We start from the raw sequence: 109,776 nt of genomic DNA on the forward strand, positions 1-109,776 counted from the left end.
CAAAGCACTGGGTAGCTGTAGGAACAGGGTAGGAGGGACCATACAGAGTACTGGGTAGATACAGGAACAGGGTAGGAGAGCCCATACAGAGTACTGGATAGCTGCAGGAACAGGGTAGGAGAGCCCATACAGAGTACTGGGTAGCAGCAGGAACAGGGTAGGAGAACCATACAGAGTACTGGATAGCTACAGGAACAGGGTAGGAGAGCCCATACAGAGTACTGGGTAGCAGCAGGAACAGGGTAGGAGAGACCATACAGAGTACTGGATAGCTACAGGAACAGGGTAGGAGGGACCATACAGAGTACTGGGTAGCTGCAGGAACAGGGTAGGAGGGCCCATACAGAGTACTGGGTAAATATCACGGGTCGTGCAGCAGAGGCTGCATGCTCCTCTAACAGAGGTTGATGTGAGGAGTGAAATAACCGGAGTAGCTTACCCAGCATGACTGGAAAACAAACTGCAGGAAAAGTAGCCTCCATTCACTATTGGAGTGCATGCAGATTGTCTATTGTCTATAGTAGCATTATACAGACCACATCACAAGTCTATAGTAGCATTATACAGACAACATCACTAGTCTATAGTAGCATTATACAGACCACATCACTAGTCTATAGTAGCATTATACAGACCACATCATCACTAGTCTATAGTAGCATTATACAGACCACATCATCACTAGTCTATAGTAGCATTATACAGACCACATCACTAGTCTATAGTAGCATTATACAGACCACATCATCACTAGTCTATAGTAGCATTATACAGACCACATCACTAGTCTATAGTAGCATTATACAGACCACATCATCACTAGTCTATAGTAGCATTATACAGACCACATCATCACTAGTCTATAGTAGCATTATACAGACCACATCACTAGTCTATAGTAGTATTATACAGACCACATCACTAGTCTATAGTAGCATTATACAGACCACATCACTAGTCTATAGTAGCATTATACAGACCACATCATCACTAGTCTATAGTAGCATTATACAGACAACATCATCACTAGTCTATAGTAGCATTATACAGACCACATCACTAGTCTATAGTAGCATTATACAGACCACATCACTAGTCTATAGTAGCATTATACAGACCACATCACTAGTCTATAGTAGCATTATACAGACCACATCATCACTAGTCTATAGTAGCATTATACAGACCACATCACTAGTCTATAGTAGCATTATACAGACCACATCACTAGTCTATAGTAGCATTATACAGACCACATCACTAGTCTATAGTAGCATTATACAGACCACATCACTAGTCTATAGTAGCATTATACAGACCACATCACTAGTCTATAGTAGCATTATACAGACCAACATCATCACTAGTCTATAGTAGCATTATACAGACCACATCACTAGTCTATAGTAGCATTATACAGACCACATCATCACTAGTCTATAGTAGCATTATACAGACCACATCACTAGTCTATAGTAGCATTATACAGACCACATCACTAGTCTATAGTAGCATTATACAGACCACATCATCACTAGTCTATAGTAGCATTATACAGACCACATCATCACTTGTCTATAGTAGCATTATACAGACCACATCACTAGTCTATAGTAGCATTATACAGACCACATAACTGGTCTATAGTAGCATTATACAGACCACATCACTGGTCTATAGTAGTATTATACAGACCACATCACTAGTCTATAGTAGTATTATACAGACCACATCACTAGTCTATAGTAGCATTATACAGACCACATCACTAGTCTATAGTAGCATTATACAGACCACATCATCACTAGTCTATAGTAGCATTATACAGACCACATCATCACTAGTCTATAGTAGCATTATACAGACCACATCACTAGTCTATAGTAGCATTATACAGACCACATCACTAGTCTATAGTAGCATTATACAGACCACATCACTAGTCTATAGTAGCATTATACAGACAACATCATCACTAGTCTATAGTAGCATTATACAGACCACATCACTAGTCTATAGTAGCATTATACAGACCACATCACTAGTCTATAGTAGCATTATACAGACCACATCACTAGTCTATAGTAGCATTATACAGACCACATCACTAGTCTATAGTAGCATTATACAGACCACATCATCACTAGTCTATAGTAGCATTATACAGACCACATCACTAGTCTATAGTAGCATTATAAAGACCACATCACTAGTCTATAGTAGCATTATACAGACCACATCACTAGTCTATAGTAGCATTATACAGACCACATCATCACTAGTCTATAGTAGCATTATACAGACCACATCATCACTAGTCTATAGTAGCATTATACAGACCACATCACTAGTCTATAGTAGCATTATACAGACCACATCACTAGTCTATAGTAGCATTATACAGACCACATCACTAGTCTATAGTAGCATTATACAGACAACATCACTAGTCTATAGTAGCATTATACAGACCACATCACTAGTCTATAGTCGCATTATACAGACCACATCATCACTAGTCTATAGTAGCATTATACAGACCACATCATCACTAGTCTATAGTAGCATTATATAGACCACATCACTAGTCTATAGTAGCATTATACAGACCACATCATCACTAGTCTATAGTAGCATTATACAGACCACATCATCACTAGTCTATAGTAGCATTATACAGACCACATCACTAGTCTATAGTAGCATTATACAGACCACATCATCACTAGTCTATAGTAGCATTATACAGACCACATCATCACTAGTCTATAGTAGCATTATACAGACCACATCACTAGTCTATAGTAGCATTATACAGACCACATCACTAGTCTATAGTAGCATTATACAGACCACATCACTAGTCTATAGTAGCATTATACAGACCACATCACTAGTCTATAGTAGCATTATACAGACCACATCATCACTAGTCTATAGTAGCATTATACAGACCACATCACTAGTCTATAGTAGCATTATACAGACCACATAATCACTAGTCTATAGTAGCATTATACAGACCACATCATCACTAGTCTATAGTAGCATTATACAGACCACATCATCACTAGTCTATAGTAGCATTATACAGACCACATCACTAGTCTATAGTAGCATTATACAGACCACATCACTAGTCTATAGTAGCATTATACAGACCACATCATCACTAGTCTATAGTAGCATTATACAGACCACATCATCACTAGTCTATAGTAGCATTATACAGACCACATCACTAGTCTATAGTAGCATTATACAGACCACATCATCACTAGTCTATAGTAGCATTATACAGACCACATCACTAGTCTATAGTAGCATTATACAGACCACATCATCACTAGTCTATAGTAGCATTATACAGACCACATCATCACTAGTCTATAGTAGCATTATACAGACCACATCACTAGTCTATAGTAGTATTATACAGACCACATCACTAGTCTATAGTAGCATTATACAGACCACATCACTAGTCTATAGTAGCATTATACAGACCACATCATCACTAGTCTATAGTAGCATTATACAGACAACATCATCACTAGTCTATAGTAGCATTATACAGACCACATCACTAGTCTATAGTAGCATTATACAGACCACATCACTAGTCTATAGTAGCATTATACAGACCACATCACTAGTCTATAGTAGCATTATACAGACCACATCATCACTAGTCTATAGTAGCATTATACAGACCACATCACTAGTCTATAGTAGCATTATACAGACCACATCACTAGTCTATAGTAGCATTATACAGACCACATCACTAGTCTATAGTAGCATTATACAGACCACATCACTAGTCTATAGTAGCATTATACAGACCACATCACTAGTCTATAGTAGCATTATACAGACCACATCATCACTAGTCTATAGTAGCATTATACAGACCACATCACTAGTCTATAGTAGCATTATACAGACCACATCATCACTAGTCTATAGTAGCATTATACAGACCACATCACTAGTCTATAGTAGCATTATACAGACCACATCACTAGTCTATAGTAGCATTATACAGACCACATCATCACTAGTCTATAGTAGCATTATACAGACCACATCATCACTTGTCTATAGTAGCATTATACAGACCACATCACTAGTCTATAGTAGCATTATACAGACCACATAACTGGTCTATAGTAGCATTATACAGACCACATCACTGGTCTATAGTAGTATTATACAGACCACATCACTAGTCTATAGTAGTATTATACAGACCACATCACTAGTCTATAGTAGCATTATACAGACCACATCACTAGTCTATAGTAGCATTATACAGACCACATCATCACTAGTCTATAGTAGCATTATACAGACCACATCATCACTAGTCTATAGTAGCATTATACAGACCACATCACTAGTCTATAGTAGCATTATACAGACCACATCACTAGTCTATAGTAGCATTATACAGACCACATCACTAGTCTATAGTAGCATTATACAGACAACATCATCACTAGTCTATAGTAGCATTATACAGACCACATCACTAGTCTATAGTAGCATTATACAGACCACATCACTAGTCTATAGTAGCATTATACAGACCACATCACTAGTCTATAGTAGCATTATACAGACCACATCACTAGTCTATAGTAGCATTATACAGACCACATCATCACTAGTCTATAGTAGCATTATACAGACCACATCACTAGTCTATAGTAGCATTATAAAGACCACATCACTAGTCTATAGTAGCATTATACAGACCACATCACTAGTCTATAGTAGCATTATACAGACCACATCATCACTAGTCTATAGTAGCATTATACAGACCACATCATCACTAGTCTATAGTAGCATTATACAGACCACATCACTAGTCTATAGTAGCATTATACAGACCACATCACTAGTCTATAGTAGCATTATACAGACCACATCACTAGTCTATAGTAGCATTATACAGACAACATCACTAGTCTATAGTAGCATTATACAGACCACATCACTAGTCTATAGTCGCATTATACAGACCACATCATCACTAGTCTATAGTAGCATTATACAGACCACATCATCACTAGTCTATAGTAGCATTATATAGACCACATCACTAGTCTATAGTAGCATTATACAGACCACATCATCACTAGTCTATAGTAGCATTATACAGACCACATCATCACTAGTCTATAGTAGCATTATACAGACCACATCACTAGTCTATAGTAGCATTATACAGACCACATCATCACTAGTCTATAGTAGCATTATACAGACCACATCATCACTAGTCTATAGTAGCATTATACAGACCACATCACTAGTCTATAGTAGCATTATACAGACCACATCACTAGTCTATAGTAGCATTATACAGACCACATCACTAGTCTATAGTAGCATTATACAGACCACATCACTAGTCTATAGTAGCATTATACAGACCACATCATCACTAGTCTATAGTAGCATTATACAGACCACATCACTAGTCTATAGTAGCATTATACAGACCACATCATCACTAGTCTATAGTAGCATTATACAGACCACATCATCACTAGTCTATAGTAGCATTATACAGACCACATCATCACTAGTCTATAGTAGCATTATACAGACCACATCACTAGTCTATAGTAGCATTATACAGACCACATCACTAGTCTATAGTAGCATTATACAGACCACATCACTAGTCTATAGTAGCATTATACAGACAACATCACTAGTCTATAATAGCATTATACAGACCACATCATCACTAGTCTATAGTAGCATTATACAGACCACATCACCACTAGTCTATAGTAGCATTATACAGACCACAGCATCACTAGTCTATAGTAGCATTATACAGACCACATCATCACTAGTCTATAGTAGCATTATACAGACCACATCATCACTAGTCTATAGTAGCATTATACAGACCACATCATCACTAGTCTATAGTAGCATTATACAGACACATCACTAGTCTAGCATTATACAGACCACATCACTAGTCTATAGTAGCATTATACAGACCACATCACTAGTCTATAGTAGCATTATACAGACAACATCACTAGTCTATAGTAGCATTATACAGACCACATCACCACAAGTCTATAGTAGCATTATACAGACCACATCATCACTAGTCTATAGTAGCATTATACAGACCACATCATCACTAGTCTATAGTAGCATTATACAGACCACATCATCACTAGTCTATAGTAGCATTATACAGACCACATCATCACTAGTCTATAGTAGCATTATACAGACCACATCACTAGTCTATAGTAGCATTATACAGACCACATCACTAGTCTATAGTAGCATTATACAGACCACATCATCACTAGTCTATAGTAGCATTATACAGACCACATCATCACTAGTCTATAGTAGCATTATACAGACCACATCATCACTAGTCTATAGTAGCATTATACAGACCACATCATCACTAGTCTATAGTAGCATTATACAGACCACATCATCACTAGTCTATAGTAGCATTATACAGACCACATCACTAGTCTATAGTAGCATTATACAGACCACATCATCACTAGTCTATAGTAGCATTATACAGACCACATCATCACTAGTCTATAGTAGCATTATACAGACCACATCATCACTAGTCTATAGTAGCATTATACAGACCACATCACTAGTCTATAGTAGCATTATACAGACCACATCACTAGTCTATAGTAGCATTATACAGACCACATCATCACTAGTCTATAGTAGCATTATACAGACCACATCATCACTAGTCTATAGTAGCATTATACAGACCACATCATCACTAGTCTATAGTAGCATTATACAGACCACATCATCACTAGTCTATAGTAGCATTATACAGACCACATCATCACTAGTCTATAGTAGCATTATACAGACCACATCACTAGTCTATAGTAGCATTATACAGACCACATCATCACTAGTCTATAGTAGCATTATACAGACCACATCATCACTAGTCTATAGTAGCATTATACAGACCACATCATCACTAGTCTATAGTAGCATTATACAGACCACATCACTAGTCTATAGTAGCATTATACAGACCACATCATCACTAGTCTATAGTAGCATTATACAGACCACATCATCACTAGTCTATAGTAGCATTATACAGACCACATCACTAGTCTATAGTAGCATTATACAGACCACATCATCACTAGTCTATAGTAGCATTATACAGACCACATCACTAGTCTATAGTAGCATTATACAGACCACATCACTAGTCTATAGTAGCATTATACAGACCACATCATCACTAGTCTATAGTAGCATTATACAGACCACATCATCACTAGTCTATAGTAGCATTATACAGACCACATCATCACTAGTCTATAGTAGCATTATACAGACCACATCACTAGTCTATAGTAGCATTATACAGACCACATCACTAGTCTATAGTAGCATTATACAGACCACATCATCACTAGTCTATAGTAGCATTATACAGACCACATCATCACTAGTCTATAGTAGCATTATACAGACCACATCACTAGTCTATAGTAGCATTATACAGACCACATCATCACTAGTCTATAGTAGCATTATACAGACCACATCACTAGTCTATAGTAGCATTATACAGACCACATCACTAGTCTATAGTAGCATTATACAGACCACATCACTAGTCTATAGTAGCATTATACAGACAACATCACTAGTCTATAATAGTATTATACAGACCACATCATCACTAGTCTATAGTAGCATTATACAGACCACATCATCACTAGTCTATAGTAGCATTATACAGACCACATCACTAGTCTATAGTAGCATTATACAGACCACATCACTAGTCTATAGTAGCATTATACAGACAACATCACTAGTCTATAGTAGCATTATACAGACCACATCACCACAAGTCTATAGTAGCATTATACAGACCACATCATCACTAGTCTATAGTAGCATTATACAGACCACATTATCACTAGTCTATAGTAGCATTATACAGACCACATCACTAGTCTATAGTAGCATTATACAGACCACATGCAGTATGTTTGGATTTCTAAGACATTCTAAGGTTTGCATCATTCACACCTAAAGTTGAAGACAACATGAAGGACAATCTACTGACAATAGAACCAGACAACATGAAGGATAATCTACTGACAATAGAACCAGACAACAAACTCAAAATGATACATTTTCAGGACATGGACCAAGAGTAACAAGAATGCATTGCAACAAGTTACATTTGTAAAGCACGTTGATACAGGTCCAGTATCAACTCATCCATCCATGCAGTACAGTAACCAAGGCAGTAGACAGTACAGTAACCAAGGCAGTAGACAGCACAGTAGCCAAGGCAGTAGACAGTACAGTAGCCAAGGCAGTAGACAGTACAGTAACCAAGGCAGTAGACAGTACAGTAACCAAGGCAGTAGACAGTACAGTAGCCAAGGCAGTAGACAGTACAGTAGCCAAGGCAGTAGACAGTACAGTAGCCAAGGCAGTAGACAGTACAGTAACCAAGGCAGTAGACAGTACAGTAACCAAGGCAGTACAGTAACCAAGGCAGTAGACAGTACAGTAACCAAGGCAGTAGACAGTACAGTAACCAAGGCAGTAGACAGTACAGTAACCAAGGCAGTAGAAAATTCATCATGACATTCCTGCAGCAGCACCTCTTCGTTAGGCTTCCTCCCTCTGCAGCCTGCCCTCAACCCTGTCTGTCTGCGTCCCAATTATCTACCCTTCTGACCCAAGTGTACACTTGTGCACTTCCCTTCACTCAAATGCTTGGGGAGGAATGCACAAGTGTACACTTCGCAGAGAATTGGGACAGTGACTACGTCCCAAATGAAACCCTATTCCCTACATAGTGCACTCCTTTATACCACAGCCCTATGGCACCCTATCCCCTACATAGTGCACTACTATTGACCAGAGCCCTGGAATAGGGTGCCATTTGACACTTATCCACAGAATTCCTGTCTGTCGTCCTCAGGTGACCCACTTCCTTTCCTCTACGCCCCCTGGTGACATGACACATTGTGCTTCCTGGTAATTACTGTGGCTGGGGGAGCTGCTGGCCAATCAGATGGCCTGATGGAGGCAAGCAAAGCCTAGGGAAGTACCTAATGATTCACCAGACAGCACAGGTTACAATACATGACAGAACACCCCAGACAACAGCATCTAACACAGCTGCAACTAATGTGATCCAGTCACCACCAAGCAGAATAACAATACATGACAACATACCAGAAACCAAATGACAGCGATAACCTGTAAATTACAGATATAACTTTAGTGAACTAGAACTACAAATATTTCCAGAGATCCACACACCAGAAACCAAATTACAGCGATAACCTGTGTTATTTTATTATTTTGAGCAGTATATTTCCAGAGATTATTTTTTTGAGCAGTATATTTCCAGAGATTATTTTTTTGAGCAGTATATTTCCAGAGATTATTATTTTGAGCAGTATATTTCCAGAGATTATTATTTTGAGCAGTATATTTCCAGAGATCCAGAGATCATTATTTTGAGCAGTATATTTCCAGAGATCCACACACCAGAAACACATTTGTTTGGCAGGGTAGGGTGTGGCATTTATTTTATTATTACATATTTATTTATACTTTTTACATTTCATTTTGTAATAATAAGAACACATATCTCAGGACAGTGAAGAAAATGTGGAGGAATGTCATGTTTTATACACACTTAATAAAAAAAACAACAGCGTCAATATTATCATTATTCACAGACCCATTAAACAACATACAACGAAGACTCCTAAAACGCAAGGTTGACATTATATAAAACTATTGGTAACTCTAACACTGTGGAGGAGGTTAGGAGTGAGGCATAGAGGGAGGGGGTCGATGTATTGATAAAGGTCTACCAGACAGATAGGGGTCAGTCCATCGATAGGAGACTAGTTATGGAGGGTAGGGGTCTGATAGATCGATAGGAGACTAGTTATGGAAGGTAGGGGTCAGTCCATCGATAGGAGACTAGTTATGGAGGGTAGGGGCCAGTCCATCGATAGGAGACTAGTTATGGAGGGTAGGGGTCAGTCCGTCGATAGGAGACTAGTTATGGAGGGTAGGGGTCAGTCCATCGATAGGAGACTAGTTATGGAGGATAGGGGTCAGTCCATCGATAGGAGACTAGTTATGGAGGGTAGGGGCCAGTCCATCGATAGGAGACTAGTTATGGAGGATAGGGGTCAGTCCGTCGATAGGAGACTAGTTATGGAAGGTAGGGGTCAGTCCATCGATAGGAGACTAGTTATAGAAGGTAGGGGTCAGTCCATCGATAGGAGACTAGTTATGGAAGGTAGGGGTCAGTCCATCGATAGGAGACTAGTTATGGAAGGTAGGGGTCAGTCCATCGATAGGAGACTAGTTATGGAAGGTAGGGGTCAGTCCATCGATAGGAGACTAGTTATAGAAGGTAGGGGTCAGTCCATCGATAAGAGACTAGTTATAGAAGGTAGGGGTCAGTCCATCGATAGGAGACTAGTTATGGAAGGTAGGGGTCAGTCCATCGATAGGAGACTAGTTATGGAGGGTAGGGGTCAGTCCATCGATAGGAGACTAGTTATAGAAGGTAGGGGCCAATAATAGCAGGAGGTATTGGGAAGGTTGATGAGGTGATGGTGTTATACACAGAAAATGGTCTCTACACACTCATCAGTAGGTCCTGTCGTTTATCTTTTATCTACATCGTCATCAACAACAATAAGCAACCACTACGGGGTCAAAATGAGGGGGACTGAACACATCCATCCACATAAAGAGTGTACTACTGAGTGTACTACTGAGTGTACTACTGAGTGTACTAATGAGTGTACTACTGAGTGTACTACTGAGTGTACTACTGAGTGTACTAATGAGTGTACTACTGAGTGTACTACTGAGTGTACTACTGCTGCTGCCGTCCGAGGAGCATTATGAATAGACAGCATCATAGATAGAACACATTAGATTCTATTATGGTTCTTCTCTGTGAGGGACTTGGTCCAGGCTTTGGTTGCTGTCTGGATAACCCAAGCAGACCTGGGTTCAAACAGTATTAGATTTCTTTGAATATTTGAGCTGTGCTTTATTGAGCTTGCCTGGCACAGTGGAACCAATTACAACAGTCTCAAAAAACTCAGAACCATCTGGGTTACTCCAGCCAGGCATAAAGAAAACGGATACTAGTTTAACCCAGGTAGGTCTGAACCAGCATTGACGCCGTCACTAAGTAACACTAGCCGTCGCTGTAAACAGAGATCTTAACAAACTGGCCAAGGGAGTGGAATGCCCTGTCCGTACAGGACTGGACTGGGGCCAGAGATAACGATATAGAAGTCTACAGGGCATGATAGAGGATGATGTCATAATAATAAGGTAGAAAAATACAAATAAAAGACACAAAAAAAAAAGATAAGTAAAAACCCAAAAGAAAAATTTAACCACAAACAAAAAATGTGGTCTTTGGTGTTCCCTCAGTCAAACAGCGAGAGAAATGTTTTGCATAAAGCAGTGGGGGGGCTGGTAGCTCTCCTCTGATCCGAGGTCGATCTAAAACCAACCCCCCCAACCAACCGACCGGCGTCCAGTTCCTGAACAAAACACCAACTACTACTGGCTGATAGAGTGAACTGCACCTTGGGGAATCATGACACAAGCAACAACAATACTTTTATTGTTGAAACTAATCTAGAATGAAAATGGAACAGGTTTTTCAGTCAACGTGCTGTATGATTGATCCATAGGCTATAGAAGAGAAGAGCACTACACCAGTCTCACTGTGACATTTAAAGACACCTCAATAAGAAGTAGGTATTTTCAGATTTTCCTTGCATGGGGTGAGTGGGCTATTAAACTTAGGCCAATAGGAGGAGGAGGGAGGGGTTGATTCGTCTAGTGTGGAGAGTCTACAGCAGGGATGGCCAACTTTCATGGTGCTGAAGTGGCTCGACGGTCAGCGTACCCATCATGCAGGATCGAAGTGGCTCGAGGGTCAGCGTACCCATCATGCAGGGCTGAAGAGGCTCGAGGGTCAGCGTACCCATCATGCAGGGCTGAAGAGGCTCGAGGGTCAGCGTACCCATCATGCAGGGCTGAAGAGGCTCGAGGGTCAGCGTACCCATCATGCAGGGCCGAAGAGGCTCGATGGTCAGCGTACCCATCATGCAGGGCTGAAGAGGCTTGAGGGTCAGCGTACCCATCATGCAGGGATAAAGAGGCTCGAGGGTCAGCGTACCCATCATGCAGGGCCGAAGAGGCTCGAGGGTCAGCGTACCCATCATGCAGGGCTGAAGAGGCTCGAGGGCCAGCGTACCCATCATGCAGGACTGAAGAGGCTCCAGGGTCAGCGTACCCATCATGCATGGCTGAAGAGGCTCGAGGGCCAGCGTACCCAAAACAAGATTCTCTAACAAATTTCCTGCAATTCTACACATTTTTAGGGTGGGGAGAAATGTTTGCAGTCTTTAATATATCTGAATGAGACTAACTAAATCAATGGGTTGACCATTCCTGCTCTACAGACACTTACTAGTCAAACCATTCCAGGCTTAGTCCATCACAAATACCTACTTAGTCCATCACAAATACCTACTTAGTCCATCACAAATACCTACTTAGTCCATCACAAATACCTACTTAGTCCATCAAAAATACCTACTTAGTCCATCAAAAATACCTACTTAGTCCATCAAAAAATACAGTCATTTGTGAATCTTTTTCTATTATTCAGCAAAAGTATTAACCATTGAACATAGACTTTAAAGGGAAGGGAACTTCTATTCAACTCTATGGACTCAATATTACAGCGTTGTCAATACTTTTGATAGTTTCCCATTTTTTCTGGATGCCCTAATGCAGTTGGTTCCCAACCAGGGGTACTAGGACCCCTGTAGCTATTTGGCCTACCCACAGGGGGTACTGGAGAAGACTCATGAGACCATATGCCTACTGGTAAAATCCACATGATGGGGAACTTCAAATTCACTTGGTGGTAACAGTAACCAAAACAGGTTGGGAACCACTGGCCTAAAAGGTCTAGACATCACCAGCTATCACCACTGTAAATGATCAGTACAGACAGTCTCCTCATGGCCCCGCTAAAGTAACACCATCACCTCTTGGGGACGGCCTAGGGAGTGTGGGGCTACTGCGGGCTGGTGTTTTGCAGGACAGAGACAGGAAGTTATAGTTACGTGGTTGAATGAGTGTTTGAGATAAAGTGACATGTTCTATAAGGACTGGTCTTTCTGCAGGGCTGAGATGTGGAGGGTTCTATAAGATCTGGTCTTTCTGCAGGGCTGAGATGTGGAGGGGTCTATAATGTGGAGAGGTCTATAAGGTCTGGTCTTTCTGCAGGGCTGAGATGTGGAGGGGTCTTTAAGATCTGGTATTTCTGCAGGGCTGAGATGTGGAGGGGTCTATAAGGACTGGTCTTTCTGCAGGGCTGAGATGTGGAGAGGTGGAGGTGCTCGTCCACTCCACTCCCTCAGCTGTCCATCCTTGAAGATGAGGTTGAGAGCAGGCAGCGGAACACCAGACTCGGCCGGGGGCTGGCTAAGAGGACCGGATACTCCACTGTCAGGGTCGGGCTGACCCTGGCTGCCATCCTATAGGACACACAGGTCAGGGGTCAAAGGTCAGTTGTGTATAACACAGTACATTAGGCAACAAAAGGAAGAAAACAGAATATAACTGGGCAGGAATTGTCCAATAACAAATACCTGGAATTGTCCAATACGAAACGCTAATGTACATTTTACATTGCAAAACATTTAAAAACGTTTTCTGTTGTGTGCCCTTATGAACACGACCCAGGTACTTTCATGTAGTATGTTACTAGAACTAATGAGCCAGCTCTTTCATGTAGTATTTCACTAGAACTAATGAGCCAGATCTTTCATGTAGTATTTCACTAGAACTAATGAGCCAGATCTTTCATGTAGTATTTCACTAGAACTAATGAGCCAGATCTTTCATGTAGTATTTCACTAGTATGTTGTTTTTGCCATCATTGTCCATGCAAGCTGGGCTAACAACAAATGTAGAACTACTTATGCTAGCATTGGATGTGCTCGTGGAAGCAGAACAACTTGTGTCGTCGACAGGTGCAGGTGTAGTACTGCTGGTAGTAGCAGGTGTAGTACTGCTGGTGGTAGCAGGTGTAGTACTGCTGGTGGTAGCAGGTGTAGTACTGCTGGTGGTAGCAGGTGTAGTACTGCTGGTGGTAGCAGGTGTAGTACTGCTGGTGGTAGCAGGTGTAGTACTGCTGGTAGTAGCAGGTGTAGTACTGCTGGTGGTAGCAGGTGTAGTACTGCTGGTGGTAGCAGGTGTAGTACTGCTGGTGGTAGCAGGTGTAGTACTGCTGGTGGTAGCAGGTGTAGTACTGCTGGTGGTAGCAGGTGTAGTACTGCTGGTGGTAGCAGGTGTAGTACTGCTGGTAGTAGCAGGTGTAGTACTGCTGGTGGTAGCAGGTGTAGTATTGCTGGTGGTAGCAGGTGTAGTATTGCTGGTGGTAGCAGGTGTAGTACTGCTGGTGGTAGCAGGTGTAGTACTGCTGGTAGTAACAGGTGTAGTACTGCTGGTAGTAACAGGTGTAGTACTGCTGGTGGTAGCAGGTGTAGTACTGCTGGTGGTAGCAGGTGTAGTACTGCTGGTGGTAGCAGGTGTAGTACTGGTGTAGTAGCAGGTGTAGTACTGCTGGTGGTAGCAGGTGTAGTACTGCTGGTAGTAGCAGGTGTAGTACTGCTGGTAGTAGCAGGTGTAGTACTGCTGGTGGTAGCAGGTGTAGTACTGCTGGTGGTAGCAGGTGTAGTACTGCTGGTGGTAGCAGGTGTAGTACTGCTGGTGGTAGCAGGTGTAGTACTGGTGTAGTAGCAGGTGTAGTACTGCTGGTGGTAGCAGGTGTAGTACTGCTGGTAGTAGCAGGTGTAGTACTGCTGGTAGTAGCAGGTGTAGTACTGCTGGTGGTAGCAGGTGTAGTACTGCTGGTAGTAGCAGGTGTAGTACTGCTGGTGGTAGCAGGTGTAGTACTGCTGGTGGTAGCAGGTGTAGTACTGGTGTAGTAGCAGGTGTAGTACTGCTGGTGGTAGCAGGTGTAGTACTGCTGGTGGTAGCAGTACTACCAGGAATACCTGATGGGAAAACCTGATGTGTACGGATATTTGTAAATGGATATTTTTATATGATATATGGATATTTGTATATTGATATATTGATATTGGTATATAGATATATGGATATATGTATATGATATATATATTTTGATATATGGATATTTGTATATTGATATGGATATATGTATATTTGCATATGGATATAGTTCCCTGTGGCTCAGTTGGTAGAGCATGGTGTTTGCAACGTCAGCATGGTGTGTGCAACGCCAGGGTTGTGGGTTCGATTCCCACGGGGGGCCAGTACAAAAAAAATAAAAAAAAATGCATGAAATGAAATGTATGCATTCACTACTGTAAGTTGCTCTGGATAAGAGCGTCTGCTAAATGACTAAAATGTAAATGTAAATGTGATATATGGATATTGATATTTGTATATGAATAAATGGAAATTAGTATATTGATATTTATATATGTATATTGTTATATGTACATGTGTATATGGATAAATGGATATATGTATATTGATATATGTACATATGGATATGGATATTTGTATATGGATATATGTATATTGATATACACTGCTCAAAAAAATAAAGGGAACACTTAAACAACACAATGTAACTCCAAGTCAATCACACTTCTGTGAAATCAAACTGTCCACTTAGGAAGCAACACTGATTGACAATAAATTTCACATGCTGTTGTGCAAATGGAATAGACAACAGGTGGAAATTATAGGCAATTAGCAAGACACCCCCAATAAAGGAGTGGTTCTGCAGGTGGTGACCACAGACCACTTCTCAGTTCCTATGCTTCCTGGCTGATGTTTTGGTCACTTTTGAATGCTGGCGGTGCTTTCACTCTAGTAGTAGAATGAGACGGAGTCTACAACCCACACAAGTGGCTCAGGTAGTGCAGCTCATCCAGGATGGCACATCAATGCGAGCTGTGGCAAGAAGGTTTGCTGTGTCTGTCAGCGTAGTGTCCAGAGCATGGAGGCGCTACCAGGAGACAGGCCAGTACATCAGGAGACGTGGAGGAGGCCGTAGGAGGTCAACAACCCAGCAGCAGGACCGCTACCTCCGCCTTTGTGCAAGGAGGAGCAGGAGAAGCACTGCCAGAGCCCTGCAAAATGACCTCCAGCAGGCCACAAATGTGCATGTGTCTGCTCAAACGGTCAGAAACAGACTCCATGAGGGTGGTATGAGGGCCCGACGTCCACAGGTGGGGGTTGTGCTTACAGCCCAACACCGTGTAGGACGTTTGGCATTTGCCAGAGAACACACAAGAGAACACACAAGATTGGCAAATTCGCCACTGGCACCCTGTGCTCTTCACAGATGAAAGCAGGTTCACACTGAGCACATGTGACAGACGTGACAGTCTGGAGACGCCGTTCCCCAGACCTGAATCCAATTGAGCACATCTGGGACATCATGTCTCGCTCCATCCACCAACGCCACGTTGCACCACAGACTGTCCAGGAGTTGGCGGATGCTTTAGTCCAGGTCTGGGAGGAGATCCCTCAGGAGACCATCCGCCACCTCATCAGGAGCATGCCCAGGCGTTGTAGGGAGGTCATACAGGCACGTGGAGGCCACACACACTACTGAGCCTCATTTTGACTTGTTTTAAGGACATTACATCAAAGTTGGATCAGCCTGTAGTGTGGTTTTCCACTTTAATTTTGAGTGTGACTCCAAATCCAGACCTCCATGGGTTGATAAATTGGATTTCCATTGATTATTTTTGTGTGATTTTGTTGTCAGCACATTCAACTATGTAAAGAAAAAGTATTTAATAAGATTATTTCATTCATTCAGATCTAGGATGTGTTGTTTTAGTGTTCCCTTTATTATTTTGAGCAGTGTATGTATATGGATATAGGGGTATTTGTATATTGATATATGTATATTGACATTGATATGTATATATGTATATTTTAAATTGATATATGGATATTTGTATATGGATATTGATATACTGTAACGCCCTGGCCATAGAGAGGGGTTTTTGTTCTTTATTTTGGTTAGGCCAGGGTGTTACATTGGGTGGGCGTTCTATGTTCCTTTTTCTATGTTTTTGTATTTCTTTGTTTTGGGCCGTGAGTGTGGCTCCCAATCAGGCACAGCTGAAGCTCGTTGCTGCTGATTGGGAGTCACACATAAGGAGCATGTTTTTTCCTTTGGGTTGGTGGGTAATTGTTTCTGTCAGTATTTTGTTCCAGACAGGACTGTTTGCTGTCGGTTTAATCTTTTCTTGTTTTGTATAGTGTTCATGTTGTTGATATTAAACTCTAATAATGAACACTAACTCCGCTGCACCTTGGTCCACTTCTTCAGACGACAGCCGTTACAGAATTACCCACCACCAAGGGACCAAGCAGCGGAAGAGGGAGGTCCGGTCAATGGAGGAGACGCCGGCCAGCAGACGGGGTCGCTGGCGTCGGTCGAGGAAGCCCGGAAGACACCCCCAAGAAAATTTTGGGGGGGGGCTAATGGGGTGGTCCGGAAAGGCAGAGGAGGAGCCCAGACCACTGCTCTCGTGGGGGATAACGGCAGAGGAAGAGAGGAAGATGATGAGGCAGTTGATTGAGGACCTGCAGATGGATGATCTGGAGGAGCCTTGGTATGCGGAGTTGCGCGCTGTGTCGCCAGTGCGTCCGCACAGCCCGGTGCGTCCGGTGGACATGCCCAGCACATGCCGTGCTAGGAAGGGCATCCAGCCAGGACGAGTGGCAAAACCGGCTCCACGCTTCAGTTCACCAGTGCGTGTTCACAGTCCTGTCTGGCCCGTCCCTGCTCCCCGCACCAAGTCCACAGTGCATGTTCCCAGTCCTGTCCGGTCCGTCCCTGCTCCCCGCACCAGGCCCAAGGTGCGTGTCCACAGTCCTGTCCGGCCCGTCCCTGCTCCCCGCACCAAGCCCAAGGTGCGTGTCCCCAGCCCTGCCAGTCAACAGTCGTCAGAGCTGCCCGCCAGTCAACAGTCGTCAGAGCTGCCCGCCAGTCAACAGTCGTCAGAGCTGCCCGCCAGTCAACAGTCGTCAGAGCTGCCCGCCAGTCAACAGTCGTCAGAGCTGCCCGCCAGTCAACAGTCGTCAGAGCTGCCCGCCAGTCAACAGTCGTCAGAGCTGCCCGCCAGTCAACAGTCGTCAGAGCTGCCCGCCAGTCAACAGTCGTCAGAGCTGCCCGCCAGTCAACAGTCGCCAGAGAGGTCAGACTGCGCTGAACTGCCGGAGTGGCCAGACTGCGCTGAACTGCCGGAGTGGCCAGACTGCGCTGAACTGCCGGAGTGGCCAGACTGCGCTGAACTGCCGGAGTGGCCAGACTGCGCTGAACTGCCGGAGTGGCCAGACTGCGCTGAACTGCCGGAGTGGCCAGACTGCGCTGAACTGCCGGAGTGGCCAGACTGCGCTGAACTGCCGGAGTGGCCAGACTGCGCTGAACTGCCGGAGTGGCCAGACTGCCCTGACCTGCCGGAGTGGCCAGACTGCCCTGACCTGCCGGAGTGGCCAGACTGCCCTGACCTGCCGGAGTGGCCAGACTGCCCTGACCTGCCGGAGTGGCCAGACTGCCCTGACCTGCCGGAGTGGCCAGACTGCCCTGACCTGCCCGAGTGGCCAGACTGCCCTGACCTGCCCGAGTGGCCAGACTGCCCTGACCTGCCCGAGTGGCCAGACTGCCCTGACCTGCCCGAGTGGCCAGACTGCCCTGACCTGCCCGAGTGGCCAGACTGCCCTGACCTGCCCGAGTGGCCAGACTGCCCTGAACTGCCCGAGTGGCCAGACTGCCCTGAACTGCCCGAGTGGCCAGACTGCCCTGAACTGCCGGAGTGGCCAGGGACGCCCGCCAGCCCGGTGAGTCCGGTGCCTACGCCTAGGGACAGGCCTCTGTCATGTTTCCCCAGCCTGGTGAATCCTGGGTCAGTGCCGTCAGAGCAGCCAGGGTCGCCCGCCAGCCAGGCGCAACCATCGCCGCCCGCCAGCCGGGCGCAAACATCGCCGCCCGCCAGCCGGGCGCAACCATCGCCGCCCGCCAGCCGGGCGCAACCATCGCCGCCCGCCAGCCGGGCGCAACCATCGCCGCCCGCCAGCCGGGCGCAACCATCGCCGGCCGCCAGCCGGGCGCAGTCAGTGTCGCCCACCAGACCTTCGGCGCGGCCAGGTGCGCCACCGAAGAGGGCGACGTCAAGGGTGGAGCAGAGGCCACGTCCCGCACCTGAGCCGCCGCCGTAAGAGGGCCCACCCGGACCCTCCCCTTCAGAGTCAGGTTTTGCGGCCGGAGTCCGCACCTTTGGGGGGGGGTACTGTAACGCCCTGGCCATAGAGAGGGGTTTTTGTTCTTTATTTTGGTTAGGCCAGGGTGTTACATTGGGTGGGCGTTCTATGTTCCTTTTTCTATGTTTTTGTATTTCTTTGTTTTGGGCCGTGAGTGTGGCTCCCAATCAGGCACAGCTGAAGCTCGTTGCTGCTGATTGGGAGTCACACATAAGGAGCATGTTTTTTTCCTTTGGGTTGGTGGGTAATTGTTTCTGTCAGTATTTTGTTCCAGACAGGACTGTTTGCTGTCGGTTTAATCTTTTCTTGTTTTGTATAGTGTTCATGTTGTTGATATTAAACTCTAATAATGAACACTAACTCCGCTGCACCTTGGTCCACTTCTTCAGACGACAGCCGTTACATATATGGATATTTGTACATTGATATATGTATATTTATATATGTATATGGATATTTGTATATGGATATATGTATACTGATATATGGATATGGATACTGATATATGGATATTTGTAAATTGATACATGAATATTGATACATGGATATTTGTATATTGATACATGGATATTTGTATATTGATATTTGTATATGGATATATGTATATTGATATGGATATTTGTATATTGATACATGGATATTTGTATATTGATACATGGATATGTATATTGATATATGGATATTTGTATATTGATATTTGTATATGGATATTTGTATATTGATACATGGATATTTGTATATTGATACATGGAAATTTGTATGTTGATATATGGATATTTGTATATTTGTATATTGATATATGGAAATTTGTATATTTGTATATTGATATATGTATATGGATATTGAGATATGGATATTGAGATATGGATATATGTATATTGATATATGGATATAGATATATGAATATTGAGATATGGATATTTGTATATGGATATTTGTATATTGATATATGGATATTTGTATATTGATATATGGATATATGTATATTGATATATTGATATGGATATTGAGATATGGATATATGGATATGGATATTGATATATGGATATATGTATATTGATATATTGATATAGATATTGAGATATGGATATATGGATATGGATATTGATATATGGATATAGATATATGGATATATGGATATACATTTTTACATTTTTTACATTTTAGCCATTTAGCAGACGCTAAATGACCACTTACAGTAGTGAATGCATACATTTCATACAATTTCATACATTTTTTTTTTTTTTCTGTGCTGGCCCCCCGTGGGAATCGAACCCACAACCCTGGCATTGCAAACACCATGCTCTACCAACTGAGCTACAGATATAGATATATGGATATTGATATATGGATATAGATATATGGATATGGATATATGGATATAGATATATGGATATTGAGATATGGATATTGAGATATGGATATAGATATATGGATATTGAGATATGGATATAGATATATGGATATGGATATTGAGATATGGATATAGATATATGGATATTGAGATATGGATATAGATATATGGATATTGAGATATGGATATTGAGATATAGATATATGGATATTGAGATATGGATATTGAGATATGGATATATGGATATGGATATATGGATATAGATATATGGATATTGAGATATGGATATATGGATATTGAGATATGGATATGAATATATGGATATTGAGATATGGATATAGATATATGGATATTGAGATATGGATATGGATATATGGATGTTGAGATATGGATATAGATATATGGATATTGAGATATGGATATAGATATATGGATATTGAGATATGGACATATGGATATTGAGATATGGATATATGGATATAGATATATGGATATTGAGATATGGATATAGATATATGGATATGGATATATGGATATTTGTATATTGATATATGGATATATGGATATATGTATATTGATATATTGATATGGATATTGAGATATGGATATATGGATATGGATATTGATATATGGATATATGTATATTGATATATTGATATAGATGTTGAGATATGGATATATGGATATGGATATTGATATATGGATATAGATATATGGATATATGGATATACATTTTTACATTTTTTACATTTTAGCCATTTAGCAGACGCTAAATGACCACTTACAGTAGTGAATGCATACATTTCATACAATTTCATACATTTTTTTTTTTTTCTGTGCTGGCCCCCCGTGGGAATCGAACCCACAACCCTGGCATTGCAAACACCATGCTCTACCAACTGAGCTACAGATATAGATATATGGATATTGATATATGGATATAGATATATGGATATGGATATATGGATATAGATATATGGATATTGAGATATGGATATTGAGATATGGATATAGATATATGGATATTGAGATATGGATATAGATATATGGATATGGATATTGAGATATGGATATAGATATATGGATATTGAGATATGGATATAGATATATGGATATTGAGATATGGATATTGAGATATAGATATATGGATATTGAGATATGGATATTGAGATATGGATATATGGATATGGATATATGGATATAGATATATGGATATTGAGATATGGATATATGGATATTGAGATATGGATATGAATATATGGATATTGAGATATGGATATAGATATATGGATATTGAGATATGGATATGGATATATGGATGTTGAGATATGGATATAGATATATGGATATTGAGATATGGATATAGATATATGGATATTGAGATATGGACATATGGATATTGAGATATGGATATATGGATATAGATATATGGATATTGAGATATGGATATAGATATATGGATATGGATATATGGATATTTGTATATTGATATATGGATATATGGATATATGTATATTGATATATTGATATGGATATTGAGATATGGATATATGGATATGGATATTGATATATGGATATATGTATATTGATATATTGATATAGATATTGAGATATGGATATATGGATATGGATATTGATATATGGATATAGATATATGGATATATGGATATACATTTTTACATTTTTTGCTTTAGTCCAGGTCTGGGAGGAGATCCCTCAGGAGACCATCCGCCACCTCATCAGGAGCATGCCCAGGCGTTGTAGGGAGGTCATACAGGCACGTCCCTGCTCCACGCGCATGGATATGGATATATGGATATATGGATATTGAGATATGGATATAGAGATATGGATATAGATATATGGATATTGTGATATGGATATAGATATATGGATATTGAGATATGGATATAGATATGGATATTGAGATATGGATATAGAGATATGGATATGGATATATGGATATTGAGATATGGATATAGATATATGGATATTGAGATATGGATATGGATATATGGATATTGAGATATGGATAAATGGATATTGAGATATGGATAAATGGATATAGATATATGGATATTGAGATATGGATATAGATATATGGATATTGAGATATGGATATAGATATATGGATATTGAGATATGGATATAGATATATGGATATATGGATATTGAGATATGGACATATGGATATTGAGATATGGATATATGGATATAGATATATGGATATTGAGATATGGATATAGATATATGGATATGGATATATGGATATTGAGATATGGATATAGATATATGGATATTGAGATATGGATATAGATATATGGATATTGAGATATGGATATAGATATATGGATATATGGATATTGAGATATGGACATATGGATATTGAGATATGGATATATGGATATAGATATATGGATATTGAGATATGGATATAGATATATGGATATGGATATATGGATATTGAGATATGGATATAGATATATGGATATTGTGATATGGATATAGATATATGGATATTGAGATATGGATATAGATATGGATATTGAGATATGGATATAGAGATATGGATATAGAGATATGGATATATGGATATTGAGATATGGATATAGATATATGGATATTGAGATATGGATATATGGATATTGAGATATGGATATATGGATATTGAGATATGGATATAGATATATGGATATATGGATATATGTATATTGATATATGGATATTGAGATATGGATATATGGATATAGATATTGAGATATGGATATTGAGATATGGATATGGATATTGAGATATGGATATGGATATATGGATATAGATATATGGATATTGAGATATGGATATTGAGATATGGATATGGATATTGAGATATGGATATATGGATATTGAGATATGGATATAGATATAGAGATATGGATATAGATATATGGATATAGATATTGAGATATGGATATAGATATATGGATATATGGATATTTGCGCATCACTTGTTTTGATGATGACAGTTATAAGGATGATGTAATTATCATTCATGTTGCTGTTGTCTGGTTTATTGTTGCAGTCTTAATGTCCTCAGTATGACCTCATTTCTTTCTCTATTTTATTTGACTCTATGTTCTGCTGAGTTATGTGTCTGATTCCTAAAGAGGACGCTTCTCTCATGGTCATGGGGATCTGGCTGGGCGCTTGAGGGGTGGCAGCATGGAAACAGGTTGATGAGACTGGTCCACTTTCAGTGTTCAGACTGGTCCAGTCTCATAATGCCACTTCCAGTGTTCTGTTCTGATTGGCATTATGAGACTGGTCCACTTTCAGTGTTCTGTTCTGATTGGCATTATGAGACTGGACCACTTTCAGTGTTCTGTTCTGATTGGCATTATGAGACTGGTCCACTTTCAGTGTTCAGATTGGTCCAGTCTCATAATGCCACTTTCAGTGTTCTGATTCGTCCAGTCTCATAATGCCACTTCCAGTGTTCTGTTCTGATTGGCATTATGAGACTGGACCACTTTCAGTGTTCTGTTCTGATTGGCATTATGAGACTGGTCCACTTTCAGTGTTCAGATTGGTCCAGTCTCATAATGCCACTTTCAGTGTTCTGATTGGTCCAGTCTCATAATGCCACTTTCAGTGTTCTGTTCTGATTGGCATTATGAGACTGGTCCACTTTCAGTGTTCAGATTGGTCCAGTCTCATAATGCCACTTTCAGTGTTCTGATTGGTCCAGTCTCATAATGCCACTTCCAGTGTTCTGTTCTGATTGGCATTATGAGACTGGTCCATTTTCAGTGTTCTGTTCTGATTGGCATTATGAGACTGGTCCACTTTCAGTGTTCTGTTCTGATTGGCTGGTTTGATTTGAGCGCTCTTTAAGTGGCAGCGAGGTGTAATACAATAGAAAGCAGCTCTTACCTGGAATGACTGAACAAAACTCAGAACATTTAATGATAGTTTCCGGCTGGAATGAAGTAAGTCTTGAAGGCTGAAACAACAAAGAATGACACCTTCATCCTTCTTTTAAGTTGACATTTTTTAAGATAAAAAAAAAAAAACACAAAAAACTAGTCTTTTTCCATTTCCCAACCAGGACATAAAAAACAGTCTCTTTATGTTGTTCTTCCAGTACCTGTCTTTGCTACAGAGGCCGTGCGAGGCGATCTTTCTGCATATTTTGCGGTTCAGCTCGGAGCTGAAGAGGGGCATCCCAAAGCACAGCTCTAGAGGGACCCACTCATCTTCTGTCAACGGCACTGCAGGGTGGGTACATAACATCAAACAGGGACACTGCAAGGGGGTACTTAACATAGCATCATCAAACGGGGACAAGAAGAGAGATAAGTCACGGAACGGAACGTGAGAGTATAAGAATAGAATATAACCAAGGATGGAAATTCCCTTTTGACCTCTCAGTGACACAGACAAGGTCTCACAACATACACATTAACAATATATACTGTACACTGAGTGGACAAAACATCAGGAACACCTACTCCCTCCATGACATAGACTGACCAGGTGAATCCAGGTGAAAGCTAAGATCCCTGATTGATGTCACCTGTTAAATCCACTTCAATCAGTGTAGATGAAGGGGAGGAGACAGGTTAAAGAAGGATTTTTAAGCCTTGAGACAATTGAGACATGGATTGTGTATGTGTGCCATTCAGACGGTGAATTGGCAAGACAAAATATTAAAGTGTCTTTGAACGGGGTATGGTAGTAGGTGCCAGGCGCACCGGTTTGTGTCAAGAACTGCAACGATGCTGAGGTTTTTCACGTTCAACAGTTTCCTGTGTGTGTATCAAGAATGGTCCACCACCCAAAGGACATCCAGCCAACTTGACACAACTGTGGGAAGCATTGGAGTCAACATGGGCCAGCGTTCCTGCTTCCGATACCCCAGCGTCCCTGCTTCCGATACCCCAGCATCCCTGCTTCCGATACCCCAGCGTCCCTGCTTCCGATACCCCAGCGTCCCTGCTTCCGATACCCCAGCGTCCCTGCTTCCGATACCCCAGCGTCCCTGCTTCCGATACCCCAGCGTCCCTGCTTCCGATACCCCAGCGTCCCTGCTTCCGATACCCCAGCGTCCCTGCTTCCGATACCCCAGCGTCCCTGCTTCCGATACCCCAGCGTCCCTGCTTCCGATACCCCAGCGTCCCTGCTTCCGATACCCCAGCGTCCCGTCCCTGCTTCCGATACCCCAGCGTCCCTGCTTCCGATACCCCAACGTCCCTGCTTCCGATACCCCAACGTCCCTGCTTCCGATACCCCAGCGTTCCTGCTTCCGATACCCCAGCGTTCCTGCTTCCGATACACCAGCGTCCCTGCTTCCGATACCCCAGCGTCCCTGTGCAACTCTTTCGAAACCTTATTGAGTCCATTCCCAGATGAATTGAGGCTGTTCTGATGGAAAAAGAGGGTGCAACTCATTATTAGGTGTTCCTAATGTTGTGTACACTCAGTGTATACCTGTTAGAAACTGAGGAACAGATAAGGGGAAAGGGGGGGGTGAAACTCATTATTAGGAAGGTGTTCCTAATTTTGTGTACACTCAGTGTATACCTGTTAGAAACTGAGGAACAGATAAGGGGAAAGGGGGGGGGTGAAACTCATTATTAGGAAGGTGTTCCTAATGTTGTGTATATCAAGTCAATGTTGGCTAAAACTCCAGTTCCCAGGTTGTTAAGAGAAGTATTGCATGTCCGATTTAAAAGCCTCTTCCAAAGAGATGAATAGTCACTATTGTATTCTAAGTGGTATACTAGTAGTATGAACATTGGAACATTTTGAGTAGCCACAGTTTGAGTAGCCCCACTGTACTGTCCCCTTCTGCTGCTTGCTTTCCTTCTCCAAAAGTAGTGCACTACATAGGGAATAGGGTGCCATTTCAGATTGCCCGCAAGTTTGAGTAGACTGTACTATACCTTCTGCTGTTTGCTTTCCTCCATTGTTGTCCTCTGTGACCAGCTCAAAGGACTCCGTGCTGCTGTTGGCCTCCAATCCACCACCCAGATGACTGTCTCCTGTACAGACAATATAACAAGTTACCCACCACCCAGTTGCCTAGTTAAATAAGGATAAAAAAACCCAGTTGGCACTCTGGACAGCCCTGCGGTTGAGGGCGGTGCAGTTGCCGTACCAGGCGGTGATACAGCCCGAAGGGATGCTCTCAATGGTTCATCGGTAAAAGTTTGTGAGGGTCTTTGGGGCCAAGAGGAATTTCTTCAGCCTCCTGAGGTTGAAGAGGTGCTGTTGCGCCATCTTCACCACACTGTCTCTGCGTGGGTGGACCATTTCAGATCGTCAGTGACGTCGAGGAACTTTAAGCTTTTTACCTTCTCCATGAAGTCTAGGACCCAGTTGCATAGGGCGGGGTTCAGACCCAAATGATGAGCTTGGAGGGTACTATGGTGTTGAAGGCTGAGCTGTTGGCAATGAACAGCATTCTTACATAGGTATTCCTCTTGTCCAGATGGGACAGGGCAGTGTAATGGCGATTGCATCATCTATGGACCTATTGAGGCATTATGCAAATTGAATTGGGTCTAGGGTGTCAGGTAACATGGAGGTGAAATGATCCTCAACTAGTCTCTCAAAGCACTTCATGATGAAAGAAGTGAGTGCTACGGGACGATAATCACTTTGTTCAGTTACCTTTGCTTTCTTAGGTACAGGAACAATGGTGGCCATCTTGAAGCATATGGGGACAACAGACTGGGATAGGGAGAGATTGAATAGGTCCGTAAACATACCAGCCAGCTGGTCTGCTCACGCTCTGAGGACGCAGCTAGGGATGCTGTCTGGGCCGGTAGCCTTTACGAGGGTTAACACGCTTAAATGTTTTACTCAAGTCGACCACGGAGAACAGGAGCCCACAGTCCTTGGGAGCGGGCCGCAACGATGGCACCGTTGATGGCACTGTGTTATCCTTAAAGAAAAGAAAGTGTTTAGCTTGTCCGGGAACAAGACATCCTTGTCTGCGACGTGGCTGGTTTTCCCTGTAATCCGTGATTGTCTGTAGACCCTGCCACATTTAGTTGAAGTCGGAAGTTTACATACACTTAGGTTGGAGTCATTAAAACTCGTTTTTCAAACACTCCACAAATTTCTTGTTAGCAAACTATAGTTTTGGCAAGTCAGTTAGGACATCTACTTTGTGCATGACACGAGTCACTTTTCCAACAATTGTTTACAGACAGATTATTTCACTTATAATTCACTGTATCACAATTCCAGTGGGTCAGAAGTTTACATACACTAAGTTGACTGTGCCGTGAAACAGCTTGGAAAATTACAGAAAATGATGTCATGGCTTTAGAAGCTTCTGATTGGCTAATTGACATCATTTCAGTCAATTGGAGGTGTACCTGTGGATGTATTTCAAGGCCTACCTTCAAACTCAGTGCCTCTTTGCTTGACATCATGGGAAAATGAAAAGAAATCAGCCAAGACCTCAGAAAAAAATTGTAGACCTCCGCAAGTCTGGTTCATCCTTGGGAGGAATTTCCAAACGCCTGAAGGTACCACGTTTATCTGTACAAACAATAGTACGCAAGTATAAACACCATGGGACCACGCAGCCGTCATACCGCTCAGGAAGGAGACGCTTCTAGAGATTAACGTACTTTGGTGCGAAAAGTGCAAATCAATCCCAGAACAACAGCAAAGAACCTTGTGAAGATGCTGGAGGAAACAGGTACAAAAGTATCTATATCCACAGTAAAACGAGACCTATATCGACATAATCTGAAAGGCCACTCAGCAAGGAAGAAGCCACTGCTCCAAAACCGCCATAAAAGTCAGACTACGGTTTGCAACTGCACATGGGGACAAATATCGTACTTTTTGGAGAAATGTCCTCTGGTCTGATGAAACAAAAATAGAACTGTTTGGCCATAATGACCATCGTTATGTTAGGAGGAAAAAGGGGGAGGCTTGCAAGCCAAAGAACACCATCCCAACCGTGAAGCACGGGGGTGGCAGCATCATGTTGTGGGGGTGCTTTGCTGCAGGAGGGACTGGTGCACTTCACAAAATAGATGGCATCATGAGGTAGGAAAATGACGTGGATATATTGAAGCAACATCTCAAGACATCAGTCAGGAAGTAAAAGCTATGTCGCAAATGGGTCTTCCAAATGGACAATGACCCCAAGCACACTTCCAAAGTTGTGACAAAATGGCTTAAGGACAACAAAGTCAAGGTATTGGAGTGGACATCACAAACCCTGACCTCAATCCTATAGAACATTTGTGGGCAGAACTGAAAAAGCGTGTGCGAGCAAGGAGGCCTACAAACCTGACTCAGTTACACCAGCTCTGTCAGGAGTAATGGGCCAAAATTCACCCAACTTATTGTGGGAAGCTTGTGGAAGGCTACCCGAAATGTTTGACCCAAGTTAAACAATTTCAAGGCAGTGCTACCAAATAGTAATTGAGTGTATGTAAACTTCTGACCCACTGGGAATGTGATGAAAGAAATAAAAGCTGAAATAAATCACTCTCTACTATTATTCTGACATTTCACATTCTTAAAATAAAGAGGTGATCCTAACTGACCTAAGACGGGGAATTCTTACTAGGATTAAATGTCCGGAATTGTGAAGAACTGAGTTGAAATGTATTTGGCTAAGGTGTATGTAAACTTCCGACTTCAACTGTACGTCTCATGTCTGAGCTGTTAAATTGCAACTACACTTTGTCTCTATACTGACGTTTTGCTTGTTTGATTGCCTTACGGAGGGCATAACTGCACTGTTTGTATTCAACTATATTCCCAGTCACCTTGCCATGGTTAAATGCGGTGGTGGCTTATGCTTCCAGTTTGCACAAAGTCCAGGGTAGTTCCTTAAGTGCCGTCGTGGTATCGGTTTGAGGGGGAATTTACACGGCTGTGACTATAACCGAAGATAATTCTCTTGGGAGGTAATACGATCGGCATTTGATTGTAATGTATTCTAGGTCGGGTGAACAAAAGGACTTGAGTTTCTGTACGTTACCAACATCACACCATGAGTAGTTAATCATGAAACATACACTCAGCTTTCTTCTTCCCGGAGAGGTCTTTTTTCCTGTCTGCGTGGTGTACTGAACTCAGCTGGTTGATTGGACGGGGACAGTATATCCGGAGAGAGTCATGATTCCGTGAAACAGAGTATGCTACAATCGATGATGTCACTCTGGAAGGAGATCCTCGCCCCGAGCTCGTCTACTTTACTGTCCAAGGACTGAACATTAGTGAGTAATATACTCGGTAGCGGTGGATGGTGTGCACGCCTAGAAGTCCACTCTGAATACCTCATATTGGAGCAGCCTCTGGGATCAGTTAAATTGCCCTGGGGGGGTACGAACAAAGGACCCAGTTTGGGAAAGTCGTATTTCTGGTCGTAATGCTAGTGGTTTACCGACGCTCTGATATCCAAAAGTTCTTCCCGGCCGTATGTAATAACACAAAAAACGTTCTGGGCTAATAATGTAGGAAATAACACAAAAAACTCTCTCTCTATATATATATATATATATTGCTTAGGAGCTAGAAGCAGACCTGCCATGTCTGTCGGAACCATCTTCACACCGGACACACCGGGTTCCACTCCTATCAGTTAAAAACAAGAAGAAGCGGCTCCAGTGGGCCATCACCAACACTGGACAATTTAGGGGTGGAAAAACACCCCTTGATACCAATATTGAGTAACATTTCCATGCCCCAAAGAATTCAGGCTGTTATGCGCGCAAAGAGGGGTCCGACCCGGTACCCAATAAACTGAACATGGAGTATAGGTTCTATATCTATGGTCCTCTGTTCTAGACAGTATAGGTTCTATATCTATGGTACCCTGTTCTAGACAGTATAGGTTCTATATCTATGGTCCCCTGTTCTAGACAGTATAGGTTCTATATCTATGGTCCCCTGTTTTAGACAGTATAGGTTCTATATCTATGGTACCCTGTTCCAGACAGTATAGGTTCTATATCTATGGTACCCTGTTCCAGACAGTTTGGTTCTATATCTGTGGTACCCTGTTCCAGACAGTTTGGTTCTATATCTATGGTACCCTGTTCTAGACAGTATAGGTTCTATATCTATGGTACCCTGTTATAGACAGTATAGGTTCTATATCTATGGTACCCTGTTATAGACAGTATAGGTTCTATATCTATGGTACCCTGTTCTAGACAGTATAGGTTCTATATCTATGGTCCTCTGTTCTAGACAGTATAGGTTCTATATCTATGGTCCTCTGTTCTAGACAGTATAGGTTCTATATCTATGGTCCCCTGTTCCAGACAGTATAGGTTCTATATCTAGTGTTAAACAAATCAAAATATATTTGAGACTTTAGATTCTTCAAAGTAGCCACCCTTTGCCTTGATGACAGCTTTGCACACTCTTGGCATTCTCTCAACCAGCTTCATGAGGAATGCATTTCCAACGGTCTTGAAGGAGTTCCCACATATGCTGAGCACTTGTTAGCTGCTTTTCCTTCACTCTGCGGTCCAACTCATCCCAAACCATCTCAAATCAGGTGATTGTGGGGGCCAGGTCATCTGATGCAGCACTCCATCACTCTCCTTCTTGGTCAAATAGCCCTTACACAGCCTGGAGGTGTGTTGGGTCATTGTCCTGTTGAAAAACAAATGATAGTCCCACTAAGCACAAACCAGATGGGATGGCGTATTGCTGCAGAATGCTGTGGTAGCCATGCTGGTTAAGTGTGCCTTGAATTGTAAATAAATCACTGACAGTGTCACCAGCAAAACAACTCCATACCATCACACCTCTTCCTCCATGCTTCACTGTGGGAACCACACATGCAGAGATCATCCGTTCACCTACTCTCCGTCTCACAAAGACACGGTGGTTGGAACCAATGTGGACTCACATGTGGACTCATCAGACCAAAGGACAGATTTCCACCGGTCTGATGTCCATTGCTCGTGTTTCTTGTCCCAAGCAAGTCTCTTCTTATTGGTGTCCTTTAGTAGTGGTTTCTTTGCAGCAATTCGACCATGAAGGCCTGATTATTTGTTACTTTAATTTTCAATTTTTTACTTACTTTTTTAACTTCTTAAAGCATTGTTGGTTAAGGGCTTGTAAGTAAGCATTTCACTGTAAGGTCTACAACTGTTGTATTCGGCGCATGTGACAAATAACATTTTATTTTATTTGATTCATGCAATCTCCTCTGAACAGTTGATGTTGATGTGTCTGCTACTTGAACTCTGTGAAGCATTTATTTGGGCTGCAATCTGAAGTTCTGTAATTTCTGAGGCTGGTAACTGTAATGAACTTATCCTCTGCAGCAGAGGTAACTCTGGGTCTTCCTTTCCTGTGGCGGTCCTCACGAGAGACAGTTTCATCATAGTGCTTGATGGTTTTTGCGACTGCACTTGAAGAAACTTTCAAAGTTCATGACGTTTTCTGGATTGACTGCCCTTCATGTCTTAAAGTAATGATGGACTGTTGTTTCTCTTTGATTATTTGAGCTATTCTTGCCATAATATGGACTTGGTCTTTCACCAAATAGGGCTATCTTCTGTATACCACCCCTACCTCGTCACAACTGATTGGCTCAAACACATTAAGATGGAAAGAAATTCCAGAAATGTACTTTTAACAAGGCACACCTGTTAATTTAAATCCATTCCAGGTGACTACCTCGTGAAGCTGGTTGAGAGAATGCCAAGAGTGTGCAAAGCTGTCATCAAGGCAAAGGGTGGCTAATCTCAAATATATCATATATTTTGATTTGTTAACACATTTTTGGTTACTATATGATTCCATATGTGTTATTTCATAGTTTTGATGTCTTCACTATTATTCTACAATGTAGAAAAAAGTAAAAAAAAATAAAGAAAAACCCTTGAATGTGTAGGTGTGTCCAAACTTTTGACTGGTATTGTATATATATTGACTGAAGACGGGACAATTCCAATGGTTATGCGCGCATAACAATCCCGTCTGGATTACTGCAACTCGCTGTTGGCTGGGCTCCCTGCCTGTGCCATTAAACCCCTACAACTCATCCAGAACGCCGCAGCCCGTCTGGTGTTCAACCTTCCCAAGTTCTCTCACGTCACCCCGCTCCTCCGCTCTCTCCACTGGCTTCCAGTTGAAGCTCGCATCCGCTACAAGTCCATGGTGCTTGCCTACGGAGCTGTGAGGGGAACGGCACCTCCGTACCTTCAGGCTCTGATCAGGCCCTACACCCAAACAAGGGCACTGCGTTCATCCACCTCTGGCCTGCTCGCCTCCCTACCTCTGAGGAAGCACAGTTCCCGCTCAGCCCAGTCAAAACTGTTCGCTGCTCTGGCACCCCAATGGTGGAACAAGCTCCCTCACGACGCCAGGACAGCGGAGTCAATCACCACCTTCCGGAGACACCTGAAACCCCACCTCTTTAAGGAATACCTGGGATAGGATAAAGTAATCCTTCTAACCCCCCCCCCCCCCCCCCCCCCCAAAAGATTTAGATGCACTATTGTAAAGTGGTTGTTCCACTGGATATCATAAGGTGAATGCACCAATTTGTAAGTCGCTCTGGATAAGAGCGTCTGCTAAATGACTTAAATGTAAATGTAACTGCAGTCATTTGGTTGGCCAATTACCATCATCCAAAATTCTATGACCGTCACAACCCTAATCCCAACCCTCCACTCACCCCTGCCGTCGGAGCTCTCGCTGGCCCTCCTGCGGTGCCTGTTGTTGGGGTTGAGCATGGTGATGTAGCCACACTGGTGCTCCAGATCCACCTTCTCCCTCAGCAGCAGCAGGGCCTTGTGGACACACATGTTGGAGGAGGAGAACTCTGGGAGGATGGGGGGGGCAGAAAGAGTTAAACTAGGATAACACAGAAAGATTTGTATATCAACTCTTACATGTGATACCTCTAACATGTCAATTCTAACATGTGTCACTTCTTGTAGTCAACCAAATTCAATTGTTCACAGAGAAAGAAGAGAGGGCTTGAGAAAGCAACAGGTCTCTGACTTGATTATCTGAAACTATCGTCCGTTCTGCAGGCTCAGATAGATAGCAGCGCATCAAATACAGCAGCTAAAGAACCAGCTACCTCCTTTGAGATCCTCCTGGTCAAACGGGAAGGGGACGTGAACGGTCTCTCCATGACCCTGCAGCCCATGGCCCTGTGGACCAAGAGAGACTTACGTTAGATTGTGTGTGTGTGTGTGTGTGTGTGTGTGTGTGTGTGTGTGTCTTACCTGTATGAGTACAGCGGAGTGTGTGAGGGCGTCATTGAGCATGGTCAGCACGTTGGACGTAGGCACCACACCGGGGTCGTGACCCCAGGAAGTGATCAGCAACCTGTCAAAAACCTGGAACATGTACAATAATCACCAGAAATCCTCAAAACCAGAAAAACGGAGTTTGTCTTTCTGATGACAGGAAGTAGCTCTAAGGCCAGACAGCAAGGACCGGCGCTTCCCAGACACAGATAAAGGCTAGTCCTGAACAGACACAGATAAAGGCTAGTCCTGAACAGACACAGATAAAGGCTAGTCCTGAACAGACACAGATAAAGGCTAGTCCTGAACAGACACAGATAAAGGCTAGTCCTGAACAGACACAGAAAGGCTAGTCCTGAACAGACACAGATAAAGTCTAGTCCTGAACAGACACAGATAAAGGCTAGCCCTGAACAGACACAGATAAAGGCTAGTCCTGAACGGACACAGATAAAGGCTAGTCCTGAACTAGAACGGATGTTCAACGGAAGATCACCACTCAGTTAGATCTTTTGACCAAGAATAAGATTATTCTGTGTCCGGGAAACCAGTCCACAGAATATCGGACAATTAAAACTGACCTGGAAGATGTCCGGTAGTTTCTACAGACTGACCTGGAAGACGTCCGGTAGTTTCTACAGACTGACCTGGAAGACGTCCGGTAGTTTCTACAGACTGACCTGGAAGATGTCCGGTAGTTTCTATAGACTGACCTGGAAGACGTCCGGTAGTTTCTATAGACTGACCTGGAAGACGTCCGGTAGTTTCTACAGACTGACCTGGAAGATGTCCGGTAGTTTCTATAGACTGACCTGGAAGATGTCCGGTAGTTTCTATAGACTGACCTGGAAGATGTCCGGTAGTTTCTATAGACTGACCTGGAAGATGTCCGGTAGTTTCTACAGACTGACCTGGAAGATGTCCGGTAGTTTCTACAGACTGACCTGGAAGATGTCCGGTAGTTTCTATAGACTGACCTGGAAGACGTCCGGTAGTTTCAATAGACTGACCTGGAAGACGTCCGGTAGTTTCTACAGACTGACCTGGAAGATGTCCGGTAGTTTCTACAGACTGACCTGGAAGATGTCCGGTAGTTTCTATAGACTGACCTGGAAGATGTCCGGTAGTTTCTACAGACTGACCTGGAAGATGTCCGGTAGTTTCTATAGACTGACCTGGAAGATGTCCGGTAGTTTCCGGAGCCTGGAGCCCTTGGACAGCAGCAGGGAGGGAGGACCCTGGCCGGTCACATGGTACAGGTAGAGCTTGAACCAGATGGAGCTCACCTCTGGGATGGCTGGGCCAATGTGCTACAGGGGGAACAATAAAGCACATTTATTCATTAATGTATGGTTGATTTGAATAGGGACAGATACAAGCACATAATACTTTATGTACCATTACATAAATCAGATTAGCTGGCCAAGGTTCATGGAATTTACAAGAATGTTCAAATCCTGATAGAAAACAATAGCAGCCTAATCCACCCTCCTGACTGTGGCCGATCGACCCTGCCGACTGACTGTGGCCGATCCACCCTGCCGGCTGACTGTGGCCGATCCACCCTGCCGGCTGACTGTGGCCGATCCACCCTGCCGGCTGACTGTGGCCGATCCACCCTGCCGGCTGACTGTGGCCGATCCACCCTGCCGGCTGACTGTGGCCGATCCACCCTGCCGGCTGACTGTGGCCGATCCACCCTGCCGGCTGACTGTGGCCGATCCACCCTGCCGGCTGACTGTGGCCGATCCACCCTGCTGGCCGACTGTGGCCGATCCACCCTGCTGGCCGACTGTGGCCGATCCACCCTGCTGGCCGACTGTGGCCGATCCACCCTGCTGGCCGACTGTGGCCGATCCACCCTGCTGGCTGACTGTGGCCGATCCACCCTGCTGACTGCGGCCGATCCACCCTGCTGACTGTGGCCGATCCACCCTGCTGGCTGTGCTGTAAGCTCGCGAGATCAGGATCGTTGAACAAGGCAAAAAAAACAACAACAAAAAAAACAATGGGTAATGAATTTAATTTCAATTGACTTCCTGGAGGGACTGAATTGAAAAGTGACTTGACTCCAACCCTGGATCCCAGAAAGTGAGATGAGATGAAACCTGAGAAAAGGGTGAAATCCTGTTAGGCAGAGAGACAGGCTTGGTAACATGTCCTGTTAGTCAGAGAGACAGGCTTGGTAACATGTCCTGTTAGGCAGAGAGACAGGCTTGGTAACATGTCCTGTTAGGCAGAGAGACAGGCTTGGTAACATGTCCTGTTAGGCAGAGAGACAGGCTTGGTAACATGTCCTGTTAGGCAGAGAGACAGGCTTGGTAACATGTCCTGTTAGGCAGAGAGACAGGCTTGGTAACATGTCCTGTTAGGCAGAGAGACAGGCTTGGTAACATGTCCTGTTAGGCAGAGAGACAGGCTTGGTAACATGTCCTGTTAGGCAGAGAGACAGGCTTGGTAACATGTCCTGTTAGTCAGAGAGACAGGCTTGGTAACATGTCCTGTTAGGCAGAGAGACAGGCTTGGTAACATGTCCTGTTAGGCAGAGAGACAGGCTTGGTAACATGTCCTGTTAGGCAGAGAGACAGGCTTGGTAACATGTCCTGTTAGTCAGAGAGACAGGCTTGGTAACATGTCCTGTTAGGCAGAGAGACAGGCTTGGTAACATGTCCTGTTAGGCAGAGAGACAGGCTTGGTAACATGTCCTGTTAGTCAGAGAGACAGGCTTGGTAACATGTCCTGTTAGTCAGAGAGACAGGCTTGGTAACATGTCCTGTTAGGCAGAGAGACAGGCTTGGTAACATGTCCTGTTAGGCAGAGAGACAGGCTTGGTAACATGTCCTGTTAGGCAGAGAGACAGGCTTGGTAACATGTCCTGTTAGGCAGAGAGACAGGCTTGGTAACATGTCCTGTTAGTCAGAGAGACAGGCTTGGTAACATGTCCTGTTAGGCAGAGAGACAGGCTTGGTAACATGTCCTGTTAGTCAGAGAGACAGGCTTGGTAACATGTCCTGTTAGGCAGAGAGACAGGCTTGGTAACATGTCCTGTTAGGCAGAGAGACAGGCTTGGTAACATGTCCTGTTAGGCAGAGAGACAGGCTTGGTAACATGTCCTGTTAGTCAGAGAGACAGGCTTGGTAACATGTCCTGTTAGGCAGAGAGACAGGCTTGGTAACATGTCCTGTTAGGCAGAGAGACAGGCTTGGTAACATGTCCTGTTAGGCAGAGAGACAGGCTTGGTAACATGTCCTGTTAGGCAGAGAGACAGGCTTGGTAACATGTCCTGTTAGTCAGAGAGACAGGCTTGGTAACATGTCCTGTTAGTCAGAGAAACAGGCTTGGTAACATGTCCTGCTAGGCAGAGAGACAGGCTTGGTAACATGTCCTGTTAGGCAGAGAGACAGGCTTGGTAACATGTCCTGTTAGTCAGAGAGACAGGCTTGGTAACATGTCCTGTTAGGCAGAGAGACAGGCTTGGTAACATGTCCTGTTAGGCAGAGAGACAGGCTTGGTAACATGTCCTGTTAGACAGAGAGACAGGCTTGGTAACATGTCCTGTTAGGCAGAGAGACAGGCTTGGTAACATGGTAACAACACCAGACAAGAATGAACACAAACAAGATAGCCTGTAGTTCTGTGGGTGTGTGTGTGTGTGTGTGTGTGTGTGTGTGTGTGTGTGTGTGTGTGTGTGTGTGTGTGTTGTGGTTGTAGTGTGTGTGTGTGTGTGTGTGTGTGTGTGTGTGTGTGTGTGTGTTGTGGTTATAGTGTGTGTGTGTGTGTGTGTGTGTGTGTGTGTGTGTGTGTGTGTGTGTGTGTACTGGGCAGCGTGCACTGAGATTGCTTCAACCCAGACTACAGAGCAGGGGAGAGAGGAATACTTGGAAAAACAAACAGAAGTTAGCATGTAGTTGTACAGTTGAATAATTCTGTAGTTGTATAGTTGTGTAGTTGTATAGTTGTGTAGTTGTATAGCTGTATAGTTCTATAGTTGTATAATTCTGTAGTTGTATAGCTGTATAGTTGTATAGTTGTATAGCTGTGTAGTTGTATAGTTTTATAGTTGTATAGTTGTATAGTTCTATAGTTGTATAGTTGTATAACTCTGTCGTTGTATAGTTGTATAGTTCTGTGGTTCTATAGTTTTATAGTTGTATAGTTGTATAGTTCTATAGTTCTATAGTTTTATAGTTGTATAGTTCTATAGTTCTATGGTTGTATAATTCTGTGGTTGTATAGTTCTATAGTTCTATAGTTGTATAATTCTGTGGTTGTATAGTTGTATAGTTGTATAATTCTGTAGTTGTATAGTTGCATAGTTCTATAGTTCTATAGTTTATAGTTCTATAGTTGTATAGCTCTATGCAGTGCCTTGAAAAAGTATTTATCCCCCTTGGCGTTTTTCCTATTTTGTTGCATTACAACCTGTAATTTATTTTATTTGGATTTAATGTAATGGACATAGACAAATTATTCCAAATTGGTGAAGTGAAATGAAAAAAAATGACTTGTTTCAACAAAAAAAACAAAAAAAACGAAAAGTGGTGTGTGCATAATTATTCACCACCTAAGATCTGGTGCAGCCAATTACATTTTACATTTTAGTCATTTAGAGTCTGTTGCCCCAGAGACTGCAACACCACTAAGCAGGGGACACCACCAAGCAAGCAGCACTATGAAGACCAAGGAGCTCTCCAAACAGGCCAGGGGCAAAGTTGTGGAGAAGTACAGATCAGGGTTGGGTTTTAAAAAAATGGCCAAAACCTTGAACATCCCACAGAGCACCATTAAATCCATTATTAAAAAATGGAAAGAATATGGCACCACAACAAACCTGCCAAGAGAGGGCTGCCCACCAAAACTCATGGACCAGGCAAGGAGGGCATTAACCAGAGAGGCAACAAAGAGACCATAGATAACCCTGAAGGAGCTGCAAAGCTCCACAGTGGAGATTGGAGTATCTGTCCATAGGACCACTTTAAGCCGTAAACTTCACAGAGCTGGGATTTATGGAAGAGTGGCCAGAAAAAAGCCATTGCTTAAAGAAAAAAATAAGGAAACACGTTTGCGTGGTGGCAGCATCATGCTGTGGGTATGTTTTTCCATTGCAGGGACTGGGAAACTGGTCAGAATTGAAGGAATGATGGATGACGCTAAATACCGGGAAATTCTTGAGGGAAACCTGTTTCGGTCTTACAGATTTGAGACTGGGACGGAGGTTCACCTTCCAGCAGGACAATGACCCTAAGCATACTGCTAAAGCAACACTCGAATGGTTTAAGGGGAAACATTTAAATCTCTTGGAATAGCTTAGTCAAAGCCCAGACCTCAATCCAATTGAGAATCTGTGATATGACTTATAGATTGCTGTAGACCAGCAGAACCCATCCAACTTGAAGGAGCTGGAGCAGTTTTGCCTTGAAGAATGGGCAAAAATCCCAGTGGCTGGATGTGCCAAGCTTATAGAGACATACCCCAAGAGACTTGCAGCTGTAATTGCTGCAAAAGGTGGCTCTACAAAGTACTGACTTTGGGGGGGTGAATAGTTATGCACGCTCAAGTTCCGTTTTTTTTGTCTTATTTCTATGTTTGTTTCACAATAAAAAATATTTTGCATCTTCAAAGTGGTGGGCATGTTGTGTAAATCAAATGATACAAACCCCCCCCCCCCCCAAAAAAAAACAATTTTAATTCCGGGTTGTAAGGTAACAAAATAGGAGAAATGCCAAGGTGGGTGAATAATTTCACAAGCCGCTGTAGTTGTATAGTTCTCTGTTCTCCCTGTCAGTCAGATACCAGACTGCAGTCTGTCCAGGACAAACTGCTTTCCAGTCTGAATGAGTGTGAATCCCCAGACCTGTTGTGTGTGTTCTGGAGCAGTCTCAGAGCATGTTGACCAGTGCTCGCTCGCACACACACACACACACACATACACACACACACACACTCTCAACAGGCCCTAGTCAGTCAGAGGAGGAGCCTGCGGGGGTGAGTGAAAGGTCTGTGGAGTGAAAGGTCTGTGGAGGGAAAGGTCTGTGAAGGGAAAGGTCTGTGGAGTGAAAGGTCTGTGGAGTGAAAGGTCTGTGAAGTGAAGGGTCTGTGAAGGGGAGGGGCTGTGAAGGGGAGGGGCTGTGAAGGGAAAGGTCTGTGGAGTGAAAGGTCTGTGAAGGGAAAGGTCTGTGGAGTGAAAGGTCTGTGAAGGGAAAGGTCTGTGGAGGGAAAGGTCTGTGGAGGGAAAGGTCTGTGAAGGGAAAGGTCTGTGAAGGGAAAGGTCTGTGGAGTGAAAGGTCTGTGGAGTGAAAGGTCTGTGAAGGGGAAGGTCTGTGAAGGGGGACCAGTGTGTACCTGAGGTGTGCAGCTGCTGATAGGCCGTATCTCGTTGCTGAGCGGTGCCATGGAGACCAGTAGTTTGTAGTTCTTGTTGAGGACACGGCTGCAGGTGGCCTGGTCTAAACCCAGCAGACTCTCACAGCGGAGCATGTCCAGGGGCAGGCCTGGGGGGAATCAATCACACACATGGACCAACACACACACACACACAACACACACACACACAGACACACATGGACCAAGACACAACACACACATGGACGGACGAAGACACCACACACACACACAGAGACACGGATGTATTGCGCACACACATGGACAAAGACACCACACACACACATGGACAAAGACACCACACACAAACAGAGACACGGATGTATTGCACACACACACACACACACACACACACACACACACACACACACACACACACACACACACACACACACACACACACACACACACACACGTCAGGGATCCTGTTAGGAAAATTTGGTGTCAGACATTTGACCGGTAGCATTTTAATGAGGCGGACATTTTGAGAAATGTACTGGAACCATAATGCATTGGGTATGGAACCTGATTAGGGCGTCCACCCACGGTGTTCAGAATAACAGAAATAAACATTTACATTATGGTAATTCATATTAACAGAAAACGCAAGTCAAGGATGCAACGATGTGCGTTTCTTCTTTACGAATTCTGATGTGAATTTGAACGTGTTAGAATAACTGTCCACGTTTCCTTTTCCTCAGCCAACAAGACGAGTAACGAACAGCAAAATAACTAGTCTGTCAATCTACTGCTATCTACTATCTACTAGAAAAGTTGACCTATTCAATTGGCCAGCTTGTCATTCTGTGCGACAAAGAAACAAACAGACTCTGGGACAGTTGTAAAGATAAATCCCAAATTCATACAACCAGTAGGCCTAGACTACATTAAAAAACAACATTAAAAAGCAATGAGTCTGATACAACAGCTCAGAACATTTAGATAACAAGGCTGATCAACTATTATTTCTTCACATTATAAAGCACAGCAATGCGCACAAGGCAGTAGGCCACGTATACAAATGTTCCTTCCATAATGCAATTAGCAGGAAAACACTGTTGTCAAAAGTCCACTGCACATGACAGATGGAAATATCTGTTAGAAATGTATGAAGAGGGGAGATCTAAAGATGCAACAACTAGCATGGGATGCTAATATGACTAGGATTATCATCAACTAGCATGGGATGCTAATATGACTAGGATTATCATCAACTAGCATGGGATGCTAATATGACTAGGATTATCATCAACTAGCATGGGATGCTAATATGACTAGGATTATCATCAACTAGCATGGGATGCTAATTTGACTAGGATTATCATCAACTAGCATGGGATGCTAATATGACTAGGATTATCATCAACTAGCATGGGAGGCTAATTTGACTAGGATTATCATCAACTAGCATGGGATGCTAATATGACTAGGATTACCATCAACTAGCATGGGATGCTAATTTGACTAGGATTACCATCAACTAGCATGGGATGCTAATATGACTAGGATTATCATCAACTAGCATGGGATGCTAATTTGACTAGGATTATCATCAACTAGCATGGGATGCTAATATGACTAGGATTATCATCAACTAGCATGGGATGCTAATATGACTAGGATTATCATCAACTAGCATGGGATGCTAATATGACTAGGATTATCATCATTACCTTTGGCTACTAGACTATGAAAGAAAGTTGATTTGAAAACCAATAGAACGTGAGAGAAATATGCTACTGGTTTCAATGGCATATGGAAGCCAAATTAATTTCCTCCACGTTTCTATGGTCTGATTTTAACTAGGCTACTTTGAAGCAAGGTAAGACATGCCTCATAATATGTAGTAAAACGTTCAGGTTTCTAACAACCAAAGAAAATGTTTTCAAAATGCATTCTGCCTCCAGCTCATTGTAAAGTGGTGTGTGACATACTGATGAAGTCTGCCTTCCTTTGCCGCTGTCGCTGTTTGAGATGCTGCAGCAGCTACAGGTTTCCCGCTCAAAGGCTCTGTGTCTGTGTGCTGTACACGTGTGATAAGATACATAACCAATATACTGTACGCATGAGACAATTTAATTAACACTAAATTATACAAATGTTCCTATTGACCGATGAGCATGACCATTTAAATTGATTTACATTGACTGGTATTTCCATCAATAATAAACATTATTTCACAATGGGATTTTTTTTCTTCCTTCACCTGGACAATTGGCCGGCACCGTTTTTATTCGTCGGCATTTCTATTTTTGTATCGGCCAAAGCCTGTTAACGGCTAACCAAAACACTGACTGACGTGTCAAATCAAATCAAACTTTGTCACATGCGCCGAATACAACAAGTGTAGACTTTACCGTGAAATGCTCACTTACAAGCCCTTAATTACAGGCCCTGATGGACGTAGAGATTAACCACAACCCTGACGGACGTAGAGATTAACCACAACCCTGACGGACGTAGAGATTAACCACAACCCTGATGGACGTAGAGATTAACCACAACCCTGATGGACGTAGAGATTAACCACAACCCTGATGGACGTAGAGATTAACCACAACCCTGATGGACGTAGAGATTAACCACAACCCTGACGGACGTAGAGATTAACCACAACCCTGATGGACGTAGAGATTAACCACAACCCTGATGGACGTAGAGATTAACCACAACCCTGATGGACGTAGAGATTAACCACAACCCTGATGGACGTAGAGATTAACCACAACCCTGATGGACGTAGAGATTAACCACAAACAGCAGCACTATAAACACAAACAGAAGGTATGTTGATTCTGAAATTAGAGTCTCTGGATGTTGTTTTCATCACACTCAGTTCTGTTGGCTGGAGTATTTCATTTACACACTCAGTTCTGTTGGCTGGAGTATTTCATTTACACACTCAGTTCTGTTGGCTGGAGTATTTCATTTACACACTCAGTTCTGTTGGCTGGAGTATTTCATTTACACACTCAGTTCTGTTGGCTGGAGTATTTCATTTACACACTCAGTTCTGTTGGCTGGAGTATTTCATTTACACACTCAGTTCTGTTGGCTGGAGTATTTCATTTACACACTCAGTTCTGTTGGCTGGAGTATTTCATTTACACACTCAGTTCTGTTGGCTGGAGTATTTAACTTACACACTCAGTTCTGTTGGCTGGAGTATTTCATTTACACACTCAGTTCTGTTGGCTGGAGTATTTTATTTACACACTCAGTTCTGTTGGCTGGAGTATTTCATTTACACACTCAGTTCTGTTGGCTGGAGTATTTAATTTACACACTCAGTTCTGTTGGCTGGAGTATTTAATTTACACACTCAGTTCTGTTGGCTGGAGTATTTAATTTACACCGAAAAATAAACATTTACAATAAGTGAATGTCAATAAACTTGCCTTGATTAAAGTATCCAACACCCCTAAACAAAAACGCACCAAAACCACTAATAACCAGACAGGAAGTTAAAACTACTATCTACAAAACCACTAATAACCAGACAGGAAGTTAAAACTACTATCTACAAAACCACTAATAACCAGACAGGAAGTTAAAACTACTATCTACAAAACCACTAATAACCAGACAGGAAGTTAAAACTACTATCTACAAAACCACTAATAACCAGACAGGAAGTTAAAACTACTATCTACAAAACCACTAATAACCAGACAGGAAGTTAAAACTACTATCTACACTGAATAAAAATGTAAGTGCAACAAGTTCAAAGATTTTACTGAGTTACAGTTCATATGAGGAAATCAGTCAATTGAAATAAATTCATTAGGCCCTAATCTATGGATTTCACATGACTGGGAATACAGATATGCATCTGTTGGTCACAGAAACCTTAAAGGTATTGGCGTGGATCAGAAAACCAGTCAGTATCTGGTGTGACGACCATTTGGCTCATGCAGCGCGACACATCTCCTTCACATAGAGTTGATCAGGCTGTTGATTGTGGCCTGTGGAATGTTGTCCCACTCCTCTTCAATGGCTGTGTGAAGTTGCTGGATATTGGCGGGAACTGGGACATGCTGTCCTGTCGTACATGTATATCCAGAGCATCCCAAACATGCTCAATGGGTGACATGTCTGGTGAGTATGCAGGCCATGGAAGAACTGGGACATTTTCAGCTTCCAGGAGTTGTGTACAGATCCTTGTGACATGGAGCAGTGTATTATCATGCTGAAACATGAGGTGATGGCAGCGGATGAATGGCACAACAATGGGCCTCAGGATCGTGTCACGGTATCTCTGTGCATTCAAATTATCATAGATAAAATGCAATTGTGTTCATTGTCCGTAGCTTATGCCTGCCCCATACCATAACCCCACCTCCACCATGGGGCCCATACCATAACCCCACCTCCACCATGGGGCCCATACCATAACCCCACTGCCGTAATGGGGCACTCTGTTCACAACGTTGACATCAGCAAATCCATACACGTGGTCTGCAGTTGTGAGGCCGGTTGGACGTACTGCCAAATTCTCAAAAACTATGGCTTATGGTAGAGAAATTAACATTCAATTCTCTGGCAACAGCTCTGGTGGACATTCCTGCAGTCAGCTTTCCAATTGCACACTCCTTCAAAACATGAAACATCTGTGGCATTTTGTTGTGTGACAAAACTGCACATTTTAGAGTGGCCTTTTATTGTCCCCAGCACAAGGTGCACATGTGTAATGATCATGCTGTTTAATCAGCTAGCTGATATGCCACACCTGTCAGGTGGATGGATTGTCTTGGGAAAGGAGAAACGCTCACTAACATGGATGTAAACAAATTTGTGCACAACATTTGAGAGAAATCAGCTTTTTGTCTGTATGGAACATGGGACCAACACTTTACATGCTGTGTTTACATTGTTGTTCAGTGTTATTATACTATTGCACACAAAATATCTCATACCTTTTTCAACAACTTTTATTTTTAATTCTAACAACTTTTAACACAGAGAACAGGGTGTGAGCATTATGTTATTGGTTCCTAATTAAAGAAAGAGGGTGTTAGCTGTGTTGTTAGTTACCGTTGTTAGGCAGGTCAGGGCCCTGGTCGGTGGTCAGGTCCTTGTTGTAGCGGAGAAACAGGATAGTGTTCCTGAGGGTCAGAGCGTGGTCAAAATACCTCTGGGCCTCGCCCTCTGCCGTGCTCTCTACCTGATGGAGGGAGAGAGAGGGGTTAGTATAACTCTGGGCCTCGCCCTGTGTGTGTGTGTGTGTGTGTGTGTGTGTGTGTGTGTGTGTGTGTGTATATGCGTTCCTGTGTCTGTCATGTGTACAAATTTGAGTCTGCCCGTGACCCTGTTGTGATGCCATATTACATTGCCAAAAAATGTTGTCTCCCCCTCTACGGCCCCTCTGTGTAAATTGGTTTGCCACCTCCAGGGACTGGCTTAGTTCCCATGGAGCCTAGTAATGAAGGTTTACTCTCTAGCTCAATCACACACACACACAGCTTACTTTCTCCAGCTCCATCAGAAAGCTGTCCAGGGTCTCGTCTGACAGCTTCCCCACCTCAAACATGGTGACCGCATGGCTTTTCAGGTTCTGAGGGAGAGAAACAGAGACATGGTTTAGTACAGTGGTGCCCAAACTGTGGGGGCGAGGAGTCCGCAGGAGGGGTACGGGGGTACCCCCCCCGAAAAAAAGGAAACTCAGTCCAGCTTTAAAAACTTACTCTTGAAAGTTGTAATAGTACAATACACAAGGTTGGTAGTACACCATCAGTTCCTCGTCACGTTAATCACTGCAGACTTTAAAAAAGCTATTTATAACTTGTCAGAAATGTCCAGATCAACTTGCCCATGTTTTTTTTAAATTTAGGTTTTTAGCTCAGATATTGTTGTAATTTTGCAGTCACACAAATATCACATGCATACACATCAGACATGGCAAAATGTATAGAATTGTGCAAGAAAATTTGCTTCACAACTGCAAAATGTTCATTGCACCCCATGACAAAACGTGTAGAATTACAGGAAATAAGCTTTAAACCTGCTAAATTCTCTCCAAAAACAAGAGGGGTGGTAACAGTTTGCGTCGTGAACAGCGCTTGGATAGAAATAGACGTGGCTCGGGTGGGTGGGGGGGGATTTGGGCGCGGGATGTTCCCCAATGCTGGAAGGGGGGCCCCCCCCTGAGTGAAAAGATTTGGGAACCCCTGGATCAGTAGATGCTTGTATTACAGTTTCTCCTTGATCATCCTATTCTTATTCAATAACAAGATATTTAGATGTCTCCTGCTGTCACATTATCATCAAGTATGAAAGGAGTGGAAAGGAGGGGGTATGAATGAGCCAATTGTAAGCTGGGGATGATTAGGTGGCCATGATGTTATGAGGGCCAGATTGGGTATTTTGCCAGGACACCAGGGTTAACACCCCTGCTCTCACAAATAATCCTGCATAATCTTGGGAGAGAGGCAATCCTACCTACTACCACATTACAGTAACTTCTACTACATTTAATACCGCTACTACCACTACTGCTAATACTACCACTACTGCTACTACTAATACTACTACTACTACTACTACTACAACCACTACTACTACTACAACCACTACTGCTACTACAACCACTACTGCTACTACAACCACTACTGCTACTACCGCTACTACCGCTGCTACTACTACTGCTACTACTACCACTAATACTACTGCTACCGCTACCGCTACTACCACTACTACTACCACCGCTACCGCTACTACTACCACTAATACTACTGCTACCGCTACTACTACTACTACTACCACTGCTACCGCTACAGCTACTACTAATACTACCACTACTGCTACTACTAATACTACTACAACCACTACTACTAATACTACCACTACTACAACCACTACTGCTACTACCACTACTGCTACTACTAATACCGCTACTACCACTACTACTACTGCTACCAATACTACTGCTACCGCTATAGCTACTACTAATACTACTGCTACCGCTACTACTACTACTACCACTAATACTAATACTACCACTACAGCTACTACTAATACTACAGCTACCACTACTACTACTAATCAAATCAAATGTAAATCAAATGTATTTATAAAGCCCTTCTTACATCAGCTGATATCTCAAAGTGCTGTACAGAAACCCAGCCTAAAACCCCAAACAGCAAGCAATGCAGGTGTAGAAGCACGGTGGCTAGGAAAAACTCCCTAGAAAGGCCAAAACCTAGGAAGAAACCTAGAGAGGAACCACTACTGCTACAGCTACTACTACTGCTACTACTAATAATATTACCACTAATACTACTGCTACAGCTACTACTAATACTACAGCTACTACTAATACTACTACTACTGCTACAGCTACTACTACTAATATTACCACTAATACTACTGCTACCGCTACAGCTACTACTAATACTACCACTACTGCTACTAATACTACCACTAATACTACCACTACTGCTATTACTACTACTACTTATACTGCTGCTACCACTATTACTACTGCTGCTACTGCTACTTCTGCTACTAATACTACCACTAATACTACTACTACTGCTACTAATACAACCACAACTGCTACTACTACTACTGTTACTACTGCTGCTATTACTACTGCTCCTACTACTACTATTATTGCTACTGTTACTACTGCTACTACTACAGCTACTACTACTAATACTACCACTAATACTACAGCTACTACTAATACTACAGCTACTACTACTACTGCTACAGCTACTACTGCTGCTACTTCTACTAATACTACTGCTACCGCTACAGCTACTACTACCACTACTGCTACAGCCACTACAACTAATACTACCACTAATACCACTACAGCTGCTACTACCACTACTGCTACAGCTACTACAACTAATACTACCACTACAGCTACTACTACCACTACTGCTACAGCCACTACAACAAATACTACCACTAATACCACTACAGCTGCTACTACTACCACTACTGCTACAGCTACTACAACTAATACTACCACTACTGCTGCTACCGATACTACTTCTACTACTGCTACTAATACTACCACTTATACTACCCCTACTGCTATTACTACTACTACTTATACTGCTGCTACCACTATTACTACTGCTGCTACTGCTACTTCTGCTACTAATACTACCACTAATACTACTACTACTGCTACTAATACAACTGCTACTACTACTACTACTGTTACTACTGCTGCTACTACTGCTCCTACTACTACTATTATTGCTACTACTACTACTACTATTATTGCTACCACTACTGCTGCTACTAATACAACCACAACTACTACTATTGCTACTACTACTACTACTATTATTGCTACCACTACTGCTCCTACTACTACTACTGTTATTGCTACTGTTACTACCACCACCACTACCACCACCACCACCACCACCACCACCACCACTACTACTACTACTACTACTACTACTACTACTACTACTACTACTACTACTATTATTGCTACTACTACTGCTGCTACTAATACAACCACAACTGCTACTACTACTACTACTATTATTGCTACCACTACTGCTCCTACTACTACTACTGTTATTGCTACTGTTACTACCACCACCACTACCACCACCACCACCACCACCACCACCACCACTACTACTACTACTACTACTACTACTACTATTATTGCTACTACTACTGCTGCTACTAATACAACCACAACTGCTACTACTACTACTACTACTACTACTATTATTGCTACTACTACTGCTGCTACTAATACAACCACAACTGCTACTACTACTACTACTACTACTATTATTGCTACCACTACTGCTCCTACTACTACTACTGTTATTGCTACTGTTACTACCACCACTACTACTACTACTACTACTACTACTACTACTACTACTACTACTACTACTACTACTACTACTACTACTACTACTACTACTACTACTACTACTACTACTACTACTACTGTTATTGCTACTGTTACTACCACCACTACTACTACTACTACTACTACTACTACTACTACTACTACTCTACTATTATTGCTACTGCTACTACTGCTGCTAACCACTACTCCTCCTCTTACTAGTACTACATCTACTACTACCCCTCCTCCTCCCCCTACTACCACCACTACTACTACCAGTACTCTATTATAACTCTCCTGTGACGATCTGAAGGATCAGGTTACAGTGGGTCCTCTCTACAGCGTGCTCTCTCTCTCGTAGAGGGGGAGGGAGAGCGGGAAGTCAACTGTTTTATGGTCGGTCATAAAACACGCTGCCTCTATGCTCTGTAGTGTCGAGCTTGGAATGTAAACTGTGGAACACAGAGAGACACATTTGGACATCAAAAGTTTGAATAATTAAACAATATTTCTATTTTTGAGAATGTGGGAGTGGTCCGTGGACACTTAAGGGACAGTTATGATGAGTGCGTTTCATTTGGTGACCTCATGAAGGACAGGAAACACAACATAACTGTATCTCTTAAAGTGTACATTTCCCAGCTGTCAGGTTGACATCTAAATGTTGTGGAACTTATATGATTAAATATGAATGTTGAAATGGTTAAGAACTACAACTCTATAGGCCCAGGAGACCAGACAGCGTGTAGTGTTGGCTACATGACTGGAAATGGTTCAACTCTGAGACTATCGATCACTACAGAATAAGAGCAAATCCTAGAAGTAGAATTACTAGTCTACAGCTGGAAATTACATAAGTCTAGTACGAGAATACCGACAACCGCGGAAGCATCTATCCTATGCAACAACCATCTGTACACCTGACGCATCCATAACAACAGACACTATCCAGAGCCGCAGAGAAAACTACAACCACGAAGGACATTGTGACTTCTGGTTAACCAGACTCTCTCTGATGAACTGACTCTCCAGCAGACGGACCGACGATTCCAACAGAGAAGACAATTAAGCCAATTATCGCTGATTGATTATTTAGGCTAGGGTTCGGGCAGATATCTCAGGGTTTGCGACGGTCAGTAATGAGAACTGATGAGGTAATAATAATTCATTAATAAGCGACTGTTTTGATAAGATATGAGTCGATTCGGGAAATAGAGACTCTATAAACATTTTCCCATGGTGCCCCGACCTCCTAATTTATTAAAGTTTACATGATTAGTTTAATCCCTGTGCCCCCGCACATTGACTCTGTACCGGTACCACCTGCATATAGCCTCACTACTGTACATAGCCTCGGTACTGTTATTTTTACTGTTGTTTTTATTTCTTTACTTATATTGTTCACCTAATACCTATTTTTTACTTAAAAATTGCACTGTTGGTTAGGGCCTGTAAGTAAGCACTTCACTCTAAGGTCTAGTTGTATTCGGCGCACGTGACAAATAAACTTTGATTTGATAATATTATCATCTACTATCATATCTGTAATAACACTATAATATTATCATCTACTATCATATTATCTATAATATTATCATCTACTATCATAATATCTATAATAACACTATAATATTATCATCTACTATTATATTATCTATAATATTATCATCTACTATCATAGTATCTGTAATAACACTATAATATTATCATCTACTATCATATTATCTATAATAACACTATAATATCATCATCTATCATATTATCTATAATAATACTATATTATCATCTACTATCATATTATCTATAATAACACTATAATATTATCATCTACTATCATATTATCTATAATAACACCATAATATTATCATCTATCATATTATCTATAATAACACTATATTATCATCTACTATCATATTATCTATAATAACACTATAATATCATCATCTATCATATTATCTATAATAACACTATAATATCATCATCTATCATATTATCTATAATAATACTATATTATCATCTACTATCATATTATCTATAATAACACTATAATATTATCTATAATAACACTATAATATTATCTATAATAACACTATAATATTATCTATAATAACACTATAATATTATCTATAATAAAACTATCATATTATCAAGGGTTAGGGGTCAGAGGTTAGGGTACGTACCGGAGAGAGGTTCCCCATCATGAGGAAGGCGGTGAGGGTTAAGGGGTCAAAGGTTAGGGTACGTACCGGAGAGAGGTTCCCCATCATGAGGAAGGTGGTGAGGGTTAAGGGGTCAAAGGTTAGGGTACATACCGGAGAGAGGTTCCCCATCATGAGGAAGGCGGTGAGGGTGGAGTCAAACAGGAAGGCGATCCTCTTGGTGGGCGGGGCAGCAGGACCAGGGTTAGTCAGGCTGCTCACACTGGCGTTGTCTAACACACAGAGAGAGAGAAGAACTCATCATCCCATGATGCAATGGATTAGATTGTTTTGAGAAAGCACAAACAGACCTGGGATCAGGCTACAGCCGCCCTACTCAGGGGTTACCGTGGGCAGCCTGAGCCAGATCCAGGGCTTGTGGTGTGTTCTGGGGGAGATTCTCACCTTGGTCCTCCAGGCTGGTGGTGTCTGTAGCAGAGGATCCAGCCTCCATCACAGGACTCCCCTGTTCCCACGACAGCAGCATCTGTTTGGGGTCCACAGTGCTCCTGGGACACGGGGTGGGAAACGTACATTACATTTACATTTTTTTTACATTTGAGTCATTTAGCAGACGCTCTTATCCAGAGCAACTTACAGTAGTGAATGGATACATTTTCTTTTTTCTTTTTTTTTGTACTGGCCCCCCGTGGGAATCGAACCCACAACCCTGGCATTGCACACACCATGCTCTACCAACTGAGCCACAGGGAATGCCTAACACACACACTGGGTCTGTGTGTGTGTGTGTGTTAGGGGGCTTGTGTCTTATAGTGTGGATGTGATTTACATCTGCTATTGTATTCAGAGTATTGACATCCCCGTGGGTTTGGCGCTGTGTTACACGTCCCAAGAGTCTTTAAAGAGGCTCAAAGAGGGAGCCCTATAGTGTAGGTTTTGTGGATTTGGCTGCCACAACAGGCTTCCATAGTCTTGAAGTGGTATTGAAGACCTACTTCAATCTGTTGACAGAGGGAGCAGTCTTCCATGTGGGGTGGAGCTGCTCTGAGCTGAACGAGCCTCCTTTCTTCAGGGCAAAACCCAGGCGACAGTACATAGACACAGCATTCTGACAGAGGGAGGGGATGGGGGGGAGAGAGAGAGAGAGAGAGAGAGAGAAGAGAACTATTAAAATAACAGTGTACAGCCAGAAGCAGCCTGTTCCTAATCAATGGTATGCCATGAGGGTCAAACAGAACGGTGTCAGCCAAGTTAGTGTCCATGGGTTGCTGCTTTGTTCTGCTCCTTCCACTGACCTCTCATTGTCCACTGAAGACAAACTAGTCAGTCAGACCACCTTCACACCAATTATACTAATCATTATCAAGCACTGTAGGAATTTATTCTGAAACACCCTGCATCATTACGATTACACAGAAAATAACAGAATAAGTTGTGGAGAAAGTTTCCTGCTCTTATTAACAACTTAAAGTTAAATCGCCAAAGGAAATTCTCTCAGACACAAAAATCTCAATGTTTTAATGTATTCTACAGTCAAGAATTTTTTTTGCCGGTAGGTTAGAACAGAAAACTAAAAACATCTTGTACCACATCCTTCAAGGTTAAAATGACAAGTGGGAAATATGAAATGGGGGAAATGTTTTGAAAGTTTCACCCAGGAGACCATTAGATTGAAGGAGGGTTGCTCTAGGAGAAAGAGAGAGAGAGAGAGAGAGAGAGAGGGAGAGAGAGAGAGAGACACAGAGAGAGAGAGAGAGACAGAGACAGAGACAGAGAGAGAGAGAGAGAGAGAGAGAGAGAGAGACAGTGGAGGAGAGAGAGGAGAGGACATGAGGAGAGAGAGAGAGAGAGAGAGTAGAGAGAGAGAGAGAGAGAGAGAGAGAGAGGAGAGTGAGAGAGACAGTGAGAAAGGAAAGGGAGGGGGGAAGAGAGAGAGAGAGAACACGAGATAGAGAGAGAGAGAGAGTGAATAGAGACAGAGAAACAGAGACACCAGAGAGAGAGGACAGTGAGAGTATAGAAGGAGAGGAGAGAGAGAGAGAGAGAGAGAGAGAGAGAGAGAGAGAGAGAGACAGTGAGAAGGAAAGGGAGGGGGAGAGAGAGAAAAAGAAAGAAAGAAAAAGAGAGAGACAGAGACTCTCCACTAGTAGATCACCTCTGACATTTTATGTGTGTGAGAAAAATAGCAGCCCTAGGATATAAAACAATAGCAGCCCTAGGATATAAAACAATAGCAGCCCTAGGATATAAAACAATAGCAGCCCTAGGATATAAAACAATAGCAGCCCTAGGATATAAAACAATAGCAGCCCTAGGATATAAAACAATAGCAGCCCTAGGATATAAAACAATAGCAGCCCTAGGATATAAAACAATAGCAGCCCTAGGATATAAAACAATAGCAGCCCTAGGATATAAAACAATAGCAGCCCTAGGATATAAAACAATAGCAGCCCTAGGATATAAAACAATAGCAGCCCTAGGATATAAAACAATAAAAGGATATTAGGAAGGAAGAGTTGTAGAATTTGGGGAAAATATTAAACCCTGGGGGGGGGGGGGGGTGTGTGTGGTGTGGGTGTGGGTGTGGGTGTGTGTGTGTCGGTGTCGGTGTGTGTGTGTGTCAGTGTGTGTGTGTGTGTGTGTCGGTGTGTGTGTGTGTGTGTGTGTGTGTGTGTGTGTGTGTGTCGTGTGTGTGTGTGTGTGCGTGTGTGTGTGTGTGTGTCGTGTGTCATGTGTGTGTGTAACAATAGCCAAACTGTCAGCTGATGTGTCAAAATAAAACATTTAACTTTCAAATCTGCTGATATTCTTATATATATTACATATATTATGACTATAAATGACTATAATAATCTTCGATATAGAACAGGGACATTATCCTTTCAACAGAAAACAGAATGACTTATGATGAACTCAGTCTTTAACGGGGTTGTTACCAAAGCAACATCTCTACTTACTTCTTAGATCATCTGAGTAAATTAAATGGGAGGCTGTCCTGAAGAACATGGCCTGTGTCCCTGTTACTGATACAGCGCACAACTTAGGATGCCATCTGGGATGTAAGGATGGCTGATTTCACATTCAGTGTGAGCATAGTTAAAGCTCTGTTTCCACCTAACAGTGTCCAGCAGCACTAGGTGCTGACAGGACCATCCATTAATAAACCCATCAGAACTACAGCAAGGTGCTGACAGGACCATCCATTAATAAACCCATCAGAACTACAGCAAGGTGCTGACAGGACCATCCATTAATAAACCCATCAGAACTACAGCAAGGTGCTGACAGGACCATCCATTAATAAACCCATCAGAACTACAGCAAGGTGCTGACAGGACCATCCATTAATAAACCCATCAGAACTACAGCAAGGTGCTGACAGGACCATCCATTAATAAACCCATCAGAACTACAGCAAGGTGCTGACAGGACCATCCATTAATAAACCCATCAGAACTACAGCAAGGTGCTGACAGGACCATCCATTAATATTCATGCAACTGTACCCCAAATGGCACCCTATTCCCTATATAGTGCTCTACCTTTGACCAGAGCCCTATGGCACCCTATTCCCTAAATAGTGCTCTACCTTTGACCAGAGCCCTATGGCACCCTATTCCCTATATAGTGCACTACTTTAGACCAGAGCCCTATAGTCGTAGTATAGATGGAGTTTATTTTGGGGACACACCTTCACGGCTGACTGGAAGGGCATGTCTTCACACCACATATAACATTCAGATGGGCCCCAATGATATCCAGTGACTCCTATAAGTAACCATGGACAATATAACAGTGTATGTGTGTGATATTATAAGTACGTACCTTCACCAGGCCCAAGTCAATCTCCAGAACATTAGCCAGCTGGAACAAAACCCCCAGAGGAAGAGGATCAAGACTAAATGGGACTGAAATCACTTTAATAAAGTCAATAATAAAACACACCAATAAGCATTGTTCAATAAAGCACACGTATTATGGTTAGATTCTATTAGCCTCGTTTGAGCATCCTGCAAAGCTCCTACTGTATGAAACAGAATGTGATCTCAAGAGCCTCCTGCAAAGCTCCTACTGTAGGAAACAGAATGTGATCTCAAGAGCATCCTGCAAAGCTCCTACTGTAGGAAACAGAATGTGATCTCAAGAGCATCCTGCAAAGCTCCTACTGTAGGAAACAGAATGTGATCTCAAGAGCATCCTGCAAAGCTCCTACTGTAGGAAACAGAATGTGATCTCAAGAGCATCCTGCAAAGCTCCTACTGTAGGAAACAGAATGTGATCTCAAGAGCATCCTGCAAAGCTCCTACTGTATGAAACAGAATGTGATCTCAAGAGCATCCTGCAAAGCTCCTACTGTAGGAAACAGAATGTGATCTCAAGAGCATCCTGCAAAGCTCCTACTGTAGGAAACAGAATGTGATCTCAAGAGCATCCTGCAAAGCTCCTACTGTAGGAAACAGAATGTGATCTCAAGAGCATCCTGCAAAGCTCCTACTGTAGGAAACAGAATGTGATCTCAAGAGCATCCTGCAAAGCTCCTACTGTAGGAAACAGAATGTGATCTCAAGAGCATCCTGCAAAGCTCCTACTGTAGGAAACAGAATGTGATCTCAAGAGCATCCTGCAAAGCTCCTACTGTAGGAAACAGAATGTGATCTCAAGAGCATCCTGCAAAGCTCCTACTGTAGGAAACAGAATGTGATCTCAAGAGCATCCTGCAAAGCTCCTACTGTAGGAAACAGAATGTGATCTCAAGAGCATCCTGCAAAGCTCCTACTGTAGGAAACAGAATGTGATCTCAAGACCAGGATGGTCCAACGAGGCCAAGATGTAATATTATATTTCACCTACCTCTGACACGTTAGTTTGCTCGTCAATGGACACAAATATTTTGTACAAAAGGGTTTCAAAGTAGTCTCCCTGGACCCTGTTCATCACGAAGCCTTCCAGAGGTGGCACTGGGAGATAAAACATAGAATTAATGAATAGATAATATACTGCAAAAAAACAGTTGAAGTCGGAAGTTTACATACACCTTAGCTAAATACATTTAAACTCAGTTTTCACAATTCCTGACACTTAATCCTCGTAAAAATTCCCTTGTTTTAGGTCAGTTAGGATCACCACTTTATTTTAAGAATGTGAAATGTCAGAATAATAGTAGAGAGAATGATTTATTTCAGATTTCATTACTTTCATCACATTCCCAGTGGGTCAGAAATTTACATACACTCAATTAGTATTTGGTAGCATTGCCTTTAAATTGTTTAACTTGGGTCAAGCGTTTTGGGTAGCCTTCCACAAGCTTCCCACAATAAGTTGGGTGAATTTTGGCCCATTCCTCCTGACAGAGCTGGTGTAACTGAGTCAGGTTTGTAGGCCTCCTTGCTCGCAAACACTTTTTCAGCTCTGCCCACAAATATTCTATAGGACTGAGGTCAGGGCTTTGTGATGGCCACTCCAATACCTTGACTTTATTGTCCTTAAGCCATTTTGACACAACTTTGGAAATATGCTTGGGGTCAATGTTCATTTGGAAGACCAAGCTTTAACTTCCTGACTGACGTCTTGAGATGTTGCTTCAATATATCCACATAATTTTCCTCCTCATGATGCCATCTATTTTGTGAAGTGCACCAGTCCCTCCTGCAGCAAAGCACCCCCAAAACATGATGCTGCCACCCCCGTGCTTCACGGTTGGGATGGTCTTCTTCGGCTTGCAAGCCTCCCCCTTTTTCCTCCAAACATAACGATGGTCATTATGACCAAACAGTTCTATTTTTGTTTCATCAGACCAGAGGAAATTTCTCCAAAAAGTACGATCTTTGTCCCCATGTGCAGTTGCAAACCTTAGTCTGGCTTTTTTATGGCAGTTTTGGAGCAGTGGCTTCTTCCTTGCTGAGCGGCCATTCAGGTTATGTCGATATAGGACTCGTTTTACTGTGGATATAGATACTTTTGTACCTGTTTCCTTCAGCATCTTCACAAGGTCCTTTGCTGTTGTTCTGGGATTGATTTGCCCTTTTCGCAACAAAGTACATTAATCTCTAGGAGACAGAACACGTCTCCTTCTTGAGCGGTATGATGGCTGCGTGGTCCCATGGTGTTTATACTTGCTTACTATTGTTTGTACAGATGAAAGTGGTATCTTCAGACGGAGGTCTACAATTCTTTTTCTGAGGTCTTGGCTGATTTCTTTTGATTTTCCCATGATGTCAAGCAAAGAGGCACTGAGTTTGAAGGTAGGCCTTGAAATACATCCACAGGTACACCTCCAATTGACTCAAATGATGTCAATTAGCCTATCAGAAGCTTCTAAAGCCATGACATCATTTTCTGGAATTTTCCAAGCTGTTTGAAGGCACAGTCAACTTAGTGTATGTAAACTTCTGAGCCACTGGAATTGTGATACAGTGAATTATAAGTGAAATAATCTGTCTGTAAACAATTGTTGTAAAAATGACTTGTGTCATGGACAAAGTAGACGTCCTAACCGACTTGCCAAAACTATAGTTTGCTAACAAGAAATTTGTGGAGTGGTTGAAAAACGAGTTTTAATGACTCCAACCTAAGTGTATGTAAACTTTTGACTTCAACTGTATGTTGTGGGGCCTCTTCACAGCCCTCAGACAGTTAAAGATGGTCATGTTGTGGGGCCAAATGTTTTCTCCCCTTTCCATCCAAATGGACTTGTAATAACACCATTATCTCACTCAGATCAAGGATCTGCTGCCATTACCCATGATCCCTGGCTGAATAAACCATTAACACAGTATGAGATAAATAGGACCATAAGAGGTGTGTGTTAATGTTGTCACGATACCAGCATTTTATTTTGATACTAGTTTTAGTATCACAATACTCGATACCAGGTTAAGTATCACAATACTCGATACCAAGTTTAGCATAATACTCGATACCAGGTTTAGGATCACAATACTCGATACCAGGTTTAGTATCACAATACTCGATACCAGGTTTAGGATCACAATACTCGATACCAGGTTTAGGATCACAATACTCGATACCAGGTTTAGTATCATAATACTCGATACCAGGTTTAGGATCACAATACTCGATACCAGGTTTAGGATCACAATACTCGATACCAGGTTTAGGATCACAATACTCGATACCAGGTTTAGTATCATAATACTCGATACCAGGTTTAGAATCACAATACTCGATACCACGGCAAGAAAAGAAGGCATATTAGCCAAAGTCAATCGTTGGGCATCTTGAGTTCAAGATCATTACATTTTACATATTTTACGTTAAAACATTTCAGAGAGAGCCATGTATTCATGAATGAATCAATTAGACTTTGTTTTTACCAATCTAACTACATAACATAATGGTAATCATTTATTTAAATGGTAAATCTCTATTGATAAACTGGGTAAATCAATATGTAGCCTAGGCCTATCCACAATGCAGGTGGTTGCGTATTCAATAGGAGTGTGTGCAGGCATTGAGTTACTGAGCTTGTTTGGGCTGATCGAACGGGGCTACAGATGACCAACAATCTGTTTCTCTTCCATTTAAGACTTATTTAATTTTACTGATTAACAACATTTGCATAGAAGTAGTTTATTTTATAAAAAAATGTGCGATGTCTCTTTAACTAGTAATAAAGTCATTCACAAGGCAAGAGGAGAGCGGCCCGGAGTCGGTTCACAGAGGAAATAGATCATCTTTGGGAGAGATGTGAGACACCGATGAAGTGAATTAAATTTTGGATTCATATTATCACAAACTAAGTACCAGAGGGTAGTGAATTGATGTTCTCTATCTGTCAGCTAGAAAGGAAAGTTGGCCTACAAAGCTGGAAGCTACCGGTATCTTCTTCCATTGTTCTAGCTTGTATGGACATTGTTTTGCGAACTGTAATTAAGTTTCAACATTTCTACATGACGTGTCGCATTATTGAAGTGTGTTAACTTGTGCACAGCATGAGTGGGGAGCTAACATGATGCAGCCCAGACTCCCAGGCTAGCAGTGAGTTAGTGGAGCTAACATGATGCAGCCCAGACTCCCAGTACAGGCTAGCAGTGACTTAGTGGAGCTAACATGATGCAGCCCAGACAACCAGTACAGGCTAGCAGTGAGTTAGTGGAGCTAACATGATGCAGCCACGACTCCCAGGCTAGCAGTGAGTTAGTGGAGCTAACATGATGCAGCCCAGACTCCCAGACTAGCAGTGAGTTAGTGGAGCTAACATGATACAGCCCAGACTCCCAGGCTAGCAGTGAGTTAGTGGAGCTAACATGATGCAGCCCAGACTCCCAGTACAGGCTAGCAGTGAGTTAGTGGAGCTAACATGATGCAGCCCAGACTCCCAGGCTAGCAGTGAGTTAGTGGAGCTAACATGATGCAGCTCAGACTCCCAGTACAGGCTAGCAGTGAGTTAGCGGAGCTAACATGATGCAGCCCAGACTCCCAGGCTAGCAGTGAGTTAGTGGAGCTAACATGGTGCAGCCCAGACTCCCAGTACAGGCTAGCAGTGAGTTAGTGGAGCTAACATGATGCAGCCCAGACTCCCAGGCTAGCAGTGAGTTAGTAGAGCTAACATGATGCAGCCCAGACTCCCAGTACAGGTTAGCAGTGAGTTAGTGTAGCTAACATGGTGCAGCCCAGACTCCCAGGCTAGCAGTGAGTTAGTGGAGCTAACATGATGCAGCCCAGACTCCCAGGCTAGCAGTGAGTTAGTAGAGCTAACATGATGCAGCCCAGACTCCCAGGCTAGCAGTGAGTTAGTGTAGCTAACATGATGCAGCCCAGACTCCCAGGCTAGCAGTGAGTTAGTGGAGCTAACATGATGCAGCCCAGACTCCCAGGCTAGCAGTGAGTTAGTGGAGCTAACATGATGCAGCCCAGACTCCCAGGCTAGCAGTGAGTTAGTGGAGCTAACATGATGCAGCCCAGACTCCCAGGCTAGCAGTGAGTTAGTGGAGCTAACATGATGCAGCCCAGACTCCCAGGCTAGCAGTGAGTTAGTGGAGCTAACATGATGCAGCCCAGACTCCCAGGCTAGCAGTGAGTTAGTGGAGCTAACATGATGCAGCCCAGACTCCCAGGCTAGCAGTGAGTTAGTGGAGCTAACATGATGCAGCCCAGACTCCCAGGCTAGCAGTGAGTTAGTGGAGCTAACATGATGCAGCCCAGACTCCCAGGCTAGCAGTGAGTTAGTGGAGCTAACATGATGCAGCCCAGACTCCCAGTACAGGCTAGCAGTGAGTTAGTGGAGCTAACATGATGCAGCCCAGACTCCCAGTACAGGCTAGCAGTGAGTTAGTGGAGCTGACATGATGCAGCCCAGACTCCCAGTACAGGCTAGCAGTGAGTTAGTGGAGCTAACATGATGCAGCCCAGACTCCCAGTACAGGCTAGCAGTGAGTTAGTGGAGCTAACATGATGCAGCCCAGACTCCCAGACTAGCAGTGAGTTAGTGGAGCTAACATGATGCAGCCCAGACTCCCAGGCTAGCAGTGAGTTAGTGGAGCTAACATGATGCAGCCCAGACTCCCAGTACAGGCTAGCAGTGAGTTAGTGGAGCTAACATGATGCAGCCCAGACTCCCAGGCTAGCAGTGAGTTAGTGGAGCTAACATGATGCAGCCCAGACTCCCAGTACAGGCTAGCAGTGAGTTAGTGGAGCTAACATGATGCAGCCCAGACTCCCAGTACAGGCTAGCAGTGAGTTAGTGGAGCTAACATGATGCAGCCCAGACTCCCAGACTAGCAGTGAGTTAGTGGAGCTAACATGATACAGCCCAGACTCCCAGGCTAGCAGTGAGTTAGTGGAGCTAACATGATGCAGCCCAGACTCCCAGGCTAGCAGTGAGTTAGTGGAGCAAACATGATGCAGCCCAGACTCCCAGGCTAGCAGTGAGTTAGTGGAGCTAACATGATACAGCCCAGACTCCCAGTACAGGCTAGCAGTGAGTTAGTGGAGCTAACATGATGCAGCCCAGACTCCCAGGCTAGCAGTGAGTTAGTGGAGCTAACATGATGCAGCCCAGACTCCCAGGCTAGCAGTGAGTTAGTGGAGCTAACATGATGCAGCCCAGACTCCCAGGCTAGCAGTGAGTTAGTGGAGCTAACATGATGCAGCCCAGACTCCCAGTACAGGCTAGCAGTGAGTTAATGGAGCTAACATGATGCAGCCCAGACTCCCAGACTAGCAGTGAGTTAGTGGAGCTAACATGATACAGCCCAGACTCCTAGGCTAGCAGTGAGTTAGTGGAGCTAACATGATGCAGCCCAGACTCCCAGGCTAGCAGTGAGTTAGTGGAGCTAACATGATGCAGCCCAGACTCCCAGGCTAGCAGTGAGTTAGTGGAGCTAACATGATGCAGCCCAGACTCCCAGTACAGGCTAGCAGTGAGTTAGTGGAGCTAACATGATGCAGCCCAGACTCCCAGGCTAGCAATGAGTTAGTGGAGCTAACATGATGCAGCCCAGACTCCCAGGCTAGCAGTGAGTTAGTGGAGCTAACATGATGCAGCCCAGACTCCCAGTACAGGCTAGCAGTGAGTTAGTGGAGCTAACATGATGCAGCCCAGACTCCCAGGCTAGCAGTGAGTTAGTGGAGCTAACATGATGCAGCCCAGACTCCCAGGCTAGCAGTGAGTTAGTGGAGCTAACATGATGCAGCCCAGACTCCCAGGCTAGCAGTGAGTTAGTGGAGCTAACATGATGCAGCCCAGACTCCCAGGCTAGCAGTGAGTTAGTGGAGCTAACATGATGCAGCCCAGACTCCCAGGCTAGCAGTGAGTTAGTGGAGCTAACATGATGCAGCCCAGACTCGCAGGCTAGCAGTGAGTTAGTGGAGCTAACATGATGCAGCCAAGACTCCCAGGCTAGCAGTGAGTTAGTGGAGCTAACATGATGCAGCCCAGACTCCCAGGCTAGCAGTGAGTTAGTGGAGCTAACATGATGCAGCCCAGACTCCCAGTACAGGCTAGCAGTGAGTTAGTGGAGCTAACATGATGCAGCCCAGACTCCCAGTACAGGCTAGCAGTGAGTTAGTGGAGCTAACATGATGCAGCCCAGACTCCCAGTACAGGCTAGCAGTGAGTTAGTGGAGCTAACATGATGCAGCCCAGACTCCCAGACTAGCAGTGAGTTAGTGGAGCTAACATGATGCAGCCCAGACTCCCAGGCTAGCAGTGAGTTAGTGGAGCTAACATGATGCAGCCCAGACTCCCAGTACAGGCTAGCAGTGAGTTAGTGGAGCTAACATGATGCAGCCCAGACTCCCAGGCTAGCAGTGAGTTAGTGGAGCTAACATGATGCAGCCCAGACTCCCAGTACAGGCTAGCAGTGAGTTAGTGGAGCTAACATGATGCAGCCCAGACTCCCAGTACAGGCTAGCAGTGAGTTAGTGGAGCTAACATGATGCAGCCCAGACTCCCAGACTAGCAGTGAGTTAGTGGAGCTAACATGATACAGCCCAGACTCCCAGGCTAGCAGTGAGTTAGTGGAGCTAACATGATGCAGCCCAGACTCCCAGGCTAGCAGTGAGTTAGTGGAGCAAACATGATGCAGCCCAGACTCCCAGGCTAGCAGTGAGTTAGTGGAGCTAACATGATACAGCCCAGACTCCCAGTACAGGCTAGCAGTGAGTTAGTGGAGCTAACATGATGCAGCCCAGACTCCCAGGCTAGCAGTGAGTTAGTGGAGCTAACATGATGCAGCCCAGACTCCCAGGCTAGCAGTGAGTTAGTGGAGCTAACATGATGCAGCCCAGACTCCCAGGCTAGCAGTGAGTTAGTGGAGCTAACATGATGCAGCCCAGACTCCCAGTACAGGCTAGCAGTGAGTTAATGGAGCTAACATGATGCAGCCCAGACTCCCAGACTAGCAGTGAGTTAGTGGAGCTAACATGATACAGCCCAGACTCCCAGGCTAGCAGTGAGTTAGTGGAGCTAACATGATGCAGCCCAGACTCCCAGGCTAGCAGTGAGTTAGTGGAGCTAACATGATGCAGCCCAGACTCCCAGGCTAGCAGTGAGTTAGTGGAGCTAACATGATGCAGCCCAGACTCCCAGTACAGGCTAGCAGTGAGTTAGTGGAGCTAACATGATGCAGCCCAGACTCCCAGGCTAGCAATGAGTTAGTGGAGCTAACATGATGCAGCCCAGACTCCCAGGCTAGCAGTGAGTTAGTGGAGCTAACATGATGCAGCCCAGACTCCCAGTACAGGCTAGCAGTGAGTTAGTGGAGCTAACATGATGCAGCCCAGACTCCCAGTACAGGCTAGCAGTGAGTTAGTGGAGCTAACATGATGCAGCCCAGACTCCCAGACTAGCAGTGAGTTAGTGGAGCTAACATGATACAGCCCAGACTCCCAGGCTAGCAGTGAGTTAGTGGAGCTAACATGATGCAGCCCAGACTCCCAGGCTAGCAGTGAGTTAGTGGAGCTAACATGATGCAGCCCAGACTCCCAGGCTAGCAGTGAGTTAGTGGAGCTAACATGATACAGCCCAGACTCCCAGTACAGGCTAGCAGTGAGTTAGTGGAGCTAACATGATGCAGCCCAGACTCCCAGTACAGGCTAGCAGTGAGTTAGTGGAGCTAACATGATGCAGCCCAGACTCCCAGGCTAGCAGTGAGTTAGTGGAGCTAACATGATGCAGCCCAGACTCCCAGGCTAGCAGTGAGTTAGTGGAGCTAACATGATGCAGCCCAGACTCCCAGGCTAGCAGTGAGTTAGTGGAGCTAACATGATGCAGCCCAGACTCCCAGGCTAGCAGTGAGTTAGTGGAGCTAACATGATGCAGCCCAGACTCCCAGGCTAGCAGTGAGTTAGTGGAGCTAACATGATGCAGCCCAGACTCCCAGTACAGGCTAGCAGTGAGTTAGTGAAGCTAACATGGTGCAGCCCAGACTCCCAGGCTAGCAGTGAGTTAGTGGAGCTAACATGATGCAGCCCAGACTCCCAGGCTAGCAGTGAGTTAATGGAGCTAACATGATGCAGCCCAGACTCCCAGGCTAGCAGTGAGTTAGTGGAGCTAACATGATGCAGCCCAGACTCCCAGGCTAGCAGTGAGTTAGTGGAGCTAACATGATGCAGCCCAGACTCCCAGTACAGGCTAGCAGTGAGTTAGCGGAGCTAACATGATGCAGCCCAGACTCCCAGGCTAGCAGTGAGTTAGTGGAGCTAACATGGTGCAGCCCAGACTCCCAGTACAGGCTAGCAGTGAGTTAGTGGAGCTAACATGATGCAGCCCAGGCTCCCAGGCTAGCAGTGAGTTAGTGGAGCTAACATGATGCAGCCCAGACTCCCAGGCTAGCAGTGAGTTAGTGGAGCTAACATGATACAGCCCAGACTCCCAGTACAGGCTAGCAGTGAGTTAGTGGAGCTAACATGATGCAGCCCAGACTCCCAGGCTAGCAGTGAGTTAGTGGAGCTAACATGATGCAGCCCAGACTCCCAGGCTAGCAGTGAGTTAGTGGAGCTAACATGATGCAGCCCAGACTCCCAGGCTAGCAGTGAGTTAGTGGAGCTAACATGATGCAGCCCAGACTCCCAGGCTAGCAGTGAGTTAGTGAAGCTAACATGGTGCAGCCCAGACTCCCAGGCTAGCAGTGAGTTAATGGAGCTAACATGATGCAGCCCAGACTCCCAGGCTAGCAGTGAGTTAGTGGAGCTAACATGATGCAGCCCAGACTCCCAGGCTAGCAGTGAGTTAGTGGAGCTAACATGATGCAGCCCAGACTCCCAGGCTAGCAGTGAGTTAGTGGAGCTAACATGATGCAGCCCAGACTCCCAGTACAGGCTAGCAGTGAGTTAGTGGAGCTAACATGATGCAGCCCAGACTCCCAGGCTAGCAGTGAGTTAGTGGAGCTAACATGATGCAGCCCAGACTCCCAGTACAGGCTAGCAGTGAGTTAGTGGAGCTAACATGATGCAGCCCAGACTCCCAGTACAGGCTAGCAGTGAGTTAGTGGAGCTAACATGATGCAGCCCAGACTCCCAGGCTAGCAGTGAGTTAGTGGAGCTAACATGATGCAGCCCAGACTCCCAGGCTAGCAGTGAGTTAGTGGAGCTAACATGATGCAGCCCAGACTCCCAGTACAGGCTAGCAGTGACTTAGTGGAGCTAACATGATGCAGCCCAGACTCCCAGACTAGCAGTGAGTTAGTGGAGCTAACATGATGCAGCCCAGACTCCCAGGCTAGCAGTGAGTTAGTGGAGCTAACATGATGCAGCCCAGACTCCCAGTACAGGCTAGCAGTGAGTTAGTGGAGCTAACATAATACAGCCCAGACTCCCAGGCTAGCAGTGAGTTAGTGGAGCAGGCAGGGTTATGGGAGCAGGCAGGGTTCTCTATAATAAGGGCTAGCAGTGAGTTAGTGGAGCAGGCAGGGAGCTCTATAATAAGGGCTAGCAGTGAGTTAGTGGAGCAGCCAGGGAGCTCTATAATAAGGACTAGCAGTGAGTTAAAGGAGCAGGCAGGGAGCTCTATAATAAGGGCTAGCAGTGAGTTAGTGGAGCAGGCAGGGAGCTCTATAATAAGGACTAGCAGTGAGTTAGTGGAGCAGGCAGGGAGCTCTATAATAAGGGCTAGCAGTGAGTTAGTGGAGCAGGCAGGGTTCTCTATAATACGGGCAAGCAGTGAGTTAGTGGAGCAGGCAGGGTTCTCTATAATAAGGGATAGCAGTGAGTTAGTGGAGCAGGCTGGGAGCTCTATAATAAGGACTAGCAGTGAGTTAGTGGAGCAGGCAGGGAGCTCTATAATAAGGACTAGCAGTGAGTTAGTGGAGCAGGCAGGGAGCTCTATAATAAGGACTAGCAGTGAGTTAGTGGAGCAGGCAGGGAGCTCTATAATAAGGGCTAGCAGTGAGTTAGTGGAGCAGGCAGGGTTCTCTATAATACGGGCAAGCAGTGAGTTAGTGGAGCAGGCAGGGTTCTCTATAATAAGGGATAGCAGTGAGTTAGTGGAGCAGGCTGGGAGCTCTATAATAAGGGCTAGCAGTGAGTTAGTGGAGCAGGCAGGGAGCTCTATAATAAGGACTAGCAGTGAGTTAGTGGAGCAGGCAGGGAGCTCTATAATAAGGGCTAGCAGTGAGTTAGTGGAGCAGGCAGGGAGCTCTATAATAAGGACTAGCAGTGAGTTAGTGGAGCAGGCAGGGTTCTCTATAATAAGGGCTAGCAGTGAGTTAGTGGAGCAGGCAGGGAGCTCTATAATAAGGACTAGCAGTGAGTTAGTGGAGCAGGCAGGGAGCTCTATAATAAGGACTAGCAGTGAGTTAGGGGAGCAGGCAGGGAGCTCTATAATAAGGGCTAGCAGTGAGTTAGGGGAGCAGGCAGGGAGCTCTATAGTAAGAGGTTGGCTGTGCTGATAGACAAGCCCGTGATCCGTGAGACCCATTTGACAGAAGTACCGAAAGTAACACAAATTCAAGCATCAAACCTTTTTTTTTCCATGTTCTAATATGGAAAAGATCAGGAAGTTTGGGTGTACCGTGCAACACTTGGCAACAGCTCTGTCAGTAGCTACCTGAGATACAGCTGGCATCAGAGATGGGAACGTCTAGATAGATGTACCCCCTGTTGTACAGACCTGAAGGAGAAGAACGAGGTGCACATATTACTATAGCAACATCAATACATTACCATGTATGAAAACAGAACTCAAACAGTATTAGGACTAAAGTAAGCACATAGATGTCATTAGAAGTACTTCTGTTATGGCAGAGCATTATATCTTCCCCAGTCTCCCACAGGCCCCCACCGGCCCCCAGTCCCCCATAGGTCCCCAGTCTCCCATCTTCCCCAGTCCCCCACCGGCCCCCAGTCCCCCACCGGCCCCCAGTCCCCCACCGGCCCCCAGTCTCCCACAGGCCCCCAGTCCCCCACAGGCCCCCAGTCCCCCACCGGCCCCCAGTCCCCCACCGGCCCCCAGTCCCCCACCGGCCCCCAGTCTCCCACAGGCCCCCAGTCCCCCACCGGCCCCCAGTCCCCCACCTCCCCCAGTCCCCCACCGGCCCCCTGTCTCCAATCCTGTCTGTTATTCTCTCATCATAGCCACAATGGACCATAATGACAGGAGAGGCATGTCATCAAACTAAACTGTTTTCCAATAACACCAAAGACACCCTGATGGCTAACGATTACCATCCACCCACAACACTGTCATTTACCAGCCTGGTGGGATGAACACACACGAACCAGAGAATAGATAACACTCACTCAGTACCACATTGTACTCCATTGATCCGGCCAGCTGGGGTCCTGAATCGATCATCTTATCAATCGCCTTCCTCTCTGCCACCGAGCAGATCTGAAATCAGACAGGACAGGGGGAGGACACAGACAGACGTTAGGGGGAGAGAACGAGAGGAGGGAGAGAGGAGAAGAGCAGGGAAACAGGCAGACATTAGGAGATAGGGAGAGAGGAGAAGAGCAGGGAAACAGGCAGACATTAGGAGGAGAGGAAGAGAGGAGGGAGAGAGGAGAAGAGCAGGGAAACAGGCAGACATATATTGTTTTATTGTTTTAAACCATTTAGGCTAGAGACCTCTGGTAATATATATTGTTTTAAACCATTTAGGCTACAGACCTCTGGTAATATATATTGTTTTAAACCATTTAGGCTACAGACCTCTGGTAATATATATTGTTTTAAACCATTTAGGCTAGAGACCTCTGGTAATATATATTGTTTTAAACCATTTAGGCTACAGACCTCTGGTAATATATATTGTTTTATACCGTTTAGGTTAGAGACCTCTGGTAATATATATTGTTTTATACCATTTAGGCTAGAGACCTCTGGTAATATATATTGTTTTAAACCATTTAGGCTAGAGACCTCTGGTAATATATACTGCTCAAAAAAATAAAGGGAACACTTAAACAACACAATGTAACTCCAAGTCAATCACACTTCTGTGAAATCAAACTGTCCACTTAGGAAGCAACACTGATTGACAATAAATTTCACATGCTGTTGTGCAAATGGAATAGACAACAGGTGGAAATTATAGGCAATTAGCAAGACACCCCCAATAAAGGAGTGGTTCTGCAGGTGGTGACCACAGACCACTTCTCAGTTCCTATGCTTCCTGGCTGATGTTTTGGTCACTTTTGAATGCTGGCGGTGCTTTCACTCTAGTAGTAGCATGAGACGGAGTCTACAACCCACACAAGTGGCTCAGGTAGTGCAGCTCATCCAGGATGGCACATCAATGCGAGCTGTGGCAAGAAGGTTTGCTGTGTCTGTCAGCGTAGTGTCCAGAGCATGGAGGCGCTACCAGGAGACAGGCCAGTACATCAGGAGACGTGGAGGAGGCCGTAGGAGGTCAACAACCCAGCAGCAGGACCGCTACCTCCGCCTTTGTGCAAGGAGGAGCAGGAGAAGCACTGCCAGAGCCCTGCAAAATGACCTCCAGCAGGCCACAAATGTGCATGTGTCTGCTCAAACGGTCAGAAACAGACTCCATGAGGGTGGTATGAGGGCCCGACGTCCACAGGTGGGGGTTGTGCTTACAGCCCAACACCGTGCAGGACGTTTGGCATTTGCCAGAGAACACCAAGATTGGCAAATTCGCCACTGGCGCCCTGTGCTCTTCACAGATGAAGCAGGTTCACACTGAGCACGTGACAGACGTGACAGAGTCTGAAGATGCCGTGGAGAACGTTCTGCTGCCTGCAACATCCTCCAGCATGACCGGTTTGGCGGTGGGTCAGTCATGGTGTGGGGTGGCATTTCTTTGGGGGGCCGCACAGCCCTCCATGTGCCCGCCAGAGGTAGCCTGACTGCCATTAGGTACCGAGATGAGATCCTCAGACCCCTTGTGAGACCATATGCTGGTGCGGTTGGCCCTGGGTTCCTCCTAATGCAAGACAATGCTAGACCTCATGTGGCTGGAGTGTGTCAGCAGTTCCTGCAAGAGGAAGGCATTGATGCTATGGACTGGCCCGCCCGTTCCCCAGACCTGAATCCAATTGAGCACATCTGGGACATCATGTCTCGCTCCATCCACCAACGCCACATTGCACCACAGACTGTCCAGGAGTTGGCGGATGCTTTAGTCCAGGTCTGGGAGGAGATCCCTCAGGAGACCATCCGCCACCTCATCAGGAGCATGCCCAGGCGTTGTAGGGAGGTCATACAGGCACGTGGAGGCCACACACACTACTGAGCCTCATTTTGACTTGTTTTAAGGACATTACATCAAAGTTGGATCAGCCTGTAGTGTGGTTTTCCACTTTAATTTTGAGTGTGACTCCAAATCCAGACCTCCATGGGTTGATAAATTGGATTTCCATTGATTATTTTTGTGTGATTTTGTTGTCAGCACATTCAACTATGTAAAGAAAAAAGTATTTAATAAGATTTCATTCATTCAGATCTAGGATGTTGTTTAAGTGTTCCCTTTATTTTTTTGAGCAGTGTATATTGTTTTAAACCATTTAGGCTAGAGACCTCTGGTAATATATATTGTTTTAAACCATTTAGGCTAGAGACCTCTGGTAATATATATTGTTTTAAACCATTTAGGCTACAGACCTCTGGTAATATATATTGTTTTAAACCATTTAGGCTACAGACCTCTGGTAATATATATTGTTTTAAACCATTTAGGCTAGAGATAAGACGTTTTCTTTGCTGCAAAGCTGCACGCATGCCTGTCGCGAAGCTGTGCTCCATTTTCCCTCTCTGACACTCAGAGGCTGCATGACAGTGACCTTGCAAAGTCTACTCAGACCGGTCTGTGCTTTTGGTAATATCAGGAAATGAAAAGATACAATATATCTCAACATCGCTCGCTTTGCAGGCTTCTCCAGTGTAACAAATGTACAAATCTAACAGAAGACTCACCAGGGTCTCTGCATCCCCGCTCACCATCACGGCTAGATTATATATTGTTTAAACTGACGGGTGACTAGACTCACCCTGACGTCATCCTCTACAAAGACTCACCCTGACGTCATCCTCTACAGAGACTCGCCCTGACGTCATCCTCTACAGAGACTCGCCCTGACGTCATCCTCTACAGAGACTCGCCCTGACGTCATCCTCTACAGAGACTCGCCCTGACGTCATCCTCTACAGAGACTCGCCCAGACGTCATCCTCTACAGACTCGCCCAGACGTCATCCTCTACAGAGACTCGCCCAGACGTCATCCTCTACAGAGACTCACCCTGACGTCATCCTCTACAGAGACTCACCCTGACGTCATCCTCTACAGAGACTCACCCTGACGTCATCCTCTACAGAGACTCACCCTGACGTCATCCTCTACAGAGACTCACCCTGACGTCATCCTCTACAGAGACTCACCCTGACGTCATCCTCTACAGAGACTCACCCTGACGTCATCCTCTACAGAGACTCACCCTGACGTCATCCTCTAGAGACTCACCCTGACGTCATCCTCTACAGAGACTCACCCTGACGTCATCCTCTACAGAGACTCACCCTGACGTCATCCTCTACAGAGACTCACCCTGACGTCATCCTCTACAGAGACTCACCCTGACGTCATCCTCTACAGAGACTCACCCTGATGTCATCCTCTGTGATGTATCCGGTCTGAGCCACCCACCAGGGCTCTACAGAGATCTCTACTGGCTTAGAGGGCAGCAGGTCTCGCGCTGTTTTCCTACGGAAGAATTTCTGACAGGAGACACAAGTCCGTACACGTTAAATCACTGTTACTATTCATTAGTCAGTAATTATATTAAAAAAATATGACCAAGGTAATAACGACATGCTTAATGAAGTTCAAGACTCTCTTACTTTGGAGGACCTGCACTGGTTCATCAAGTCTATATACTGGTTCCTCCCGATTCCCAGCAGTCTTAGACCTAGAACATAGACAGGAGATATTAAATCACTGGTTCCTCCTCTACCAAGGCTGAGTCCCAATGATGCCCTATTCCCTATATTGTGCACTACCTTAGACCAGAGCCCTATTCCCTATATAGAACACTACCTTAGACCAGAGCCCTATTCCCTATATAGTACACTACCTTAAACCAGATCTCTATTCCCTGTATAGTACACTAATATAGACCAGAGCCCTATATAGTGCACTACCTTAGACCAGAGCCCTATATAGTGCACTACCTTAGACCAGAGCCCTATTCCCTATATAGTACACTACCTTAGACCAGAGCCCTATTCCCTATATAGTGCACTACTATAGACCAGAGCCCTATTCCCTATATAGAACACTACCTTAGACCAGAGCCCTATTTCCTATATAGTACACTACCTTAGACCAGAGCCCTATTCCCTATATAGTGCACTACTATAGACCAAAGCCCTATTCCCTATATAGTACACTACCTTAGACCAGAGCCCTATTCCCTATATAGAACACTACCTTAGACCAGAGCCCTATATAGTACACTACCTTAGACCAGAGCCCTATATAGTGCACTACCTTAGACCAGAGCCCTATTCCCTATATAGTACACTACCTTAGACCAGAGCCCTATATAGTGCACTACCTTAGACCAGAGCCCTATTCCCTATATAGTACACTACCTTAGACCAGAGCCCTATTCCCTATATAGTACACTACCTTAGACCAGAGCCCTATTCCCTATATAGTGCACTACTATAGACCAGAGCCCTATTCCCTATATAGAACACTACCTTAGACCAGAGCCCTATTCCCTATATAGAACACTACCTTAGACCAGAGCCCTATTTCCAATATAGTACACTACCTTAGACCAGAGCCCTATTCCCTATATAGTGCACTACTATAGACCAAAGCCCTATTCCCTATATAGTACACTACCTTAGACCAGAGCCCTATTCCCTATATAGTATACTACCTTAGACCAGAGCCCTATAGTATACTACCTTAGACCAGAGCCCTATAGTATACTACCTTAGACCAGAGCCCTATAGTATACTACCTTAGACCAGAGCCCTATAGTATACTACCTTAGACCAGAGCCCTATTCCCTATATAGTATACTACCTTAGACCAGAGCCCTATTCCCTATATAGTGCACTACTATAGACCAGAGCCCTATTCCCTATATAGAACACTACCTTAGACCAGAGCCCTATTCCCTATATAGAACACTACCTTAGACCAGAGCCCTATTCCCTATATAGTACACTACCTTAGACCAGAGCACTATTCCCTATATAGAACACTACCTTAGACCAGAGCCCTATTCCCTATATAGTGCACTACCTTAGACCAGAGCCCTATTCCCTATATAGTGCACTACTATAGACCAGAGCCCTATTCCCTATATAGTGCACTACCTTAGACCAGAGCCCTATTCCCTATATAGAACACTACCTTAGACCAGAGCCCTATTCCCTATATAGAACACTACCTTAGACCAGAGCCCTATTCCCTATATAGTACACTACCTTAGACCAGAGCCCTATTCCCTATATAGTACACTACCTTAGACCAGAGCCCTATTCCCTATATAGAACACTACCTTAGACCAGAGCCCTATTCCCTATATAGAACACTACCTTAGACCAGAGCCCTATTCTCTATATAGAACACTACCTTAGACCAGAGCCCTATTCCCTATATAGTACACTACCTTAGACCAGAGCCCTATTCCCTATATAGTACACTACCTTAGACCAGAGCCCTATTCCCTATATAATACACTACCTTAGACCAGAGCCCTATTCCCTATATAGTGCACTCCGTTTGACCAGAGCCCTTTCCATAACGCCCCTCCTAGATCAGTAACATCTTACATTTAAAGTGTTCAAATTGATTTTCTGAAATGTCACCACCATCACCGATTGAAGCTATTTCTGATTGAGTCAGTGTGTGTGTGTGTGCCCTACTAAAGCCCTCCAGACCAATGCTCCCTCTAAGCTGAGCACGGGCAGATCACAGAGGAAATATCAGCCCCCGGAGAGAAGCATCAGATTGTTCTAGAGTTTTTCCTGTTAACACTATCAACGGTTCCCTTTACTGTGGCAATTGGCGATCGAATCAACGCACTATTAGCCATTTTCAATCCAACATACTGAAATAAAACGAACAATGCAAGAGTTTTTGCTGTAGGCAGAACGCTTCGAAGTAGCATTCTATTGCAGACTTAGTCCATACTTTACACAGACCTGTGCGACATAACCAATCAGAGCTGCAGTAGGCCTATATGCAAATAGACCATTGCCATATATAGATCGGTGGCATTGACTTTGAACTGGACTGTGTTTACAGCATGAGCGGTCGTGAGGAGATGAACTGGACTGTGTTTACAGCATGAGCGGTCGTGAGTAGATGCGCTTGTTTTGAGATCAAAGCAAGAGCTGCATGTAGCCACGTGTGCACATTTTGTTCATATCTTTTGCTAGTTAGTGAGTTATTAGCCCAGTTATAAATAATTTGTAGTCAGCAATGGGAGAGTGGTTGCTTCCTACATATCCTTTGCTAGTTCGTTTTAAAAATGTTGCCACTTATAAAGAACTTGGTCTTTACACACAGTACCAGTCAAAAGTTTGGACATACCTGCTCATTCAAAGGGTTTTCTTTATTTTTACTATTTTCAACATTGTAGAATAATAGTGAAGACATCACAACTATGAAATAACACATATTGAATCATGTAGTAACCAAAAAAAGTGTTCAATTAAAACATATTTTATATACTTGAGATTCTTCAAAGTAGCCACCCTTTGCCTTGATGACAGCATTGCACTCTCTTGGCAGTCTCTCAACCAGCTTCACCTGGAATGCTTTTCCAACAGTTTTGAAGGCGTTCCCACATACGCTGAGCACTTGTTGGCTGCTTTTCCTTCACTCTGCGGTCCAACTCATCCCAAACCATCTCAATTGGGTTGAGGTTGGGTGATTGTGGAGACCAGGTCATCTGATGCAGCACTCCATCACTCTCCTTCTTGGTCAAATAGCCCTTACACAGCCTAGAGGTGTGTTGGGTCATTGTCCTGTTGTAAAACAAATGATAGTCCCACTAAGCACAAACCAGATGGGATGGTGTATTGCTGCAGAATGCTGTGGTAGCCATGTAGGTTAAGTGTGCCTTGAATTCTAAATAAATCACAGACAGTGTCACCAGTAAAGCAACCCCACACCATCACACCTCTTCCTCCATGCTTCACGGTGGGAACCACACATCTGCATCTCAAAATGACACGGTGGTTGGAACCAAAAATCTCAAATTTCGACTCATCATACCAAAAAGGACAATTTCCAACGGCCTAATGTCCATTGCTCGTGTTTCTTGGCCCAAGCAAGTCTCTTCTTATTATTGGTGTCCTTTAGTAGTGGTTTCTTTGCAGCAATTCAACCATGAAGGCTTGATTCACACAGTCTCCTCTGAACAGCTGATGTTGAGATGTGTCTGTTACTTGAACTCTGTGAAGCATTTATTTGGGCTGCAATTTCTGAGGCGGGTAACTGTAATGAACTTATCCTCTGAAGTCATGGAGCCATCCTGCTTCTGGCCAGTCTGACAGCAGAAAGTCATGGAGCCATCCTGCTTCTGGCCAGTCTCTCAGCAGGAAGTCATGGAGCCATCCTGCTTCTAGCCAGTCTGACAGCAGGAAGTCATGGAGCCATCCTGCTTCTGGCCAGTCTCTCAGCAGGAAGTCATGGAGCCATCCTGCTTCTAGCCAGTCTCTCAGCAGAAAGTCATGGAGCCATCCTGCTTCTGGCCAGTCTGACAGCAGAAAGTCATGGAGCCATCCTGCTTTTGGCCAGTTTCTCAGCAGGAAGTCATGGAGCCATCCTACTTCTAGCCAGACTCTAAGCAGAAAGTCATGGAGCCATCCTGCTTCTAGCCAGTCTGACAGCAGAAAGTCAGGGAGCCATCCTGCTTCTGGCCAGTCTGACAACAGAAAGTCATGGAGCCATCCTGCTTCTGGCCAGTCTGACAGCAGAAAGTCATGGCGCTATCCTGCTTCTGGCCAGTCTCTCAGCAGAAAGTCATGGAGCCATCCTGCTTCTGGCCAGTCTCTCAGCAGAAAGTCATGGAGCCATCCTGCTTCTGGCCAGTCTCTCAGCAGAAAGTCATGGAGCCATCCTGCTTCTGGCCAGTCTGACAGCAGAAAGTCATGGAGCCATCCTGCTTCTAGCAGTCTGACAGCAGGAAGTCATGGAGCCATCCTGCTTCTGGCCAGTTTCTCAGCAGAAAGTTACGGAGACATCCTGCTTCTGGCCAGTCTGACAGCAGAAAGTCATGGAGCCATCCTGCTTCTGGCCAGTCTCTCAGCAGAAAGTCATGGAGCCATCCTGCTTCTGGCCAGTCTCTCAGCAGAAAGTTACGGAGCCATCCTGCTTCTGGCCAGTCTCTCAGCAGAAAGTTACGGAGCCATCCTGCTTCTGGCCAGTCTGACAACAGAAAGTCATGGAGCCATCCTGCTTCTAGCCAGTCTGACAGCAGAAAGTCATGGAGCCATCCTGCTTCTGGCCAGTCTGACAACAGAAAGTCATGGAGCCATCCTGCTTTTGGCCAGTTTCTCAGCAGAAAGTTACGGAGCCATCCTGCTTCTGGCCAGTCTCTCAGCAGAAAGTCATGGAGCCATCCTGCTACTGGCCAGTCTGACAGCAGAAAGTCATGGAGCCATCCTGCTTTTGGCCAGTTTCTCAGCAGAAAGTTACGGAGCCATCCTGCTTCTGGCCAGTCTAACAGCAGAAAGTCATGGAGCTATCCTGCTTCTGGCCAGTCTCTCAGCAGAAAGTCATGGAGCCATCCTGCTTCTGGCCAGTCTCTCAGCAGAAAGTCATGGAGCCATCCTGCTTCTGGCCAGTCTCTCAGCAGAAAGTCATGGAGCCATCCTGCTTCTGGCCAGTCTGACAGCAGAAAGTCATGGAGCCATCCTGCTTCTAGCAGTCTGACAGCAGGAAGTCATGGAGCCATCCTGCTTCTGGCCAGTTTCTCAGCAGAAAGTTACGGAGACATCCTGCTTCTGGCCAGTCTGACAGCAGAAAGTCATGGAGCCATCCTGCTTCTGGCCAGTCTCTCAGCAGAAAGTCATGGAGCCATCCTGCTTCTGGCCAGTCTCTCAGCAGAAAGTTACGGAGCCATCCTGCTTCTGGCCAGTCTCTCAGCAGAAAGTTACGGAGCCATCCTGCTTCTGGCCAGTCTGACAACAGAAAGTCATGGAGCCATCCTGCTTCTGGCCAGTCTGACAGCAGAAAGTCATGGAGCCATCCTGCTTCTGGCCAGTCTGACAACAGAAAGTCATGGAGCCATCCTGCTTTTGGCCAGTTTCTCAGCAGAAAGTTACGGAGCCATCCTGCTTCTGGCCAGTCTCTCAGCAGAAAGTCATGGAGCCATCCTGCTACTGGCCAGTCTGACAGCAGAAAGTCATGGAGCCATCCTGCTTTTGGCCAGTTTCTCAGCAGAAAGTTACGGAGCCATCCTGCTTCTGGCCAGTCTCTCAGCAGAAAGTCATGGAGCCATCCTGCTTCTGGCCAGTCTGACAGCAGGAAGTCATGGCTCCATCCTGCTTCTAGCCAGTCTGACAGCAGGAAGTCATGGAGCCATCCTGCTACTGGCCAGTCTGACAGCAGAAAGTCATGGAGCCATCCTGCTTCTAGCCAGTCTGACAGCAGGAAGTCATGGAGCCATCCTGCTACTGGCCAGTCTGACAGCAGAAAGTCATGGAGCCATCCTGCTTCTGGCCAGTCTGACAGCAGAAAGTCATGGAGCCATCCTGCTTCTGGCCAGTCTCTCAGCAGAAAGTCATGGAGCCATCCTGCTTCTGGCCAGTCTCTCAGGAGAAAGTCATGGAGTCATCCTGCTTCTGGCCAGTCTGACAGCAGAAAGTTACGGAGCCATCCTGCTTCTGGCCAGTCTGACAGCAGAAAGTCATGGAGCCATCCTGCTTCTGGCCAGTCTGACAGCAGAAAGTCATGGAGCCATCCTGCTTCTGGCCAGTCTGACAGCAGAAAGTCATGGAGCCATCCTGCTTCTGGCCAGTCTCTCAGCAGAAAGTCATCGACCAATGCCGCTTCATTCATTTAATTTGTTGTTTGTAATACAATGGGCTTTAGCAATAATTGTTTTATCAGTTACTGAGTTCCTCAAAATGAATTTGTTAATTCGTTAGAAGAAGAATAACAGTCAGAACAGTTCAATTCAAAATGAGGTCAAAGAGTTTCCCATTTATGAGTCAGCAGTGGCCCAATGCCTCAACCCTGGTGTTGCTAGCACAATGTTCTAACTCACTGATGTTCTGATCCCTGAGAGAGGGAGTACTACAGTACTACTAACAGACAGCAGTTTATCCCTGAGAGAGGGAGTACTACAGTACTACTACTAACAGTCAGCAGTTTATCCCTGAGAGAGGGAGTACTACAGTACTACTACTAACAGTCAGCAGCTTATCCCTGAGAGAGGGAGTACTACAGTAGTACTACTAACAGTCAGCAGTTTATCATCAACTAGCATGGGATGCTAATATGACTAGGATTATCATCAACTAGCATGGGATGCTAATATGACTAGGATTATCATCAACTAGCATGGAATGCTAATATGACTAGGATTATCATCAACTAGCATGGAATGCTAATATGACTAGGATTATCATCAACTAGCATGGGATGCTAATATGACTAGGATTATCATCAACTAGCATGGGATGCTAATATGACTAGGATTGTCATCAACTAGCATGGGATGCTAATATGACTAGGATTGTCATCAACTAGCATGGGATGCTAATATGACTAGGATTGTCATCAACTAGCATGGGATGCTAATATGACTAGGATTATCATCAACTAGCATGGGATGCTAATATGACTAGGATTATCATCAACTAGCATGGGATGCTAATATGACTAGGATTATCATCAACTAGCATGGGATGCTAATATGACTAGGATTATCATCAACTAGCATGGGATGCTAATATGACTAGGATTATCATCATTGCCTTTGGCTACTAGACTATGAAAGAAAGTTGATTTGAAAACCAATAGAACGTGAGAGAAATATGCTACTGGTTTCAATGGCATATGGAAGCCAAATTAATTTCCTCCACGTTTCTATGGTCTGATTTTAACTAGGCTACTTTGAAGCAAGGTAAGACATGCCTCATAATATGTAGTAAAACTTGTAGGTTTCAAACAACTAAAATAAATGTTTTCAAAATGCATTCTGCCTCCAGCTCATTGCAAAGTGAAGTGTGACAACACTCTGAAGCCTGCCTACGCAAATGGAAAGCTCGCTTCAATTACCAGTTGAGAAATAAAAATAGTAGCCCTTCTCAATCGTGGCCATCAAAACTGTTTTTAACACTCGATTGCATTTAGAATTATTACGTAATGGTTGGGTTTATAAAAGCACGTTTCACTCTAGCAGCAACTGACAAGCTGTTTGAGGAGCTATGTAGCAGCAGCACAAATTAGGCTCTGTATCTGTATGCTATGCGTGTGTGCTAAATAAGATGAAAAATGAAAATGCATGTGCCAATTTAATCCAACTAATTTATGCAAATTCACTTATAGACCGATAAGCATGACCGGTCAAAATGTATTTCCATCGACTGGTATTTCCATCAATTAATAGGCTAAAATTAATTATTTTGTAATTTTTATTTTTTTCTTCTCCCGGCCAAATGGCCGGCGGCAATTTTATTTATCGTTTTGTCATTATTGTTTTTTGGGCCAAAAGCCAGCTATTACCGGCTACCGGAAGTACTGACCCACATACCACAGAGCTCTAAGAGGAAGTACAGTAACAGTCTACTTACAGTCAGCAGCAGTGAAGTTGGGCAGTGAGTCGTAACTCTTCTCTACGTTCATGATGTCCTGGAGGTGGAGAGAGAGGGAGGAGAGGGAAGAGAAGAGGGAGGGAAGAGAAGAAAGAGGGAGGAGAGGGAAGAGAAGAGGGAGGGAGGAGAGGGAAGAGAAGAGGGAGGGAAGAGAAGAGGGAGGGAAGAGAAGAGGGAGGGAAGAGAGAGGGAAGAGAAGGAGGGAAGAGAAGAGAGAGGGAGGAGAGGGAAGAGAAGAGGGAGGGAAGAGAAGAGGGAGGGAAGAGAAGAGGGAGGGAAGAGAAGAGGGAGGGAAGAGAAGAGAGAGGGAAGAGAAGAGAGAGGGAAGAGAAGAGGGAAGAGAAGAGGGAGGGAAGAGAAGAGAGAGGGAGGAGAGGGAAGAGAAGAGGGAGGGAAGAGGGAGAAATTAAACCAGGAATAAGGGAGCAGCAAATTAAACTAATTTCTCTTCATACACCATTCCTTCCTTCCCTGGACCTTCATTATTCACTGTCTATGTTCCAAATGGCACCCTATTCCCAATGTAGTGCACTACTTTTGACCAGGACCCTATGGCACCCTATTCCCAATGTAGTGCACTACTTTTGACCAGGACCCTTTGGCACCCTATTCCCAATGTAGTGCACTACTTTGGACCAGGGCCCTATGGCACCCTATTCCCTATTTAGTGCAGTAATTAATTTATCATATTAAAAACACATCAAATGGATTATCAGTGACTCGTCCTTCAGTAATGTCATTTACATGTCTAGTATGAAGATGTCGCCTCAGAACGTGCAGTGAGATGTCGCCTCAGAACGTGCAGTGAGATGTCGCCTCAGAACGTGCAGTGAGATGTCGCCTCAGAACGTGCAGTGAGATGTCGCCTCAGAACGTGCAGTGAGATGTCGCCTCAGAACGTGCAGTGAGATGTCGCCTCAGAACGTGCAGTGAGATGTCGCCTCAGAACGTGCAGTGAGATGTCGCCTCAGAACGTGCAGTGAAATGTCGCCTCAGAACGTGCAGTCAGATGTCGCCTCAGAACGTGCAGTCAGATGTCGCCTCAGAACGCGCAGTGAAATGTCGCCTCAGAACGCGCAGTGAAATGTCGCCTCAGAATATAGAAAATAAAATTGGTTTTAAAGTTTTTCACCATTAACTATATCACAATCAGCTAAGCAACAGTTTGAGTTTCGGCACTAGATCTAGGCCTAGTTGTTCATTATATTTAATCTGTGCATTTTTTTTCATTGAAATTCAATGAAATTCTTCAAGGCAGTGTAGCCTAGTGGTTAGAGCGTTGGACTAGTAACCCAAAGGTTGCAAGTTCAAACTCCCGAGCTGACAAGGTAAAAATTTGTCGTTCTGCCCCTGAACAAGGCAGTTGACCCACTGTTCCTAGGCCGTCATTGAAAATAAGAATTTGTTCTTAACTGACTTGCCTAGTTAAATAAAGGTAAACATTCTTTTTTAAAGGCAATGAGAAAGAGTAGCATTATGTAGGATGTGCTGGATAACAGTTGGGGTCCACCCCACACTGACTGGGGCAATCTCCCATCGTACTGTGAAGTGTAAGAACTTAACGTTCAGAGTAAAAACTCGCCGGACACTATGAAAGGTTCAACCAAGTTTATTCTGCCCAGAGGATCAATACAGCTGCATTAGAGAAAAACATTTTTCACACAAGCACTGATATTTAACCCTTCCTTCTAGGCTGAGCCTCCTCCTACACATCTGTATAAAACATTGTGTTTTTACTGTTAGGCTGGACACTAAGTGATACGGGCCATAAACTTTACATTTCTTCCTTAACCTGACCTCGACCCCCCCTCCCGTGTGGCTCAGTTGGTAGAGCATGGTGTGTGCAACGCCAGGGTTGTGGGTTCGATTCCCACGGGGGACCAGTACGGGAAAATGTTTTATGAAATGTATGCATTCACTACTGTAAGTCGCTCTGGATAAGAGCGTCTGCTAAATGACTAAAATGTAAAATGTAATCCATGGCTCTCTCCCCTTATCTGTCACGTGATCGCTTTCTCAACACTCAGTACATTCCAAGATGAATTGCCCCCACCTTCCTCCTGTAGATAGCCGAGGGACTATTAACACCAGAGGTTACGGCACCTCTCAGTTCTCTATTGAAACTAATCATTAATAAGGATTTCAAATTCATCAATCCAAAACCTATCAGAAGGGAATAGGAGCCATCGGGATGCAGCATGGTTCTTTAATACTGACGCTATTGGACTGTTGCACATATTAGGGCAACTCAAGGGGTCTAAAAGTCTACCACAGTTATGTTTGAGGCAAGGTACAGAGTGTGAAACTCCAGGAATAACACAGGAACGAATAACGGCGCCTTCTCAGCAGAACAGGAACGCTGCAAGCCAGCAATTCACCTGCTGGGGTCTGTTAACCCTCTGGAGTCTAAGCCGGGGGAAATGGGGGTCTCTACTAAGCTGACATATGGAATTGTTTTAATATGGTCATACCAAGGATCATTTATCTCTTTGATTTTGAATTATAAGACCGGTTAATGGTATCAAAAAAAATATACTTCAAAAAGTATTTTATGAAACATTGAATTTGGCATTACTGCTATTAGTCCATAGAAACACATTGAATAACAGATAGTCCTTACTGCTATTAGCCCATAGAAACACATTGAATAACAGATAGTCCTTACTGCTATTAGCCCATAGAAACACATTGAATAACAGATTACTGCTATTAGCCCATAGAAACACATTGAATAACAGATTCACTACATGGAACAACAGATATTTAAAAAAATCTTAAGGAAGTTTGTTCTGAAGTGTCTGGAAAAGTTGTATTTGATCCCTTGTTTTAGGCACTAAACTTTCTCCATATATACTTCCATAAATTGGTTTAACTGGTATGGGGGACATTCAGATGAGTCTTGTGAGGCATGTGGGCATCCTAGATCAAAACAAGAGTCTCATCTTTCCACCGAGTGGCCAAACTGTTCGGACACTCCGTGAGAAGACCGATTTAGCTCTGCCACCTTAACCGCGGAAATTCTAGCAGGAAGGGTTACGGTAGAAAATATGACGTAGAACAGATATGATCCTCTATCCTCAATAATAGGGAGTCATTTTGAGCTCTATAAATTACATTTCTATCTGCACGGCTCTGTACCGTTTTCCCAACTGAATACACCCCTTGTGGTCAATTGGTTTTACAGCGTAGAAATACAAAACATAGAAATACAATGAATAGAACGGGTTTGGAACCTCTATTCCTGGCAATATGACTGGTGAACTCATGAGAACACTAGCAATCACTTCCTGGTATTGTAATGAAATCATTTCCATGGTAATGTAGAATGTTAATTCAAAATAATGTTAACTGATATGACTCATGCAATGGAATATATTTTTTGTAATGGCAGTTCAATTGATTCAACAAATCACAGCACAGATTGATGGGTACACTTCCTGCTTTTACTTCCCGCTTTGCTCCTATGGGTCTCCCCATAATGTCATCATTGGCTTGAATGAGGACACCCCCATTCTACTCATTCTAGTGTAAAGACTGGTATCAGTATGACCTAAATGCACAGTAGGACAGCTCTTGAATGGATTGATTTGGGACTACGGTTCTGTCCTAAACGGTACCCTATTCAATTATAGTTCACTACTACTAACCCTATGGACGTACATGGACCTTATAGACCAGAGCCCTATGGACCTATAGACCAGAGCTCTATGGACCTTATAGACCAGAGCTCTATGGACCTTATAGACCAGAGCTCTATGGACCTTATAGACCAGAGCTCTATGGACCTTATAGACCAGAGCTCTATGGACCTTATAGACCAGAGCCCTATGGACCTTATAGACCAGAGCCCTATGGACCTTATAGACCAGAGCCCTATGGACCTATAGACCAGAGCCCTATGGACCTATAGACCAGAGCCCTATGGACCTTATAGACCAGAGCCCTATGGACCTTATAGACCAGAGCCCTATGGACCTTATAGACCAGAGCTCTATGGACCTTATAGACCAGAGCCCTATGGACCTAATAGACCAGAGCCCTATGGACCTAATAGACCAGAGCCCTATGGACCTATAGACCAGAGCCCTATGGACCTTATAGACCAGAGCCCTATGGACCTTATAGACCAGAGCCCTATGGACCTTATAGACCAGAGCCCTATGGACCTTATAGACCAGAGCCCTATGGACCTTATAGACCAGAGCCCTATGGACCTTATAGACCAGAGCCCTATGGACCTTATAGACCAGAGCCCTATGGACCTTATAGACCAGAGCCCTATGGACCTTATAGACCAGAGCCCTATGGACCTTATAGACCAGAGCCCTATGGACCTATAGACCAGAGCCCTATGGACCTTATAGACCAGAGCCCTATGGACCTTATAGACCAGAGCCCTATGGACCTATAGACCAGAGCCCTATGGACCTTATAGACCAGAGCCCTATGGACCTTATAGACCAGAGCTCTATGGACCTTATAGACCAGAGCCCTATGGACCTTATAGACCAGAGCCCTATGGACCTTATAGACCAGAGCCCTATGGACCTTATAGACCAGAGCCCTATGGACCTTATAGACCAGAGCCCTATGGACCTTATAGACCAGAGCCCTATGGACCTATAGACCAGAGCCCTATGGACCTATAGACCAGAGCCCTATGGACCTTATAGACCAGAGCCCTATGGACCTTATAGACCAGAGCCCTATGGACGTACATGGAATAGGGTGTCATTTGGGGCGCAGCCTACTACAGTAGATATGTTATATACACTGACTATACCAGACATTAACAACACCTTTCTAACATTGAGTTGAACCCCCTTCTGACCTCAAAACAGCCTCAAATCGTCGGGGCATGGACTCTACAGGGACACTGGCTCATGTTGACTCCAATGCTTCCCACAGTTGTGTCAAGTTGACTGGATGTCCTTTGGGTGTTGAAACAATCCTGATACACACACAGGAAACTGTTGAGCAGTGTTGCAGTTCTTGACACAAACCGGTGCCCCTGGGCACCTACTACCATTCCCCGTTCAAAGACACTTCAATATTTTTTTCTTGCCCATTCACCCTCTGAATGGCACACACAAACACAATCCATGTCTCAATTGTCTCAAGGCTTAAAAATCCTTCTTGAACCTGTCTCCTCCCTTTCATCTACACTGATTGAAGTGGATTTAACAAGTGGACATCAATAAGGCATCATAGCTTTCACCTGGATTCACCTGGTCAGTCTACGTCATGAAAAGAGCAGGTGTGCTTAATGTTTTGTAAACTCAGTATATAGTAGTACTGTACCTCCATGATACTGATATAGTAGGAGAAGGGGTGACTACAGTTGATATATTATATATAGTAATAGTATATAGTAGTACTGTACCTCCATGATACTGATATAGTAGAAGGGGTGACTACAGTTGATATATTATATATAGTAATAGTATTACTGTACCTCAATGATACTGATATAGTAGGAGAAGGGGTGACTACAGTAGATATATTATATATAGTAATAGTATATAGCATTACTGTACCTCCATGATACTGATATAGTAGGAGAAGGGGTGACTACAGTATATATATTATATATAGTATATAGTATTACTGTACCTCCATGATACTGATATAGTAGAAGGGGTGACTACAGTAGATATATTATATATAGTAATAGTATATAGTATTTCTGTACCTCCATGATACTGATATAGTAGGAGAAGGGGTGACTACAGTTGATATATTATATATAGTAATAGTATATAGTATTACTGTACCTCCATGATACTGATATAGTAGAAGGGGTGACTACAGTGGATATATTATATATAGTAATAGTATATAGTATTACTGTACCTCCATGATACTGATATAGTAGGAGAAGGGGTGACTACAGTTGATATATTATATATAGTAAAAGTATTACTGTACCTCCATGATACTGATATAGTAGGAGAAGGGGTGACTACAGTAGATATATTATACATAGTAATAGTATATAGTATTACTGTACCTCCATGATACTGATATAGTAGGAGAAGGGGTGACTACAGTGGATATATTATATATAGTAATAGTATATAGTATTACTGTACCTCCATGATACTGATATAGTAGAAGGGGTGACTACAGTGGATATATTATATATAGTAATAGTATATAATATTACTGTACCTCCATGATACTGATATAGTAGGAGAAGGGGGTGATGCGGAGGCCTTTGACCATGATGTCTGACAGGTGGTAGGGGTAGAGCATCAGGTGATCTCGGCTGTACTTCAGCAGCTCCTCATAGTACTTCCTCTCATCCTTCCTCACGTGTCTCACTGGACAGACAGGGGGGAGAGGACAGAGACACTCAGATCAGATAGGGACAGGGGGGAGAGGACAGAGACACTCAGATCAGATAGGGACAGGGGGAGAGGACAGAGACACTCAGATCAGATAGGGACAGGGGGGAGAGGACAGAGACACTCAGATCAGATAGGGGGGAGAGGACAGAGACTGATCAGATCAGATAGGGACAGGGGGGAGAGAATAGAGACACTCAGATCAGATAGGGACAGGGGGAGAGAATAGAGACAGATCAGATCAGATAGGGGGGAGAGGACAGACACTGATCAGACAGGGGGAAGAGGACAGACACACTCAGATCAGATAGGGACAGGGGGGAGAGAATAGAGACAGATCAGATCAGATAGGGGGGAGAGGACAGACACTGATCAGACAGGGGGAAGAGGACAGACACACTCAGATCAGACAGGGACGGAAAAGGACAGACACTGTGATCAGATAGGGAAAGAAAGCTGTGATTTAGAAATAACAGCGACTACGCAGGACACCAAACAGAGGATGTATTTATTAAGCATCTCAGAGTAAGAGTGTTGACCTTATTCAGCTGATATTAAAATCACCACTCTGACTCTCAGTGGGTACATCCCACTGTCAGCCTATCAGAACTGTCCCTTCTCATTTAAAAGTACAAGACAATGGAGTTTTATGTTTTTAAGAACAAGGCTCATTAAGCTCTCCAGTTTCATGTTTGGATCCAAAGTAATGAGGTATGTTCTACTGTAAGTAGAGGAATCCTGGGTCTGTGGTTCATTAGGCCTACTGACAACTTTTTAAAAAACAGCAGGTGCTTTCAGATACATAGGGTCCCATAATAAATGTGCTGTAAGTACTGAGCAATAAAATGATTTATGATTGGTTATAATTGGCCTTCAGAAAGTATTCACACATTGACTTTTTCCACAATGGTCATAAAATGTTATTTGATTGAAACCATACGAAGGTTTTTCATATATAATATAATGACAAGTTTACACTTCCTCTATGGCAAAGATATTTCTATGGGTCTTCCCTTTCATCTGTGTTAGTTAGCTAGTTACTGGCTAGCTAGGCCTTCATCTGTGTTAGTTAGCTAGTTACTGGCTAGCTAGGTCTTCATCTGTCTGGTGTTAGCTAGTTACTGGCTAGCTAGGTCTTCATCTGTCTGGTGTTAGCTAGTTACTGGCTAGCTGGGTTTTCATCTGTGTTAGTTAGCTAGTTACTGGCTAGCTAGGTCTTCATCTGTGTTAGTTAGCTAGTTACTGGCTAGCTAGGTCTTCATCTGTGTTAGTTAGCTAGTTACTGGCTAGCTAGGTCTTCATCTGTGTTAGTTAGCTAGTTACTGGCTAGCTAGGTCTTCATCTGTCTGGTGTTAGCTAGTTACTGGCTAGCTAGGCCTTCATCTGTGTTAGTTAGCTAGTTACTGGCTAGCTAGGTCTTCATCTGTGTTAGTTAGCTAGTTACTGGCTAGCTAGGTCTTCATCTGTCTTGTGTTAGCTAGTTACTGGTGAGCTAGGTCTTCATCTGTCTGGTGTTAGCTTGTTACTGGCTAGCTAGGTCTTCATCTGTCTGGTGTTAGCTAGTTACTGGCTAGCTAGGTCCTCATCTGTCTGGTGTTTGCTAGTTACTGGCTAGCTGGGTCTTCATCTGTGTTAGTTAGCTAGTTACTGGCTAGCTAGGTCTTTATCTGTGTCTGGTGTTAGCTAGTTACTGGCTAGCTAGGTCTTCATCTGTGTTAGTTAGCTAGTTACTGGCTAGCTAGGTCTTCATCTGTCTGGTGTTAGCTAGTTACTGGCTAGCTAGGTCTTCATCTGTCTGGTGTTAGCTAGTTACTGGCTAGCTAGGTCTTCATCTGTCTGGTGTTGGCTAGTTACTGGCTAGCTAGGTCTTCATCTGTCTGGTGTTAGCTAGTTACTGGCTAGCTAGGTCTTCATCTGTCTGGTGTTAGCTAGTTACTGGCTAGCTAGGTCTTCATCTGTGCCTGGTGTTAGCTAGTTACTGGCTAGCTAGGTCTTCATCTGTGCCTGGTGTTAGCTAGTTACTGGCTAGCTAGGTCTTCATCTGTCTGGTGTTAGCTAGTTACTGGCTAGCTAGGTCTTCATCTGTCTGGTGTTAGCTAGTTACTGGCTAGCTAGGTCTTCATCTGTCTGGTGTTAGCTAGTTACTGGCTAGCTAGGTCTTCATCTGTCTGGTGTTAGCTAGTTACTGGCTAGCTAGGTCTTCATCCATCTGGTGTTAGCTAGTGACTGGCTAGCTAGGTCTTTATGTCTGGTGTTAGCTAGTTATTGGCTAGCTAGGTCTTCATCTGTCTGGTGTTAGCTAGTTACTGGCTAGCTAGGTCTTCATCTGTCTGGTGTTAGCTAGTTACTGGCTAGCTAGGTCTTCATCTGTTTCTGGTGTTAGCTAGTTACTGGCTAGCTAGTTACTGGCTAGCTAGGTCTTCATCTGTCTGGTGTTAGCTAGTTACTGGCTAGCTAGGTCTTCATCTGTCTGGTGTTAGCTAGTTACTGGTTAGCTAGGTCTTCATCTGTCTGGTGTTAGCTAGTTACTGGCTAGCTAGGTCTTTATCTGTGTTAGCTAGTTACTGGCTAGCTAGGTCTATATCTGTCTGGTGTTAGCTAGTTACTGGCTAGCTAGGTCTTCATCTGTGTCTGGTGTTAGCTAGTTACTGGCTAGCTAGGTCTTCATCTGTCTGGTGTTAGCTAGTTACTGGCTAGCTAGGTCTTCATCTGTCTGGTGCTAGCTACACGTACGCTACGGTCACAAGACGCAGGCCTCCTTACTTACTGTCTGTAGAATTTATAACCAAACAGCTGGAGGCAGGGCTTTCTCCTATAGAGATCCATTTTAATGGAATGGTCTGCCTATCCATGTGAGAAACGCAGACTCTGTCTCGACTTTTAAGTCGTTATTGAAGACTCATCTCTTCAGTAGGTCCTATGATTGAGTGTAGTCTGGCCCAGGAGTATGAAGGTGAAAGTAAAGGCTCTGGAGCAACGAACCGCCCTTGCAGTCTGCCTGGCCGGCTCCCCTCTCTCCACTGGGATTCTCTGCCTCTAACCCTATTACAGGGGCTGAGTCACTGGCTTACTGGTGCTCTTCCATGCCGTCCCTAGGAGGGGTGCGTCACTTGAGTGGGTTGAGTCACTGATGTGGTCTTCCTGTCTGGGTTGGTGCCCCCCCTTGGGTTGTGCCGTGGCGGAGATCTTTGTGAGCTATACTCGGCCTTGTCTCAGGATGGTAAGTTGATGGTTGAAGATATCCCTCTAGTGGTGTGGGAGCTGTGCTTTGGCAAAGTGGATGGGGTTATATCCTGCCTGTTTAACCCTGTCCGGGGGTATCATCGGATGGGGCCACAGTGTCTTCTGATCCCTCCTGTCTCAGCCTCCAGTATTTATGCTGCAGTAGTTTATGTGTCGGGGGGGCTAGGGTCAGTCTGTTACATCTGGAGTATTTCTCCTGTCTTATCCAGTGTCCTGTGTGAATTTAAATATGCTCTCTCTAATTCTCTCAGAAGAAGACTGGCCATCCCGCATAGCCTGGTTCCTCTCCAGGTTTCTTCCTAGTTTCTGGCCTATTTAGGGAGTTTTTCCTAGCCACCGTGCTTCTACATCTGCATTGCTTGCTGTTTGGGGTTTTAGGCTGGGTTTCTGTACAGCACTTTGTAACATCAGCTGATGTAAAAAGATAAATACATTTGATTGATTGATTGATTGGCCACAATAGTGGACTTTGCGGTTAACCTTCAAAATAAAAGGATATCATAATTCTACTATTTGTATTCATTTGCATCACTGTCAATGACATACTTTTATTTTGAAGGCAAAACGCTAATTCTACTATTGTGCCTAATCCTTATTGTGGCTAGCTTCACAACACATAACCCGGTCCGGTCGAGCCTCACTGGCTGCTTTTAACGTTAGCTTTGGGCAACAGGGTTAAGTAGCTGGCTAGCTATTTATTTTCATGAACTGAAGTTCAATTTCAATAGGTGAACAACAATTCTTACAAGGATTCCTAAAACAAGGATTCCTAAATTATTGCTAAGAATAATGAAAATGACTGCAGTTTCTACTGGTCATTGTTTTCAGGCTGGTTGTATTGGAGTTAGCTAAGTACCAAGCTAAAGCTAGTTACCCCAGAAGTTGCGGTCAAACAAATTATGCTTTATTACCAACGCGGTATTGTAAACATAATTCATGGCCGGTGTTTGCAGACTTTTTTGTACAGCTTGACAGTGCTACTGTATCTTCTTTGACACGCAATGACCCAAATGGCGTTCCATAGTATGCATGTCGTGAAGCTAATAGCAGTGACGCTATTACTGCGTTACTCCAGTAGGGCAACATCAGAAAAATAGCGCACTTGGTAGTGTTAACCGGTGCTCGACCAGTCGGCAAAAGCCAACATCACCCACAGAGAACGGTTATTGTCAAGGGCAATGAATTCCATTATCTTGGCTTAAATGGATTTTGCCTTTGAGTTGTCTCGCTGAAATTTTCTTACTCATTCAAATGACTGCTCAACTTATTGACTGCTCGATCCACACAGCAGACATTGTGGGCTAGGTTAGGAATGCTGTGTTGCGCAACATTTTACGTGGCGTCATTATGTCATGTACCTACGTTATATAGGTATGCACGTCAGCTTTGACATCGGTTTTGCACATCAGGCGTTAAACTAGACACCGGCCGATACCGATGTTGGCATTTTTAGCTAATATCGGCCGATTCAGAAATGTTCACCGATATATCGTGCATCCCTAGTATTTTGTGTAGATCGATTACAAAAAAATTAAATGAAAGCCATTTTAATCCCACTTTGTAACACAACAAAATCTGGAAAAAGTCAAGGGGTGTGAAAACGTTCTGTGCTTGCCCTGAAATGAGGGGTGGATATTGTAGTCTACAATATAGTTATTCTGACAAGCCTGAGACTCCCACGCTGCCCTCTCCCACGCTGACCCCTACCACGCTGACCCCTCCCACGCTGACTCCTCCCACGCTGACCCCTCCCACGCTGACCCCTCCCACGCTGACTCCTCCCACGCTGACCCCTCCCACGCTGATCCCTCCCACGCTGACTCCTCCCACGCTGAACCCTCCCACGCTGAACCCTCCCACGCTGACTCCTCCCACGCTGACTCCTCCCACGCTGACCCCTCCCACGCTGACCCCTCCCACGCTGACCCCTCCCACGCTGACTCCTCCCACGCTGACCCCTCCCACGCTGATCCCTCCCACGCTGACTCCTCCCACGCTGAACCCTCCCACGCTGACTCCTCCCACGCTGACTCCTCCCACGCTGACTCCTCCCACGCTGACCCCTCCCACGCTGACCCCTCCCACGCTGACCCCTCCCACGCTGACTCCTCCCACGCTGACTCCTCCCACGCTGACTCCTCCCACGCTGACTCACCTAGGTTATTGCGGAACCTCAGCTGGTTGCGGATACTGTACAGCTGCACGTGTTTCTCATATTCACGCTGCGAGTTCCCAACACTCTGTAAATGAAAACAGGACATTTAGATGCATTAATATACAAATAAAAATCACATTTTATTTGTCACATGCCCCGAATACAACAAGTGTAGACCATACCGTAAAATGCTTACTTAGGAGTCCATTCCCAACAATGCAGTTAAAAAGACAATTAACAAATAGATAAAAAGATAATAGTAACACTGTATACAGGCTATATACACGGAGTACCGGTACCGAGTCAGTGTTCTAGGGTACGAGGTCATTGGGGTGATTGATTGGGGTAATTTGCATATGTAGGTTTGGTTAGGTGATTGATTGATTGAATTACTATGTACATGTCGGTAGGGGGTGAAAAGCAGACCGTCCAGGTAGCCGTTTAATTAACTGTTCAGTAGTCTCATGGCTTGGGGGTAGAAGCTGTTTAGAAGCCTCTTGGACCTAGACTTGGTGCTCCGGTACCGCTTGCCTTGTGGTAGCAGGGAGAACAGTCTATGACTAGGGTGGCTGGAGTCTTTGACTATATTTAGGACCTTCCTCTGACACCGCCTGGTATAGAGGCCCTGGATGGCAGGGAGCTCTGCCCAGTACATCAGTGATGTACTGGGCCATAAGCACTACCCTCTGTACAGTAACATACACAGTAACTCAGTAAGTATTAAAGCCTACAGAAAGGTCATGTAGAGGTGATTGAATACTGCATTATAGAGCTTGCATATTAAACACAATGCATTCAATCTCATTCATACCACTGCTCTAAAAAACAAGATGTCTCTGACATCTTGGCATAGTAGCTCAACGCTTATGATGAGGTGGGATTTATTAACGATATGTAGTAGTTATGAATAGATCATTCCCTGTATTATAACAATTTCTTTTCTGATCAAAAAAACATTTCGAGTAACCCTAGTTGCTTGACATGGTAGATAATAGATAACACAATACAGCTCATTTTCATTCGACCGCCAGCTCATAGCTGTTTAGCTACAATGATGACATTACGCCACCTGTCAAAACTCAAGTGATTAAGAATGAGCTGCTACACCAAGCTAGGCAGCCAGCTAGTTAGGTAATGGAGCGGTGCTCTGATGATGCTTTCAGGTGCTACACCAAGCTAGGCAGCCAGCTAGTTAGGTAATGGAGCGGTGCTCTGATGATGCTTTCAGGTGCTACACCAAGCTAGGCAGCCAGCTAGTTAGGTAATGGAGCGGTGCTCTGATGATGCTTTCAGGTGCTACACCAAGCTAGGCAGCCAGATAGTTAGGTAATGGAGTGGTGCTCTGATGATGCTTTCAGGTGCTACACCAAGCTAGGCAGCCAGCTAGTTAGGTAATGGAGATGATGCTTTCAGGTGCTACACCAAGCTAGGCAGCCAGCTAGTTAGGTAATGGAGATGATGCTTTCAGGTGCTACACCAAGCTAGGCAGCCAGCTAGTTAGGTAATGGAGTGGTGCTCTGATGATGCTTTCAGGTGAATGACAAAACCACTGTCGTTGCAGTAATGAACGGACGGGAGAAAAGTTAACTGACAAGATGTAAGCTAGCTAGCTAGCTGTGGAATAGCTTTTTAGCTAGCTAGATCAGGGGTTCCCAAACGTTTAGTTAGCTAGCTGTGGAATAGCTTTTTAGCTAGCTAGATCAGGGGTTCCCAAACGTTTAGTTGTTGTTGTTTTTTTGCCTTAACACTACACAGCTGATACAAATAACCAAAGCTTGATGATGAGTTGGGTTATTTGAATCAGCTGTGTGGTGCTAGGGGAGAAAACCAAAAGGTCTGGGAAACGCTGAGCTAGATCGCATACCTGTTTGACATTTGCTGGTAGCTTGTTCCACGGATAATTCTGCCTGATGTGGAATTCCACGTCCGTGTTCATTGCTAGCTAGTTTGAATCGGGATCCACGAAACCAACAGCAGCGGGTTTTTTTGGCAAGTCCAAGATGACTATACCTGCCGAAACATATATATATTCAAAAAATATAAATGTATACAGTAACTTGATAATCCGAATGTTTCCGAGCTGAATAGAGCAAATTTTTCCTTTTCAATAAATGTCCACTTCCTTGTTGTATTTCGGAACGATCGTTCGTCACTTCCGTCCGAGGCGGAACCAGCTGAAACATGGCGGCTGATGTGAACACTGACAGAATGATTACTGCATCAAACTCACTACCGTTTCTTGTTAAAGACGTAAGAAAATCACACGGTTGGCTCCATTCCAGCAATGTATACTCGACGTTGTAAAATACATGTCTTGTATTATTTCTTACATAGAGCATAGTGGTCATATAAACTGTCTAGCAAGTGGCTACAACTGTCAAACTATCACATTTCTCCACATGAAACTGGTCTGACAAGGTCTAATTGAGAAATGTTTTATTTTTATAAAAACGTATTAGATATAAATAAAGCATTTACATCTTATTGGGGCAAACTCAAAAAATGTGTTTTAGATGCATGCCAGCAAAGCCACTACACAACATTAAACAATATATGAATTGCACTTTAACGGTGACAAACGGTGCCCACAAAACTGTTAGGACCTCTACATAAAGCTGTCTCAACAGCAGAGCTTCATTTTTAGTAACAAGGAGTGAATCCTTACCACTGCTACACCTGGCTCGCAGCGGAGCCTTGTCTGGCAGCGAAACAGTTAATTCAGCCTCATTTACTGCCTTTAAAAAAACATAGCTGATATGGCTGACTTGTTAAACAAATGTGGTTTCTACTGACAATTGAAATGTACAAACTATGGCATAAGAGAATGACGAGCGGATAAGAGGCAATCCGTAATTTCAATTAAAACAATGAGTGAGCTAGGACGGACGTAGTCAATATAACTATTTGTTCAGCACTTTTAAAATGTACAGCGACATAATTCAGAATGGGCCGTTCTTACAGTATTCTCCCTGTACACCAAGTCAGAACCGGAGGATAAATAAATGGGGCATATACAGTGCATTCGGAAAGTATTCAGACCCCTTGACATTTTCCACATTTTGTTACATTACAGCCTTATTCTAAATGTATTGTTTAAATTGCTTCACCGTAGGGATAGTGCCAGGCACTCAGGCCAAAGAGTTAAATCTTGGTTTCATCAGACCAGAGAATCTTGTTTCTCATGGTCTGAGAGTGTTGCCTTTTGGCAAACTCATAGCAGGCTGTCGTGTGCCGTTTACTGAGAAGTGGCTTCCGTCTGGCCACTCTACCATAAAGGCCTGATTGGTGGAGGGCTGCAGAGATGGTTTCCCTTCTGGAAGGTTCTCCCATTTCCAGAGAGGAACTTTGTAGCTCTGTCAGAGTGACCATTGGGTTCTTGGTCACCTCCTTGACCAAGGCCCTCCTCCCCCGATTGTTCAGTTTGGCCGGGCGGCCAGCTCTAGGAAGAGTCTTGGTGGTTCCAAACTTCTTCCATTTAAGAATGATGGAGGCCACTGTGTTCTTGGGGACCTTCAATGCTGCAGACATTTTGGGGTTTTACCACAGGTGGACTCCAATCAAGTTGTAGAAACATCGCAAGGATGATCAATGGAAACATGATGCGGCTGAGCTCAATTTCGAGTGTCATAGCAAAGGGTCTGAATATTTATGTAAATAAGGTTTTTCTGTTTTTGTGGTTTTATACATATGCCAAAATATACTTAAAAAAAATGTTTTTGCTTTGTCATTATGGGGTATTGTGTGTAGATTGATAAGGATTTTTATTTTATTTTATTCATTTTAGAATAAGGCTGTAACATAACAAAATGTGGAAAAAGTCAAAGGGTCTGAATACTTTCCAAAAGTTGGTCAAATATGACAATGCTATTTGCATTTCACAACATACATCCCAGTTTTCATACTGTAAAAATTAATGAGATAAATCAGCTGTCTGAAATGCCTGGACTGTGAGTCAACCTTGCCACGGGCTTTCAGTGGGATTAGACACTGTTCTTGGAGAGCTCAAAGATCAGCATCTGCACCTTAACTCACTTGGGTTACGTCCCAAATGGCACCCTATTCCTTATATGGACCATTAGTGCAATACTTTAGATCAGAATCCTATTGGCCAATTGTGACGCAGGCCTCAAGTCACTTGGTAACCAACCAGTATAAACAGTGTTGGGGTACAGCTCAGAGTCACATAGCAAGGAGCCAAGCACACAGCACTCTGACGACAACTAGCTGCCTAGTGGCTGACATCTCAATCTTGTTATTCAATCTCTCTGTTTTCCTCCCCATATGCTGTAAATCAAACGTGACAGTAACTCATCTCAATGCCTCAGGAGTTTTAGGGGAGGTGGGGGAAGGGGAATGGGCCTAACAAGTTGTATGCTGCTGTCCTAGAGATAAAGGGATGATCCAAATGGAACCCTATTCCCTACATAGTGCACTACTTTAGGACAGGACACATAGGGAAAGATCCAGCTATGGGAAAAGGACAGCATTCTAATTATATAGATGAGTTGAGGTGGAGATAGATGATGTAAGAAGGAGGAGATAATAATAATTATAATAATAATTATAATAACAAAACCAACATCTGGTCTGCCACTTTGCATCCTGCTTTTAATAAGTGTCATCAAATCAAATATTATTCTTATTTCATTTTTCACACGTTTCATAAACAACAGGTGTAGACTAACAGTGAAATGCATAAGGGCCCTTCCCAACAATGCAGAGAGACAGAAAAAATAGAAAATAAAAAAAGACTAAATGAGTACTGAGTTCATGTGCAGAGGTACGAGGTAACGGGTAACGAGTCCATGTGCAGGGGTACGAGGTAACGGGTACGAGGTAATTGAGGTAGATACTGTATGTACAGTACCAGTCAAAAGTTTGGACACATCTACTCATTCAAGGTTTTTTCTTTATTTTTACTATTTTCTACATTGTAAAAAAGTAGTGAAGACATCAAAACTATGAAATAACACATATGGAATCATGAAGTAACCAAAAAAGTGTTAAACAAATCAAAATTCAAATCAAAAATCATTCTACGTGGACAGGGGCCGTAGACCTTCTAGGAGGGAACGTGGCCATGAACCACTCGAGGCTCTGCGGATTCTGAGCCAGTTTATTCTCCAGTGATTGTACGTTCGCCAATAGAATGGAGGGTAGAGGCGGATTATTTATTCACCAACATATTCTCGTCAGGATGTCGACCTCTCTTACGCCGTCTTTTCATGCTCGAGAAGCTTTTTTTGCAGGAGAACATTTTAACTCTTGTTTTGCCCTGATAACGAATCTGTATTGAAATATTTGCTAGTCGTTCTCTTTCACAATAGATTAAAAAAAAATATATATATATATATATATTGAGAAATGGATTGGATGAAGGAGTGGAGTGCTATCTGAGGACGTGGTTCAGTGAACCTTATGATGGGTTAACTTCACTGACGCCAGATGACTGCTGATGGCTCCTAGAGCTAATGCCTTTGGCTCGGTAGGCTAAAGCAGTCTGATGGTGTGTAGGAAACTGGATGGCCTGGGTTTGAAACCCTGTTGGTGACAGATTTGTATTTATTATGGATCCCCATTATTCCTGCCAAGGCAGCAGCTACCCCTCCTGGGGTTTATTATGGATCCCCATTCAACTTTGAACTTTCTTCAAACTACAGATCTACCATTCCAGTGTTTTTCTTGCTATACTTTATTTACTTTGCCACCATGGCATTTTTTGCCTTTACCTCCCTTATCTCACATCATTTGCTCACATTGTATATAGTCTTATTTTTTTCTACTGCATCATTGATTGTATGTTGTTTTACTCCATGTGTAACTCTGTGTTTTTGTATGTTGTCGAACTGCTTTGCTTTATCTTGGCCAGGTCGCAATTGTAAATGAGAACTTGTTCTCAACTTGCCTACCTGGTTAAATAAAGGTGAAATAAAAAAATTAAAATAAAATTAAAAAACGATATCATAACCGCCATCGATAAAAGATTGTACTGTGCAGCCGTCTTCAGGCTTTCAACTCTGTCAATCACCGTATTCTTATCGGCAAACTCAACAGCCTTGGTTTCTCAAATGACTGCCTTGCCAACTACTAAATCGGAGGGCCTGTTGTCCGGACCTCTGGCAGTCTCTATGGGGGTACCACAGAGTTCAATTCTCAGGCTGACTCTTTTCTCTGTATATATCAACGATGTCGCTCTTGCTGCGGGTGATTCCCTGATCCACCTCTACGCAGACGACACCATTCTGTATACTTCTGGCCCCTCTTTGGACACTGTGTTAACAAACCTCCAAACGAGCTTCAATGCCATAAAACTCTCCTTCCGTGGCCTCCAACTGCTCTTAAATACAAGTAAAACTAAATGCATGCTCTTCAACCGATCGCTGCCTGCACCCGCCCGCCCGACTAGCATCACTACTCTGGACGGTTCTGACTTAGAATATGTGGACAACTACAAATACCTGGGTGTCTGGTTAGACTGTAAACTCTCCTTCCAGACTCACATTAAACATCTCCAATCCAAAATTAAATCTAGAATCGGCTTTCAATTTCGCAACAAAGCCTCCTTCACTCATGCTGCCAAACACACCCTCGTAAATCTGACTATCCTACCGATCCTCGACTTCGGCGATGCCATCTACAAAATAGCTTCCAATATTCTACTCAGCAAATTGGATGTAGTCTATCACAGTGCCATCCGTTTTGTTACCAAAGCGCCTTATACCACCCACCACTGCTCTGGTCGGCTGGCCCTCGCTACATATTCGTCGCTAGACCCACTGTCTCCAGGTTATCTATAAGTCTATGCTAGGTAAAGCACTGCCTTACCTCATCTCACTGGTCACGATAACAATACCCACCCGTAGCACATGCTCCAGCAGGTATATCTCACTGGTTTAAACATCAGCTATCTGAGCAGCTAACCGATCGCTGCAGCTGTACATAGCCCATCTGTAAATAGCCCATCCAATCTACCTACCTCATCCCCATATTGTTTTAATTTAGTTTTCTGCTCTTTTGCACACCAGTATTTCTACTTGCACATCATCATCATCTGCTCATCTATCACTCCAGTGTTAATCTGCTAAATTGTAATTACTTTCCTACTATGGCCTATTTATTGCCTTACCTCCTCACGCCATTTGCACACACTGTATATAGACTTTCTTTTTTTCTATTGTGTTATTGACTGTACGCTTGTTTATTCCATGTGTAACTCTGTGTTGTTGTTTGTGTCGCACTGCTTTGCTTTATCTTGGCCAGGTCACAGTTGTAAATGAGAACTTGTTCTCAACTAGCCTACCTGGTTAAATAAAGGTAAAAAAAAGCTACCCTTCCTCTGTTTATTCTGAATCCCCATTAGTTCCTGTCAAGGCAGCAGCTACTCTTCCTGGGGTTTATTATGGATCCCCATTAGTTCCTGCCAAGGCAGCAGCTACTCTTCCTGGGGTTTATTATGGATCCCCGTTAGTTCCTGTCAAGGCAGCAGCTACTCTTCCTGGGGTTTATTATGGATCCCCATTAGTTCCTGCCAAGGCAGCAGCTACTCTTCCTGGGGTTTATTATGGATCCCCATTAGTTCCTGCCAAGGCAGCGGCTACTCTTCCTGGGGTTTATTATGGATCCCCATTAGTTCCTGCCAAGGCAGACGAAATTTGCCAAGGCAGACGAAATTATCTCGGTGACTAAAATCTGACCGCTAAGTGGACTGGACAAGAGTTTTTGGAGAGATTGTGAGCTTTTCAGTGATAAGCACAATTAATATAAACAGCACAGATGCACAGCGCAGCTCTGTTCAGCAATGGGAAGGACGCACCACACCTGCCACACACAGTCTAGCCTACACCAGCTGTTGAGCTGCAGGGGAGCAAGCGATGAGTGTTAGCAGACAGGCAACGCTCCGGCTCTGCCTCACATTATACACATTGACTGCTCCACCATAGCTAACCGGTCCTCACCAGCCTTCTAGTTAGATCCCCTTTGCATCTTCTTTGGGATCAGTGTACAGACGGTTGAGCTAACGTAGGCTAATAGGATTCTTTGGGATCAGTGTACAGGACGGTTGAGATAACGTAGGCTAATGCGATTAGCATGAAGTTGTAAGTAACAAGAACATTTCCCAGGACATAGACATATCTGATATTGGCAGAAAGCTTAAATTCTTGTTAATATAACTGCACTGTCCAATTTACAGTAGCTATTACAGTGAAATAATACCATGCTATTGTTTGAGGAGAGTGCACAGGTAACAGGGTTATAACAGTATAGCTTCCGTCCCTCTCCTCGCCTTGAACCAGGGACCCTCTGCACACATCAACAACTGACACCCACGAAGCATCGTTACCCATCGCGTCACAAAAGCCACGGCCCTTGCAACGCAAGGGGAACAACTACTTCAGGTCTCAGAGCGAGTGACGTCACCCAATTGAAACGCTATTAGCGCGCACCACCGCTAACTAACTAGCCATTTCACATCGGTTACACTCACCCCCCATTTGACCTCCTCCTTTTCCGCAGCAACCAGTGATCCGGGTCAACAGCATCAATGTAACAGTATTGCTTCCGTCCCTCTCCTCGCCCCAACCTGGGCTCGAACCAGGGACCCTCTGCACACATCAACAACTGACACCCACGAAGCATCGTTACCCATCGCGCCACAAAAGCCGCGGCATGGGCTGACAACGAGGACGAAGGCACCACGCCATGGGAAAGGCAAGAGGAAAAGAGGAATACATAAGAAACTCACAGCAGCAGACTGGACTGGTGAGTGCAAAAAGGCCTTTAGTCAGTTGAAACAAGCTCTCCTCGATCAGGTCATGCTAGCCCACCCTGATTTTAGTAGACCTTTCTTGCTGTCTGTAGACGCATCTAGTAATGGATTAGGTGCTGTCCTCTCCCAGGTGAGAGAGGATGGGTCTGCAGGGCTTTACCTACGAGAGCGAAGCACAGGTGGCCCCAGAACCTTCGCCTACAACTGTACAGTCCATGAAACCACGGGCCACGCCCCTTTCCAGTTGATGTTTGGGAGAACCCCACGTCTGCCTGTCGACATGATGTTTGGTACTGTGCTGCAAGACTCAGAGGTTGTAGACTATGACGAGTACATCAAGTCCCTGACGAGAGACCTGAGGGAGGCCATGGAGACGGTACAGGTGTCGGCAACCAAACAGCTGAAGAGGCATGCGGGCCTCTACAACAGGATGATCAGAGGAGCTCCAGTGGAGGTCGGTGATCGGGTGCTACTGGCGTATAAGGGTGAACGTGGAAAGAGGAAGCTGGCGGATCGTTGGGAGAACAATATTGTTACGGAGAAGAATAGTGATATCCACATGTTCAAGATACAGAACATGTCGACTGGCCAGGAGAAAACGGTCCACCGTAATCTGATAATGCCTGTAAACTTCTTGCCTCTACCTGACACTGCCTTGGAGACACCAAAATACGGGAGACCGTGAGGATCCGAGTGAGGAGATGGAGGACTCATCCGTGAACGATATACCAGAAATGGACATCGGTGAGAGGACTAGTGTGTGGGTATCAGAACAGACCTCGGGGGAAGCACAGCCGGAGCACTCTGAAAAAGAAACCCCAGATGTGCTGGAAGATGGGCCACTGGCGAGGGACCCTCAGAACTCACCACATTCTGAGGGTGCGACTGGTGACACAAGCGTGTCAGAGCTAACCTTTTGGAGAAGAAATGTCCGAACCCTCTGAAGAAGAAAGGCATTCTGAAGATGCCGTTGGGAGCACAAGCTCCAGCAACAGTCACAGAACCCTTGACCTTGACTACCCACCGACTGTGGACAGTGACCCACCAATGGTGGTTGTAGGTGAACAGGTTAAACGTAATAACTCCGTTAGGCCTGTCAGGTCAGCGGCTGGTCGGGTTAAGAAACGCCCAGTGAGACTCATAGAGACTAATGCAGACACAGAGGGTTTTTCATACAGAATTCATTAGAATACCTGTGTGGGTGTAGGATTAGAATCCAAGTCTGTAGCCCATTTTTATTTTTAACTTTCGAGAGACCCCATGGAGGTCACGGGTCAAAGGTCAAGTACGCCAAGGTTTTTCTGTCTGAGGTTCTGATTGTCACTGAGTGTACTGAACATGTAACAGGCATGTTTTCCTACGGGATCTTTGAATTCCCCTAATTCTCTTTAGAGAATAGTCTTTGCACTGGAATATTTGGTGACATATGTCTTGCAAGGTATTGCATAACTCATTTTGTTTCTATTATATTATGCAAGTGTAATTCAGCAGGGGAGAATGTAACAAGGTTGGTTATGTTTCCACTTGCCTCTAAAGACATTTATATTTAATGTTCAAAGATTCTTATTGGTTGGTTCAACTCTGATGACAATAAGTTGTGTTGTGATTGGCCCCGCTTGCAGATAGGGGGAGATCGCGAACGTCAGGTCTTCCCAGTATGAAAATGTGATGCAAGGGGTAGGTCACGTTCTGAATACTATTTTACATTTTACAATGTGTAAAAGTTTGCTGCACGTTACTGATTTATACATGTGTGGGTATATGGTACCTGTTAGGGATTGAGGGGCTTTCTGGGATGTGCTTTGGCATATGATTGCTGTAAATAAGTGTGTTAGCTAGCATACACCGACGTAATGGTCACATAAGCCCACTGCTAACACAGTTGACTTCATGCTACAGATTTTGCCATCGACAGCCATCAGTATCATTAAGCCCTGCACAACTACCGTGCTGTTTCTCATTTAACAACAGGAATAAATGATGCTCAACTGGGACCACTGGCTGGTGTGATTTATTAGGAGAAAACACAACGCAAGGAGAGTACGATTTACATCTGTTACACACAATTTTGAACATGAAAAGTTATTAATAAACAAATTAGGCACATTTGGCCAGTCTTGATACAACATTTTTGACAGAAATGCAATGGTTCATTGGTTCAGTCTACAACTTTGCACACACACCCCCACACACACACACACTGCTGCCATCTAGTGCTCAAAATCTAAATTGCACATGGGCTGGAATAATACATTATGGCCTTTCTATTGCATTTCAAAGATGATGATACAAAGAAAATACAAAAGAACAGTTGGTTTTTCTTTGTATTATCTTTTACCAGATCTATTGTGTTATATTCTCCTACATTCCTTTCAAATTTCCACAAACTTCAAAGTGTTTCCTTTCAAATGGTACCAAGAATATGCATATCCTTGCTTCAGGGCCTGAGCTACAGACAGTTAGATTTGGGTATGACATTTTACTCGAAAATGTTTAAAAAGGGGCGTATCCTTAGGTTTTAAGAAACACAAGCTGCTTTACGAAATTAAAAGCAATCGCAGCGTTGAGTTTAATAGTTAAACAACAGTCTAGCTATGTTTTTCTCTCCCTTGAGGAGGCTATAGAAAAGTAGGCTGTGTTTTTATTTGTAGTCTCGCTCAACTCTCCGACATTTTGAATTTGAAATACAGGTTCTGTAGACAACTTAGCTAAGTCTCCCTCTTTTCCTTAGAGAAAACAGCTTCATTCTAGTCACCCTTCAAAAGACACGACCCATAATACCGCTACTACATTTGTTTTTTCTTCTATCGGGCATTGGCAGGTCGCACTTTATATTCATAAAGCATATCTCGGCCGTTCTAAGCTAGGCTACTTGCTGACTTGTTTAGCCTACAGTCATGTTACCTCATCAGCTGGCTGTAGCTAACAGCCTGGGGTGCGTTCAGCAGTATGCAACGTTTTGGAACGTTCGGATACAAATATGCTACAGTATGTAGAACACAGCGGAATGCGCTGAGGGGAGGATGGCTCATAGTAATGGCTGGAACCACATGGAAACCAGATGGAAACCAGATGGAAACCAGATGGAAACCACATGGAAACCACATGGAAACCAGATGGAAACCAGATGGAAACCACATGGAAACCACATGGAAACCAGATGGAAACCACCTGTTTGATACCGTTCCATTGACTCCAGCAGCTTCCGCTGGTAGGACCTGCTGAAAAAGGAATAACATCAGATCTTTTAAACATTTTATTTCACCTTTATTTAACCAGGGTAGGCTAGTTGAGAACAAGTCCTTTATTTAACCAGGGTAGGCTAGTTGAGAACAAGTCCTTTATTTAACCAGGGTAGGCTAGTTGAGAACAAGTCCTTTATTTAACCAGGGTAGGCTAGTTGAGAACAAGTCCTTTATTTAACCAGGTAGGCTAGTTGAGAACAAGTCCTTTATTTAACCAGGGTAGGCTAGTTGAGAACAAGTCCTTTATTTAACCAGGGTAGGCTAGTTGAGAACAAGTCCTTTATTTAACCAGGGTAGGCTAGTTGAGAACAAGTCCTTTATTTAACCAGGGTAGGCTAGTTGAGAACAAGTCCTTTATTTAACCAGGTAGGCTAGTTGAGAACAAGTCCTTTATTTAACCAGGGTAGGCTAGTTGAGAACAAGTCCTTTATTTAACCAGGTAGGCCAGTTGAGAACAAGTTCTCATTTACAACTGCGACCTGGCCAAGATAAAGCAAAGCAGTGCGACACAAACAACAACACAGAGTTACACATGGGATAAACAAACGTACAGTCAATAACACAATAGAAAAGCTGTATACAGTGTGTGCAAATGAAGTAAGGAGGTAAGGCAATAAATAGGCCATAGTGGCGAAGTAATTACAATTTAGCAAATTGACACTGGCGTGATAGATGTGCAGATGATGTGCAAGTAGAAATACTAGTATGCAAATAGACTACATGGAATTCCTATCGACAACATTCCAGAAAGCTTTCAACTGAATGTAGCCATGGTAACATTACCAGTAGCTTATTGACTGTAACCATGGTAACATTACAAGTAGCATACTGAATGTAACCATGGTAACATTGCAAGTAGAATACTGAATGTAACCATGGTAACATTACCAGTAGTCTACTGAATGTAACCATGGTAACATTACCAGTAGTCAATATGCAAATATTAAATTCCTCCTGTCAAAACACTATATCTGACTGGGTAGATAATCCCTCTTGTTACTAGACTATATCTGACTGGGTAGATAATCCCTCTTGTTACTAGACTATATCTGACTGGGTAGATAATCCCTCTTGTTACTAGACTATATCTGACTGGGTAGATAATCCCTCTTGTTACTAGACTATATCTGACTGGGTAGATAATCCCTCTTGTTACTATATAGACTATATCTGACTGGGTAGATAATCCCTCTTGTTACTAGACTATATCTGACTGGGTAGATAATCCCTCTTGTTACTATATAGACTATATCTGACTGGGTAGATAATCCCTCTTGTTACTAGACTATATCTGACTGGGTAGATAATCCCTCTTGTTACTAGACTATATCTGACTGGGTAGATAATCCCTCTTGTTACTAGACTATATCTGACTGGGTAGATAATCCCTCTTGTTACTAGACTATATCTGACTGGGTAGATAATCCCTCTTGTTACTAGACTATATCTGACTGGGTAGATAATCCCTCTTGTTACTATATAGACTATATCTGACTGGGTAGATAATCCCTCTTGTTACTAGACTATATCTGACTGGGTAGATAATCCCTCTTGTTACTAGACTATATCTGACTGGGTAGATAATCCCTCTTGTTACTAGACTATATCTGACTGGATAGATAATCCCTCTTGTTACTAGACTATATCTGACTGGGTAGATAATCCCTCTTGTTACTAGACTATATCTGACTGGGTAGATAATCCCTCTTGTTACTAGACTATATCTGACTGGGTAGATAATCCCTCTTGTTACTAGACTATATCTGACTGGGTAGATAATCCCTCTTGTTACTAGACTATATCTGACTGGGTAGATAATCCCTCTTGTTACTAGACTATATCTGACTGGGTAGATAATCCCTCTTGTTACTAGACTATATCTGACTGGGTAGATAATCCCTCTTGTTACTAGACTATATCTGACTGGGTAGATAATCCCTCTTGTTACTAGACTATATCTGACTGGGTAGATAATCCCTCTTGTTACTAGACTATATCTGACTGGGTAGATAATCCCTCTTGTTACTATATAGACTATATCTGACTGGGTAGATAATCCCTCTTGTTACTATATAGACTATCTGACTGGGTAGATAATCCCTCTTGTTACTAGACTATATCTGACTGGGTAGGTAAATTCCTCTTGCCTCTAAACTACATGTGACTAGCTAAATAACTTTATTTTGAGTTAGTATGGACCGAGTGACTCAGACTTGAGCACTTGGACTCGAGCACAGGGGACTTGGGACTCGATTCGGATTTGAGGTTTAGTAGTCCACTACATGACTGGGTGTAACAGTCATTAGCCCTCGTTCTACTTTAGGACATCAGTGTGGCTGTGGCATCTAGAACGTTGATAAGTGTGTAAATGACGTGACTGAATGATACAGGTGTAACTCATGCTAGTGTACGGAGCTATCTGGCATTCGTGCTACTCTCTCACTCAACGTGTGTGTGTCAGTTTGTTTTGTAAGTAATGTGGAATATCTATGGAGGAGGAATTAGGAATTTACATGGCCAGATAATCCGTATATAATATTCTTCTTCTATATGTTTGTCATATTTCTGCGGTTGGGAAGAGAATAGGATGTGTTGCAGAAAAATATGTTGTTAGGACAAGACTACAGCTATAGGATGTTAATTTGATCACTCTTTCGTCGTTTTAAAAAGGCTTTGAAAGTTTAAAATGTCAGACTAGATTTTTCCTAAAGAAAAAATGTGTCCATCCCTACAAAAAATATCCATTAATTATAATCCACGCAAGAATTCACATTTCCTGTTTCTGCAGGATTTCTTTCCTGCTGTAGCAAGCTGGTTCAAATTAAGATCCTACATATGTACAGTTAAAGTCAGAAGTTTACATACACTTAGGTTGGAGTCATTGTAACTCGTTTTTCAACCACTCCACACATTTTTTGTTAACAAACTATAGTTTTGGCAAGTCGGTTAGGACATCTACTTTGTGCATGTTACGAACCGGCTCAGAGTTCGCAACAAAAGGGAGACAACGTGGAGACAAGGAGTATCAAAAATATATATTTATTAGATACCATAACTAGCACAACCAAAAACAAGGTGTCTGCATGGAGAGAGTCTCCCCAATGACTGTGGAAGAGGTGTCTTTATCCTGGGACACACCCGAGCCCAGGTGTTTCCCATCTAGCTGACGACCCTTCCAACTCCACCCACCAGCATCCTAATAAGGAACAAGAGCAAAGAGAGAAATACAGCAGACAGAGTGGGAGGGTCGTCACACACCCCCCCATAAAACCGGGGACCAACAAGGGCCCCGGAACAACGTACCAGCCTCTGCGTCCCAAATTGACACAAGCCTCTGCGTCCCAAATTGACACAAGCCTCTGCGTCCCAAATTGACACAAGCCTCTGCGTCCCAAATTGACACAAGCCTCTGCGTCCCAAATTGACACAAGTTACATGTTCACCTTCCACTTGCCCCAGCCAACCTCCTTCTCCCCAAACCTCAGCAACCTTTGCGCACAGGAAGCAACGTTTAAGAGGAAAGGAGAACAAGACCAGGAGGGAACAGACAGGAAAGTTAGAACATGACAAAACCAACCAATGGTCAGTCACAACACTCAGGAACAGGGCACACAAGAGACCGTATCTCCCAACAGTTCATAGTCACTCCAACGGTTCATAGTCACTCCAACGGTTCATAGTCACTCCAACGGTTCATAGTCACTCCAACGGTTCATAGTCACTCCAACGGTTCATAGTCACTCCAACGGTTCATAGTCACTCCAACGGTTCATAGTCACTCCAACGATTCAGTTGAGTACACCAGACCACAACAAGAGAAAATACAATCACACCGGGCACCACAGAAAAGAGATGAGATATGGAGCTTCCCCAAAACCTACAATAACTCAACCCTAGTCTTCATGCAGATTCGCGGTGGGTAATTATGCACTGTAGCCCGCTGGCAAGGAAGTAACCCCCCAGCACGCTGGTAGATTCCACCAAGCCACGGATGTGCCCCCGAGACAACTGCTCAGTCCACAGACACCACACAAAAACAACAAACATTAACAATGCCCAACATATTCCAAAATGAAACACGTCGCTAAGCCCATCAGGGGAAAAAGGCTATAGCTCCAGGTAGTAAGTTTCACTACCCTATCCAAATCTCCCACCGAGGTACACAGCTGATTGTACTCACCTCAGACCAATGTTACCACAGCGAGTAGAACAAGCGTTTTCAGGCTAGGCAGGACCTGGAAACTAACCAATGTACTCTCTCCAACGCAGCACACAAACCAAACCAACAAAGGCAACCAGTACTGAGCACCAAACTCAAACTAACAAACCAAGCACCTCAATTTAACATACCTCCACGTTTTCTCCCAAACACAAGTTCAAGATCCCAGATGAGCCCCCACTTGTTACGAACCGGCTCAGAGTTCGCAACAAAAGGGAGACAACGTGGAGACAAGGAGTATCAAAAATATATATTTATTAGATACCATAACTAGCACAACCAAAAACAAGGTGTCTGCATGGAGAGAGTCTCTCCAATGACTGTGGAAGAGTTGTCTTTATCCTGGGACACACCCGAGCCCAGGTGTTTCCCATCTACCTGACGACCCTTCCAACTCCGCCCACCAGCATCCTAATAAGGAACAAGAGCAAAGAGAGAAATACAGAAGACAGAGTGGGAGGGTCGTCACAGTGCATGACACAAGTAATTTTTTCCAACAATTATTTCACTTATAATTCACTGTACCACAATTCCAGTGGGTCAGAATTGTAAATACACTAAGTTGATTGTGCCTTTAAACAGTTTAGAAAATTCCAGAAAATGATGTCATGGCTTTAGAAGCTTCTGATAGGCTAATTGACATCATTTGAGTCAATTGGAGGTGTACCTGTGGATGCATTTCAAGGCCTACCTTCAAACTCAGTGCCTCTTTGCTTGATATCATGGGAAAATCAAAAGAAATCAGCCAAGACCTCAGAAAAAAAATTGTAGACCTCCACAAGTCTGGTTCTTCCTTGGGAGCAATTTCCAAATGCCTGAAGGTACCACGGTCATCTGTACAAACAATAGTACGCAAGTATAAACACCATGGGACCATGCAGCTGTCATACCGCTCAGGAAGGAGACGCGCTCTGTCTCCTAGAGATTAACTTACTTTGGTGCAAATCAATCCCACAACAACAGCAAAGGACCTTGTGAAGATGCTGGAGGAAACTGGTACAGAAGTATCTATATCCACAGTAAAACGAGTCCTATATCGACATAAACTGCAACTGCACATGGGGACAAAGATCATACTTTTTGGAGAAATGTCCTCTGGTCTGATGAAACAAATATAGAACTTTTTGGCCATAATGACCATCGTTATGTTTGGAGGAAAAAGGGGGTTAAATAATAAACAAGTGATTGGTTGAGTGAAGCCAGGTGTGATAAGACAAAGACAGAACAAATGGAAAATGAAAAGTGGATCGGCGGTGGCTAGAAAGCTGGTGACGTCGACCGCCGAACGAACAAGGAGAGGGACCGACTTCGGCGGAAGTCGTGACGCAAAATTAACCCAATGTATTGTGGGAAGCTTGTGGAAGGCTACCCGAAACGTTTGACTGAAGTTAAACAATTTAAAGGTAATGCTACCAAATATTAATTGAGTGTATGTAAACTTCTGACCCACTGGGAATGTGATGAAAGAAATAAAAGCTGAAATAAATCACTCTCTCTACTATTATTCTGACATTTCACATTCTTAAAATAAAGTGGTGATCCTAACTGACCTAAGACAGGGAATTGTAACTCGGATTAAATGTCAGGAATTGTGAAAAACTGAGTTTAAATGTATTTGGCAAAGGTGTATGTAAACTTCCGACCTTAACTGTATGTATGTTTGTGCACATGGATGTCAGTGATTTATGTTGACTATACGAGGCAATACAAATCTGATGTGATTAAAATTTGACTAATTTGAAAGGGCATTTAGTTGACTAATATGGCCCATTGTTTCTGTCATTTTTACAATAATCAGACTAAATCATTATTCAAATGACAAAAATGTGACAAAAACGTAATGATATTTTAGTCGACATGACTTACGACTAAACTAAGGCCTAGATTCAAGTTCCACCCCCAACGCCGCCAAAACAACCAAAATACAGATCTGACTGAATAGAGCCCTAAATCCCCCCAAAAAAGGGTGCCAAAATGAACACTGCCAGGTAACCAGGCCTTAGAGTTTCAGCTGTTTGCCCTGCTCAGCCCCAAGGTAACCAGGCCTTAGAGTTTCAGCTGTTTGCCCTGCTCAGCCCCAGGTCCCCAGGTAACCAGGCCTTAGAGTTTCAGCTGTTTGCCCTGCTCAGCCCCTTGTCCCCAGGTAACCAGGCCTTAGAGTTTCAGCTGTTTGCCCTGCTCAGTCCCAGGTCCCCAGGTAACCAGGCCTTAGAGTTTCAGCTGTTTGCCCTGCTCAGCCCCAGGTCCCCAGGTAACCAGGCCTTAGAGTTTCAGCTGTTTGCCCTGCTCAGCCCCAGGTCCCCAGGTAACCAGGCCTTAGAGTTTCAGCTGTTTGCCCTGCTCAGCCCCAGGTCCCAGCCCCCCAGGCCTTAGAGTTTCAGCTGTTTGCCCTGCTCAGCCCCTTGTCCCCAGGTAACCAGGCCTTAGAGTTTCAGCTGTTTGCCCTGCTCAGCCCCAGGTCCCCAGCCATCAGCACTGGACTATATTTACAAGCTTCCTGGGTTACACCAGTCAGCCAGCCCACCGCAGTACCCTGCCTGCCCTGTTAACTAACCCCCAACCCCCCCAGGTCTCTAGTCTCTGGGCTGAGAGATGAGCCCCCCCCCCAGGTCTCTAGTCTCTGGGCTGAGAGAGGAGCCCCCCCCAGGTCTCTAGTCTCTGGGCTGAGAGAGCAGCCCCCC

General features: G+C 43.9%; 1 protein-coding gene across 3 annotated transcripts; it reads right to left on the reverse strand.

The window, feature by feature from the left end:
- Window positions 1-9,614: 9,614 nt before the first annotated feature.
- Window positions 9,615-93,039, reverse strand: fam91a1 (family with sequence similarity 91 member A1). Of its 3 annotated transcripts, XM_029736094.1 has the most exons (24): window positions 92,729-93,032; window positions 90,865-90,949; window positions 85,291-85,442; window positions 79,099-79,156; window positions 71,167-71,234; window positions 70,930-71,043; window positions 67,609-67,699; window positions 66,917-66,979; window positions 56,260-56,366; window positions 55,234-55,272; window positions 52,401-52,513; window positions 51,850-51,953; window positions 51,559-51,677; window positions 45,878-45,964; window positions 45,445-45,574; window positions 40,372-40,520; window positions 35,205-35,339; window positions 34,006-34,119; window positions 33,858-33,930; window positions 33,447-33,593; window positions 26,710-26,808; window positions 24,912-25,035; window positions 24,698-24,767; window positions 9,615-13,646 (listed from the first exon to the last, which is right to left on the reverse strand). In XM_029736094.1, exons 1-24 carry the CDS (start codon window positions 92,798-92,800, stop codon window positions 13,458-13,460), a joined length of 2,502 nt encoding a protein of 833 aa, XP_029591954.1. In that variant the 5' UTR covers window positions 92,801-93,032; the 3' UTR covers window positions 9,615-13,457. The 3 variants fall into 3 exon arrangements, with proteins under 3 accessions (XP_029591954.1, XP_029591955.1, XP_029591956.1); XM_029736095.1 differs by lacking the exons at window positions 85,291-85,442; window positions 90,865-90,949; window positions 92,729-93,032 and adding an exon at window positions 84,421-84,445; XM_029736096.1 differs by lacking the exons at window positions 9,615-13,646; window positions 24,698-24,767; window positions 24,912-25,035; ... (2 more) ...; window positions 33,858-33,930; window positions 34,006-34,119 and having other exon boundaries at window positions 35,241-35,976; window positions 92,729-93,039.
- Between the last annotated feature and the right edge of the window lie 16,737 nt (window positions 93,040-109,776).

This window comes from Salmo trutta, chromosome 36 (assembly GCF_901001165.1).
Source record: "Salmo trutta chromosome 36, fSalTru1.1, whole genome shotgun sequence".
Lineage (NCBI taxonomy): Eukaryota > Metazoa > Chordata > Actinopteri > Salmoniformes > Salmonidae > Salmo > Salmo trutta.

What these genes read in the sequence shown, in the direction of transcription:
- fam91a1 (XM_029736094.1), bottom strand. Translation starts at nt 92,800, where the DNA reads ATGAACACGGACGTGGAATTCCACATCAGGCAGAATTATCCGTGGAAC. An exon ending in TCACAGAGGATGACATCAGG is followed by an intron (nt 67,700 to 70,929) that starts GTGAGTCTCTGT and finishes GTCTGATTTCAG; the next exon opens with ATCTGCTCGGTGGCAGAGAG. An exon ending in CCAGGAGGATCTCAAAGGAG is followed by an intron (nt 33,594 to 33,857) that starts GTAGCTGGTTCT and finishes CCATCCTCCCAG; the next exon opens with AGTTCTCCTCCTCCAACATG.